Raw genomic sequence first — 133,311 nt, forward strand, 5'->3', positions numbered from 1 at the left:
GTGGACACCATTAGTCTTTCTAGTGACAGAGTAATTCTGTGTCGTGATTTCAGTGGTGGCTACAGGAACCTGTGTGTACGATGAAAGACCATAGAACTACACGCGCATGTTTGTTCCAATGTCTGTTCACTGGTTTTGATTTTGTGCTATAGGTACACACGATTAGCCATTGGGATACATGGGTTTTCTGTTATCTCTGCAACTTCCCATATGCCCCCAATTATTTCAGAATGAACAGGTCATGGTAAAAAGGGATTGAAGGGGCATCTTCGCAAGCAATTGGAGAGCCCTTTCCAATCTAGAGGCCGGACATGAAGGGAAGTGGGGCTCAGAGGATGGAGGTCTCTGGACTAGAACCTTCAGTCCAGACCCTAGTCTCACCCTCAAGTGACATCACAAAGCCTCAGACGCCCCACCCAGGACCTGGAAGTCTTACCAATCAAGCCATCTGAGCACTGTATTTGTACTGGAAGCAGTTGTTCAACATCGCTGAGCAAACTTCCTTGCCCACTCAGTTGACATCCAAGGAAAATGGTGCCACGTGAGCAACAGGGTTGAATAGATGTACGACCGTAGCTCCACACCCAGTTCGAGGACATAACAGAGAGCCGCCTGGTTCTCTTGGTGTGTAGCCACTGGGGCAGTCTGCGCAGACCACATAGCCCAGCTGTCTTCAAGAAGCCCATGTCTTCCTCACAACTCCCAACCTTCCTATGGGACAAGGGCACTCTCACCACCACCACATCTGATCCTGCTTACCTGGTGAAGGTTCTCTTCTTCTTGGCACTCCTGATGACGCTCGCCACTCTACTCATCCTGGTCTGGAAAGTAACCAAGGACAAAGGCAACACGTTCAGAGGGCCAGACCCAAGAAAGGAGGAAACTCTGCTGGCATGAACATGGACAGCCCCTGGCGAGGACTCCATTGAGGGGAAGACCTGGAGACTCAGGAGGCAGGGCCGTCCGGGAGCCTTCTCAGAGCCAGAGACTGAGGAAGAAGAGCTGCTCTGCCCCCCCAGGTCCCCCCGCCCCATGCCAGAGCACCCCCCTGCCTTCCTCCCTCCTCCTCCACTTCAGCTATAGTTCACGCTCATCTTGCTGTTCTCTGGCTGGTCCCCGAGGCCGGGGTTGCACGTCTTCTCTCTGTGGATCTTCTCGACTGAAACTATAAATGGCTGTTGATTTCTGCATTAACAGAGGAAAGAAACAAACACGTGGAGGATGAAAAATTGATTACAAAGCCCAAGTTTTCGTTTCTGAATCGGGCATGTGTTGACTCTGGGATGTAGAAATCACTGGGAGCTCACAGCATCTCCGACACAAAACGATGCTATACCAGCAGTTCAGTTCCAGAAGATCCTTGACATAGGGCAGCTCACCTACCCCCAAGTTCTAGGTAAAATGCTCCCTCCTTTTCACCTAATTCTGCAAATAAAAAAAGTATTGCCTCTCCAAAAGTGATCTGAAGCATCAAATACTTTTCTCTCCTATCTCCCATCCTCCAATTTTGTGAGTCGGCAAACTTTAAAAATATCATATTCTAAAATAATGATTTCATTTCAAAATATCTTTTCTGAGGTTGGAATGAATTCCCTTTTCAAGTCAAATCCAAATTAAAGAGGCAGTATTTTGAGAATCCATAGTCTCACTCAGGCTTGGGTTACCCTAAGGAGCATTTGACGGTTTGCTGGGAAAGAGTTAGTAATTTTTTGGAGAAACACGTCTATATCCAACCCCACTGTTAACCCTTCCTCCTAGAAACACCCCATCATGTGTCCCCTTGTCTCCGTCCACAGGCGCTTGACCCCAGGCAGTCGCAAGCCAAGAGCTCCTTCCTCAAAAGCTTTGCATTTTGCTTAGAATCATGGGACTGTGTTAGTTGGGACCATGTTGAGTCTCCTTGGAATCTGGGCTGTGTATTCTGCATCTCAACCATGGGCACCCATAGACTTCGACTGCAGCTGCAGAAGTTGAGGAGTTTGGTCATTCAGTGCTGAGGAGAGGCCAGGATTGCTGCGAGACCCATGGGGAGCCCCTCCTGGTCAGGGAGCGTTCCCACCTGCCTCCTCCAGTGGCTGATGGGGGTGTAGCGTTTGTCTCGTGGTTGACCAGCTCCAGCGGAGACCCATCACAGCTGGCCAGCAATGGGACTGAAAGCTTCATGGCCAAGGAAGATGTACCCCTCTCTCCTCGGCAGCATGGGCCCCTTTCTCCAAGGCCAGCTGGCCTGCCTCTCCATCTGGTGACACACCCCTTCTCCATCCGACATGTCAGCTTGGGAGGGGGAGGACGGGGTGGGGTGTTGCCTCGAGTGTGCATGTTTTCCACACGTTGCTCGCGGAGAAGGAGCTCAGAGTCGGCAGCACGGTCCTCAGCACCCCAACACCAGCAGATCTTCCCCTCCTATCCTGCAGGCGCCTGAGTTCATCCATCGGATGTTTACTGAGCTCTTGCCACCAATCAGGCTCGGTCCTGGGTGCCGGGGCTACAAGAGGACGGGGCCCTGTCTTCTCTCTTCTGGACCCTGTACAGCACAGTGAGAGATGGATGCCCATGAAGGGGTCATGTAGGTTAAGTGTAAACTTCCATACAAACATTACAATGGAAAAGAATTGGGCGTTATGGGGGCAGGTACAGAGGCAGGTTTGGAAGAGCCTGGCCCGAGCTGGAGAAGGCGCGTGGGAGAACGCCGGCAGGCTGAGGCTGCGGGACAGGCGGACGGTCCGCACGGCACAGGTACAGGCAGGCAGCCCTGCATCCCAGAGGGAGACCAGCGTGGGTAAAGACCCATAACGGGAGGAGTAGAGAGAGCAGAGAGACGGCAAGCACGAGAATACTGAAGAAGGAGAGCTGCGTCAGAGGTGGGAGTGGAATTCACAAAACCCCGGAGGGCAGGCCTCTGAGCCCTCTGAGGTTCCTTTGGTCAAAACCCATGTGCGTGTGTGACAGGCCACTTCCTGGGGCCCTAAGTCACCCTCCTCCCCACTCTTCATGTTCCCCAAATCTGTTTTACCGACAAACCAGCTGGGCTGCATGGCAAGCTTACGGCCACCCGATGGCAGCAAAGGGCCAGCAAACCCAGTCCTCCGGCCACACTGGGCCCAGGGACCCTCCGTTCCCCACTCAGGGCAGCAGAGACCCTAAGGGACTGCGACCATGTTCTCCACCACAGCGGGAATCTCTTTTCCTCAAGATCTCCTGGCTGGTGATCCCTTTTAAAACATGCTGTATAACAAGGATCAGTTATATGCTGGCTCTTAGCATACGGTGTATCTGTTCTGCCTAAGTACACCGAGGACAGGACTCTGCCCCGCATACAGACCAGAGGGTGAGGCGCTGAGCTCAGAGAGGCTGGTCCTGCCGGAAGTCTCACAGCAGGGCGGGATTACCGCCCCCTCCGTGCACTCATCCGGGAGTAAGACACCGGGCCTGGAGGCGGTCCTTCTTTCCCTATCAGACGCTCCTGCTCTGAAATGCCACCAGCATGACAATGTGTGGTCCCTCGTGATGGGGGCAACTGTGTCCTCCTCGGCCTCTTCCACCTGCAGAGCGGTCTGTCTGCTGCCCCAGGCCCTGTGCCTGCAGGGACCAAACCTACAGATACCACAAACCCCATAAAGCGTTCAGAGGGTCATGGGGACCGGAGGGAGGCAGCCATGAAAGAGTCTAGGATGCTGCTTCCTCCTCCAAGTTGCTGCCAGTCCCCATGTGGCTGAGGACCGCCCTCGGGACAGTAACCATCTGGGCTGATTTCTGAGAAAGGCCAAGGATGGGTGCTAATGGGTTGCTCTAGGCATTCTGAAGCCTGAGCTGGGCTGGATCAATCAGGGAGGGCTTCCTGAAGCAGGTGACATGTTAGGGTACCAGACAGGTCTTAGAAGCAGAAGGAAGCACGTGACATGCGTGACAAGGGACAAGTAGGAGCTGCATGATACATGTAGGGACTCTGGGCAGTTAGGTCGAGAGAGAGCACCAGCGGTGTTAAAGGTCTTGAATGCCAGACGAGGGTTTCCACACTGGACCCCTAGGACTCAGGGAAGATGGTCCACAAGGGGACGACAGCACAGCTGCGGTGCAGTGACAGGAGCAGGAAGAGGCTGGGAGAGGGTCCTCGAAATGCCCACTGGACACTGACTCTTCCGTTCCCGGGCCTTCCCTCGTCCATGACGTCACGAATCCTGCTCCTTCCACCTGAAATGCCCTTCTGGGGAGGCTCTGCTCAGCAGTGTGTGAGCGGGGAGGGGGGGATTCCCAGCTTCACAGGGTCTGGGACCGCCGACCGCAGCCTGGTCCCCAGCACCCCCACCCCCCTGTCCTGGGGACGGGAGGCTGAGTCCACAGCTGAACCTGGTGACAGCACGGGTGGGGGTGGGTAGAGGCTCCTTTTTCCTCGAAAAAGTATAGAACCCCGAGCTCTCTTCCCAAGAGAAGGAGGGTCGCTGTTCTAGCCTCGTGGCCGGCCCAGGAGCTGCCCCAAGCTGGGTGAGGGAGGCTCAGAGCCAGAGGGCTCTGCGCCATGGAAAAGTCCACCCTCATCTTACAGAGGAGCCCCTGATGCCCCGAGGGGTGAGTGGGAGGCCGGGATGTGGGGCGGGGGCCACTGAGGCAAGCCCGGGTGCCTCCCAGCTCTACCACCTCAAACGGGCTGGGCAGCCACATGCACATTAGTTAAGCCAGTGACTCTCAGAGTTCCATCCGGGGTGCCTGGGGGTCCCCCAAGACCCTTTCAGGACCTCCACAAGGTTGAAAATTACTTCCATACAAACATTACAATGTTATTTGCCTCTTTATATTTTTATATTTTTGGTTTTTTAAGGACGCACTATGCCTGACACAGGCTAGAACACAAGACCCTGAGATGGAGAGTCTCGTGCTTGTCCCACGGAGCCAGCCCGGTGCCCCCGGGTCTCCTTTCTTCCTCCCCTTCTTCCTGCCCGTCTTTCCGGGGCGCAGTGGTTCGTCCAACGCACCCAGTGTTACAGAGATTTACAAAAGCGATACTGTTCTCCTCTCAAAACGTTTTTCATGTTAATATGTAATAAGTTTAGTAATGTTATTTTTAAATGAATTAAGTGCTTTTTGAAGTTTGTTGTTACTTTGTAATACGGCAGATATGGGTACATACAACCCGGGAAACCAAATCTCCTCCCGGGGGTTTCATAATTTTTTTAGAGTGGACAGGGATAGCGACCGCGAAGTCTAAGAACCGCAGATTTGAACTCTGCCTCTGTTTCCTTATCGGCAAAACGGACATCGCACTTACCTCATGGGATGGCGTGACCCCTCAGGTCAAGTGTAGAGTGTGTGCTCCGGGCAAGGACAGGTGTTGGGTTTCTTGAACCAGCACTTGGCCAACATCCCCTCTGGGCTGCCCGCGGCTGGCTGAGGTCTGGGGATGTAGCATCGTTGTAGCCTCTTGGGCTGGGAAGATGGTGAGCGGCTGGAAGCCGAGGCCACAGGCACAACATCCCGTCTGTGCCTGGGGCGGAAGCCTCAGGCAAGGTCACGGTGCATGAATGACAATCCTACCAGACCGCCTGCTGGGACCCGTGAGAGCCCAGAGGGTGTGCGCACCTGTCAGTCACATGCTCACCACCTGAGGGCAGCATCCCCTTGAGGAGGACCTCGGAGGGGGCCCAGGACACAGAACGAGCTCGTGGGGCTTCTCTGGAACAAGAAGTCACTTCAGTTTCCCCCAAAGCCTGCTTTAGAGCTGTGACATTTCCCAGCCTAAGGAAGTACAGGCGGCCGACTCAGCAGCAGGATGATCAACTAAGGATAAGGAAAACACCGCCAGGGAGTTCCAGCGACCAGTTGTCCTTCAAGTGAGAAGGACTCCGCTGTTGTCTTACCTCCCCAGGCCCTTTGCATCACTGCGCCCTTCGTGAGCCTGTCTTCACTGAGACGGAAGTGAGTCCCAGGAAGAGTCAGAAGGTTCCTGCGTCCACGCGATCACTGACGCTCTGTGTGAATGAGCCTTAGTTTCCTTATCTGTGCCCGTTTCAGAGGATTCCGAGACGTCAAGTAGGGAGATTTGAAGGGTATTTGTCAAGTCCGAGGTGCTGTGGGCCCTTTAAGAATGAAACATCTCTGTGAGGAAACGCCAATTGGGTCAACCCCTTCCTACCAGAGAGGGAGCTTCTCCAGGCTCTGCAGAAGACGCCTGCTGGCTTGGGTCTGAGAGGTGAGCCACGGAGGAGGGGCAGGTTCCGTGGACTCTGCGGGTCTCCTAGAATGAGAGCTCCGTCCAAACAAGACGGCTGCCGAGGACAGCCACACACACGTGACCCGGGAAAACCTGTATTTTCCTGTTAAAAAGAACGAACAGCTGTACCCCACCCTAGTACTTACAGACGACCCCTGAGAACAGAGGGGAAGGAGCTCATTCTTGGTGCAGGAAAGAGGCTTGACGCAGGGAAGGAGCGCTCCAGGCCCCACAGCAAGTCAGGGGTGCATGCAGACCCTGGGGCCCCTCTGTGGGGTCCCGAAGAGGGGGTGAGGGAGCCCCTCCACCTCAGCTCCCGTTAGCCAGCCTGCGCATGGAGAGCCAACGGCTTCTGGCTCCCACTTCCTCCCCCCTTGTAAGTGCAGTGGCTTTTCCACATCCCGCTTGACAGCAAGCCACCCTCTCTCTCCAACTTGAAGGAGCCGCCCCCACGCCTCTGAGCCCAGTGCCCGCCGGCCATCAAGTCCAAGGCCTCGCGAGCAGAGCCGTGTGCACCCACGAGCCACGTGGAGCCACACAGAACCGTACAGGTAAAGCAGACACGCGCACGTGCAGTGTGGAGGGGTGAGGAGAGCCGGCCAGACAGAGGGGGCCGTGTTCTCCGCAGAGGAGGAGGGCGGAGGGTGGGGTGGAGGCCCAACGTGGTGGAGATCGCCTGGAGCAGGGCCAGGGGCACCAGGAGCCCTGCTTCTGTTGTCTTTTCCTTCCGGTGCTCAGGCGGCTTGTTCAACCACCATGGTTCTTGGCTGCCGTGCTCAGAAGGACACCCGTATGTTCCAGAAGGCCCTCGTGGGCAGACCCTCTGTGTCTCCATCTCTCCCTAAGTTGCTCTTCATAATGCACACAGATGTTTTCAGCCAATTGCATCTCCTCTTAACCCGAGATGCCTGGGTAGGTTTTGGGGGCGGTGGTCTGGGGACTTGGGTGATGGGACGTATTTTCACCAGCTCTGAACGCATCCAGGATTTCTCCACCGCAAGCCCCATGCTGCCAACAATACCTGGGGTTCCGTCACTAGTAGACACCCGTGCTGCCAACAATACCTGGGGTTCCGTCACTAGTAGACACCCAGGTGCATTCGTATTCCACCTGCGGCCGCAGCCTCCGGAAACTTCCTTCACCTCCTCCCGTCTTGCAAATTACAGCAGTTATGAGATCCGCTGCTAGATCTGGTCGTTGAATGCGTCGTTGAAGAGCGTGGTTGATTACTGGGTCGTGCATTTGTTTGTTTTGATTCTTTCAGGAGTGGTTTGTCAGTAGAATTGGGTTCCTTTGCAAGCCCACATATCTCAGTTCACGCATTTGGCAACATCATGATGCGGGAGGCAAGGGCAGGCTGCCCCGAGATGGGCCGCTTTGGCGGACGGACTGCTCTGCGCTGCAACTGTGACCCTGCGGGGTCAAGAGAAAGTTTCACCCCTCCCTTAACTACACAGAAGAATCTGAACTGGGGGTCTTTCCCAGAATAAGGGCTACTAGCAGAGATGAATTTTATCTGAGTGACCCTTCTGCACGGCAGGGCAGACCTCTAATCACCGAACATCTGCTCTTCCCCGCACTGCCCTGTGAACTACCTCCTTCCCACGGAGGTCCCAGACCCCTGCCGCCTTCTCCTTAGTCTGGGATGACATAGATACCTCATTTTGCCCCATGGTTTTTGGAATTTCTGTGTCTGTGTGGATTCCTCATATACATGCTATTAAATTTGATTTTCTCCCGTTAATCTGTCCCATGTCAGTTGGACTCTGAGTCTGGCTAGAAGGTCCTTGAAGGGGATGGGACAGTCTTGCTTCCCAACAGTGTGAAGGAATCCGTAGAGTTCAGTGGACTGCTAGAAGGCTCTGGCTCTAAGCCCCCTGTGCACAGAGGGACGCGGCGGGGAGGCCGAAGGGGGAAGCACTCTCTTCTTGAGCTCCTACACGTCTCAAGACTTGCTTTCTCATTACACCCCCATGAGGATCTGGAGAGGAGCAGACCATGCGCACTTTAAAGAAAGAGGCATCAAAGCTCACCCAAGAAGTGTCCACCCCCTGCCCCTCTGGGGCTTCTCGGCCTCCCCACAGAGCCCGGTCTCAGGACGTGCAGAGCTGGGCTCTGGCGGGACACAACCAGCTGTGCTCTCCTCTCCACGGTGAGCAGAAACGCCGATTCCATGGGCTGTCTCATGGGGACCGGGGAAAGCACCCATGTGCAGGGCCTCCCAGGGTCCTAGACCTGCTGGCTGGATCCTGGAAAGCGGCCCTCCTCACTGCGGCAGACGTGCAGCCCGCGCCCAGCCTCTGGGCTTACGGTGCCATCCATGCAGGGAAGCCAGTCCTAACGCCTCCCCCCACCAGCAACCAGGAGCTCAGGCTGGAAGGAGGTGGTAGAGGTCCGGCGGGGACGTCTGGCGGATCCAGGCAGGTGGGCCGTCCAGGGTGGCCTGGCTGAGCGCCTGGGGCGGAGGGCAAGAGCGCAGCCCCGTGTCTGTGCGTGCGGGATTCATTTTCCTGCGTGGTGGGGGGCGGCTGGGGCCTCCCCGCTGTACCTGACAGATAATTACGCCAAGATAAATGTCTGCCTTACCCTCTCCCGCTGTGTGTGCTGGGAGGGGTGCAGGCAGAGAGCTCAGGAGGGGAGGCCTGGCTGGTGGCCCCTTCCTCACCTACAAGCCTGGGGGTGGGGGAGGATACAAAGGGACCCTGACTGCACAGCCAAGCTCTTGGACCCCGGAGCGGCCCTCCTCCAGGGTGACAGACAGGGACAGCCTCTCCCACGTAGGCCCCAACCTGGTGGCTCTGTGGGAGGCCAGAAGCCATTCCTCACACAACCCGGGCTGTGGGGGCCAGACTCGAGGTTCTCTGCTGCACCCCTGAGCCTGGAGGAGCCCGACGGTGCATGGCCCGGCTCCGGGAGCTGGTGGGAATCCCAGTCTCTCTTGGGGCTTCTCCCAGGCTCTACTCCATGCCTCCGCCTCATACCTCTTTGCCTCTTTCCTTCTCTTTCCGATTAAAACCTTTTCTATTGCGTGACAGGATTTTTGTAATGTTCCCAGGAGAAATATGGGAGGCAATATATATAGGCTATGAACCTCCTACACTGTTTTTTAAAATTAAAATGGTAGTGGTTTTCACTGTAATCTTGAATTTATAATTATTTTATGTTGACCAGCATGGAAGCTAATAACAATAAATCAGACCAATAAACATATTAAGCTAGTTTTTTTTTTTTTTTTTTTTTTAAGAGAGAAACCGACTGTTCCGGCTGAGGGATGGTCCAGCCTCAGTTTTACATCCTCCTGGAGCCGGAGGAGAGCTTGATGCCCTCATCAGTACGGTGGGAAAGGACCACACTCCCCAGAGGGTCTTCCTGGAGCCGGACATGCTGCTACCTCCCGGGGCTTGTCTGTGGGGCGTCCACAGGGCCCCTGGCGTGTCTGGCCCCAGACATGACCTGGCCTGGCCCGTATCCTCAGAGAGCCCGACAGGAAGGTGCTGCGGCCCCACCCAGGCAGGGGGCATCCCCGCCTCCACCGAGGGGCCCGGGGAGCTGTGGTGAGGGGCTTCTGGGGTCCACAGCTCTGTCCTGGGCCGAGCCCTTCCTGGCCCCTCTCACAGCTGCTGTGTGGTGCACCTCAGCCTCCAGAGGGTTCTTCCCTCCGCGTCCTCGGACCCAGGGAGAAGAGCGGCTCCCCTCAGAGCCACCGTGAAAACACCTGCGGTGGGTGGTGTCCACTGCCCTCCCCAGGCTGGTCTCACAGGGGCACCAAGCAGGCCCCCACCTGCACTCGGGCCACTGGCCTCTGCTTCTCAGAGCCATCTCCATGGGCTCCGTCATTGTCCAACCTGCCCTCCTCTTCCGCCCTCCTTCCCGCATGGCTGGCTTCTGCTCACCCTCCTCTCTGCCTCTGCCTTTGGCCCTGCTCCTTTGTTCTCTTTCCTGAGATCTGGGGCTGAGGAAAGGTTCCTCCTCCTTGTCAGGCTCATTCATCCTCCTGCCGCCTCCCGCCTGGCTGGCTCTGCGGGTATCACTCACCTCCCCCGGGTTTCCTGCCTTCCCTTGGCTCCTACCTCTTTTCCGGAGCAGTGGCTGGGCCCTGGCAGGTGCACCTAAGACCCCCTGGGCCTCAGCACCAACCCCGGTGCCCACCCTCGTACCCTGGCCCCAGCATGTCCCCACCATGATACAGACCTCTCAGGCGCTCACCCCAGGAGACCCCCGCCCGGCAGGGTCTGGACTTCACCAGGGATGCGCCTCTGGTGAATGAGAGGGCTGTGGGCAAGCCCTCCGTGTGCTGCACACACGCCCCACAAAGACTGCAGGGGCTCCAGCCTGTCCATGAGGAGCCCCCTTCCCGTCCCAAGAAGAAGCGAGGCTGCCTTGACCATGGGCTCATGCGTTCTTGGGAGGAGGTGGCCCTATGTCATTGGGAATTTCCGCAAACCGCAGGAGACAGGGCTCTCCAATGTCAGAGGCTCAGAGGAGATGCAGGCAGGTCCAAGTCCCCACAACACACTGGCAGCTCATATCCTTGGGGGCCCCAGGACACGGTCCCAGGTCAGGTCCTGGCCCAGGCACTTCTCTGGCTCTCCTTGCCCCCCTCTACTGGGCCGTTTTGGCTCCTCTCCTGCATCCCTCGCTCCCCAAGGACATTGCCTGAGGATTTCAGGACCCCCGACCCTTCACCACCCCACCCCCACACTCCTGCCGGCAGCTACATTTGTCCCCAGCCCCCGTCTGCCTGCTGCTTTTGAGCAGAGGACCCGAATCCCTCCCACGGCCTCCCGCTCTCCCTGGCCACTCCTTGCTCTGTTCTGCTACTCACCGGCCACCTTGGATGGGGAGCCTTCCTGGATCCATGAGCACAGAGGACACGCCCCTGCCGGGGGCATTCTGGGATCGCGCCTACCCACACATGGTAACGCGTGTAGGACCTCTGAGTCCACCCAGGGGAACCCCGTTGCTGGACAGCGGGGAGAAGGAAGGCCCCAGCGGGGAGGACAGGTGACCCGAGCACGCAGCTGACTTCCCGGAACAGAAGCAGCCTCAGCCCGCACTGCTACCCTCACACTGGGCTGGGCTGTGAGGACAGACACCTGGACGCAAGTGCCACAGCCGTTGGCACAGGGCAGGGCAGGGGGGACCCCTGGGGATGCTTGTGCATGGGGACCGCCGGGACAGACGCCTGCCTGTCGGTTCCCCCCTGACTGTGTGCAGAAACTCCCCCCGCCCAGCCACAGTCCTCACCCCAAGGCGCTCACCCCAGGAGACCCCCGCCCGGCAGGGTCTGGACTTCACCAGGGATGCGCCTCTGGTGAATGAGAGGGCTGTGGGCAAGCCCTCCGCTGCGGCAGGTGCCCACCTGGAAATGAGGGCAGGATCCCGGGGGTGTCTTCCCACGGGCATCGGGATGGAGGTCAGGGTCAGCGAAGAAACGGATCAGGAGGGAGAAGAAGGGACAGAGATGGCCTAGGATGGGAAGGAGTGAGCCGGAGTCCCGAGGCCGCGGCCCCGCAGTGAGGGTGGTTGCCGCCCGCCCTCCAGCCCTCCCACCCCACCCCGGCCCAGCACTGAAAGGAGCGTGGTGGGAGAAGGAGCCACGAGGCTCAGGAACGAGGGGCAGGAGGACAGAGCGCGGTGGGGGAAGGGAAGCCGCAGGAGAGGAAGAGTGAAGGCCACAGAGGCCCCCTCCGTGCAGCCCCAGCCCTCACGCCCGCCCTGCCTGCCACCACACTCCAGCACAAGCCATTACAGAGAACAAACTACCTTCTTGTCTCCGAGATGGGTCCCCGGGGCGGGAGGCAAATTGCCTGCCTCGTGCATAATAAACCAGGCGTGGAGAGGAGGCTGCAGCCCGGTGCCTGGAGCCCCTGCCGGAGCCTGGGTGCCTGCGGGGGCGGGGGCGGGGGCGGGGGCGGGAGCACCTCTGCCAGCCCGGGACACCGGGTGGTGCGTCCCCGTCCCCACACCCAGGCCCCCCCACCAGAAGCTGGGTGACTGCAGCTTATTCCAAGAACACCACAGCAAGCGCTGGGAACCTGCCTGCAAAGCCTTCCGTCCCCAGGAGAAAGTGGGCAGAGCCTCTCTCATCCTTCCCGTCCCTGCTCAGAGGTTACCTTGTCCTCGCTTTGAACCCTCAACAGTTACGAGTAACGGCTTTCTCTCCCTGCTAAAGCAGCTCTGTGTTCAGAGTCCTAGGGTCTAGAGACCACCCCGCAGGTCCGAGGGTTTGCAGACAGGTACGTCTCTGCTCTTGGATGGCACATCCCCGAAGGACGGAAACCGTCGTGTATGTGTCTCCACACCTCCAGAGACTTGGCATAGAGTCCCGAGCTGAAGGGCTGAGTGTTTAAACAATGAAACCGGATGCCTGGGTCGCTAGTCCGCCACACGTCCCTCCCCTCCACTCACGGCCGACTTCCCACCTCTCCTGCTGTCCCGCGGCCGAGAGGCTACCTGGGGGGAGGGGCTTCGCTCAGGTGCTCTCCCTTGGGAGGGAGGCTGGTCACCCTCAGACGCTGTGCAGGAAGAGGACCCTGATGGGGGAGAGGAGGGTGTACCGAGCCCAGTCCCTGCCCGCAGTGGGCTTCCAGTCTCCTGACAGAGAGAGAAAGAGAGACAGCAGCCAGCGCGCCACGTGCACAGAAAGAGAAAAGCAGGGAGCCCCAAGCTTTTCTCGCGATAAGGCAATGGCCACGAGAGTGCCTGGGACCCTGAGCCCAGGGAAGGATCGATCCCCTGCGCAGAGCCCGTAATTAGACGGAGCGGGCGGGGAGACCGTCTTCAGGGAGGAGGCCAAGCCCAGTAATGGGACTTTTACGACGAGGAGGAGTCAGCGAGGGAACGAGAAAGGGAGAGGGACACTGTTTTGAGGAGAGGACCACCTGTTCCAAGGAGGCAAGAAATGGGGCGTGCCTCATCCCCAGGAACCGAGGGCAGACTCACAGCTGACATCCTTAAACCCCGGAAAGGGACTCGGGAAGCCGTGAGACTGGACAGAGCGGGGTCAGGTCAGGGAGGCCCTTCACCCAGTTGTTAAAGGGCTTAATTTTGTCCCGACCTCGACGGGGAGCTGTGGAATGACTTCAGGGACGAACGTATCACATCAGATTTGCATTTTGGAAGGATTATTCCCGCAGAATGGTCAAGTACGGTTTAGACGGGGTCAGGCTGGAGACGGGAAGATTGCATCGGAGGCTGTCCCGCTCATACAGGCAGCTGTCCCGCTCATACAACAGGCAGGAGTGGAGAAAGCCAAAAACCCGTGCAGAGTCATGGAAGGGAGAGGAGAAGCCGGTTGGAGCATGCGCGGGGAGGGCAGAGTCAGCAGGTCCGGGTGGCGGATCCGGGAGGGTGAGGAAGGGCAGAGAGCTCGAAACGGGGCTCGATCCCAGGACCCTGAGATCACGACCTGAGCCGAAGGCAGACGCTTCACCGACTGAGCCCCCAGGAGCCCCGATATTCATTTCTCACAGATGAAAGAGGTGAAGGTGTCCTTGGGGCACGTCAGCACTGCTGGCAGACCTCAGGTCCCGGACTCAGACCCTGCAAGCAGCCCTAGGGCCTGAGCTGAAGCACAAGACTTTTCTCCTCCGTCCTCCAGAATGCCAGTGTTTCTACACACGCCTTCAGGTTCTTTCCCTTGCAAGATTTTAAATCTGGGAGGCACCTGTGCCCCGGGGCCGGGCTCCATGTCCTCCCGTGAGAACGGGGCGTACCTGAGCAATGAGGTCTCAGCCTCTTTCTCTAGCCTGGGGAAGGCCGCCCTCTCAAAGGGGCATCTGGGATGCCGGCTACTTTTCATGGCATGGAGCCAGGACCAAAGGGACAGGCATCAAAAAAATGGTTTTAATAACTGAAGAGACTGTTAATAGCCTTTAGGTTATTAGAAGGGGAGCTGGAGCCCCAGGGGCTCTGAGGCCAGAGCTTCCGGGGCTCGGGTGCGAGGCTCGTCGCTGGGCGTCCGCCGGGTGCTGCATGGAGGACAGGTGTCCCCTTAAAGGTGTGGCTCCAGGGGCCCATTCCTCTGAACGCTGCACACAATCATACGTATGAGATGCCTGACATTTTACGCAATATACAGTAACTTCTTCCCCTCCCGAAGCATCCCCAGACTCTCGGAGGTGTCTCTGAAGGAAGGGGTCCAGCATTTCACTCGGAGACAGGACATCCCTGAGAGCAAGGAGGTCAGTCATGGGAAGTGACAAAGGCTGGCAAGAGGTAGACGGGCGGCCAAGGTGGGGCCCGGGGGACCCGAGGAGTGTGGACTGTATCCTGCACGTTGTGAAGCCGTGAGGTCCGAAGCAAGGGAGTGACGGGGGGTCATTTACACTTCGAGAGGCTTCCTTCGGTTGTGTGATTTTGGTGGGAGTCCAGATTTCTGGCCTTGGTGGTAGAATGAAGATCGGGGGCTTTTTCAGGCGGGAACAACTCCTCAGAGAACGGGTGCTGCGGAGGACAGTTTCTGGGGCACAAAGTAGGGAAGCAGGGAAACCGCTTAGCCACTGCAGGGGTTGGGCCGCCCTGAGGGGCCTCTGGGCGAGGAAGGGCGGTGGAGGCGGTGGTGGGACTTGGGACACATGCTCATTGAATACTGTGCTAGCTCTCCCTTCGGCGAAGGAAGGAGGTTGTTATCCCCCTTCAGGGATAAGAACACTGAGTTTCGGGGCGCCTGCGTGGCTCAGTGGGTGAAGCCTCTGCCTTTGTCTCAGGTCACGATCCCCGGGTCCTGGGATGGAGCCCCACATCTGGGCTCTCTGCTCGGCAGGGAGCCTGCTTCCTCCTCTCTCTCTGCCTCTTCTCCCCTGCTCGCTCTTTCTTTCTCTCAAATAAATAAATAAAATCTTGGAAGGCAGGCAGGAAGGTGGAGGAAGGAAAAGAAAACGGAGACTCGGGAAGTTCGGTAACTTGTCCAACGTTGCATGGCTCAGCAGCGGAGGTTGCTCTTGATTCCTGAAGCTCAGAGCAGGGAGCACAGATGGGATCCCGGCAGCCGGGTCTGGGACGGTGTGATGCCAGCACCCTATTAAAGCGTTCCACGGAGACCCACAGCCCAGAGCACTCCAGGTCTCTGGACAGCCCGGAGAATCGAGGCTGTGGTGCTGGGCTCAGCTGCGGCAGCCCTCTTACTCCGTGTCCCCGGGGTTTCTGTCTGAGAATCTGGAACGTCCTCCTGCTGCAGTGGGCAGCGGCTCCCAGGGCGCTGGGGAGGGGAAGCGGCCCCCTTCCCTCCTGGGGAAGAGCCGGAAGACAGCATATTCACTGAAAGTGAGCAAGTGAAGGAACCAGAGAACCCTGGCGGGGCTGGGGGGGCCCTCCTTGATTAGTGGGGTGCAACGGGAAACACTGCCTTCCTACGATTGTTCAGAACTCACTCTGCGGGCAGGGCGTGGGAGAGGAGGGGACTGGGGGAACCCTGTCGCAAGAGAGAGGTTTGCAGAATCAGAAATGTTGAACTCCGGGAAGAGGTGTCTCGGGAAGAGACATGACGTCATGGCAACAGCTACGGCTCCATATCAAACGGGCCGGTGGGGAAGGGGGCTGGGCCCCCAGACAGCGGCGCCCTGAAGGCTGGACTGTAGCCTCCGTGTAAACTGCAGGGAGGCGCGTTGACGCTGCACAGAAAGAAGAAACGTCTTCCAATTAATCCTGCCAAAATAATAGAAAACCCTGTTTTTTATAGTGGTGATAATAAATTAGCAATACTGCACGTTTACATCTATTAGGCTGAACCGTATAAAATGCTGATGTTCAACCATTCCTGACCTAGAAAAACAGTCGTTTCATACGTCTTGACTTACTACATTTTCCCATCTCGGAATAATTCCCCAAGTCCTGTTTCATGGCCTGCGAGTCCTCCCAAGGTCTGTCCCAGCCGCCTTTCCAACAGGATTTGCTGCCACTCTCAGGACGCCCACAGCAGGCTCCTGGCTGGGTCTTGAACCCCCAAATCTCCTTTCTGTTCCAGGGTCTTTGCAAATGCTGTTCCCTCTGCCCAGCCTATTCTTTGCCCCAGCTCACCCTTCCTCTTCTCTCATGGCCACGTCCCTCCTCCCGGCGCCCTGCCACCCCTCCACCTGCCGCTGTCCATCCCCGTCCTGTGAGGGCAGGCACCCCGTTCCCCCACAGCACCCCCAGGGTCTGGAGTAATACCAGACACGTGGTAAATGTTCAATAAATGTTTTTGGCATGAATGACGGAATGACTTCTTAACTAATCAGCAAACCGAGGCCTGGAAGGGTCAAATGATCTTTCCCAAAGGCTCAGAGCCCGTGTCTGGAGAAGCCAGAGGGATGTCTCAGCGTTCGGGTCCCCAAGGCCAGACTCTGTAAAAAGTCAACCCGTTTTCCAGGCTCAATGGTCTTGATGCAGAGCCTTTCTCTGAGACCAAGTAGGGGCTCCTGCTTCAGGTCCCTAGTGGGACCAGGTGCCCCAGAGGTACCCTTGACTCCTGAGTTGTGTGACCCATGGGGCCACATGCTTCAGAGAAGGCTCTGAGAAGGACAAAGTGTTGACCACCTCCCGGAGTCGCGCGGCTGGGGTCCCGGACCAGGAGTGTGGGCACGATGCTGCCTGAAAAGAGGAAGTCCCAACCGGTGTCTCTTTTGGGAAGCTGGCGCATTTATCTGAGCCTCCAAATACGAAATATTCCTCAGTTTGCAAATGAATGCAGGATGTGTTTACATAGCGACCACCAGGAGAGCAGTATTATGTGGAGAGGAACAAAAAGACAAAGCTGCCCGTTCAATTCTGGGAGCTGATGGCTCTGCTCTCCCCGGGAGGCTGCCTCTGTGCAGCTAATTACAGTGAGTAAGGAAATGGAAAAGTGAGGAAGTGATCCTTTCCTCCCCCAGGTTCCGGCTTTGCAAAGAGCTGGTCTTTTGGTTTCAGAACCCCGGGGGCCGGACGGACGGGCTCTGCCAGGCACGTTCCCTGCCATCAGGACACTGCGAGAGACAGTATCCAACACGCGTTGGGGTGGGGGTGGGGGCGGCTGAGGGACGTTGGCGGCAGCAAGGTGTGTGGCCGGATGTTCCTAAGCGGGGGTGGGGTGGGGGTGGGACCCCGCTGTGTCAGGACCAAGACAATCCAGGTGCAGAGGGTGTTGTGCATCTCGCCACACTGACTGCTCACAACATTTTGCAAAGAAAAGGAGCTCAGAAAGTGTGCTGGCCTGCAGGGGGACTGGGCGGCACTGCTGGGGGCCAACTCGTGACCGCTCACGATGTCCCTAAGGAAAGGGGCACAGACAGCTCCTGGGGCAGCTGCCCACTGCTCCCCTCTCTCCAGGCTAACAAAAGCTACCATTTGCTGAATAGTCATGTGCTAGGAACGCTGCTAGGCACTTTGTGGTGCATGGGAGCCGTTGTCTGTGTGTGTCTCAGAGCAGAAGAGCAGGATGTAGGGACCTGAGGTCAGGCAGGAGGAAGCAGAGAAGGTCTGCATTAATCAGGATGGGCCATGTCGTGTCTCACTAACAAGCAGCTCCACACTTTCCTGATCTTAACACAACAAAGACACATGTCCCCCGCAAACTCCACGTTCATCATGGCCTCGGGGAGTCACCCAGGGACCCAGGCGGAGAGGGACCCACCATCAAGAAGCCGCACCATCTGGAATAAATGAGCTCTTGTTGCCAGACAGGCAGAGGAAGAGCCGGAGGGTCTCACACTAGCAATTAAGTGCTTTGGTCTGGAAGTGACATGTCACTTCTGTTTGTAGCGCACTGGCCCGAACGAGTCGGGCTGACCTCCTCCAGCAGTCGGGGGCTCGGGGAGACTCCATGTCCGTGGCTGTTGGCAACGTCCAGCCTTGGGCAAACTCACGTGAGCGCCCCTGCATGGAGTCCCCACGCTGTCCTGCTTCACGAGACACTGCGTCCTCGAGGTGCTGTCCCCACTCGGTGCCTGTGTGCACAGGGCTGCTGGCTTTCCCCTCCTGCTCCCCATCCATGTCCCTCCAGCCCACACGGAGCCACAGAATGCCAGGCCCTCTGTCGGCCGCTGAGGGTACTGAAATAGAGCATACACGGTCCCTGTGTTCGAGCAGCTTTACTTTAAGAGGACAGTGCGAACGTGTCCCACACATAACCCTGCCATCGGAGCAGACAGCTGTGAGTGAGTCAGCACCATACAGCCCACCTGTCCCAGGACCTCCCAGACGGAGCAAAGGGGAATCAGTAATGAGTCCGGCAAGGCTTCCAGGAGGAGAGGGCCTTTGGGCTGGGTCCCCAAGATGAGTACGATCTGGAAGTGAGGAGGATAAAGGACAGGCTGGCGCATCCCAGGCAGACAAGGAGACCAGGGGCCTCAGCGCAGAGGCGGGGGGAGCAGGGTACGTCCCCAGAGCAGCACTCCATCTAAGGGCAAGAACACTGGGGGAGCCACAGGGAGAGCTGAGTGAGCCCGTCCTCTGGGACGATGTCTTGTCGTAGATCAGTGGGGACCCTGAACTTGACATACGGGTGAGGAAGGGGAGACAGGAGGCTGTGTGTGCCTCGGGCCAGAGCTCGCCAAGGCAGAGGACTTCACAAGGAGGGGGCAGCTTTCCAAACTCGGCAGAGCTTGGCGATTACCACTTGTGCTCAAGCTGGGGGTGACTTCAGGGAGTGGCTGGGGCCCCCCGTCACAGGCAGAGGCCTCGCACGTGGGACAAGCTCCCGTGGCCTTTCTTCTGTCAGGAGCAGAGTGGAGCCCTCTACAGCTCACAGGCTTGTCCCCAGGACCCTGCCGGCCCCGTGCTGGGCTCCGAGGATGCACAGAGGAGGCAGGTGTGCGGACCCAGCCCACAGCAAGCAGCCGCCGCTCACCGCTCACGGCTCTGCCCGGCGGACTCACCTGCGTCTCCGAGTTTGCACACTTGCTGCTTCTCCTCTGCTTCTCTGCTTACTCTGCTCCGTTTGCTTCTGCCCCCACCCATCAGGCCAGGTTTTACCTGCCACAGTTCAGCTTACCTGGCTCCAGCCCCCTGCCCCACCCGAACCTGGGTCTCCCATTCCCACCCAGGAGGGACTCGCCTCCAGCCACCGACGGGCTCGGGTCCTGGACACGGCGTCTCCCCACGGCTCGCAGGGCTCCAGCCTCTCTGGCGGTGGGGCCTCTGACTGGGACCTGCCACCGTCTCGGAAACGGGTAGCATTACCTCTCCAGTATTTTCAGCTCCCCCATCCCTACGTCTGTCTCTGGCTGTGTCCTGTGTCCCTTGCACACAGAAAGGCTCCCGTGGACCAGCTTCCGTTTGCTCGGGGGTCACATAGGTGATGCAAACAAGAAAACCTTGTATCTCTCTGATGATTTATAGCTTTCAAAAAACAGGATCTGAAAACAGCCCTTTCCCGCACCCCCCACTCCCGGTGATCCTCAAACAGTCCTGGGACATGACCAAAGAGAAATCCTTGCAGAGGCCAGGTTCTCAGCGGGATGACCTGTGCGGGCCTCCCCTCTCCTCCCTCAGAGCCAGAAGGCCACGGGCTTGGGAAATCTGCTGTTGACCCAAACCTCTACCTCTTAATAAATGGAACCCATCTGGCTCCCACCCTCACCCAGTTCCTTCGGGATCTGGACCCCGGGTTCAGTCGCCCCCTGACCTGCCCCATCATCGGTTTTGGCCCCAGAGTTCCGGGTGCGTGTCCCCGTGGCGGGCCCTCCCGCTGTTTGTCTGTCCTCTCCCAGGTGCCAGCTTCTGTCCCTCAGGGCCCGGGACAGCCACAGATATAAGTAACTGCCCGAAGGACCACACAGATCCTCTCTGCAATGTCCGCCCCAAAGTCCAATTGTCTTCCCCAAATGTGACCATTTCACCCCAAATCAGGCAATCTTTTAAGCAAGAACTACTCATGCCTTCAATAACACAAAACATGGTACTTTTTAAAACATTTATATTTATATATATAAAAAAATTAAATATATATAATATATAGTGTGTTTGAGACTAAAAATATAGTACATAATATTTAAAAAAAAGGAAAATGAAAACAGGCAGAATAGGAAAAGGCGTGAGGACACACAGACACACATTGCTAAAAACCTACGACGGTTGTTCTAACAAAAATAATATTTTTTTCTCTTAATTGTCATCATGGACCCATTTATTATTGGGGTTTGGGAGCAGAAAACTCAACCGCAGCCCAGAGTGGAGGCTGTGACCCCAAGGGTGGTCGGGGCGGAGAGCGTGACCACCGGGCCGGGAGCTGGGGGTGTTCCCGGGGCAGCATCTGGTCTCCAGAAACAAGTAGAAGGCCCCGCGGCCTGCCAACCCTCGAAAAGGCCCGTGGTTGTGGCCCGAGAACAGCCAGGGGCGGGACAGGAGGCCGGCGGGAGCCGGACGGTTCTACGATTATTATTATTATTATTATTCCTGTTATTATTTGCAAGGGCAGCTCGTACCAGAGCCGCCCATATGGCCTGTGACTTCTGCGCAGCCTTCTCCAGGGACGGGGCCTGGAGCTCCCTCACAGTGACGCAAGGAAACGGGAACCTCCCCCAGCGCCCGGGTTCCGGACTCTCCCCAGCCGCCTGGAGGCAGGAGGAGGCCAGGCGGATGGAGGCTGGCCTCCAGGAGAGGCAGATACTGGGGGGCGGGGAAGGCAGGGACAAAGGAGGGGGTGTTTAAATACTAGTTTCCCAGCCTCTTCACAAAAACAGATGCCTTTCCAAACCACATCCCTCGGGCTGTGGAGTGTCTGCTGACCACCTCTTCACTGGTCCTGCCAGAGGCAGGGGCTTCACGAACGCCTTCCGGGTGACTCCCTAACACGAGGCACAGGGCAGCGACCCGCCAGGGATGCCCAGCACTGGAGTGGTAGGGAAGCCTGGGTTTCCGAGGTCGTGGCGGCCCCGGAGAGCAGCCCTGTGGACGGAAGGGTCCACCCAGCCAAGTGAGGCTGCGACTGAGCCGTTTCAGTCCAAGCGGGGTCTTGACTTTGATGTGCTTTTCTTCCGACCTGAATGGCCCAGCACTGCTGCCTGCACGGGTCAGGTGGGCTGAGGGACCATTCGGTTCCATTCTAAGGAGCCCAGAGCCTGTGGTGCCCCACAGAGCGTGGGAGGAAAAGGGGCTCCAGGGCAGGGCCCTCCCTCAGAGCGATGGGCTTGCAGGTGGGGGGGTCAAGCTGACCCTGTCCACCCCCAGCATGGCGTTCTGGGGAGCACCGCCGTCCCTGGTGGACCCCGTTCCTGACCCCACAAGGACTCTGGGGCTGGGCTTCGAGGGATCCAGGAATCAGGACGCAGTCTGAGCCCCCAGGAGCTCACCCACAATCACCAGAGTCACCTGCTCTCCCCTCTTCTCTCTACCAGCGGCCTCACAGAGGGTCAGCCTTGCTCACGCTCACTACCTGGCTCGAGAAACCCTGGCCGGCAGGTTCGCCTTCTCGGCGAGAGGACAGGGCGGAAGGTGGCTGCCCCGACTCCCCCCCCCGGCCCCACGCTCGAAGCTGCCCGGAACCAGGGCACCCTGGAGGACTCCCCACGCCCCGCCCGGGGCCACAGACACCTTTGCCAACTCCGCAGAATTCTGAGAGGGCTCCCGTTGAGAGCGACTACTCCCAATGGTCAGAGGACAAGCCCACAGCAATCTCACGGAGGCCGAGGGTGAGCTCCGTCGCCGTTCCGCATCCAGCGGACCCTGCGGGAAACCCGCTTGCAACACCTGCGACAAGAGGCCCACAGCGCAAGCTTTCCTCAAGAGAGAACCTTCCACCGCTCCTCCCCGTCCCTGCTCACGTTCCGCTCCCAGCTCCTGCCCAGGGCTGGCTGGGCCGCCGCCTCACCGAATGAATACAGCAAGAGCAGAATCATTCTAGGGCTGTGCAGCCCTCCCCCTGTTATAAGGCCAGAACATCGGGGGTGGCAAACATGAAGAGGTTAGGCCCAGGTCACTCAGCCAATGGCAGCTTCAGGAGGAGGCTCCTGATCTCCTGACCCCCTCGTGCCTCACTCTTCCCACTAAGATGAGTGTATCAAAGGTGCTCGGGGTCACCGAGACGACCACACCACGCACTCGGGCACCTTGCTGGAGGAGGCCCGCCTCCAACGGCAAAGCTCTCCTGTGTTCAAGGGCGCCTTCCCCTCCCCGGAAAAGCAATTCTGTCTGGCCCGACAGGCAGGCTCCAGTTCTGGGGGTGATTGGACGAGCGGTGTGCAAATTGCAGAGGGCAGAGAGGGCCTGGGGCGCTGGTGTCTCTCTGTGCCTTGCCCTGGGCACGCTCCATACCCAGGAGTGGCCGGTTACGGCGTCCAAGAGCAGAGAGCAGAAAAGTAAGCTGTGTTCACAGGCTTCTGAAAACTAACGGTCCCCGTAGCGTCAGCTGAGCCGGCTGGTGACCTCGGGCCCTCCTCTTCATCATCTCCACAGAATGGGCCCCGCACGAAAACAAAGCCAAACAAAAGGAAACAGAATGTGGCCAAACCCCAAATACAAATGAATATTTTTTGGAATACTCTTGTTTAAAAAGCCATTGCCATCTTTAGACTTTAACTGTTCGATTACCCATGGCTTCTGTTTCTGCGAAGAGAATCAAAATATGCGTGAATTCATCTGCATGGGAACCTGCATCCTTAGCAGACCTTCTCCCGGGGGCTCACATAAAGGACTCAGTACGGAGGGGTCAGCTCCCAGGGGTAGGGGTAGAATGCAGCTGGAACCTGGGTGATGTCCCCCCACCCCCAAGAGACACCCAGGATTTGCCCCTGATGCCGCAGAAGGGGATGTAGAGGCAGCCTGCCTGGCTGCCACGGAGCTGCCTGCTTCCTGGGCATTCGCTGGACCTTACCAGCAAAGATGGGGAGGAATGTCACCCCACAGAGCCATCCGCAGGGGTGGTGATGGCCCGTGGCTGATGAGCATGTAACTCATTAAAGCAAACACGACTAATGAGTGGTGACCAGGAGAGAGGGCAAAGCGCATTCCGGGGATCGCCCCAGAGACCCCGCCTGCCGGGAGAAGGGGGCGGGGGCACAGTTCTCTTTGGTCAGAGGTGGCGGCTGAGAATGGCCATGTGGAATGTGTGTGTGGGGACAGCATGGGCAGGAGTGCCTGCAGTGTCCTCCCGGGCCACCTTCCTTCCTCTCCAGGCCCCCCACCCGCCGTCCCCGAAAGTCGGCAACACCTAGCGGCGTGTCTGGGGCTCGCGATCCCAGTCCCCCGGGGCCCCCTCCCACAGAGCCAGTCAACCAAAGCTGGACACTCAAGGCACTGAAAGTGGAAGGAATCTGATTGGTCCAAGAAAAAAAAGACACTTAACAAAAAACCTGTCTGCAGAGACTATCTCCCATGCCCCCGGAAGGGGGCCTCCCCGACCCGCTGGGGGGCAGGACAAGCAGTCTGAGAGCGAGGCACCCTCCCTAAGCCTGTCAGAGCCCGTGGGGGACAGGTCTTACCACCTGAATGTTTAAAAATGGATTCAAAGTGCTTGGAAATTCAGAGTAATGGACGGTGCTAGGAATCTGGTGAACAGGTGTCCCCTTCCCATTGGGACTTTGGGTGGGGGATTCCCTACAGCTTTTGTTTTTTCCTCCCCAAGTGAGGTTTTCATTGTTTTTTGCTGTCTTTGAAAAATAGCCTGAGGCTTCCCACCCTCTCACCACTCGCCCCAGACGGGCTCAAGAGTGAAAGCCAGGATGCGGGACCGGCTGGGGAAGGAAGGGGCTCCGCTAGACGGGGTTCTGGAAACTGCTTTGTAGCGCACAGCCTTCCTGCTGGTGTGTCAGGGCAGGGTTCCCCCACCTTCTCTTCTCCATGGGGACCCTGATCTAACCTGCTGGCCCTGCACAGAGGACAGAGAAGCTGGGTCCTCTGCCCACAGGTGTCCAACAAGGAGCAGCCAGGACAGCTGGCCCTCTGATCCCAGCTGAATGAGGGCTGGATCTGAACTCAGCGCCAGGGCTGCTCGGTGGACCCCTAAAATCAATCCAAGGTCCCTTCTGCAGTCCCGGAAGGAGAGATGCTGCCCGGGTAGGAATGGAGGGGGGGGGGGGCAAAGGCGTCTCCGCATATCTGCGCCTGAGCCTCCCCCCATCGCCCCACTGCGTGTCCCCCAGGCCAACCCCTGCTCATCGCCACACACCCCTGCCCACTTAGGGGAGACCAGAGGGGTGGGGCAGAATGGGAATGCTAAAAAGTGTCCCCTCCGCTCTCCACAACCTTCGCTTCCCTGTCCGCCTGCTGCGGCCAGGAGAGAGCCCAGGTCAGAAGAGACACGTCCTCCCGAAGAAGAGGGAAGGGCAGGCCCAGGAGGCTGGGGCATGCACAGAGCACCATCCTCGGGACGGGGTGTTTCCGGGAGACCTGCTCCCCACCTGCCGCGCCGGCGGAGGAGGGCGAAGGCGGGGCCGGGCCGGGAGCGACGCGCAACGCCCCTGAATATCAGGGAACGGCTGTGCCAGCCTCGTCCTCTGCCCCGCAGAGGCGCCCGGCCGGCCCCGGGCCTACACGTGAGTCTGCATGCGCTGCTGGAACCGCTGCCCGTAGTCCGAGTGCTGCGAGGTGTAGGAGAAGCGGGTGGCCGTGGCGTACTTGCCGATCGGGTCGTACGCCTCGAACGGGGTCCGCTCCAGGCCCGACGGCGGCGCCTGCGGGTAGCCCAGCCGGTAGGTGGGGTAGCCCGCCGCCGCGGGGAACGGGTGCGGGTTGAACTTGTCGTAGTTCTCGTAGGACAGCGTGCTGGCCGAGTCGGCGCCGGCCGGGGCGGCCGGCCCGGGGGCGGCGGGCTCGGGGCCGAAGTCGGACGCGGGGGCGCGGCTGTAGGAGCTGAGCTGCGCGTAGCCGCTCGAGTGCGAGAGGCGGGAGGCCGGGCGCCCGTCGAAGCGCGCGGGCCCGGGGGCGCGGTAGTCGGCGTAGAGCACGGCCCGCGACGCCGGCCGGTCCTCGTGGGCGCGCACGTTGTAGTAGCCGTTGGTGGGGTCCTGGGGACGAGGGACGAGGGGCGCGGTGGGGGCGCGGCCGGCTGCCCCTGCCGGGGCCCGCGGGGAGCCCGCGCCCCTCCTCCCCAGCCCGCCCGCGCCCACCCCGCGCGCACCTTCATCTCGTACTCCTCCCGCGTGTCCAGGGCCTCGCAGCGCAGGTCCTGCTTCAGGTCCACGTCGTCCTTGAAAGACTGCGGAGCCGCAGGGTGGGCGTCAGGGCCCGGCGGTTCTCATCCCACGCCGGCCCCGCCCCAAGCCCAGGGCCGCCCGAGGGGTCTGGGGCCCCGGGCACAATCGGGTTCTGAGTGTGCGCCCAGCCCGGGAGAGGCTCTGGGGCGCGGGGCATGGCAAGAGGTCGGAGATCCGACCTGGCAGCGGTTTTATGGCTGACACACAGTGTGACCTTGGGTGTGTCACAGCCCCTCCCCGGGACGGTCTCCTCCTCCCCCTCTGAGCTATGCGGCAGTTGGATCAGAAAACTTCTAGGGGTTTCCAAGTCTGACTGTGTGGGAAGGACCAGGCCAAGCCCCCGGCCCAGGGAAGGTCCCACTTGCCTGTCCTTTGCGGCACAGAAATTAGCTGGGGAAGAACGTGTGCGTGCCCGTGTGTGCGTATGTGCACGAGCATGTGTGCGCCCGTTTGTGCACATGTGAGCACGTGGGAGTGTGTATGTGGGGGGGGGGGTGGCAGGATCAGAGCCCATCACCAGAGGGAAGACAGACGGTGGTTAGCAGAGCGGGGGGTGGGCCAGGAGGGGGGACCCTCACCGAGTAGATGGCCTTCATGACCCGAGTCGCCGTGGACACGCTGGCAGTGTCCTCCCGGTCTGAATGCATCGTGAGTGGCTCCCGGTTCACAGTCTCCACCTTGATGTCCAGCTTCCTAAGGGTCACGTCCTTGCGACCTGCACAGGGAAGGGCAGGTGGATGCACGCTGCTAGCTTCTGCCGGCCAGCCCTGGGGCCTGGGGCGCCGCGGGGCTTGTCTGCTCGGGCAGGGCAGTGGGGGAGCCGCGTGCGGGTGGGAGGCCCCGACTCACTGCCTTTGCGGCGTCGGTAGAGGAAGAACACCAAAGCGATGAAGAAGAAGGTGAGCAGCGCGCCCGCACCGATGGTGGCCCCGGCGATGATGCCCACGGGCAGCACCTCTTCAGAGAGAAGGGAAGGCTGGGGTGAGGCCCGCGGCTCATGCGGACCCGAAGGCCAGCACCAGGGCCCCGCCGGCACCCATGCATGGGAACGGCATTTGCCTCAAGTCAGGGGGAGTTGGAGAGGAAGGTCTGCATTGGGTCTGGGGTTAGGTCTGAGCTTCAGCTTAATCCAAGTTGGGAGCATGGTCATGTCCCCTCCCTGCAGCTGTGACACAGCATGACCCTGGCCCTGGGTGTCCGCCCACCCCTCTGCAGCCCACCTGCCTGCGAGGCTTGGCCTTGGCTTCCTGGGCTGGGATGGTCTGAGCTCAGCCGTCTCCACAAACTCAGACCCGCCACCCGTGTCCCCTGCATCTCTCCACCACGCCACCTCCTCACCCTGGCCAGGGCGGCCCCGGCACCTGCCTTCCCAGGGCTCCAACAGTTCTCCTGGGCTGCCCTGCTCCCCAGAGCTAAGCAGGACCAGGGAACCTCCTCCAGCAAACTCTCCCTTCCTGGCAGTCCTGGATGGACCAGATCTGCGGGACGCCCTCACCCTCCTGGCTGGGTCCTGCCATACTCCCTCCACTTCGTTCTTCCCCACCACCCCTCGCTGGCGCTCTCAGCTAAGACACACTGGACGGGAGCCCCCACTTGTCTCTCCCTCCTCAGAGCGTCCAGCAAAGTCAAAGGCAACGCCTCCTTCCACATGCACTGTCTTACGAGAGGAAGCGCGTGCCTCCGAGCAGAGGAAGGATTCTCGAAGAGGCGGGAACCACTAGCTGCGGGCCGCCCACCATGTGCCTCCTCTCTGCACCCTCATGCCACCCCAGGGAGGTCACCCGTCCACGAAGCATCTGATTTTTCCCCACCTGAAGTCCTTCGCTTCCCCACTCTGTTCTGACCCAACAGCCCCTCTAGGGTCGGGGCGGCGTCTTGTGCGCAGCCTTTCCTGCCGCCCCGAGCGTGCGGCAGACCCAGAGGGGCCGCTAGTGCACTTTGGGAAAAGGGGGTGGGTTTCCCCAGCTGAGCACAAGCGCAGGCTCTGGAGGGCAGGCCCCCGAGAGGGTCATCTCCCCACGAGGACTGCCGGGGAGAGAGGAGGGAGCAGAACCCCCAGCGGTCCGCACCCCAGCCACAGTCACCTCGCTCCTCCAGCTGGATGATGGCCGTGCCGGGCCCGAAGCTGTTCCAGGCCGTGCAATTGTAGTGCGTCTGAAAGTCTGCTTCCATGACGTTGTTGATGGTGAGCGTGGACAGCACGCCACTGCCCGAGTTGGTCCTCTCCACCGTGTAGCGCTCCAGGGTGCCCGCCTCCAGGAAGTTCTCCTTCCAGGCCCAGGCCTGGGTGGACAGAGCGGGGAGGGGGAGGCACGGGGGCGTAAGGAAGGGCTGGTGGCGGAAACACCTGGCCGACACTCCAGGCGTTCCTGTCCCATGCGTCTCGTGCGTCCCTCAGCCCAGCCCAGCACTCACCCTGCAACAAACCCAAGTCACCCTCTTGCCTCAAACCTTGGCATGGGCTCTCCAGTCTAAGGGAAACAGCGGCTCCCAGCGTGACGGAGATAGGAACGTGCCGATATGCCGAGGGACATTCTTTAAAATGCAGATTCTTGGAGCTTAAGTCTTAAATGTGCATCTCCAGAGGAGAGCTCCAAGATTCTCTATTTTTATAAGAATCCCACCGATGTAGATGTGGTTGGGCTGGTGAACCAGCGTTTGGTAGCCCCTGATGTCCTGGATGGGGGGTCCACCCTGGGCCCTGAGCCTGGCTGTCCCTTGAGCCCCTGTGTAGCCTCCCTCCCCCTCTCTGGGCCTCCGGGTCCTCATCTGTGAAAGCAGAGGACCAGGCTGGAGTTGGACGCCCAAGATTTGTCCCGCTCATGACTCAGACTTTAGCCTCACCTCTAGCCAACCCGCAGGCATCCCCACCTGAACCCACCTGGGAGGTGCTGGAGACCCATCCCCAGACTCTTAAAACAGGGAAGATCCCTCACAGAAAAGGGGTGTCCCCATCCTTCTCCATCCCTGAGCTCCCAGCCGGGACACCCCCTTCATGTCCCCTCCCTGAGTGGAGCCCGCGGGAGGGGGAGTGGCTGAGCACTGGCTCCTTTCCAGGGATCAATCCTCCTAGCTCTGCACGGGGAGCCCCCCGGGAGCCGAGCCGCCCGCTGCCCAGGCGGCCGTGGTAATGAAGTGTCCCTGGGCAGCCCTGGAGTTAGCCAAATGGTCATTAAATGTGATGAGGGGTTTGACGGTTAATGGTCACGGGAGGAATTAATGGCGCATGGTGTGGGGACGAGGAGAAAGGAGGGGCGGGGGAGCGCGTCGGAGGAGGAAGACAGAAGGGGGCAGAGGGCCAGGGAGCCCAGGGGCAGGGTGGAGGCTGGGAGAGGGAATGGGAAGGAGATGAGGCAGACAGAGTAACCCCGGCCTCTGGCACCTGTCGCGACGGCCGCCCCACAGCCACCCGACCAGGCGGGGACACCGACCCCATTTTGTGGATGACAAAACAGAGGTTTGAAACACTAAGTAATTGGCTCAGGGCCATTGACAGGTGAGGGAGGAGGGGCTGTCCTGTGAGCAGGGATGGGGGCAGAGGGACGCAGCCCCCGGGGCACTGGCCGGGACGCAGGCGGCACTCACGATGCGGTCTGGAGGGGGCGTGCTCCCAATGAAACACTCCACCTTGCCCCCGTCGCCCCTGACAGCATACTGCACCGCTTCGCTGGAGATAATGGGGGGCCCTGTGAGCAAGAAGACACAGTCAGGGCCGGCGGGACGCGGCAGCACCTGCCCGCTCAGGCCCAGCCCCGCAGGCCGCTCACCGTTCACGTAGAGGGGCACCTCCCTCTCGGCCACGCCGATCCGAGGCACGATGGCCCGGCAGGTGTAAGTGCCCGCATCGGCCTGGGTCACTGACTTCAGCAGCAACTGGTTGCTGTTACTCAGGACCTGGGCAGAGAGAGCAGCCTCGGGTGGGGAGCCAGGAGGCCTGGGCCCCTGGGTCCAAGCGGGGCCCCGCATCGGAGGCATTGGGAAGAAAGCAGGAAGGGCCACAAGTGAATTCCTGGAAGGGCAAAGGCTGCATCCCCTGACTCTAAAAAGGGCCTCACTGGGGCCCTGGGTCTCCACTAGAGTGAACTGCGAAGGGCAGAGGCCGGCAAGGGCAGCCGGAGCTGCGGTGACTTCAGAGAACGCAGCCTCTCGGTCTGTTCTAGAACTTTTCCTGCCAAGCAAGACAGGAAGTCTCACCCTGACATCCCTCTTCCTGCAATTCCAGCCCAAACTATCTCATGCAGGGGTCTACAGAGCTGCAGAAACCCCTCCCTCCACACACACCTACGTCCCCGTGTCCCTCCCACAGGCACTGAGTCGCCCGCTGTTCCACGGCAAGAAGGGGGTTGGATCCCAAGCACTGGCCTCCTCCTTCAAATCCCAAGACCCTAGACACACCGTGGCTCCGACCGGAAAAGCCACGGTGCACCTGCCCCGCCCCAGCCCGGCTCTCCCACCTGGGACCGACTCCTTCCTCCCGGCGCTCGAGACGGGCCGCAAGCGTCTTACCATGTTTGAGTCCTTTTTGGTCCAGGTGAGGGTGAGAGGGGGGTTCCCCACCCAGACGCAGGTGAGGGTCACGTCAGAGCCAATGTCTGTGGTCGTGGGCTTGGGGTCAACTACGATCCGGGGGGCAACTGCGTGGAGAAGAGCCCTGGCTAGGGCCTCGGTCTCGTCCGGGCTCAGCGCCGTCCGCCCTGCTCTTCCTTCCGCCGCCCTGCCACCCTCCCGGCCTGTCGCCTGTCCTGAGCTTCACGGAGCCCCCGCCCCTACCCCTGACCCTTCAGGGGTCCCTGCCCGGGCAGCACTCACAGTGGACGTTGACTAAGGTGCTGACGTTGGTGCTCCCCACTTTGTTGTGGACTTCACAGGACACGGGCTCCGTGAAGAAGGAATAGTCGACGTTCGTCTCATAGCGACTCTCGTGCGCGTCTTCAATCAAGAAGCCGCCCTTGGCCCACCTGGGGTGGAGGCAGCGCGGTGGGGATCAGGCCCTGAACGACTCTCACCCACGGCCGGGTCGCAATGCCCCCGGCAGCCCCCACGCCAGGCCCAGGCTGACCCCAGCCCCCACCCCTTGCACCTGTAGCCCAGAATCTCGGGGTTGGCTGTGGCCTGGCAGGTGAAGACGACGCGCTCCCCCTCCTGTACCGTCTGCGGCTCAATAGACAGGGTCACCGTGGGAGGGTCTGCAAGGCAGGGGACACGAAAGGTCTTTTCTGTCCCTCAAGTGTCTTTCTCTTCCTAACCCACACACCCAGCCCTCTCCCTGTGCAGAGATCTGGGAATTGGAGTGAAGGGAGAACCAGGGCCAGTAAGAAGGCATCTTCCTCACCTTTACCCCGGGGAGCCTCCAGGGGGCCGGGCTAGGGGGCTGGCTAGGGGGCTGGGACCCAGGCTGCCACCTAAGGGACACTTAGGGGATGTAAAGTGCACATTGGCTGCAAGGAGTCAGGGCAGCCTGGCGGGGCCCACTGAAAGGGGTGCAGGTGGGACATCTCCGGCCCCTGCCCATTCCCTCCCTTTTCTGGGTGGAGGGGCTATACCCCCCCCCCCCACGGCAGTAGGCTCCATGCTGGCTGCTCTGACACTGTCCTGTCCAAGTGCTCCCTCAGCCCCAACAGACGGCAACGGGTCCCCAGTCCCTTCTCTGAGCCCCAGGGGATTAGATGTATTTCAGAATTTGGAGTTTTCCCCATTTTAGAAAGGTGCTGCTGTGCACAGACCATTTGCTACGTAAGACCCCCAGCGGGGTCTGGGCAACACCTCATAGTGAGATACCGGTTAAGTAAGAGACTGTGGAGAACCTTAGTCCATGTTTTGCCAGCAAACTGGATTTAGTTTGGGATTTCAGAGAAGACCCCGTAGGGGTCTTTCCTCACGTACACAGAGTTGGGAGCTGAGGCTCAGAGAGGTGAAGTCACAGCCCAAGTCTCATGCTGGGTCTGACCCAAGAGCTGCCTGACTCCCAGCCCGTGCCTCCCCCACGCCCCCGGCCCCTGCAGGATCGGCATTCGGGGCTTCTCCGAGGTCGCCCCACACTCTCTCCCCGAGCCCAGTCCCCCCCCCGGCGCCGCGGCAGGACCCCCGCTCACGGTGCACGTCGAGCTCGATGGACGTCTCCTTGCCGGTGGGCGTGGCCTCGTTCACGCTGCGGCAGGTGAAGACGCGCCCGATGTCCAGGTCTGTGGGGTTGATGAGCAGCTGGCTGACGGTGGTCTCCCTCTTCCCGTCCTGCAGCAGCTCCTGGGGTGGGACAGCGGGAGACCGGGTCAGGCTGCACCCCCCACACCGCGACCAGGGTGACCCCGCAGAGACGGGCTTGCACTGGGGGGGCAAGAGGACTTTAACCGGAGCTGCCGCCCTCCCCACCCCTGCCCCAGCCCCAGCCTCTTAAAATAAATAGACTCTAATAAAATAAATAGACTTTATTTTTTAGAGACGTTTTAAGTGTATGGAAAAACTGAACAGAAAATGCAGTGAGTTCCCATCTGCCCTCCGGGACCCACAGTTCCTGCTCGTGAGCACGACACATGAGGGCCGAGCACACGACTGACGGACCCGGGTTGGGCCACGGCTGCTAAGTGCTGCGCCGTTTCTGCCGGAGCCCAGGCTACATGGCCTGCCGTTCCCCGTGGTTCGGAGCCTCATTCCGGGCACTCAGGACGGCCCAAGTCCCTCCTCTTCTGCACCGTCTCTGCAACCCTCCCGTCCCCAAGACCCTCCAGCTCGGTCTGTCCTGCTCTGGGCACAGCAGCTTCACCTGGGGGGCTGTGCGTGAGCTGGGTGCTGGGGTTCTCCTGCCAGACTGCGGGCCCCTGGAGAGCCGGAAGGCCCACGGGCTGTCTCCCCGGCTCAGCGAGGGCCACTGAGGCCCTGAGGCCCCCAAACGTGGTCACCAGAACCTGTGAGCTGTTTTGTGTAAGGCAAACCACACCACTGCTCTCCGGCAGCAACACGCAGGCCCCTGCTGGGCAGAGCAGGGCTGGAGCTGTGCAGGGCGCAGGCTCCCCCTTCCCCCGGCTGCTCGCCCAGGATCTGCGTCTTTAGAAAACCGGAGAAGGGGCGTGAACGACAAATGGCTGTTAACAAATCAGCTCGTTTGGTTGCCAGAACATTTCAAAATATGAAGCCCTACAGGAGAAGAATTACAGATATCTTGTGCTAAAAGGTTAAGCACCACTGAAGCCGGAGTGTCCTGAGTCAAATGGGGAAACCAAGGCCAGAGAGCAGGGAGCTGTCCAAGGTCACCCAGCCTTCAAGGGCAGGGCTAACCCGGTTCTGCCTGGCACTGCTCTCGGAGGCACACAGGTGATTGGGTCTCCCACGGCACCCAGCAAAGGGCTGGGCACACCTGTGTGTTTGCCTGCAGCTGGCAGAAGCACCTCACACTGGAGAGGTGGATGTTCACTCCAGCCAGCGCCACCCAGAACATCCCCTGGTGACTCTGTCATAGCCTGCTCACTCAGTCGTGCCAACCAGAGGCTGAAGGAGAAGGCCGAGGGGCTCAGTGGAGTGCAGCCTGAGCCACGTGCAGACCCCAGCTCCGCTGTGCACCAGACCTTGTGACCCCGGGCAAGGCATCAGCCTCTCTGACCATCGGTGTCCCTCTTTGGTGAGTTGGACAGAACACCAGCCTTATGAAACTCCCTTGAGGATCCAGAGGGACTGTCCATTAGGAGCTCAGCATACACTGTGCCCAGCACACAGTAGGTGTTTAATCAGTGTATCTGGCATTAGCATTATTCTTCATCTCTGCTAGCCACTGAACGCAGCAGCGCACCATGAACGTGGGCGCCCCGTCCTTTCCTCTGGATCCCAGCTACACAATGAGGGTTTTACCAGATGACGTACGAGCTTCCCCGTCACATCTGTGCCCCCCGAGTCTGGGTCAGGCCCACCTGGGATGGGGCTGCGGGGTCTGGGGGAGCAGCAGGGTCTCACCGTGCTGGCCACAGCGCCCTCTTGCTGTGTCCCATCCCGGAACCAGATGATGGTGGCGGCCGGCTTGGCGTTGAAGGCTCGGCATGTGAGATTGTGGGGGGTGCCAGCTTGCAGCAGAATCACAGGGCCGCCATCGATCCTGGTGTCCTCTGGGGGGACTGCGGGGTGATGAGAGCCATCAGTCAGGGTGCGGCTAAGCCCCTGACCCTGCCCGCTGCGCATCTGCTCCGTGGACGGCCCCTGCCGCCTGAACTTGCAATCTGTACACCTGTTGCCACCAGCGCAGCCCCCAACCCCAGCAGGTTCCTTCCCAGCCCGTCTGGTGGATGAGGGGTACTCATCCGCAAACTGGGGAAGAGCTAGGCTCTCCAGGACCGGGGTGCAGCTCACACTCCGGGGGCCGCACGGGGGGGGCCTCACCCTGGGCCAGCCCGGTGAGCCGGTCTATCACAGCCACCTCCCAAACGGACTCCCTGCCTCCAGTCCCCCGGCAGACACATCCATCACCACTGGCAGGTTATTTTCTCCCGCGCAGCTAAGACGGTGCCCCCTCCTTGCCCAGACACTTCGGAGGGCTATGAAGTGCCGTGGGGGTGCTCACTAGCGTCTCGGCCTGCCGCTCAGGGTTCCCCCAGGCAGCCCCGCACTTTCTCGTGTCCTCACCTCTGCTGTCCCTCCCGCAGCCTGCTGCACGGGCCCTCCCGCCACAGCCGGCCCAGCGGTGGCACCAGGCAGGGGGTCTGAGCTCCTAACCAACCTCATATTGGGGTCACTTAGGATGACTGCTCGGGCCCCCTTCCCAACCAAAGCTGTTGTCCCCTGCTCCCTGGTTTTCTACCAACTCCAGGCCTAGAGGCGGCCACCGTCAGCTCCTGCTAACTGCTTGAGGGATTGAATGGGTCCGATTTCTGACGCCAAGAAATAGGCCTCTTCTTGTCCTATCCCCACAGGCTCCAAAAAGCTCAGACGGTGAGATGACACGTTCCTTGAAGGCAGGGCTGCTTCTTTCTCTGAAAGCCCGAGGTTTAGCCGAGCTCGGCTGACAGCAGGTCCACGGGGAGCGCAGCTGTATGAGTAACTAAGGGACTGAAGCGGCAAAGACGGGGTTTCGGGATTTCGGTGACCGTCCTTCTGGTGCCCCCGTTGTCATCAGGCCAGCAGTGGGAAAGGGCTTGGTTTGCCTTCTGCTGGGGAGACCCAGGGAGGGCTCGGTGAGGAAACCGTTGAGAGCAGGTGCTGGAGGCCCACAGAGCCTCACGGCGGGCAGGGCTGCCCCGGGGTGTAGGAAAGGCCGGTCCTATGCTGCAGTTTCTTCTAGAAAGGAACCACCTGCACCGTTTCTTTTCCACTCAACTCACACACACAGAGGAGCAGAGTTTCCGAGCAGGCTGCCCTGATGTTACACCCCTGTGTCCGGCTGGTCACCTGTCGTGTGATCTTGGATGAGGCCTTCAGGGGAGAGTCCCTCTTCAGCAGGGATGCGGCACTGCCTAACCCGGGGGCCCTCATGAAGGTCAGCAGGGGTGCTGGGTACGGACTGTGGTGTGCAGGCCTGGGTGACCGTGTGCTGCGTTCCCGCTGCTGCTGGGACGAGAGCCAGCAGTGCCCCCGGCTCCGGGCCAACAGATCAGCCGAGGCCCCGCCGCCTCCTCTTTGCTTAGGGCTCTGCCCTGTTCCCCTATGCACATGTGGAAGTGGGGTGAGAAGGAGAGGCGTGGATATAGAGCCCCCACTCGGGGTCTCCTGGTCTGCATGGGCCCCTCTGAGGTCACACCTGCGGTCTCACCCAGGAAGGACATCCTGGATGGGCAGAGATCCTGTCCAAATGCGGGGTCAGTACGCCCTGGGTCAGACGGAAGGCGCCGCCTCCCTTCGGCTCCCCCCTCCCTGGAACGCTGGCCCTTTCCCCTCCTTCGGGCAAGACCATCCATCTGTCGCTGACCCGTCTTTCTCTCCGTTTCTGGGGCAAAGGAGAATTGTCTGCTCTGCTGTCAGAGGGCATGTCCGTGCGGCTGCTTGTTTACAAACACATTTTCCTAATTTGTGGCAAATCTGTATGTAGGTCTGTGGCCTCAGTTTCCTCGTTTGTAAAGTTTTAAAAATAACATAGACGACTCTTCCCCAGCGGCGTCGTTGACTGGAGATCCCAGACGTGCAGCCGATGAGCTGTGACGCGATCCAGTGTTTCCGCCGCTCGTGGGAAGCCGACCAAAGGGCCCAGTTCCACACGTATGTGACCGCGTCTGACACTCTCTGCAAAGCATACTTCATTAATCCTTTCGCGGTAAATACCATGGACCCCAAATGCCAGACGAGGTCCCTGAGGCTCGGAGAGGTTACGGAGTGTGCCCTGAGGCAGGAGAGGGAGTTAAGCAGCAAGGCTGGTGGGGGCCGGCCCACCGACCCTGGGACCCTAGAGCCCTGCCACTGTCCCCACGGGGCAGGAGATGGGAGGGGGGGCTGCAGGCCTGCGTGTGGGCGCTGTGTCTGCAGGGGAGTGGGAGGCCGCTGCTCAGCCCTGCCTCAGGGAGAAGGAAAGGCTGCTGCTGCACGAAGAAGGCAGACTGGAGCGGGGCGCGCAGACAAGGGCTGCGGCTGCAGATGGGGCGGGTCTGCCGGGCACTGGTCGCAGGCCACTGTCCACTCTGCTCAGTCTCCAGGACTGGTACCGTGAGCACCGGCGTACAGAACCGGGTGAGCAGGGAGCGTGCGAGACGAGGCCTGTCTTCTTAGCCTGCACACGGCTGCCGGTGGCAGGGGTCTGAGAGAGCAGAGCGAGCACGAACCTCTCGTTCTTTTTCTTCTTGGGGACTGTCCCTGCCCCCCAGGCCCCCCAAGCCCCCCAGATAGGCTGGGAAGTTCCACACACTGCACACAGACCATGCCCTCCTAATGAGCCACCCAGCGTCCCCACCGCGGGCTCTCCCTCAGTGGCTTGCAAGCTCTTCAACAAGGCACTCTTCCGTTCATATTCCTCTTCCAGGAAGCCTTTCTTGAACAAAACAAGCCACTGGATGCCATTATAAGCCCCATTCCTGCCATACCTAGGGGCTTAGCTGGTGTTTTCTCATCTTTGCTGCTCTGTCTCTGGGGGTCTGGGGCAGGAGAGGGGAGGGGGGCCAGAGGCTCCTTGTTGGGGTGGGAGTCCGCTGGGTGAGAAGGAGGACCTCCAGGATCCACAACAGAGGCGGTTAGGGAGGGAAAAGAAGACAGACGGGCTGCCGAGAATCTCGGGGTTCCCTTTGATGGCCTGGGCTGGCGCGGGCTCACACTCACCCAGGAGGGATAGGAGGTGCTGTCGCGGTGCCCCATGCCCATCTCCCCGCCGGCCACCCGCCTCTCGCCCTGACCTCAGGCTTGCACCTTGCTCACGAGCGAGGAAGTGCGAGCCCCCTCCCCCCAGGCTAGAGTCCTTGCTGCCCTGACACCTCCCTGCCCAAGCCCCAGTGGTTCACAGCTGCCTGGGCAGAGCGGCTAAGAGAAGGCTGATGTCACCATGCTGCCTTACCGAGGAGCAAACTGAGACCCAGGGTTCGTGACCCCTCGGGGTCCCAGTGCCAGAATGGGCCAGGGCTCCTGACCTCCAGCTCCCAGTTCAGCTCTTCCAGACACAAGGACGACTTCCTGCGCCCCCCTCACCCCCACTCTCCCGCCGGGTAAAACCTTCCTGTGTCCGAGCTCGCGGCCTCAGTCCCGCTCCCCCCCAGCCCTTCCAGGGGCTTCTCCCACGTTGCAGGTTTCAGGCAATGAGATGGAACAGAGCACACGAAGGCAGCGGAAGGGACCGGGCCAGCACGGAGGACAAAAGGGAAGAGGGAGGTCCCGGGCAGAGGAAGCCCAGCAGAGGCAGAGGGAGAGCACCAGGCTGGAGGGAGCCAGAGGGGGTGTCCCAGCCTGTCTCCTGCAGGGGCCAGTCCCCGCATTATGCAGATGGCCCGGGGGGCTCTCACAGAGGGACCTCTGCTCTGCTCCAGCAGGACCCAGCCCACCACCCCAGTTCTCAACCCTCCAGCTCATTCCTTCTGGTCTTGCTCCCCGGCTCCCAGAAGGGCCTCCAGGGGACTCTCAGTGGCCAGGGAGGAAGAGTGGTGAAGGGGAGTATGGGCTGAGTGAGGACGAAGGGAGCCCTGGGGCAGCGGCTGGGGCTGGAGGCAGCCGTGGGGAGGGCGGGAGAAGCTCTTGACCGACAAGCCTGGGCCAGGAGCAGGTGCATCTCCACCCCAACTCTTCTGCCCTGGGGGAGCCCTATGTCCAACCGATAGAGCCCAACCCACTGGGCACAGAGGATGCCAGGCCTCACGCGCCCTCGGTCCCACCGTGGGGGCCCACAGCCCGCTTTACCCTCTTCTGCTGGACTTGGCTTTGCACAAAGTTTAGAGAAAGATGCGGGAGGGCTGTGGGGACGGACAAGCGGCCAGGAAGAAGGGAGGGGACACGGGGATAGGAGGAAAGAGCGGGAGGAGGGCAGAGCTTTACTGAGCACGGTGAGCTTGGCCCGCCGCGAGCGCAGGGCGGCCTCTGTGGCCTGGCACTCGTAGGAGGCGTCGTCAGACAGCTCGGCGTCCGTGATCTCCAGGTTGTACTGCCCGGCATCCGCGGAGCCCACGACCCGGTACCGTGGCCAGGCTGTAGGGACACAAGGGTGAATGAGGTGAGCCCTGCCCCAGCCTGGGACCCGGCCTACCAGGGGCCCCTCTCTCCCCACGGCGGCACTCCTCCCGCCACCCTGGCCTGGGACCCCGTCCACAGAGCCCCAGCTGTCACATTCCCATGTCACAGCCTCCTACGGACAGGCTGGGGGCCCTGGAGCAGGAGCGATGGGGGACACAGAAGGGGCAGAAGAGCGGAATTTCTGGAGCTGTTTCCAGACCAGCGACCCTTGTAATAACAGGAAAGGAGCAGGAAAAAAGCTGAGGGAAGGGGAGACGGGGAGAGCATGTGGGCGCTGGAAATATAGGGCCTCGCAGCACAGACGGGGCTCCCGGGGGCCGGGGGGTGGGGGGGCCGAGGCAGGCCAAGGCCATGTCCGCACTGGCCATGCCGGGGATGGACGCGGCAGGGTCCTGCCCCTGAAAGAGGCCTGACCCACACAGGCCCTGGAGGAGCCACGGCTGCTGCGGCAGGTGGGCCTGGGAGCCGCTGGCCCCTCCGCTCTGCCCTCCCCTGCAGGCTCGCCGTTCCTCTCCCCTGGGCTCCCCACCGGCTCGCTCCCACTATCTCCTGCTGTCCAGGGCTTATAGATCCTTCTCACTCCATATCCATTGATCTCTCTCCCAGTTTCTCTTTCTTTTCTATCGTCGATAGAGCCACTAGCCCGTCTCCCGCCTCTGCACTTCCCTCACCTGTGCTAATATGCAGACCCCTCAGCAAATAATCTCAACCCCTAGACAACAAAAAGAATAAGAATGTGCAGCCCTTCCTGGGCTTCCGGCCTGACGCCGCTTCCCGGCGGTCTCTCATTTGGCTCAGAACTCACAAATGCCGCGCCGGATCCTGAGTTCTACGGCTGTTTTCCACGGTGGTAAACCGAGACCCAGAGAGGTGCCGCGACTTTCCTAAGGTCGCCCAGCTCACCAGCCGCAGAGGCAGCCCCAGAGCCCAGGGGACATCCTCCTCTGCCGCGGCCAGGAAGCCTTCCCCAAACTGCCCTTCCTTGTTCTGGAATAGAGGTCATTGGTTCGTTCTGTCTCCCTGAATCGCCTCGTAGCTTGGGCACAGGCTGCCCAGCACCCGATAAAGGCTTCTCACACAAACACGGACATCGGCGCCCAGGCTGACGCTACCCTGGGGTTTTGGCCTCAGAGCAGACGTGGCCTGGGCAGGGGCAGGAGGGAGTCGGGAGCAAAGCCAGCCTGGCAGGAGGGACAGAGGGTCCCTGCGCTCTCTCCACAGAACACTGCGGTCTCCTGCCCTCTGGTCTCGCTTCTTCCTGCCTGGAGCACCTCTCCCGGTGTCTGTCTGTCTGTCTGTCTCAAGCTCTCTTACGTAAAGGCCTCTCGTTTCCCCTCAGTCGCTCCGGTTCCTGTTGCCTTTCTTGAGCCAGTCGGCAGCCGGAGGAAACGCAGAGCTTCAGGGGAGGCAGAGCTTAGGAGGGGAGGGCAAAGCTGGCCTCACAGAGATGGGGCAGGAGAGGCTGGAGCTCGGAGAGGTAAGGGCCACGGCCCCTGTGGGGCCTATGCTGGGGAGGGGCACAAAGACAGGACGTCTGAGGGCCGGGCCGGTGGGCCACCCACTCACCTTTGAGGCCCTGGCCCATGCCCAGCGCCAGCCCGTCCTTGGTCCATTGCACGATGCCGGAGTAGTTGAGCAGCACACAGGGGAGCACGGCCCGCTGTCCTGCCACCACCGTCTGGTCAGCCGGCTCCTGGCTGAAGCGGGTCTGGGTCCCTGGCAAAGCCAAGCCGGCACAGAGTGAGGACGTGCGGGAGGGAAAGGCTCCACGAGGGGCCGCCCTCCCTGGGCCCTATCCCTGCCCCTGTCCCTGCTCCACTGCAGCCCAGCCCCTTCCCGCCACGATGCCCTATGCTGGCCCCGGATTCCTCCTCCTCACCCCCACCCTGCCCCCGAGGGACGGGTTTCAAGGAGGGGGCGCTCAGCAGCACAGTGTTACGGAGGGCTTGAGATGAGGCTAGTCCCCTCCTCCCGTGCCACAGACAGGACACTGAGGACTGGCATGGGGACAGGTGAGGGGGAGTGAGGGCAGAGTGCGGAGACGAACCTGAGCCTCGGCCCTCCAGGTCCTGGTCCTGCCCCGCCCCCTGCCGCCTCACCCCCAGCCCTGTTCCCAGGTGCTGCACCCAGGAGCAGAGCCGCTGGCCCTGCACCACCCCTGCAATCCCAGAGTGGGGCTAGGGCACAGTACCGCTGCCCGCACGTGTCCTGTGAGCCATCGCGGACAGCACACGTGTGCTTCGGGGACGGCGCACCCAGCGGGCGCACAAGGGCAGACTCTCCGGGCGGGCATCGCACAAGGGTGAACACCGGAGTCCTGGGGTCGGAGCGTCCACAGCAAACCTCTGAGCCCACTTCTTGGCACTCCCACCCCGCCCCGCGCATCGGCCCCTTGCCCCCGAGCTCCAGGGCACGCGTGCGAAAACGCGGACACACGGACCGCACTGTGCCGCCCGCGCGGTGGGAGCCAGGCGCGCGTGTGACTTTGTTCGATCCCCCGCCCCCCCACCCCGCGGCTGTGGAGCCACACATGGCTGCCCGGCTGGCAGCCCGGCCCGGAGCGTTTGATTAGAGAGCTGCAGAGTAATTGCCTTTAATTGTGGGGCCTAAATGGAGCAGGGAATTGGATTGTGGCAGCTCCTCCCCCCTGGGCTCCCACCCCCTGCCAGCGGAGCTGGTCTGCTGCTGGGGCTGTGGGAAGAGGGGAGACAGCAAAGGGAGAGGTCTGGCGCTTCCGAGCTTCGTCCCAATCTGTCACACTGCTGCGACCAAAACCAGCTTTGCCCCAGCTCAGGGGACTCTGCTCTCATGTTTCCCTCCCCAGCTCCCGAGGCTCTGCGGAGACCACAATCCCCAAATCCAACCCTTTCCACAATTTCTCTGACCCTCCATCACTCCAGTGTGTAGGCGGAGGGAACTTGTCGCTCCCCCTCTTGCGACCTCCCTCTGAGCCACCAGCCACAGGACCCAGGTCTTATCCCCTCCCTTCTGTTTCCTCCTCCAGCTCCATACCCCCCCATCTTTCCAAATTGGCCCCACATTCCCTTCTTCCAGGAAGCCCTCCTGGATTGATCCCTTAGCTCCTTGGACAAACAGCTTGTCCCATCTCCCAGCCCTGCTGTCACAGCTCTATCCATGCATTTCCTGTTCCAGACTCTAAGAGCCTATGCCCATGTTTTCACTGCGAGGTAGAACGCAGCGGGCAGGCGAGCGTGTTGGTCCTCTCCATCTACCAGAAGAGGAACCTGTCCTCCACAGCCAAGGCCCACATCTCCTCCCTCTGAATCCCCCTGGAATCCCCTGACATCCACATTGTCTGCTGCACACAAAGGGGACGGAGAGAGGGGGCAGGGCCGGGAATGATGGCCAGCGTATGATTTAATACAACGAGGCAGCCTCTTTACTCTCGGCGAAGCGCACAAATCCAGTTCCTTGGGTTGCAGGGGCCGGGAAGTTAGCAAGAGGGTCCCTCCCCACACTCCACGGGCTGCTGACTCGGGGCCACCGGACATCCTTCCGTGGCTCCTGAAGAGGCCAAGGGTAAGGCTGGCCCACATCCCCAGGGGTTCCGGGGCAGGTGCTGAGATCCTGGGGGAGGGGCGGGTCAGGTGAGCAGGCAGCATTATTAATTCAGGCATTGCCCTCATTATTATTCAAATTTATTCATATCCTTGCGCATTCTCTAGTGCAGCTCCATGCTGCAAGGTCCCCGCACGTTTCTCCTTCCCACGGCCCCAGAACCCAAGTCAAGGGCTTGGGAGTGGGCTGGCCGGCTGTCCCCAGCTCAGAGATGAGACTCTGTTCACGGCTTTGCTGCACAGGCCCGGACACCCTGGTCTCCTGGCGACGTCTCCAGCAGACACTGAGTTGCTGCTCTTTGTCCACAGGGCACAAGCAGGCAGGATGGAGGGGGTGCCCTTGTGGTCAGAGTCAGAGATCAGGGACAGGGAGCGGCCCGAGGGGGGAGCGTTATGGCTGGGGCGTGTCACTCACCCACCCCCCAACACCCCGGGCCTTGCTCACCTGCACGGCCAGGAGTGTGGACAAGGACTGCAGGGGGCCTTTTAGGAGCTCAGGTGTAGGAGACAGACTTCAGTTTGCATAATGCCTCTGCCTTTTCCTTGGCCAAGTCCCTCTCTGAGCCCCACCTCCAGGGCTCCCTGAAGGTTAATGCGATGGGGAGTAGGACGGGCCTGCGACAAACCCTTGCCTGTGCCCACTCACTGGTCGCCATGCCCCGTATCTATCCCGGGTGGCTACAGAGTCAGGCGTCCCTGGAAACCCCCACAAGGACATGAGAGAGAAGACAGTTTAGTCGGGAGACGGGTGGAAGCAAAGACTGTAAAGTACCCAGAGAGGAGGGCACACCAAGAGGTCTTGGGGACTGTCCTCAGCGGCAAAGACCCTGGATCCTGACCCTGCAAAACTCCCAAGTGAGTTTGCCCCCAAACAGCCCCCACAGTCAAGACGGTGCCGAGACAGGCCCAGCTCTGCGGGTTGGCTCTGGGGAGGGGAAGGCCCCACGCTGCTCTCTCCTCTGCACACCCCAGGCTCCTGTCACCCTTCCAATGCCTTGCACAGCCGTTCCAGGGCTGGGGAGGGTGATCGGCTGCCCCCATTCCCTTGGGATTCGAAGAGTTACTTCCTCTGGGAAGTTCTCCCCGACTTCCCACGTGCCCCGAGAGCCCCTTTTACTCATTTCTTACCTCTGCGGTCATACGTCCCCCCGCGGCACTGCCCATCCCTGCCATGAGCCCAGGGGACTCCAAGTCCAGGTTGGGTCCCTCAGAGCTCTGGCTCCTCACCCAGCACAGGCCTGGCTGGCAGGCCCCCGGGTGCTCTGAAGCAGCGAGCGACCCTGCTATGTGACCCACGCCCCCACCGCCCCCCAGTGAGGGACAGGAGGCAGAGGGGTAGTCACGCTCCCAGGCTGCAGCGGAGGCACGGGCAGGGCAGGGACATAGAGGGACAGGCTGGTCTTCTCCCTGAAGGAAGCTGGGTACAGCGCTGGGGGCAGGGGTGCACAGACAGTCCTAAGAGGCTCCCTGGTGGAGGGAGTGTGGAGCCGAGCTGGGACCGGAGGGGGAGGCAGGACCCACAGTTCTACTGCGATGACGGGACTGCTGAGGAAAAGCCTAGGAAGTGAGCAGTGAGGGGAGACACTGGACAGGGCACCACGGCAAGGGCAGACGTGTCCTGGTGGCCTGACGACAAAGAAGGAGGTAGGGAGTGATGTCCCCGCATGTCACAGAGGCACCAAGAGCCCATCCTGGTGGCCTAGCAAGGACACACACGCGCACACACACACACACACACACACGCGCACACACACACACACACACACACACACGGACACACACACACATGCCCCCAAGGCCCTGGGGCCTTGGGCCTCCACCATCTGTGCCTGAGCAAAGCCCGCACTGCAGGTGGGGGCCAGACGGCAGTCCCGCCCAGGGCCGGCACCCGGCTCGCACACCCGGCTCGCAGGAAATAAAGCCGGCAGCAAACAGAAACACAGGAGCATGGCTCAAGGCAGCAGGGGGGGACTCGGGCGGGCCTGAGCGCAGGCAGCCCACGACCACAGTCCTGCCTCGCCCACGCTGCTCGCCCCAACTGGCAGCCCTGGCCTGTCCCCCCTCCCCCCGCCCCACACGAATCTGCGGGTGGGCTCTGGAATGAGTTCCCACGGGCTGTGATCCGTGGCCACCCCGTCTTCACAGGCGTGGGGAAGCCTTAGCAGCCATCACGAAGACAGGTGGGGAAGGACACGTGGCCACGGGCACCGAGCCACACAGACGCACGGGAGGCTGGTGGGGCAAAGCCAGACACCCACACAGAGGCTGGGGAGAGCCAGGGACCGTCCTGGGACTGGGGAGAAGCACCAGTGAAGGCAGATCTTGGTGAGAAGGAGGCCGGGAGAGGACAAACAGGCCCAAGGCAGTGACCCGGGGGGAAAGGCAGCAGGCGAGACCCGGTGACAAGAAGACCCTGAATGTCACAGGCCAAGGCAGAGCAGCAGGAAGGCTCAGGTCCTTAAAATGGAGGGAGAGAGGTGGCGAGCAGGGCCATGGGAGCCAGCCTGGCCACGGGACAGGCACCCCTATATTCAGTGCACTTCTCTCCTTTAGACATGCACAGTGAGGCTGGGGTCTCAGACTCCTGGTGTTCCCCTCCCCCAGGGGCCCACGGGACGGGAAGCTCCCAGGAGGCTCAGCCAACAGGCTGGGGAGAGCAAGGGCAGCACGGAGGGGCCTGGGGAGAAACGAGGAGTGTGCGGGGCGGGAGCATCATGGGGGGGGCTGTGCTTTTCACACAAGCTGAGGAGGGGTCAAAGCTGCAGAAACCCCCATTCCCACCTTCCCCACACCCCTTCCCCCATCACTGCCAGCCCCACCCTGCCCGGCCCCCACCCCAACTCAAAGCTCCTGGGCCAGACGGGTCACAGCTCCCTCCCCCATTCTTCCCGCATTGTTTGGGCTCCTGGTTAGAGCCCTTCTCCCAGCCTGCCTTGGATTAAAAGTTACTCATGTGTGCGATTCTGTCTCTCCCACTCTGCTGGGAGCCCCTGCAGAACAGAGACGCTTTGATTTACCTTTCTTGTCCCCTCAATCCGAGCAGCGCCCCTTAGTAATGATAACTCCCAATTATGCGACGCCCGCTACGTGCCGGCACCAGGCAGGTGCGCTACAGACCTCACTCCCAGCATCTCCGGCCCTGCTCGGGGCGGTGCTATGTCCATTCCGTACAAACGGGAAACGAAGCCCCGGGCGCTTAAGACAGAGATGTTATTTAGCGGCGGAGATGGGAACAGACTCGGGGCTTCTCGGCAGCAGGGCCACCGAGCCACACCCCGGGAGCATCCAAGAAGCCTTCCTTGGAGGCACCGGGCTCAGGCCCCTGCCCACTACTTCGGGTCCCCACTCAGAGACTCCCACTTCCAACTTCATCCTGCTGGCCTCTGGGGGGTGGCCAGGACCCCGAGGCCACGAGGGAGCTGATCCGCAGGCTGCCACCGACCGCAGGAGGAGCTTGACCCGAGCGTCCTGACGCGGAGGGACAGTGGCTCCCAAGGCCGAGACAATGCCAGTGGCATCCGGAGAGGTCTCAGTGATTGGAGAAACCGCGAGTGCTAAGAGCCAGTGTCCACCTTCGGGAGTTGCTCGCTAAGAGCCAGTGTCCACCTTCGGGAGTTATAACAAATACCCCTGCTGACCCAGCCAGTCCCTGGGCCCAGTGCCGCCCGGGGCACGCCACAGCCTGTGAGGCACTGCCAGTAGCCTCCCCAGTAAGGATCTGAGGCTCAGAGAAAAGCAAGTTCCCTCCAGCCACATAGCTGGCGAGTCGTGTGGCCAGTAAGCAAAGCAAGGGGCCGGGACACCTGGCTCTCGGGAGGCCACCACACCAGCCCGGCTCCCGCTGCCTTCCGGCTCTCACCACCCCCAGGACCTCCTGGCCCAGACCAGCCACTGTGCGGACTGGACCCCTGGTGCCTTGGCAGCCCCCCTCGATGCCGCCCCCCCTCCCTGGAGGACCTGCCCTCCTCCCCGGCTCAGCCCACATCTCCCTGGGGACACGGCCTTCCAGCTCTGCTCCCAAGAGTGAGGCCAGGAGAGGCTGCCTGCCCCCAGGGTCCTCTCTCGGTCCTGCTGGGCCTGGTGAGGACAGAGGTGGAGTTGCACTTCTGATTCTGGCGGAGAAGTGATCTCCAGCTCTGTCCTAGAGGATGGAGATGCTCACAGATCCTCAGACACACCCCACACACGTCTCGTGGGCACGCACGTACCATAACACGTGAGCACCCACGTCCCCGGGTGCACGCACGTGTGCATACCCGCTCTTGCACAACCGCATTCGAGTTCACGCTTTGGCGCTCACGTCCTGGCACCCCGTGCCCTGGTGGTCACATTCCCAGAGCCCTGCCCGCCAGGCCAGCCAGGAACCAGAGAGGGACTGGGGCCGAGTGCGGGAGGAAGCTGAGGAAGCCAGGCTGCAGGAGAGGGGTTGGTGGAGGCCAGGCCTCGTCTCCCCGGATTTATCAAACGCGCAGTAATGAGCCCCCCGGGCGGAGCGGTCCCCACGCTCTGCACTCCAGATTGCTGCTGGTTCAAAGGAAAGCCTTTGATTCGCACCGACAGCTTTCAGATGGAACTAAATCTCCCCACACTCCACCCCTCCTCCTGCCACGCGGCCCCCCTCCCCGCTCTCACATCTTCCGCTGCCCCTTCATCCCCCTCCCCTGACGTTCTCCCCCAGCCCAGCCATTCCCTTCCTGATCCATGAAAAATACAACAGCCCGGGAGAGCCCCCCCGCAGGCTTCTCTCATCTCACCGAGAAAAGAGGATTGCGATTCTCCAGGCTGGGCCGGCAGAGGGGAAAGAGAGATTTGCACTTTCGATAGAAGAGAAGATGGGAGAAGGGGGGAGGGGGGGCAGGAGGGGCCCCGGCTGGGGCGGGCAGCGCAAGGGCACGGGGAGAAAGACCGAAGGCCAGGCAGCACACAGGGACACACGGATGCAGACAGGCGAGGCCTCGGGACCCTGGGACCAGAAGTTCCCCGCTGGCGCTGACGGGCGTGGGGGCTGGGCTCTGCTGACCTGGGGCATTCGGAGTCCAGCCCAGAATCAGACAATGTCAAAATGTGGTGTGGCTCTCGAGAAGCTCTGACAGGCGAGGAACCAGGGGTCAGGAAGCCCCCCCGCGGGGAACTCAGGTGTGAGTAGACACCAGGTGCTACGGAGATCGGATGAAGCCCCAGGCAAGTTGGCGAACCTTCTGCCTATCACCACCCAGCCCTGCCGCCGGCCAGGAGTCATTTCACCACGTGAAGCTAAAACGTCGCTCTGGGCAGCAGGCGCCCCTGCCCTGACGACCGACCCACCAACTTTCCCCACCTTCCCACCTGGACGCCAAGCCACAGGCAGAAATGGCTTGTCTCCTCCGCCCGCCTCCGCCTGCCGCCTGCCTGGCCGAGCCAGCCGGATGCCCAGCTCCAAGGCTGGGGTATGGTGGGGACGGCCGAAGGGGAATCTTTCCAGGGACCAGATGGGATTTTACAAGTGGCCACAATCTGGCCCGGTTTCCTTGCATCTGAGCAGACCGCAGAGGCTGGCTGCGGAGACGGGCCCCGGGGCCTGGCCGGTACTCCCAGAGACGGGGAGCCTGAGCTTACTGGTCTGGGCCACTGGCTTAGTCACGGAGAAGCAGGAACAGAAATCCGAAAGAGGCAGGGGAACTGGCCTGGCACTACCTGCCGGGGAGGGACAGCCATGCTCTGGGCCGGGAGTCAAGGGATGTGGGCTTATCTGGTCCTGCCTCTGCCCCCATCTGGCTGTGTGACTGTGGGGCGGTCACATCGCGTCTCTGGTCTTGGTTTCCTTAAACTGTGAAGCGAGGTTGCTGAGCACTGGGCTCCTCAGGGCCTTTGGTTCTGACGTTCGAGGATTCTCCGGCATCGCGGGCCCTCCTGGGGCCTCAGCCAGACCTCGCCCACCCTCACTTCCCCCTGCAGGTGTGGAGGGAGGTCTGTGGGTTTGTGACACCAGGACAGCGGCTCAGAAGACCCAGATGGTGACCCAGCAGAGGGAAGGAAGGACACACTTTGCTTCCGTCGCCAGGCGTTCCCCGTCAGCGTTCCTGAGCTCCCCTCCGCGCGGTTCGCTGTGGGGAAAGGGAGGGGGAAGGGCAGGCAGGCGTCCTGGTCTCGGAAGCGACCTGCCAGCCCAGGCCCACTCCCAAGGACTTGGAGCTCCCGGACTAACAAAGACTGGCAGGTGCAGCTGGAAACACGCCCCTCCCCCACTCCCATTTGGACCTCCAGCCCCCTCCGTCCTGCCAGCCCGGTGACACCTGGGCCAGACCTGATCTGACAACTCTATGCAAATGTGCCCTGGCAGGGGCCCCTGAGAATGTTTTACGGGAAGGACAAGGGCACGGAGAGCCCAAGTGGGGTTGGCTGGAGCAGGTATGACAGCGGGAGCAGGAAGGGGGGCGGCGGGCGGGGGAGGACGGTTCTGCTGAAAAACCGAATTCCAATCTGGCTTCAGTGGGAAAGGGACGGGCAGTGCGGGAGAGGAGGCAGGTGGCTGGTGAGGACTTAGCTCTGATAGGAGACAGAGGATAAGGGGAAGGCACACAGACAGAGGCAGCACACAGACAGAGGTCAGGAGGAGGACATCAGGCCTGGACAGTCTCGGAGCCAGAGGCCGAGGACACGGAGCCAAGCACCAGGAGCTGGGGGCAGGGCAGCAGAGCAAGTGGGCCCTCTGCCCCGGCCCCGGCCCCGACCCTGACCCCGTCTTGCACCTGCTGCTGCCCACCCCCCACCCCCTGCAGTCCCCAGGCCCATGCGGTGGGAGGAAAGGAGCAGAGACACGGACCGCGACAGAGGACGGGAGCGGAGGACAACCACAGACAGAGAGCGGAGAGCAAGGCAGGTGACGTGGCAGCTGGAGGCAGGAACGGGGGGCGGGGAGGACTCTTTCATGGGGCGGGAAGGAAGGAGCTCAGATGCCGCCGGGGCACGACAGAGAAGGGAACGAGGCAGGAAAAGGAAAGGAGAAAATCACATCCGAAAGAGAGTCCGGAGGTCAGAGTAGGACAGGGCCTTGATCACCAACGCCACACCTTCATTTGAAGACACGGAGGGTCAGCTAAGACAGGTGCTCGGGGGGGACCCGTTCCGAGTCCCCGGTGGCTCGTGAGCCAGGCTCCCAGCTACCGAGGCCGGTCTGCCGCCGCCCAGACCCTGCTCATCCCGCGTGGGCGGATGGCCGAGCAGGAGGGGGCGCCCAGCCCTTCCCTGGAAACCCTCCTTCCCTAAGCCAAGGGAGGGAAAGGGGCAGCGAGAGGCAAGTTATGGGAGAGAAGTTAGGAAGACGGCTGGAGCGGGGGGTGAGGGGGCAGGAGAAACAGTCCTGAGACATCTGGGAGAGGCAGGTGGCCGGCCGGTCGGCGAGGGGAGGGTCGGAGCCCATCCTCCGGCCTTGTCTGGAGGCCTTAAGCAATCAGGTCAAAGGAAAAGAGGGAAATCCTTGAGAAAAGGAAGGGATTTCTGAAGAGATTCGCCAGGGAGGTGGAGGGCGAGAGCATGAGGCGTCTCCGGGGCGGCTGAGGGCCAGGCCTGGTCTCTCCCCACGGAGCAGATGGTCCCAGTGACTGAAGCACCGTCTCCCTCCTCAGGCCTCCTCGGGCACCTTCTCTGGGGGAGGACTGGTGCACCAGGCCTCACCCCCAATGCGCCAGGCCTCACCTCCCACCACGCTGCCTGTCCTGGGGTCCAGCCCCATTCCCTGCCCGGGGCCCTCCGGCAGGCGGCCACAGGGCCTCCCCACAGACAAGAACAATCTCTACTTCTCTGCCGACTGGAACGTTCTGTTGCCCTCTTATGAACGTGGCTCCTTCCGAGTACAGTCTGCGAGCAGCCGGAGTGGGGCCCCCAGAGCCCCCGGCAGGCTCACATCCCAGGAAGACACACAGGCTGCTCCCCAGACCCCCTCCAGAGACGTCTCCTGGGCTTTCAGGAAAGGTGTCCAGACTCAACAGCATCCACTCAGAAGCCCAGAAGACAGGGGCGGGCGGGGGCAAGGGCGGGCATTCCCCCATCACCCGGACATGGAGAGCCGGAGGGACCCTCACTCTTCTGTCACCAGGGAGGGGCTCTTTGGTCAGGACACCTGTCCAGTTCTAAGTGGAACGAACTTTATTGACCCCTGCCCCCCTCACACCCCCTCCCCTCAAAATTAAAAAAGAAAGAGCCCAGCAGATCTCAGTGTTAGAGTTTATCTCCGGCCAGAGCTGGGCTCCTCAGGGATGACCTCGCACATGCCTCCAGCAGCCCCCGAGGGACTGTCTGGCTCCAGGAGCCAGGCGGAAGGCACAGGGTGTGGACATACACCCCCAACCCGGCCCCGGCTCCCCACCAGCGTCTCTGAGAAAGGCTGCCTCCGCAGACACAGGGGTCTCCCAGGACCCCGCCCAGGCCTTTGCTACCAGCCCCCACGCCCAAGTTGAGGGACTGCGGCTCCCAAGAGAGGTTTGTATCCGCAGAGCTTGGCGCCGGCACACGGCCGTGTGCTCCCCCGTCTGGAGGTGTTCAGACAAGGGAGGGAGATCGCCTGTCAGCCACGTTCCGGAGGTGCTCTGGGTCGTGTGTAAGGTCTCTTTCCAGTCCTGGCGCTTTAGGATTCTAGTCACACGCTCACACATCCCCTTTTCGACGCACACCTATCAAATGATCAATTTGTAACGGTTCGATCAAGGTAGACTGAAATGGTTTGCAGTACCGAAGTTTAGAGGAAGAAATTCTGCACAAAGCACGGGGACAGGGACAAGAACAGGTCCCTGAAAGGGTCTAGGAAGGAAAACTTCTGTCCCAGGGCAGTTAATCGTGAAACTCAACAAGTCAGCGGTGGGTGCTGGACACGCCGTTGTGTTGTCTGCGGCAATACTGTATTTTATTCTGGTTCCTTTTCAACAAGACTAGGTTGTCAACTCTCAGAGACAACAGATATAATCTTACACGCACATCCCTTCCAAAGAGACGACTACAAAACGGCTTTGCACAGAGTAGGTGCTCCATAAATGCTTGCTGTTTGGTGATCTTAACCAACAATTAGTGGATAAAGCAACTAAGCCCAAAGTCAATGCAATTCAATTCAATATTTACCCATTCATTCCATAAATGTGTCCTTAGTGTCTACTGCAGAGCGAGCCCTGTCCTGGGCTCTGGGCTGGTCCTGCCCCCCCGCGCACAGGCCAGGAGACGCATCCAGCCATCCAGGCAATGCAGCCTGTTGAGCGCCGAACAGAGGAGAGGCAGGAGGGAAGCAGCGTAGAGCAGTGCAAACACTGCCTTTTCCACGTGTCTGACGTCCACACCCGCCTTCCCTTGGGACGAGACCCACACCGCGTTGGCCTTCGTGAGCTCTGGCCTCCTCCACTCATACAGGTTGGACGTCGGACGCCTCGCTTGGCACACAGTGGCTATCCAATAAATGCACACTTACTGCCTACAAGTGCATTGAGCCCTGACGACGAGAAGGGTTTCAACAGCCAGGGAGCCGGGGGAGGGCACTCCAGACAAAGGGAGCAGCGGGAGCCAAGACAGGGAGACATAAAAGACCAGTGAGCAGTTGGAAGTGGCTGGAATTCAGGCACTGAAAGAAATCAGAACTAAGGTCGTATCGCTTTAAAAATTAAACAGTGTCTCCTTCTGGGCATGTCTCTCTCCTCCAGAAACTTCATTGTAGAGAGTGACTGGACATAGACAGAAGAGAGGTCTAGACAGAAAGACAGAAGCAGACATGGTGGCAGCGGGTCCGAGGGCTGCAGGGTATCAGCCCCGTCAGGTGGGTCAGGGGGCGTGAGGCGGCTGTCTGGGGGGACGTGGGGGGGCGTGTGCACGTGTGCATGTGCGCTCGGGGGGCACGTGGGTCCTTGCGTGTGTCCACGTGTCCCATGAGCTCGCTTCTGTGTGTCTTACACCAGTGTTGATATGCAGCCACCATGACTAGGACATTCTAGGCTTTTCCAATTAATCTCCATTAAAAAGATTTCCCGCAAAGTTGCTTCTGGAGCCCCAAGCTGGGGTCACCTGGATCAATCCTGCGTAAAGTAAAGCAGCTCCAACTGGCAGCTGAATCGATCTAACGTGGTTCATCCCCCACGTGCAAGGGGCACGGAATGTTAATTTGCTGCAGGAGCCGAGGGAGTCCAGAGGCTCAGGCTCTGTAATTAATGGCTGGGGGCGCGGGCTCCCAATATGGCGGCTGTCAGTGGGCGGCAAACTCTGGGGTCTGTCTGCTCCCGATGGCTCCTGTCCTTCCTGCGTCAGTCTGCTTCTCAGCTGGGACACAAATGGCCACAGACAGCAGAAGTGGAGACCCAAGCCAGTCCTCTAAGCCTGCCGGAAGTTCACAGGACATTGGTGGGGAACGCAGTGGTGGTGGCCAACTGGGAGGCCACGAAAGGGTCCGTCTGGCTGTGCACACTGACTGCAGAAGCCAGAGCAGCTCTGAAGGAGGCGAGTGCTTAACAGAAAGGGGGAGCAACCCGTGTACCTGCCAGTCATCCTACCATCGCCTAGTACCCTTCGCGTCCCCTCCTCCAGGGAGTCCTCCCGGAGGCGTTGTAAAGCAAGTGTGGCCTTCTCCATCCCACCCCAGCCAAACCAGCTGCTCGGGTCTGGATCCTCCTCATCTTCCCACATGAGCCCTTCTCAACAACTTGCTCACTTGTCTCTTCGGTCCGTGCTCTGTGTCTGCCTCAGGACCGCCCCGACTCCGGGGAAGAAGCCAAGAGCATGTTCCGATGGAGCTACTCATAAAGCTTCACCGAGGACCACGGAAAGGAGGTTGGTGGGGTCTGCGGCGTGAGGTAAGGGTAAGGCATGCAGGCGTAGGGGTGTTGGAGAAAGCAGCCTGCCTCCTCCTTCCCACGCTCTCGGCTCCTGATTCCCTCTTTCCCTTTTCGGTCTCCCTGTGTCGCCCCCGTCCAGGGCAATGTGGGGTGGGGGGGAGGTTCTTTCCTTCCTCTGCCTCCACGGCCCCTGCTCTCTGCAGTAACATGACGATCCCTCACTCTGCTGCCCAGCCCTCGCCGTTCCCTTTGATTGCTTGTGACACCAATCTCACAACAAATTTAGCACCTCGTTTCCCGGATGAGCCAATATTCCCCCTCGATTATCTCCCAGTGAGGGGGACAGGGCGCCGTGCATGCCAACAAGCAGCTTAGGCCTCCTCTGGATATCAGAGCCAATCAAGCTCACCGTCCCCCCCAGGATGGATGGGGTGGGCGGGAGGAGTTCTCCGGGGAGGAGGGCTCCGAGAGTGACGGAAAGATGGGGGGGGGGAGGGCAGGAGGACAGTCGGGGAACAGAGAGGCCCCCGGAAAGCCGGCCCTCAGCGGGTCTGTGTGCAGGTTCTGTGACGTGGAAGGTGGTGGTGGGAGCAGAGTCTGGCTTGTGTTTCGGTGATTCTAGATGTTTCTTCCCAAGGCTCTCCTGAGATCTTGGCATGAGGCTAATTGGGGGGGGGGGGGGATGACCTGGAATGGGGAGGGGTCCCTGCCCCGCCACGGACCGAATCGGTGGGGGGAGGCATGTCCCTACTCTGTGCCCCACGCCAGCAGTCCCTGACACCTCGTCCGCGGCGGAAACGACTTTTCCTAACAAAACTACTGGCTCCTGGGTGGGCAGCTGGGAGGGGCCAGTGTCCCCCGAGGCATATGCCCCACAGGACTGATGAGGGGCAGTGAAAAGGAATTTCTCAAGGAAAAGTGGGGAGGGAGCAGACGGCTCTCTGAACTCGGGTAGCCGAGGATGAGGAGGAGGAGGAGAGGCAGCGTTGCGGCCCGGGAGAATAGAACAAAGAGGAAGGGGCTCGGAACCCCGACAGCTCCACGGAGGTCAGAGAGATTCCGAGCCCAGAAGACGGGACAGAGCCCGGGGCAGGTGGGCAGCTGGTGCAGAGGAAGGGGTGGGGCGGGGTAGGGGTCAGAGGCTCCAGAACTGAGCTGGGGGAGAGCAGGGAGCGGGAGTCGGGAATGCAGGGAAGGCGAGAGGAGGAGCCGCGGGCCAGGAGCTGCGGCGGACACCGGGAGGGTCAGCAGATGTTCGCTGTCATTAAACGGATTCCAGTCCATCCGGGGGGCCTCGGGAGCCGGGGTGAGCTACGGCGGGGAGAGGCCAGGAGCAGAGCCCAGGAGGAAGGAGAAGGCTCACACCGGGCTGTGTTGGTTTCCACACCAGCCCCACACATGACCGCAGCACACCTCAACGCCCACACTGGTCCCAACCAGAATCTAGTCCCAGCAGCCACTCAACCCCAAGCTCCAGCTAGAACCCCAGCTTCTAGAAGGCCGACGGCTCAGGCTCCCTCGGCGCCCGCCCAGCAGAAGTGAAGTCGTCAGCAGAGGGTTATTGACTCCGTGAGGGCACAAGCCAAATGCAACAGTAGCCCTTAACGGTCACCCGCTCAGGCCTGACCCCCTGCGACCTCCGTGCTGCACTGAGCAGGGGTCAGCTCCAAGCCCCGGCTCCAGCCGGCGCCCACCTCAATCCCGAGGGCCGCCGACCCTCGTGCAGCTTCATGAACCGTCTGACCTCAGTTTGCTTCTGCCTCACACCCCTGGTCAGGGGACGATGCATTCGGGCGAACGACGGGGTCAGCTCAACCGGGGGCCGCGACACGGTGGGAACATGGGCACCTGAATCCTCAGGCTAATTACGGAGGCTTATGCTTGTCTGGAAGCCGGCTGCCCAGAGCTCTCTGCCCTCGGAAGACGGGCTGAACAAGGCTTAGACACAGGACGAGAGGACCCGGATGCCAAGACCCCGGATGCCAAGTCCCCAGGAAGAGTGAGTTTGACCTTGAGAGGTGACTTCGCAGACAGGAGTCCACAGATCATGAATGGACTGCGGTCAGGATGCAGTCTGAACGGCTTCCCATGCGATGCTGACCCTGCGTGTCTGGCCCAGACACAGGGCCTAGTGGCCCTTCCTGGGGTGCCCAGTGGAGGCACTACAGTGAAGAGGGTGCCCCGGAGGTTCTGAGTGGCCCAGAGACCCCACCGTTGGCCCCCTGACTCAGGAGCGGGGCCTCCCCCTGGGCCCTGCCCCTCCGTGCTCCTCCCGGGACCCCAGGGCCAAGGCTGGGACAGGAGCTGAGTGTTCTGTTCTGTTCTTGTAGCAGCCAAATCTGGTTACTGGCAGGGGTGATGGACGAGCTGGCCCTGGAGCCCCGGCTCAGGCCGCGGGAGGATGGAGTTGCCCTGTCACTCCTTCTCCACTGGATGAAGCGTCGGGTCCCAGACATCATCTGCAGCGGGCACGCCTCCGAGGTGTCTCTGGAAGCAAGACGCCGCTCCAACCAGGTCTTGAGAGAACCTGTGCACCCACACACCCACAGCAGCCCCCCGAGTCCTGCCAGAGTGGGGTCAGGAACCCAGCAGCACGAGTCCCTGGGCCTGGGTGGGACACCACCACCCCCCCGCCGGCCAGCTGCCACTTCTGCGGGGGACGCCCTTGGAGGGGGGAGTGGAAGAGACGGCCTCCCCCTGGCTGGGGGCCTCGGGGCATTTCTCAGTGACAGCCACAGGCCTCGCAAGCCTGGGGCAGGGCAGGGAGGGAGGAGGGAGAGAGACAGCACGGAATAATAATGAAGGATTTTTAATAACTCGTCAGCCATGGTGTCAGCTGAACAGCCGCGCAGGGCAACCCACTGGGAAAACTTTGTGAGGAATCGTCTTCCCAGCAAGCGAGAAGGGAGAGGAGTCAGGACGGCGGAGGGCGGGCAAGCGTCCGCGGGCTCCCCGGCCCCGGCCCTCGCGGCGCTTCCACTCGGGGCCAGACCCCCAGGCCACAGCCGCGCCCAGGGCCGGAGTCGTGGCGGAGGAGTCACAGAGCATGGGCAAGCCCTCCACCCCCAGAAACACAGCCCCCCACTCGCTCGAAGGCAACGATATGCTTATCAAAGGGCTTCTTCTCTTTCCCTAATAACTCACCAGGGGGTTGTTGGAAGTAGGAGTGTCGTCAAAGGGTAAAGCCCCCGCTGACCACCTTTCCAATGGCCTCGTTTGCACACAAGGACACCAAGGTCCAAACTGTGGCAAACACAGGGCTGGCAGAGCGGGGCCTCTGGGACCTAGAAATCCAGATCTCAAAACGAGCACAGTTTTATGGAGTGAGAATTCCCGTGACCTTTCCCGGGGCCGGTGCCGCAGAGAGGGCAGTACCCAACTCTCCAGCAGGCCAGGGCCGGGAACGGCAGCAGAACGTGGGGCGACCTGTCGTAACAGGACACGTCCTGCCTTTCCCTCTGATCATTCTTGGGAGGCTTCCTGGAAGCGGTGACTGTGGATGTGGGCTGGGAGATGGAGAGATTTTCCAAGCCTTTGGAGCAATAGCTGGGAAAGAGCTCAAGGACAAGGAGAGAAGGGAATATTCTAGGTCTGTGCAAAGCCCTGGGAAGCAGTGAAGAGATGAGGGTCCTTTCCTGCACATCTGTGAAAGCCACAGAGGCTGGGGTGGAGGGGCTGGAAGCTCCAGTTCTTGGGAGGTCAGGGACCTTGCAGGCCCAGGGGCTCCGAGCAGACCACCAAAGACAAGGCAGGGCGAACCCTCCAGGTCCAGAGAGGTGAGCTAGCTGGGCTCCCCCAGAAGCCCTGGCAGCCTGCCCACACCCTGCACATAGACGCGGAGGGAGGGTGTGCCTGGGACGCAGGCCCCTACCCCAGCCAAAACCCAGAGCCCCCCAAGTCAGTGGCAGCTCTGCCGACACCAGGCGCGTGGCGAGGTCTTGCGAGTGACAGCAGGAGTGCTGGGGGCTTTCTGGGAGAAGAATGACACAGGAGAGGTGCGGGGGGGGGGGACGGGGGCTGGGGGACAGGGGAGGCACCTCCAGGCCCTGGCGGGAGGCCAAGTCCGAAGGCTTCCTTCCTGGTTCAGAAAGAGAAACTGAGGTATCAGGGAGCAGACCCGTGCTCCTGAGAAGTCCTGCAGCGAAGCCGGCAGCCAGCACCCCCGCCCCGCCAGCCGCTCGGCAAGATGTAAAGTGCCATCCAAACGCGATGCATTATTAACACTTCAGAAATCATATTTCACAGCCGCCCGCTGGAGCTGGGAAGGGGCTCTTTGCTCCTGCTCCCAGGCCGGGAGTTATTGTTAGAGCCGCGTGTGACAGCAGCGACACGTGACCGGGGCTGAGAGGGTGGAGGCCGGGGGCACCCGGGGGCGCCCGTACTCCCCTGCCCCCCGGGGCTGGCCCGACCAGGCAGGCAAGCGGACCCTCCCTCTCCCACCTTCTGGGAGACCCTGGCAGAGGGCAGGCTGAGCCCCCCACCCGGCCCCTTAGCTCCAGGCCACCAGTCTTGCCCCATCCTGCATGGTGAGGAGGAATTCGAGGGTGGAGGAGGCTCCAGCCTGACGGAGGAGGCAAGTCCCCAGGATGGACACAAGGGCAGGAGATCCAGAAGGTCATGACGGCAGGGGCTTCCCAGGAAAGGAGGGTCCAGGTTCGCTTGGGGAGGAGCAGACTGTGTGGTCCAGGGTGGGTAGGGGCTGAGAGGCCTAGCAGTGGTCCGGGCACACGAGGGAAGGGCGTGGACTGGCAGGGACTGGCTCTGCCCAGCTGGGCTGGGAGGGGCGTGCCTCGGGGCACAGGGAAGAAGAAGCAGGCCAGGGAGCTGGGCGCTGCCCCCACTGCAGGACGCCAGCCACGGTACCAGGGGGAAGGAGGGTTGGAAGGGACGGCCCTGCCCGCCAAGGACAGGCCCGACTCTTGGGTAAGAAACAAGAAGGGCCCAGGGGTGGATGTGGGGGACGGAGGCTGCCTGTCCTGGCCAGGCCCTCCCGCGACCCATCCCGCTCCCGCCTGCAGGCGCTGGGCCCCCGTCCGGGCGCCGCGGGGCCAATGTGGGCAGCTTGTAATTAGGCAGAGGGAACAGACGAACCAATTTTCAATTAAAACCTTATCTACAGGGTGCATAGATAGAAAGGCGGGTGGGTTTGATTCTTTTCTAGGCCAGCCTTCAATATTTGCCGTGCCTGGAAGGAGACGCGGGGAGGCCGCCCAGCAGCCCTGGCGACATATAAATTCTGCTCATAATTACATGACTTTCAACACCACGAGATGCCAATAAAGTATTTGCAAGGCCCACAAATGAACAGCGGGCTGGCGTTCCCGAGCCGGTGCTTGGACAGCCCGCGCACAGGGAGGGGTGGCCACATCTGGGTGGGGAGGGGGCTTCTGCAGGGCAGGGGGGGGAGGGGGGAGCGCTGAGGCTGCGGATTGGCCTCCTCCTCCTCCTCGGTTTCTCCGCAGACACCAGCCTCAGGGCCCCGGGCTCCCTGCCCCGTCTCTTGAAACCCCAGCTCTGTTAGGCCCGCCAAAACACAGGATGTGAGCTCTGCTCTTCCAGAAGGAGGTGGGGAAGCCTCCCTCCCCTTCCCGAGCCCGGGCTCTCTCCGGCTCCCACCTTCCCGACTGTGGACTGGGCAGCCCCTTCCCACCTGCCGGCCCAGTGGCAAGTACCAGCCCCACCTTCCAGCACGGTCTTCTCAGGGGAAACCCAGGGCAGGGGCGGCAGGAGCGGGGGTGGGGGCAGCAGGAGAGCCCCTCTGACGCGCGCGCAGACGCCCTCTGCTAAGGGGAGGCCCCCGTGGGCCCCATCACACCCAGCCCCACCCACAGTGTGGGCGGTGAGCGGGTCAGGAACCTGGTCCTCCCCCCTGTCTAGGCCCAGCCGCCCCACACGGGTCCTCGCAGGAGACACTCGGTACAAGACACATCTGCTGAATCGGACAGAACGGAGGAGGCAGGACGACCAGCAACGCTCACAGCTTGGCACGGGACAGACGTTCCTAGAGATGGCAGCAAAAACCACCTGGGCTGGAAACCAGAACGGGCTTCGACTCCAGCTCTGCCCCTTCCTCCCTCCCTGCGCCCCCAGCCTCCTCCGTGAAGTGCATGGCCCGGATGGGACACGGATTTGGCACCGCCCCCTCCCGAGAGGGTGGGGCCCTCCAAGGACCGGTGGGGGCCCTGAGAGCCATTCGCAGAAAATGTCCTGTGCCACGGGCCCGCCACTCTGCGCTCAGCATGCTTCTGCGATACTAAAACACTCAGTAATAGCAATAATGGTGCCTCCACCGACATCCACAGGCAACTGGTTGGCAAGAAATCTCGTAACTTATGCGGGAGGATTCCCAGGATCCGACCCATTCTCACCACGAACAACTTTCTGCCTCTGGTTCCAGCCAAGCCAGAGAGAACCTTGAACGCTAAACAATTCAGTTCAATTCTGTTTCACACAAAGCAGCAACAAGTCTTGGGGACCTACTGTGTGCCAGAGTTTCTACTGAGTTCCGCGGAGATAAGGGGATCAATACGGCACAGCCCAGCTCCTGGGGCGTCTCTAATAAATAGCTTCAGTTAGAGATAAGGCTCGGGCCAGGCATGGGCTTTGGTGTTCAGGAGACACATGATTAATCCTGATGGTGGGGAGAGAGGAGAGGGACTTGGGCAGAGACTATGTAAGGGGCACAACCCCCCCCCCCCCCAGCAGATACAGAGGTGAAGCGATTCCAGGCAGGAAGAACACTGGGGACAAATGTGTGTGGCGTGTGTGGGGAAGAGTCTGGGAGGGCGGGAGCTCGGGGGACTTGTGCAAGGGTAGGTTGTCGGGATTAAAGTGATAATCCCCTGCATTGTACTTGCAAACAACATGTGCACGGCAATTACAAGGTACCACATTTTTACGGCTTATGGGACCCACGACGGGGCAGGTGGACTGGGGTCAGGTTGTGGCAGGTCCTGCATTCACTCCTCTGCACCTACCCTCCAGGGCCTCAGCCACCGTGCTGGAGGCTGGGGGTCCGCCGTGGGATCCCACTGCTTCCTGCTCCCCAGAGAACGTACATGGGAGCACGACTGCCACGGGTGAATGCCTCGCGGGGTTACAGGCACGGTGATAACATATGGAAGGGACATCGTGGGTGCACAGAGAGAAAAAGAGTCCATTTCACCTGGGGTGAGGTGAGGGAAGGCCTCCCAGGGAGGCCAGAGCCCTGGGACCGGGGTTTGCAGAGTGGGAGGCGTCCCAGGGACAGAGGACGGGAGCCTCACTGCGGGGCTGGCCTGTTTCCCCCGGGAAGACCATAAAGGAGAACAAGACTCCGAGGCAGGATGTCTGGGGGACGGCGGCATCGGCATGTGGCTCTGATGAGAGACAGAAGACACAAGCAGGTTGGGCCGGGTCCGCGCTGCCCTACCCAGTCACGGGACGGGCTCGATCCTGTCAGCCGGAGGGGATGATGGAGCAGGAGGCGGGTGGCCCCGCCAGCAGCCAGGGGCCGGCTCCGTGGGGAGCTGCAGCTCCTGGAGAGAAATCGCAGGGATGCAGGATGGAGAGTACGCACTGCCCGGAGGACGTGGGATCCGCGGGGACGGTCTTCAGCCGGGGTCACTGGGCGGTGGGAAAAGTCCAGACTCCTGGAGGGGGGCGGGGTCGGGGCAGCTTGGCAATCGCCCAAGGTCATCCCAAGAAGCATCTCATCCCCTGGGTCACCGGCCACTGAAGGGGGGATCTGTTACCCATATCGGGGGGAGAGTAAGCAAGACAGGAGCCTGACTTAGGCTGTGGCCCTCAGAGGGGACGGCCCTGCTCCCATGCTGGTGCCCTTGGGGCCCCGGGGTGGCTGTTGGCCGCGTTCAGGTGCAGGCATGAAGCGAGCCGCCCAGCCAGTGCTTCAGCCATCACTCCTCGGACGACGGCGCCGCACCTGTAGGCCGTTTGTTGTGTGACCCTTAATCAGGACAGCTTATCCTCCGTGACTGCGGGTGTCAGGAGCTGGGGACCGGCGCCAGGGGCCGGGCTGGGTGTGTCCCCTGCTTCAGGAGGGCCGCCCTTCCAGGCAGAGGGAACAGCATGAGCACAGGCTCAGTGTGTGAGCGCGAGCGGACTGCCCGTGGGCCCCTTGCCCAGACCCGGCCGGGCTTCCTGCTGTCACGTTGTCAGGAATCCGAGAAGGGAAAGCTTGAAAAAGATAAGATAGCGAGAGCAGGGGTGGGCGAACTGGACGGCCGCCGTCCGACCGCTGCCCCACGTCCTGGAACGTTACGGCTGGAGAAGACCACAGATGACGTCACCCAACCCTCTTGTTTCACAGACGGGGAGCCTGAGGCCCAGAGAGGTGAGGCAGATCCTCCGAAGCCACAGAGCCGGACACCAGGAGCACAGCTCAGGGACCGACTCCATCCCGCCGGCCGCCACGAGAGTCCTGTGAGCACTGGACGCCTGGACTCTTGCGAGTGGAGTGGTCTCTCACGGTTAAGTGACTCCTGCTGTCGTCAGTAATATCGTCCTGCTTCTGGTGGCCTCCGAGCCCTTTCTCTGATACCCCCAGGCCCTGCAGAACCCGGGACCGAGGGCCTTGGGATTCATCCTCTACTCCCGCCAGGAGGCCACAGCACACGAGGCTGAGCTGCTGCCCGGGGATCCGAGCCCCTGGGAGCCAGGAAATCCTGGACGTGTGTTCTGGACGCTGTCTCCAGCTACGCAGCACACCTCTGCACTCCCCCCCACCCAGCCCTCCCTCCCCCGACCCCTCCTGTGGACAACGACCAAGGGCCTCCATCCAGGGCCTGCAGAGAGTGCTCCCCAGCACGTGGACCAGCTCAGTCCGTGGTCACAGGCAGACCGTGGCTGCTGTGGCCCGAGCACCTTCCCCCTGGTGTCCTGGTCCTTCTGCCCACTGGCCCTGCCACGTCTCCACCCACAGTCCAGGTGGGCGCTCACCACAGACCCCTCCTTGCTTACCTCGTGCCAGGGACCCTCTGAAGCGGCTCGGTCATCACGGCCATCCCTGCCCCCAACACCCGCCCCCCCCCCCCGGCTGAAACCCCATCTTGGCTCCCCTGGCCTATGGCAACAACCCCTGATCAGTTCCCTGCCTCCAGCTCGCACCCCTGAAATGCATTCGCCACACAGTGGCCTGAATGATCTTCCTAAGACACAGATCTACTATCACCACCACCACCAATGGCTCCCCAGTGACTTCAAAGGAAGCTCAAATTAGCTGAGGGACTGGCCGGCCTCACTGCCGCTCCGGCATGGTCCTCCAGAAACTCTGGCCTCGGCCTCCACCTTGCCCTCTCCAGCTCCCCCTCCTCCTCCTGGGCCAAGGCCCCGCCTGAGCTCCCAGCCCTGTGACTGCAAGCCCTGAGGACGGCGGCTGTAATCCGTCCTTACCTCCCCTGGCAAATATATTTTTATTAATTCTGTCTCCTCCTTTGCTAACCAAGTCTTCCTCTCCAACGTACCCCAAATGCCCCCTCTTCTAGGAAGCTTTTCCGGCATTGGGGCCACACGCCGTAGCATCTCGGCCTTACCGGACACTTCTCTCCCAAGAGGGAGTCCCGCTCCCCAGCTGGTCTGCTCGTTGCTTCTCAAGGCAGCCAGTGCCCTGGGTCGATGTCCCGCGATTTCCTACCCCTGCCCTTCCCCCCCAGCCGCGGGGCGAAGACCGTGCCTCCAGCCAGGGGCGCCACCCCACATGCATATTTGCTGTGACAGGTGCGTGGCCACGTTGCTAAGGGCCCGCACGGAACTGCTGACTTGTGCGTTTTATGTTATTTTTGTCTGCGAGCAAAGGTGAGTGTTCCCTTTCCCTTCGTAGGCGTTTCTCTGCGCTCTCTGTGTCCCAATTTGGAGGACAGCCCCGAGATGCCTCCCGGCTTTGAAGCTCCGCGAGTCTGCCTCTGGGCCTCTGGGCGTTCACTGGGGGCAGCGGCTCCGTCTATTTCTTCCCTCGAGGCTCAGCACACCAGAGGCTCGGAAAGGCCACGCTGAGCGGGAGCCTTTCCTAGTCGGTTCCCTTCCCATTCCCTCTCGGGACAGGCAGGAGTCCGGGGGCTGACCCGGCTGACTCGGTGGCCACCTGTGCAGCCCGGGGCCGTGTGCTCTCCGTCTCTGAACCTCGGGGTGCGCCTCTGTAAAACGGGGATGACGTCAGTGTTTCCTCACAGAGCGTGAGCCTCAGCACGTCTTCCATTCTGATGGTTCCTTGTCCCCCGTCCTAACGCTTTCCTACTCAGTGTGCGCGTCTCACACTTTCTGACCCGGGGTCCCCACAGGTGTCGTGAGCACCAGGGAGCCCGCAGACCGGGGGTGGGGGGGCTGGTGCCGGAAGCCCGAGGACGCGCGGTGCTAAGGCTCCCTCAGGCTCCGAGCGCTCCAGGCAGTAACAGCCCCGAAAAGCAGGGTCGAGGGAAAGACCGGGTCAGGCCGTGCGGAGCCACACTGGGGAGGGGCCACGGGTGACGGATCATTCCACCGCAGACCCAAACCCTGGCCCCAGAGCACGTGGGTGTGTTGGTGAGAGCGGGTTCTAACCGGCGTGGCTGAGCATGGGGCAGCCCTGGGGGGGTGTGCGCTGGGGACTCTGAGCGTGGTCACAGCCCCAGCCCCGCCTCTGCCCCGGTAGGTGACCTCGAGCCAGGCCTCCTGCTCTGGGCCTCAGTCAACCCACTGTACAACAGAGTGATCGTGAGGTCGTGCGGTTGAGGACAAAGGGCCCCCACCTCTGCCCTGGGTTTTATCACGAGGGTGTCTACCTGGCTCAGCCACCTAGAAAACAGCCTGATCTCCCCAGGCAACCCCAGCCCTGTCGCGCTCCCGCTGCCAGCCGGAGAGGCCGTGTGTTCCGTGGGGCTGGAGCCGGCTGCCCAGGTTGGCATCACGCACGTGGCCGGCACACGGCGAGCACTCGGTAGGCACATGGCGGGCACTCGGCCGGCACATGGCGGGGACACGGCAGAGCTCTCTTCAGTGAGTAAACAAGCAGGTGCTGGCCCCTGTCACTCTCACCCCTGCCTGCACGGCTGCCTCCTCTCTGCGGCTTCGAACCACCGGCCCCGGGTCCCCTCTCTGGAGTCACATGGAATGAATCTGCTTCTCCCGACAGAGCTCCCGGCCCTCAAGCAGAGCTGGGGCGCGGCCCGCAGGCTCCTCTTCTCAGGACCACACAGCCCAGGGACTCTCCACAGGCGCCGAGGCCCCGCAGCCACCTCTCCGTGGGCCCAGCCCCTGCCCCATCTCTCCACTCTGGTCACAGCAAACCCTCGGAGAACAGCTGCCTCTGGGGTCCCTCCCACTCTCCCAGAGAGTCGCGCCCGGCTTCCCTGCTCAGTGTCACCCAGGACCTCGGGGGGCCACATCCAACATCATCCGTCGCCTCCGTCCCCACCTCGCTGCATGGGTCAGCACCGTTGGCTACGGCGGACGGCTGCTCCCTGGGCTCGCGGGTCGGGCACTCTCCTGCTCCTCCTCCCCCCGCCTCATCCCAGCCCCCCGCTGGCTGCCCACCCCTGTCCTGCCCCTGCCGTCTCCCCGCAGCACACCGCCCCTGGCTGGCTCAGACCTCTCCCTCAAGCTCTGGCCAGAGCCGCCAGTCGGCTTCGCTCCCAGCTGCCCCTGGGTGGCCGATGGGCATCTCACACTTCTCTCCAAAATGGAACTCGTGATCTTCGTCCCCTGAACCTGGTCCTCTCAGCAACCTCTAGTCCTAACACAGCGGCCCGAGTGACCCTGTTGAAACAGAAATGATATCACACTTGTCCGCTCAGAACCTATCCCGCACTGCCCGTCGCGTTCAGCGAAAACACACGTCCTCCTGATTCCTTCAAGGTTCTTGTCCCGCAGTAACTTGTCCGACCCTCTTCCTGGGCTCCCGGGACAGAGGCTGTAAACCCTGGGGACTTCTCCAATGAGAAGAGTGTCTGTGGGCTGCTGGACCACAGCTGGGTTTGTGCTAAGAAAGTGACTTTGGACGGGGGCTGGTCCTACAGGTAGACGAGCCATGGGGCTGGGGGGCTGCGGCTCAGGGCCACAGGTACCAGCCCAACCTGCTGGCCTCAGGGGCAGGAGGAGGGCTTGGGGGGTTCCACCACAGGCCGGCGAGCCACTCACAACACTCCAATAAACACTGGATGCTGAGGGGGGGCTCCTGGTTGCTGGCCTCCTCCATGTGCCTGGAGGGAGATGGCCTAACTCCCCAGGGAGCGGATGTGGGGCTCCTCTCCTCTGCTTGGTCCCGACTTGTCTCCTTCCCAGTGAGGTTCTGTGAGCTCCTCAGGGAACCTGAGGGTGGCCGTGGTCAGAAGTGCGGTGCCCGGGGTCTCTCACACTCATTTGGGGCCATGCCCTCCGCCTGCGGACTGTGCACCAACTCAGGACCCCAGAGCAGTGCACGTGGGCCCTTGTGATTACACACACACGCGCCATGTGCACACGCACACACATGCCTACTCCTACCACTGTTCCCTGCTCACTCCATTACATCTACACTCGATTTTCCTCAAACGCAGCAGAAACCCTCGGATCTCAGGACCTTTGCATATGCTGTTCTTTCGGCCTGGAACACCTCTGCTGTCTGCACCCGCTCCCTCCTCTCCTGATTCAGACCCGGCTCTACTGCCTTCTGGGGGGGTTCTTCTGGGACCACCCCACTTCAGATCAGGCCACACCCCCTGATGTTCCACGGTCCCTTTCTCTGGATTTATTATTCCTCCAACACATACCAATCTCCAGCCTACCTTATGCCTTACTTCCTAATTTACTCCTGGTCTCTTTCCCTGATATGAGCCTTCCAAGATCCACAAGGTAGAAAGGGCCGCACTCAAACTCACCCCACCCTGCTGGTTGCTGTAAGCTCAGCACGAAGAGAGGGCCTGGCACTTCAAAAACATGGAACACGTAAGAACGAGTGTTGTGATTTCTAGAAGCTTTACTGCCACCCTCATCTAGGGAAGCCCACTCGGTCCACTTCCCATGACAGCGGGTGTCTCCCGAGGATGGATGCTGCCGGGCATGGCCTTCCAGGACAGTGCAGCGGGCCGCCCCACCCACGGAGGGTCTCCATGGGGCATGGGAGGCACACAGTGGGCTTCACCTCCCGTCATGCCACCTTGGGTCCCGTCCGTCGCGCCCACTCGTGTGCTCCCAGCAGGGGGCCCGGTGCCTATGCCAGGACGACGTCCCGTTCACACCGGCCCACTGCGTGAGTGTCAGTGTGGACTGTGCCACCGAGCCCTCCCCATGCTCCCTCACAAGGCCTATCACCAGCCTCGCTTCACGGACGGCAAGGTGGCGGGTGAGAGATACACGTCAGAAGGCCTGCTGTCCACTGCGCTGTGGCGGGAAAGCAGAGCTGAAGTCTAGGTCTTCCGGCATCAAAGAGCAGGCCCCTGACCTCGGAGCCACACTGCCCCCACGGCAACTAGGCGTGCCCCAGCGAGCCAGCCCTCTGCGCCCCGTCTCTTCCTCCACGCGATGCACCTGCCGAGACCGGACCGGGACGGGCCAGCCGGGGCTCAGCCACCCTGCAGGCTGTGCAAGTGGCCGCGGGTAGGAGAGCGGCAGAGAGCTGCCCGAGCCTGCTGTCCTCCACACGGGGCTCCCTTCGCCTGAAGCTACTGAGGACGGCTCCCTCCCGCCCCGGGGAGGCGTCCACGGTGCTGACACAGAACCGCCAGCAGCCCACAGGCACGGGCCGCCAGGGGCTCCCACACCCGCGGGCGCTCCATGGCTGGTCCTGGTGGGAGCTCGGGGAAGCAGGCCAGGAGGCCCCCGGTGGGTCCTGAGGCTCACAGCCCCCTCCCCAGCCTCGTCCGTGTGTCTCCAGGAGGCCCTCCTTCTACTCGCCCCCTCCGCTCCCCAGGAGGACAGAAGCCTCCTCTGTGGCCCCTGGACCTTCACTGTGCTGAGGCGCCCGGGCTCCAGGAAGGCGGCGGAGGAAAGTGGCGGCAGCCGGAGAGAAATGGCGGGAGCCCCGTCCGACTTCCCAAAGCTGCCCCCTCGGGTCCCCTGAACTGTCAGTGTTCCCAGACACGGAGGCCTTTATCCCCTGAAAGGGAGCAGCCAGGCAGAAAGACAAAGGCCATATCTGATCCCGGCTGGGGCGAGGCCACGGGGGGGGGGGGGGGGGGGCAGGGAGTGCAGAGGGGCCCAGCCCAGGCTGGAGGGAAACAGGAGCGCGACCGGGCTGCCTGGACCCCTGTGCCATCCTCCCCAGGGAGAGAGAGGACAGGCACCGGCTGGCGTCCTGCGTGTGCCTCGTGCTTGTTTGTTAGGGGCCATCCATGCACCCTCTCCCCCCGAGGCTCTGCAGGGCCGCTCAGCACGCAGTTCCAGCCTCCCCACTGCCCCCTGCCCAAGGTGGGCGCGTGGCGGCCCACCAGGACGAATGCCAGTCCCTGACAGGACACGCACGCCAAAGAGCCCACGCACAGCCCGTCGGGAAGCGTGAGCGCACAGACCTGACCCCCGGTGGAGGTGAGGGTCTGACGAGGCTGTGTGCACGGGTCAAACCAGGGCAGGGCCTGGCACTCAGGGAGCACCGACCTGTAAATACCAGCTGGTACGGCCCCGGGCCGACTGCAGACTGCGTAGGAGAGAGCCCAGACCCTGTCCCACCTGGCAGCAGTGTCCCCCAGCCAGATCCTCGGCCGGACCATCATGCCTGCCCTGCAAGCCCAGCACCTTCCTGAGGGGTGGCCTCGGAGGAACCGGATCCCTCCTTCCCCCAGTCTTTACCCCAAATGGACTGTCAGCTCCAACTCCAAGATACTTCCCGGAGCTCCCGGGCTCTAACCTGTCTTCTCGCTCCGGGACAGTTTCAACACCAGGACCACCGGCTGTGCTGCTGTATTGTCACTGAGCGAAGGCCCTCTGTGCGGACGCAGGACAGCCCTGCCGCAGCCTTTCGCCCACGGTCCTCCTTGGGCTCCCTCAAGCCATGCGTCTCTCCAGAGCGTGGACCGCCCCCGCTGTGTTCTCCCTCAGGGACCCTCCCTGACTCACCCTGGCAGACGGTCTGGCACAGAGGAGCCCTCCATAAACGTTTGCTGAATGACTGACGGCCGGTCGTTCCGTTCCTCCCCGTGCTGCCCACCCCCCCTCCACCTACTTCCTGGCTTCCATGCTGCTCCCCAAGTTATTATCCCAAAACACAAAATCGATTCCATCACTTACTGCTTCAAAACCTCGATCATGGGGTCGCCCGGGTGGCTCAGTCCGCTGAGTGTCGGACTTCGGCTCAGATGGTGATCCCAGGGTTGTGGGCTGGGGTCCCGTGTTGGGCTCCCCACTCAGCAGGGAGTCTGCTTCTCCCTCTTCCTCTCTCCTGCTCCCTCCCCTGCTCGCTCTCTCTCTCAAATAAATAAAATCTTTTAAAAAAAAATCCATCATGTCCTTGCTGTTTACAGGAAACTTCAGAATCTTCAGCTGGAGCCCCAAGGCCTTCATGACCAGGTTCCCGCCCACCGCTTGCCGCCTACCACCCACCCCCAGCACGGGGGAGCCCTCGTCCGTCCTCTGAACAGGCCGGGCCTTCTGCTTAGGAGGACTGGGCTAAGGGAAGGCCTGCTGGAAAGGCCGTGTGCTGGAGTGACCGTCCGTCCGTCCCCACCTGGTCCGCGCTCACCCCTCCGCTGTGAAGCCCTCCAGACAGACAGCCACTCCTGTTACATTCTCCCGGACGAGGGGAGGAGGGACTCCTGCTGATCGGGTGCTGACCACGCACTCTCTAGTTGAACTCCTCCTCACTACAGAGTTAGAAGACACACGTTTCCATTCCACTAACCAGGGGTCAAGGTGGTCCCAAAGCTAGTAAGAGCGGGAGTCAGGATTTGAACCGCGTCTGTGGGACCCCAAAGTCCCTGGCCCTGGCCATCTGCCTCACTGCGTCTTCCTCTCTCAGGGGGCCTCCCTGCTGTGCCTTGCAGCCTGCACACGTCTGTCCCTTGGGCTCACAGGAGGTCCAGCTCCTTATAAAGACAGTTCGTGGAACAAACACGAGGGGGCGGACAGCCGCGCCGGGGTGACATCACTCCCGCAGGAGCCGCGGTGCGGAGCGGTCCGGAGGGCACCCTCCTGGGACCCCCGGCTTCACGCTCCGGGCGGGAGGGCCCCTGGTGCCCCGGCTGTCTTCTCTCCTCGGAGCTCTGCTCCACACGCAGGAAAACGGCCCTCGAGGAGACAGCATGGTTGCCAAAAAACAAAGCACCAAACACATCAAAACAAACCAAAAAACATAACAACAATGCCCACAGGTGACAAGCGCGGCTCCCTACGAAGAACGAGACAGACACCTCCCTTGCCTCCCGGGACCCCCCTCTGAGACCAGCCGTCCCCCGCAGGTGGCAACCGCGGGCCACTCGCAGAGAAGGGCCTGGAAATAGAAAACCCGTCCTCGGACAGACAGGGTTCACATCACAGGCCCGTTAGGAGCCTCAAGGGGTGGGGAGTCCAGGGGGAAATGCTCAGGCCCAGCCCGTCCCGAGCCCCGTGTTCAAGGGCAATCCACACGGTTGGAGGAAGACCCTCCCCATGAGCTGGTGTGGGGCACGGGCCAACAGCGTGAGTGTGTGCTTGTTCTGGCCAGGGCCACCCCAGCGGCCCGGCCTCCTCCTGCCCCACGCCACCCCCCAGCCCTCACGGCCCTCCTCCGGTCGGCATCGCCCAATGCCACTAATTGTTTCCCCCACTGGCCAGCTGGTGGGAACGAGGGGTGCCCAGCAACGTTACTGTTGGCGAGTTGATACAGAAAAATAAAATAGGGCAGAGCTGCAGGGCCAGGAAAGGGAAGCCTATTTCCAAGTGATTTTCCCTCCTAACGCTGGGCAGCCGGGGAGGCCCCTTCTCCACCGACAATCCTATTGCAAGACACAGACGCCGTCAGCAACGTCCAGGCATTCGTGACGCAAGGCCGGGCAGGCTGGGCCGGGGGAGAGGAGCAGCAGAGCCTCAGTCCGGGAGGGGACAGTGAAGGCCACCTTGTCCCACCTCTCTCGTGATCAGAAGTCCCAGTCCAGTAGTCCCCGGTCCAGCAGGCCCAGCACATGGCCCTCCGGGCCCTTCCTTTCAAGATTTTATTTATTTGGACCGTCCTGGGCTGCAGCTTTGCTGCCTCATGAAGCCAGGCCTTCTGGCCCTCGAGAAGCTTTACAGACCCTGGAGCTCTGCCCCTCCGCCCCGTCCACACCCATCCAACCCCGCCGGACCCTCTGGAGCCGTCGGGACTTCCTGAGGACCTACTGCGTACCACTGTTCACATTCCGAAGTTAGAGCAGCCAACGCCACCACACCCCAGGGGGACTTCTGCCTAGTGGGCCCGTCCCGTTTCCTCCAGGGCCACGGACGTGCCCTCCTCCCCAGACCCTGGGCGCCACGTGTGTTTGTTCAGTCCTCACTCTGCAGGACCTCTGAGGGCCGAGGACGGATTCTCCTACTGCACAGCAGGACGCGTGCCTCCAACGAGGGAGAGGAAGCTGTAGGAGGACTGGAAGACGCTGCTTATTTCCAGCATCGCAGCCCTTACTCCTGCTTGGCCTCTATATTGTCCTCCGCCGGCGGCCAGCCCTGCCAGCGAGCCCCGCCACCCAGGGCAGGGTGGCCTCCTCCCTCTCCCCACCACGATCGGCAGGGCCTAGAACAGTGCCTGGCACGGGGCACCGAAGCGGACATGTTGCCGAGTTCACGACCATGTGGATGGAGGCACGAGACTCAGCTCACACACGGCCTCTGCAGAGACCGTCCTTGGGCACCATCACCTGCCCAGGAAGAGAGGGATGCCCCCCACTGGCCAGGCAGATGGGCAGATGGGCGGCAGCCTGAAGAGAGCCTCCCGGGGGTTTGCGGGCACAGAGCCAGGCCACGACTTCACCAGAGCGTCTGAGCAGCTGTCACGCTGACCCCGCCTGGTGTGTAGCTGACACGGAGCCCGGACGGTTTCCTGGTGAGGAAGCGGGATGAGCGGCAGCCGGGTGCGCCGCGGGCCCTGTGGGCGGGATCCGCTCTGGCCCCGGGGACAGATGTGGGGAGGACAGGAGCAGGCCCTTGCTCTGGAGACCGTGTTTCTAGGGCACTCGGGAAAGCAAGCCAAAGCTACCTGGGAATCCAGAAAGAGGCCAGGAGCCCAGGTTCAGCGCATGGGGGTCCTGCGAGCTTAGTCAGAGAGTGCTTCCTGGAAGAGGGGCTGCAAACAGGGACTGGATGGCCAACGCGCATGACCGAACACTTGAGCGTCCTGGGCACTCTGCTAACCGCTCGTGGACACCGGGGCCAGTATTGCTCACAACCCCAGAGAAGGGGATATGCCCTTCGATAAGTGGAGAAGCAGAGCTCAGCGGGGATGTAACATGGCTAAGGTCCTACAACACAGGGACTTGATGGAACCCAGGGTTTGAGGACCCCAAACCTGAACTTGTTGCTGCTATGGTGTCAGCAGGCCCCCAGGCCCCCAGACTTCAGCAGATCCCCTGGCCTCTGAGACCTTGGCCTCGGCGGGCATCATGGCCATGGCGAGACGTTGGCCTCAGTGGGTCCCCTGGCCTCAGTGGCCCCCAGATGACATGGCATCTTCTGGGTCTTCTGTCATAGGAAAACCAGCTCCCAGGGGCAGAGCTGAGACGGAACGCAGCCCCAACCCCACAGGAGTGCGCAGCTCGGAGAGGTTCACTGCAGACCTGCTGGGGTTCGGAGAGGTGCCCACCCAGCCTGCTGGCCCTCAGAGCCCTCCCCCAGCATCCCCTTCCTGCCTGACTGCGCTCACAGGTCTGTTCCCACAGCCCCTCGGTGGCCGGCTGGCTCCCCGGCTTCGAGCCATCCCCCAGCCCGGCCGCCTCACTGGGCGTGGAGGACGTCAGCCCCTGCGGCAGACCCAGGTGGCACCAGGTTTGGCCCCTGCCTGGGCTGCACTGCCCCGGGGAGAACCAGCCCAGCGCCGCTCTGAGAACGCACCTGCAGCAAGGCCTGGGCCTCCTCCAGCACTCTTGCTCTCTGCCCTTCGCTGGGGCTGCTGTCCCCCAGAATCCGCCTGAAGCCCGTAACACCTGCGCCCCAGAATGGGACTGCACCCGGGGCCTTTAGGGAAGTGATTCAGATAAATGAGGCCGTGGGGGAGGGCACTGACCGATCTGACGGGGCCCATGGGAAGAGGGGGTGTCAGACCCCGTGGGGACCCGGGGAGGGGGCGGCCCTCTGCAGCCGGTGGACACTCCAGCCCTGCGACCCCTTGACCTTGGACTTGCAGCCTCCCGAGCCCTGAGGAGGTGACTTTGTTTTCCAAGCCGCCAGGACTGTGGTGCTGTGTGATGGTGACCACGGGGGACGGACACAGCCCAGCGCAAGGCCTGCAGCCCGGGCGTGACGTGTGTGCCATCCTACACCGGGTGGCTCCCGGGGCCCCCTCGGCCACCCCCCGCCACTCCAACGCCGCCGTGGAGGCACAGGCCACACCTCGCGCTCACCTGGTGCTTATCCCAACGAGCCCAACAGAAAGTTCGTCTGGACCAGGGATTCATTCATGCATGAATGGACCAACGCACCTTCCGAACCCCCCATTTCAGCTCCACGCTCCAGGGGGCGCCGTCTGCCCTGCTGACCTGGCCACCGACACCCTGGCTCCCAGTGTCCCCACAGCTTCCCTCCCGTGAGAAAACCAGTGGACCAGAGCGCCTCTGGCCATCCGAGGACCTCTTGGCTTTGACTGCTGGGCTTCGGGAAGGCTCCGTCTGCACCTGGGTCTCTGCGGTCACAGGACGGCGACAACAGGAGACTGTCTGCGCATCAGTCCACCCCTGAAACCCATGGTTCCGTGGGGCTCCGTGGGGCTCCGTGGGGCTCCAGAACTCTGGGCTTTGGGTGGCAAAGTCTTCCCCAGAGGCAAAGGCGTGTTCCTCCCAAGTCCCTGTCCCGGTTGCCCCCAGAATACAGACCGCGGCTCTGGCTCCGTGCAGGGGGACACGGCTGGCCTCCCTCGTCAGTGTGCTGCCCGAGGCCCCGTGACCAGGACTTCGGGGTCAGACAGGTGTGGGTTTGAACCCACCTCCACTGTCAGCAATCTGGGCCTTTAGACCTCCTCCGGAAAATAGGATTAGTAATTTTCATTTAACAGGGCTCTGCGGGAATTCTGTAAAATGGGTCAGCAGTGAGATCAGCCAGGCTGAGAGTGTCTAGTGCAGGGCAGGACTCACGACGCGTTCATTCCCTGCCTCGGGGCCCTCCATCTCCTGGAGCTGCCCTCCTAGCGTGAAGGGCCTCCTGCCCCCCTCCCGATGCCAGCGCCCCTCCTCTGCGGGCCCCACGTGTAACCGTGAGCCCAGCACACAGCATCTGGACCCCCTTCTCTGTGACACTCCCTGCCTGGGACCCCATCCCCGGGGCGTCGCTCGAAACAGCTTTCCTTCCAAAAGAAAAAAGAAACCGACGGACGGGGAGTAACTGATCCCTTACAAGGCACCCGGAGGGCAGCAGAGCAGTGACTCGCCAGGAGGCAGGGAGCACGGGTCCCACCAGGTCTGCGGCTCACGCTGGAGGCCGAGATGGGCTCCCACCCTGAGAGGTGGAAGGAAAGGGTGCAAGGAACACGAAACGGTGGCGTGCGCGCACAGACACACACACGCACGGGCCCGCGCACAGACACACACGCACGGGCACGCACAGCTGAGAGAACCTCGGTGCTCCCTTCCCCAGCGTGCCTCGGTTCCTTCCGTCTGCCCGTAGCAGGATGAGAAACAGATGCATGACCTATGACCTGCAGGAGCCGCTGGGCGGCCCCACGGGACCCGAGGGTCCGTCCATACCAGCCGCCTCCCTGTGGCTCCTCCTCCCCGCCCGCCCTCGTGGGGGACGAAAGGAATCAGCGAGAACCAGTCCCCCCGACATCTGACGAACGGCTTCATCGTTCACAAATCATCGTCATATTTGCCTCAAGGTTAGGACTGTGACCCTTCGGCGCTGGGAGGCTGAAGCTCAGGGAGCTTCCGAGCGGGTGTGCGGCGGGACCGGCAGGATCGGCTGCCTGGGAGGCACGGACTGGGATGGAGATTGGCAGAGAGGAAGCTATGGGAAACGGAGGCACCCAAGACCAGAGAGGGGGAGGACGAGGTTCTGTCTTCCAGGCGTTGGCTCCGCGGTGCCCCGTGGACCTGCCAAGGGCCGGACAGGAGAGTGTGGGCTGGCCCTGCGGCAGCTTCCAGACGGGGCTCCGACAACTTCCCGGTGGGGACGAGCAGAGCGAGGGGAGAAGACGCTGTGCGCAGTGACTCACTCCACAGGCCCTACCTACAGACCCCTGAGGTGTCGTGGGTGAGGGCAGGTGGCAGCTCTCGGAACCTGGGCTTGGTTCCTGCACGGGGAGCCACGGGGGCAGGGCAGGGGTCCTCCCAGAAGGGGACAGGGAGGCCCCGCCCCTGGCTGGGGATGGTTGGTAGAGACATGGGCACCTAGTGGAGGGGTGCTTGGTGGGGGAACTGTCTGGGGCTCGAGCAAGGGACAGCCAGAGATCCACTCCCCTCGCACAGGCCTGGAGGCTTTGAACAGACGTCTACCTCCATAATGCACCCCTGCATCTGGTTCCTTGGGAAAGTCTTCTAGCCCCTGACGCCTGACAGCCTCAGAGGCCACAGGGTGCGGCCCACCTCCCAAGCAGCCGATCCCAACAGGTCCAACCATACACCCACTCAGGCACGCTAACCCTGTGCTGGGCTGCGGGTGCTGGGGAGTCGGTCCTGCTTTTGGGGGTCCCGCAGACCTGCCCCAGCCTGCTCCCACCCTCAGTGCACCGCCAGGTGCACGAGCACGGCCACTCGGGTCTCCCCAGCCCCCCGGCCTCAGGTCCCGCCATAGCCGAGGACCTCACAGCTACTCTGCGGTCTTGTTCTCATCCGCCCGTGCTCAACAGACTGCAGGCCACGCTGTCCTCTCCCATCTCAAGCCGGAGGCCTCAGCTGGGACTCTGCCTGCCTGATCCCCCACCCTGCCTCTGGAGGGTGACCCACACCAGGACCTCGCAGCCCGGCCATACAGTGCTTCCCGGGGTCGCCCAGCCATCGGGACGGATGCAGCAGGTATCACTGAGTACCCAGTGCACATCCCCCAGATGCTTAGGTGTAACATACTCTGTCTTCTGGTCAGAGATGGGGGCGCTCACCCACGGTGACAGGCGGTGAGTGGACAGGGGAGGGCGATGGGAACTGAAGTATCCCGACCGGGGTGGCCTCTCCACCTGCACCCTGTCCCAGCCTAAGGCCCAAACAACGGGGCAGCAGCAGACGGGGACTCCAGATCTGTGTGTGTGTGCGTGTGTGCGTGCGTGTGCAGCTTTGTGCATGTATGTGTGTGTGCACAGGCGTGAATGCACACGTGCGTGAGTGTGCACGCATGTGTGCACACGTGGTGCGGAGAGGGATAGAGAGAAAGGAGCGGGAAGGCCGAGGCGGCGGAAGGACAGAGGTGTGCGCCTTCACAGAACCGGTGCGGCACGGAAGGGAACCTTCCTGCTTATTTTTCCATATTAGGGAAGACATCCTACCGCCGGCTTCCCATTACCGCCTTCATTCCCTGCTCGTTCAGGGACCCGAAGCGCAGAGCTGGCTTGTTGATTGGTTTGAGTTTAATTCATTTGTGTAATATCCCTGTTCAGAACGATGTCTAATTAACACTTTTGTTGGGGGGAATAAAACCTCCCATAATCATTAATGAGCGGGGGAGGGGAGGGGCCGCTTTCCCGGGCAGCCTCCCGCCGAGGGCACCAGGCGGCTCGCTGGCTGCGGCTCCCAGTTCTTCCAATGACACGTGTCCTCATAACGGAGCCACCGCTCACTCTGGACCGGGACGAGCGGACGGAGCTGGGGCTTGACCAGGGGACGCGTGGTGCTGCGTGAGTTGGTCCTCACACCTAGCCCCGGGGCCTCGGTTCTGGGTGTCGCATCCGAGAGGGTCACGAGGCCCCACAGCCTCCACCCGCGGGGCAGGCGCTCTCCCGGCCGCGGGAGGAGACGCCAAGTACGAACCTACTTTCTGGTTTCTTCACTTCCTCCAGGCTTTGGAGGGAATAGTCAGATCTTGGATTTGTTTGTGACTTAACAGTTTGCAAAATGACTTTATGAACATTAATTCACAACTGTGTGGGGACAGAGTGTGAACCCCATGTAATGGACAAGGAAGCCCAGAGGAATGGAGGGACTTGTCCATGTCCAAGGTCATGAAGCTGAGACATGGTCTCCAGTAGAGACACCCAGGTATTCTGATTCCAGAAGCCTGGGCTTCCCGGGGAGCAGGCCATGGCTCTCCAGAGAGGCTCCTCAGGGTTAAAGCCCCATCGAGGACATAGAGAAGGTGTCTCGCGGTAGAGAAGCCACTGGAAATCCTGCGTGTGGGTCTGGACGACTTGGTGTGGTGGGGGGGATCAGTCGCCCTTGTGAGATTTGCAAGAGATTATGGCCCCCACATCACAGGACACAGCAACGCGGGGTCCTCCTCTGACCATGCCGTGCCGCGGAGTGGGGACTGCAAGGCGGGCTTCCATCAGGACGACCTCAGGTAAGCCGCTCAAAGTCTCTGGGTTTCAGCGTCCATTCCAGAGAAGCAGGGATGCTAGGCGCGGTCCCACCCCCCCCCACGCAGCACTTCTGGGAGGCCCAAGATGCAGCTGGGGGACAAAACCGGGAGGGAGGCTTTACCATTTACCCTTCTGCATTTTTTAAATTTTGTGCCATGCATACTACATACTAAAAATATAAAATTAAAAATATAACAAAAACACATGACATCATCAGGTTACGGAGTACTTTGTGCACAGTCTCGCTGGGTTGTCTGCACAGCCCAGTGAGGTACAGAGAACCCTCCCCACGGCACAGAAGCGTGCAGGGCTCCACGGGCTCAGGGCAGTGGCCCGGTGTCACCACTGAGACTCAACGTGAGGTCGAGGATGAAACCCTTTTCTCCCCGATGTCAGAGCTGCTGTTTGGTGCCCTCGCCCTGACCTTACAGGTGCTCAGAAAAGCTCCACGTTAGGACAGAAACTGGGCGGGTGTGGGAGGACAGCGAGTCCCCCCCTCGTCACCTGAATATAGGACCCCCTCTCCGCCTGCTTCGGCACCTACCCCGCGGGCGCTGGGCACTCGCACGGACACACACACGGGCTTCGTGACAGCAAGATGGGCAGGAATCAGGACGGCTGCTGGAAACAGACCCGCGTGGTCGGGTGCCGGGGAGCTCCGCCGAGCGGGCCAGGCCCCGGCTGCTCCTTCAGTCCCAGCCCCAAACAGCTTCTCCTCGCCTCACACGGTCTTGTCAACACTCCGGCCGCCAGCTCATGTTAGGGCCCTCACGTTAGAGCCCCGTGCAGGCTCCTCAGCATCCTTGCGCGGCAGAGTTGGCACCCCCAGAGGGTAGGGACAGCCAGGCGGACCTCGCACACCACACCCGCACAGAGCCAGACACGATCCTGTGCTCAACAAAGGTTTCCGCAGATGACCGCAAAGATACAGGTCCATTATCCCACCTTGAAGCGCAGCGAGCCCTCCGGGTAATGTTTGCCAGGCAGTGCCGCGCAGGGGAAGGCAGGCTACTGCCCTGCCGGGGAAGCGCGGATGCGCATCCGGCTCTCCCCGGCTGGAGCCGGCTCCAGAGCAGAACAGCCCTCTCTCAGAGCCAGTCTGGCCACCTGGACGACGGGGACAACAGCCACTTCACCGGCCTGCAGTGAAACCCAGATAAGGGACCGACATGTGCCCGGGGAATGGAGAAGAGCTGTAGATCCGCTGTTCCAGAGAAAGGGGGAGGAAGAGATAAACACGACAAAAGAGCCAACCCCTCCGAGGCCCAAGTATCGGGGGTGCCGCTGGGAGGTCATGGGGTGCCGTGGGCAGGTCACGGGGGTGCAGTGGGCAGGTCATGGGGTGCCGTGGGGAGTCACATGGGCAGGTCATGGGGGTAAAGTGGGGAGGTCACAGTGCTGGTCTCTGGATTATCATTCTTTCCCTGAGATGCCCCTGCCCTATGAACTCCTGCTAGCTCTCCCTGGCAGTCAAGACCCCCGGGCACCCTGATCAAGGTCATCTGTCCATACTCAGAGCTTCCTGCCTCTGCCACGCCGCAGCAGCTCAGCATCTCCGGCCTTGCTCTGGGATGACACAAACACCAGAACCTACCATGTGCCCAGTGCTTTTGCTGGACCCACACCTCCCCGCGGCCTGTGCCCAGTGACATCATCCCCACTTCCCAGAGAGGCCCTGGAGCGAGGTTGTCGCAGTAGGACCTCCAGGCCGGACTACCGGACTCCAGCCCCAGCAGCTCTGTCCAGGCTGAGCTGAGAGACTCCGGACAAGCAACTCAACCTCTCTGGTCCTCGGCTTTCTCTTCTGTCGGATGGGAGAGATACACACGTCCCACCACAATGCCAGTGGGAAGGCCAGTGACGTGCCACACGTAAAGGCATGAAGGTCACTTAGGACAGGGCCTGGTGCACCGCTGAAGCTCGGGAACTTGCCCGGGACCTCCCTCATAAGCTGGGGTCAGAACTGAGTAGGTGTGACTTCCGTCTACCTCCCCAGGGTCTCCCTTCCTTGCATGTCTCTCCACACAGTGTCCCCATCTGTGGCAGTCTGGGCTGCGTTATCAAGTGCTCGCAGGACACCGGTGCTCTCCTGTCCACCCCCTGTCCTCCAGGGCTCCTAGAGGCCGCGGGATCATGTGGACCAGTCAGTCTGGGGCCTGCATGTACTAAACTCAACCACCAAGTCACCCTGCAGGATGGGAACAGGGAGCTGCTGGGCCTGCCCCGGATGTGCCTCCTGTGACTGTGAGATGCGGAGGCGAAGCGTCACTACCAGTCAGTGACCTGGGCACGGGGAAAGGCCCCAGGGAGGTGCTGCGGAGAAGAAACCCCGGCTGGCAGCTCCTGCCTCTCCTGCCTCTTCCTCACAAGGCTCTTGGCTTCCCTAAGAGGCCAGCAGGGCCAGGGGGCCAAGCGGAGTAGGTGCGCGCATCCAGGTCCCGCGCCCCGGTCTGGCCGTGTGCCCGCCACCAGTGCACGGGAGGCCTGCCAGCCTGGGCCGGTCCCCATTTGCTATCCTGCCGGCTCAGCACTTTCCCGCCCTGCGGGCTCCACCCTCCCACCACCCCCCTCCCCTGCGTTCTGCTGGCTGAGGGCATTTCTTCAGACCTCCTGACCTCCTTCTGCCCAGGAGGATGGAGGCATAATGAGCGGCTCCTAGGGAGGTGGGGAGAGGGCCGCAGACTCCCGGGGTCCCTGCTGCCTCTGCGGTCCCCTCCTGTCCCCTCCTGTCCCCTCCTGTCCCCTCCGGTCCCCTCCTGTCCCCTCCGGTCCCCTCCTGTCCCCTCCGGTCCCCTCCTGTCCCCTCCTGTCCCCTCTGGTCCCTTTCCCCATCTCACCTTGCTCCCGGTTCGCTTCTCTGGCCGGCCCGGGCCACGCCTCCCTCCGCATCGTGCCGCTGGCCGGTCCCCGCCCTTCCCTTCCTTGCCCGCACCCCCGAGATCAGCTTCCTTTTTTTTTTTTTTTTTTTTTTAAGACTGTATTTATTTATTTGACAGACAGAGATCACAAGCAGGCCGAGAGGGGGACGCAGGCTCCCCGCGGAGCAGAGAGCCCGATGCGGGGCTCGGTCCCAGGACCCTGGCATCACGACCCGAGCCGAAGGCAGAGGCTTTAGCCCACGGAGCCGCCCGCAGCTTCCCGAGGTCTCCCCATGCCTCTCCCTCTTCCCGGACCTCCTCCTTCGGGCCCCCGGTCCCCCGTGCCCCTCCCAGCGGCTGTCACGAGCCCCAGAGCCCTCACCCCCCTCGTCTCACCGGCTGCGGGCTCTTCCTTCTGCTCTCCCGACCCTCCAGCTCCCCGATCTTGGCCGAGCCCCAAAGTTCTCTCTCCCCTTCTCCTACCTGTCCCCTTCCCTGGTTCTCCTCCTCCTCCTCCCCCTCCCAACTGGTGCCTCCGCCCAGGAGAAGACCTGTGTCCTCTGAGGGACTTGTGTGCGGTCAGTCCCTTCTGGCTGGGAGGAGAGAACGGGGGACATGGGGGCGGCGGTGAGTCTTCCTCTCCTCGTGCCACGTGCAGCTCACGACCACAGGGAGTCTCTGCTAGGCAACCCGGGGCCGGGCCGGACCGAAGAGCCCGCGGGGTCCGAGCCAGAGACAAGGATGCCTTCCCCACACAGCAGGGGTGGGACCTCGGGGGCAGGCCCTCCGCCAGCCACACCTGGGCTGCCCACCGTGGAGGAAATCCAAGGCAGGGCCTTTTTAAGGTCTGGCTTCCTTAACTTCAGGCAAGCAGCTCCAGCCTTTGAGGAATTCTGCCACGCCACCTCCCTTTCTAAAATGCAGCTGGCGGCCAGCGGCCTCCAGCTCTGAGGTCAGGGTGGATCACCTGCCTGACAGAAAACCCCCGATTCCCTCCGCCAGGTCGGTGTCCAGGTCCACGCTACAAACCATGATGCCTTTTGGTGCTGTCTTCTACCACTGGGTCCAGAGGCCGCCCAGACTCCTCCTCCAGCTCTGAGAGTCCCTGCACTGTGTGCTCATGGCGATCCCTTCAAAACCCTTTGTCTCTGTTTACCCGCCCCTGCCACTCACCCCTGCCCCTGTTTCTCCCAGATGATGCTCCGCACCGCAGGAATGCCTTTCCCAGCACCAGAACTTCAGGTCTCCCAACACGGACATTGCACTTCCTCCAGGAAACCTTCCTGGATTGATTCTATCTTAAAGATGAAGAAAAACTGTTTACGGTTAGTGTGAGGGCACTGAGAGCCAGAGCAGTCCAGGGCATGGTCCGCTGCTGCGAACGGAGTCTGCAGGGCGGCCCTGGGAGAAGCTGCTGTGAACGGAGTCTGCAGGGCAGCCCTGGGAGAAGCTGCTCTCCCTGAACTCCTCCCCCTACACTCTTTCCCTCAAGGCAGAGGGGAAAACTGAAGGTCCAACCTGATGGTGGGGGATTTCCAGCACTATGCCGCTCAGTCTGGATCCCCAAATACCTTTCCCTGTAGTCACTCTCTTCCTATGTCTGACACGGGTGCTGTTCTCCAGTAAAAATGTACTTAACTGTGCACTGCTAGAAGTAGGTACCCCTCCCGTGTCCCCGGCCTCAGCACCAGCAGCGGCTGGCAGTCCATAAAAGGTTACCGAACCAGACCCATGCGCCTAACGGCAATGAGACCACTCTGTCGCCTGCCTAAAGCCGCAGGGCCCTTACTTTGGTTAGAAGGCCACAGGGTCTTCGGTAGCGGAGGGCTTCACAGCAGAACTGCCCCCCTCCCCGCTTCAGCCCTCCCACCATGCCCCACCATGCACCGCCCCCCTCCCCAGGGCACGACTTGAACTTCTTGCCCTTTCCACTGTGGAGAGGGCAAGGCACAGGCTCCCAGGCTGGGGACTGCCAGCCTCAGTCTGCTTCATGGCTTTGGGCCAAGCCCGTGGAGAGACCTGAGCAGGAGCCCCACGGGCTCCACAGAGAACTGTGGAAGGCAGCTGAGGACCCCAGGCCCTCCTGGACCAAATCCTCGCTCGCACCTGCACAGCGTCCACGCAGGTGAGAGTCCGCGGACTTCCGCGAGGCCCTGCTGCTGCCCACACACAGGAGTCCAGATGTGGACAGGCGAGGGATGAGCCCGCTGAGTGGCGCTTGCGTGGACACTGGAGACTGCTCCCTTCCTCCTGCTGCAGCTGTTGTGAAATCGGCGCCCGCGCGGGGGTTAAGTCCCCGGGGCCAGGATTTGGGAGGCTGGCGGAGGATCTGGGGCAAGTCCTGACTTCTGACCATGGCAGGGGTGGGGCGGGTGGCGGGCTGGGCAGCACCTCTGGAGTAGAGCTCCTGGAGTGCATGAAAAATCCATCGATCCCTGAGGGGAGCCCCTCAGGCGCCAGGCGCAAATTTAACAGGGAAACTGAGGTCCAGCAATGGGGGTGGTCCTTGGTGGGTCTGGGAGTCAGGAATCAGTCATGTGGCATAGGGCAGGACTCGCAGGACAGACCCTTCCTGCCCCAGAACACGGGGAGTGTTTAGCACAAGTTAGATGGCCGAGAGGAGGCATTGCCGAGACCCCCTTCCCTCTAGATATTGCCATGTCCACGCGCTACGGTCTCATCTGGCTGATGAGGACCCCCCCCCCCAGCCTCCTGCCTGCTCCGTGCCTGCGTCACCTGCAAATGCCCAGAAGTCCGCACACAGACCCCAAACTGCATCCTGGGGCCGCTCCTCGTCAAGAACCCACAGCAGCTTCGCACCGGGAGCCCAGTGCACAGAGCACCCCGCGGCGCCCCTCCCCTCTGCTGCACCCACCCACACACCAGGGGGGCTCTCTTTCTCCCCCTCACCACCCGCCCACCTTGTCCCCTCCTTCCGAGCCCTGCTCCAGACCCGCACCTCATGGAAATCGGGCCAAACCGGAGTCATCGGTAACCACACCCCGCTTCATTTCCTGGCCGATCCGGCTTCGGGCCTCGGCTGCACTGCATTTACCCGCGGCGGCTTAGAGCCATACCCTAGTCAGTACAGGCGTAATTTACCCCTGAAACCCTGCAAGGGAACAGAAGGGACTAGGGACAACCCCTTTCCTAAAGCCCACCACAGCCGCCAGGCCCACAGCCTCCGAGGCCTCCCTCTCCATCCCGCAGGTAAGAGAAGAAAACAGGGTAATCTTACATAGAAACACAAAAAGCCACAGTGAAAACAAGCCTCTGCTTTTACCCACCCCTTCCTCATGCTAGGGGAGACCAAGGCCAGAGAGGCTAAGCGACCTGGTCCAAGCCGCAAGCTCACTGAGCGGTCAGGAAGGACACCCAGGCGAGGGCAACGCCTTGCGCACCCCGATGCTTCTCCCAGCTGACGGAACGAGCCAAACCTAGGGAGCGCCGGGCCCTCGTGGGGCCGGCCAGATTCTGTCACAGGGGCAGCACCTGCCCTGAAGTTCGGGAAGAGACCTGCCCTGGTCTCCCCGAAGAGAGCTGTGGCCACAGGAGGGCCACAGGAGGGGACGCCCAGGTCTGAGGAAGAAGTGAAGAGATTCTGAAATGCGATCCCAAGAAAGTTTAACAGTCCCAGAATGAAACTCAGACACAGCATTTTGGGGTTTTGGTGGCGATGTTTCCTGGAGGCCAGCCCATCTGGGCCATTTTTAGGTATCTGCAGAGGGCGGACCCCCCGCCCCCGTCGGTGCTCTGTGCACAACCCGGGCACTCAGTGTCTGAGCAGAAAGAATCCCACAGGCTTCCTCCTCCAGCCCAGGACACCCAACTGCCCTTTAGGGAGGCCCCGTCCTCAGTTATGGGGAAAACAACACGCCTCGGGCCCCTCTGTCCCTCTGAGGAAAAGCAGTAGTGTAGATAAAGCAGAAGTCATTTCTTCAGGCTTTAGGAAGCATGAAAATGAATTTTTAGCAGCACCTAATTATGTCCTACTGAAGATAATATTAAAACGCTGTCTGCATTCTCTGAGCAGATACTAAGTGATAGTGCGAGAAGTGGCGAGCTCGGAGAGGAACCCGCCTCGGAGCTAAACCTCCTCACCAGGGCGGGCCGAGGGCAGGAACCGCCCTGAGCTCCCTGGGACGGCAGGTTTTATAAGCACTGCGTGTCCGTGTGCGTGTGCGTGTGTGTGTGCATGCGGTGTGTGCGTGTGTGCAGGTGAGGACGGGCGTGAGTATGTGACCTGTGCGGGTGAGGACATGTGAGTGCGCGCACACGTGTGTGAGTGCGTGGTGTGTGCGGTGTGTGCACGCTGGTGTGGACTCACTGTGTGGCAGGCCTTGGGCCACGTGCGGTGCCGGGAGCAGAGGGAAGAGAGACCCGGTCCCCCCCCCACGGGGATGTCCAGTCCCGCCCGAGAGGTCCCGGTAAACAAGCCACTGTGATCAGGACAGAACTTAGGGGCCCCATTGAGTTTTAGGCTGTTTCCTTGGGAAGCTGGAAGGAAAGAATCATTTTTGTGGGGGCCCAGAGGGCACAACCGTGAGAGAGACGCACTGAGATACACTCAAGGCAAATGCAGGTTTCCGAGGAGGAAGGATGGGAAAGGGGCTCACTGGGGACCCCGTACACTCTGACCGAAGGGAGCATGGAGGTGAGAAAAGGCAGGGCCGGTGCAGGGGACGTGAGGGGACACTGCACCCCCACTGGGTGGGGCCAGGATCTCTGCGGGGAGGTCTGCCCCATGTCCCCCTTAGAACAAAAGGAAACACACGGCAAACCCCAGGACCCCTCCCCACGCACCCCGCGCTCAGCCACGGCTCAGGCTCTCGCTCGGGTCCCCCCACGGGTCATTCCTGGGAGCCTAACACAGCTCCGGGGAAATCCCTGCCCCGGCCCAGGCTGCCCATCTCCGAGCCCAGACTCAGCCCACCGAGGGCCACCTTCTCCAGGACACCCAGGCAGGGCCTTTCTTCACAGGGGCTGAGAGCCTTGGGGCCTCCCTTTCGGCCCTTCTCCCGCGCTCCTGCTTTCCAGCCGCGGGGAAGGAAGACGGAGAGGAGGCAGCCCTGTCTGCCTCTTTCCCTCGCTCTGCTCTGCGGTTACACTGGGCAATGATCCTACAGGCCTGGAATCCGAGGAATTTCCTGCCCCGTGCTCCCTGGAAGAGCTGAGAGAGACCCGGCAATTAGGCCTGGAGTTTCCACTCCTGCCTCCCTCCACCCGCGGCCTGGGGCGTGTCTGGGGCCCCAGTAGTCCACACTGAAGGCTGCCCCCCAGCCACCCTGCCCTCACCCCCTGGTCAGCCACCCGGAGTCTCTGCCAAAATGCACCACACCCTTTCCTCCGCCCTCTGGGATCCAGTAATAGTGCTGGACACACACCAGGTGGCTCCTTCCTCATCGGCATCCGTCTCGGGATAATTCATTCTTTCTCTCTTTTTTCCTTTTTTTGCTTTCTTTTCCTTTCTTCCAGCCCTGGAGCCACGACCACAGGGCACCTCAGCTCTTTCTTCCTCTCTACTCCAGCCTGTTTCTCCCCGCTACCCCCACCCCTGCCCAGTCTCTCTCTCTCTCCTTCTCTTTCTCTTTTCTCCTATGCTTACACGTTCTTCATTATGCACTGACTTGATCTGTGCCCTTGTCCCAGGCCCCGCTCTCTGCAGCCTGAGAGTCTGACCTGCCCCCAGCAGCATGTCTGTGGCTGGGACTTCCAGATCACAGGGGGGAAGATCTGGGCTCCTATTTTTTGGTGCAAGCCAGAGACATAGGGGCCAGAATGGGAAAAGATGCTCCCAAGTCCTTTGAATGAACCCTTATGTAACTTCTTTCTGCAGCAGCCAAAACAGCAGAAGCAGATTTCTCTTCCTAATTACATTTTGTTCAGGCGAATATTAAAATCCGCTCCTAGTCCCCCATTGCACATGGGTCGAAGGCTGGACACCAGGTGCCAGGACACAGGCAGCCTGGGATTTAAACACTTGCCACAGATAGTTCTGGCGCTGGCCGGCCTCCTGGGACTCCTGCGCCAGTGAGCGGTGGACTCCCGGCCTCTCTTCACTTCCCCCTCAATTCCAGTACTCCTTCTGGTCCAGGCCTCTAGTTCTCTGTTTTCTTCCCCGTTCTAGACTCCCCTTCATGGACGCCCATGCCCCCCTGGGTTTTCATGCTTTGTCAGATCAGTGGATGATTCTGGATCTTTTCTGCTCAAAGTCACAGGGCAGTTATGACCCAGTTGTTACCTGGTTTCCACACTTCCCATCTCAGTGCACGTAACACGCTCCGTTCCCAGGAGGGCACCCCTCCCTCCCCCCGCCCCGGCTCTGCAGCAGCAGGGCCTTCACAGCCCCCAGGCCTGGCCTAGGCTTCCAGCAGCCACGCTAGACCCTTGGCCTGCCACGGCCCTCCCACCGTGCCTCTTGTGCCCACTCTCGGAAAGCAGAGAGGCCAGGCCCGAGGGCGCATCTCTCCATGGCTCGAGGTGTTGAGGCCTGGGCCTCCTCTGCAATCTTCCTGACTCTGACTCTTGGTAATGCCGACCCAGGACGAGGTTCATACAGGACCTGCGGCACCTCCCCGATCTCCGCGTACTCCACAAGCCTCAGAAGGAGAAGACTGTGGTGGAAAAGGCCATCAAAGCCATCTCAGTACTTCCAGGGGAATGTGCGCTACCCCGGCTCTCCTCAAGATATTTGCCTTTTGAGGTTGAGAGTTGCTACTTGCCAGTCCCCTCCCCCCCCACCACATTCCCTTCAAACAAAGCTTTTCTGTCAGGTTTCTGACCCTGATGAAGATTTTTAACTGGAATCCTGCCCCCACCCCAATTCTGAAGGATCCTTTGTCTTTTGAGTAAAAGAACTGAGGGATTGGAAAGGCTGCTTTCTCTCTTTTTTTTTTCCCCTTGTAAGTAATTGGGGAAGAATTTTAAAAAGAAAAAAAAAAAACTGAAGGATAAAAGACAGAAAAAAAACAATATGGAGCTATTTTCTTTCTCAAAAATTTACTTTAATGGAAAACAAGAGAAAGACCTTGAGGAAAAGAGAGGAGAGGGGCTGGGAGAAAGGTAGGAGCAGGGAGGGGCAAGGGGACATGTGACAGGGCACTCAGGACGACCATCAGGGGAGCACCGGGAAACCCGTCACTGGGAGCACTCGGCACCCGTCACCAGGAGGACTAGGGACACCCGTCACCAGGGGCACTCAGGCGCCCATCGGCGGGGCTGCGTATCTACTGAACGGTGTCTCCCACTTAAAGAGAAGAGAAAGAAATGGAAACCCATGCTGAGGCAGCAAAAAGAGCCTTCCTCTCCACACAGGCACAGCTCCTAACAGTGCCTCACATTCAGTAAGTGCTCAATAAATGCAGGGTTGAACAAAACAGGCCGCCCTGGGTTCCCGGGGCTGATTTTACTCTCCTCCAGGACCAAATGAAAGGTTGGCTGGGACGGAACGGACAGGGAACACGGAGCTCGGGCCCGTCTCTGCCGACGCGCTTGCACAGGGCTCACAAACAGGGCTCACAAACAGAGCTCACATCCCGCGACCACTTCTCATCTTCCTCTGCTGCCTTCCCTGGGCCCAGACCCTGCCCGGTCCGGCTAGACACAACCGATCCCAAGAAAGGCGATCAGCTGTCAATTACCAGCCCATCGGTTTCTCACTTTAGAGATTATCCATGGAAAAATCTTAATCCCAGGCAGGCTGCTTCCCTCTGCCGCCCAGAACGTTTCGGTTGTCAGTCTTGGTGCGAGCCGGGAATTAGACCTCACGTACGCAGCAGTTCGAGTCAGCACTAATGAGCGAGGCAAATCTGATTATTACCATCATGACCATCACCATCAAGCATTCCGATGTTAAAAAAAAAAAAAAAAAAATTTAAAGCGTTGGCTGGGTGGGACCCACGATAAGCCTTCCCCTCACTGCATCCACTAGAGCGAACAACACTCACAGATTTAACCCGGGGGCTCCAATAGCTCCCCACAGTCCTGGGTCATCTTGACAGCACCTCGAAAGGAAGATCACTAACAGTTTATGTATGTGGCTCACGTTATAGAGCTGCTCCCCTACTGCTTGCCGGGCACTGTGCGGTGTGTTTTATTTGTCTTAACTCAATTGACTCATTTGTTCCATAAAAGATTTGGGGCAACATACATACATCGCCATTCAGTCAATGATATAAACCATAAATTTTGGGAAGAAAGTCGGCATCGGGTGAGTGGGGGTGAGTGCGCAAGGAGGGAAAGAGAGATCGAGGTCAAGTTCGTATACGGGATGCTCCCCAGGAGCTCCGGAACGCCCACCAGAGACAAACCGGAAGGCTAGCCCTGAGCTTCCGAGCAGCCAGTGCAAAGAGGACACGTTCAAAACCAGTGACACCAGGTACAGCGGCAGTAAAATGAAAACCAACCGACGGCTTAGGGTAAGTAGCGCCATAGAACTTTCTCCACGGATTCTGAGGAGAGGACACGAGGAGGTGCCGAGCCACATCCTGGGGCAACGTCCCCACCACAAACACAGGCTTCGAGGGCTGCTTAGCACATGCTAGGTGGGCTGGTGGCTCAGCTCAGTGAAAGTCTTGGAGGGGCCAGGTCTGGTCAGTCTCGGCTGACCACTCTCGCAGGGCCTGGCTCCGTGTGAGGATAAAATTTACAGTGTCTGGAGGTGTGGACTGTATGTGGGCCATGACAGCGGCGGGGGTGGGGGAGGTGGTGTCGCAGCACAGAGGAGAAAGGGCTCTTCGGGTTCTCAGTTCAGAGCTGCTTCTCGAGGCGAGGAAGAAAAGAAGGCCACCTGCTCGGAGAGTCACCGTTTCTTGGGAAGCATCAGAACGGAGGGAAGGTGGAACTTGAGACTTGCCCCGTGGGAGGGGCGCAGGGGGCCGGGGCCAGCCAGTTATTGTGATATCTGGGGCCAGAGTGAGGTAACAGAGCAAAGCTCCCTTAAAAAATACAAAAGTACTTTGGCATTTAAAAGAAATTTCAGCAGAGTTCACGGAACCCCCAAATATCAGCTTAGCTCTGGGACGCCCGAAGGCTCAGGAAGATGGCGTCCTGAATGAGGGCCCCTGCGGGGCAGCCAGGTAAGGGTCCAGCAAAGCGCCCAGCGAGACAGTACCCAGACCCTGGAGGCAGAACCTGGGGACCCGAGTATCTCGGACCTGGAGGGTGGCGGTCAGCTCAGAGGTTAGCCTGCCGATGACCTCTGCACCCTTCACACTGGAGATCGCCCCAGGGAAGAACGTCCACACCTCAGGTACCCATCGAGGCATTCGGGGTCCAGAAGTCCTTCCACGGATCTGACCAGTCCTTCTTGCTGAGTGCCCTTTCCTCCCAGTGCAGGGGACAAAGCCTGCCCAGCCACTGTCCGGGGGGCTGCCCTGGTGCGCAGGGCGGTCCCCCAGCAGAGGGAGCCGGCGGGAGGGCTGGAGCTCCGGCTGAGGCTCCGAGGCCCAGCCCCTGGGCGAGTGAGGAGAACCCGGCTGGGGCTGGAGTCTCGGCCATGCCCTGACAATGGGCAGGAGTCTGGAACCTGCAGCCTGTTACTTAATTATCTCTGAATGGTTTTTGTTCCTGGCTTTAAACATTTACCCCTGTTGGGTTTTCACGGCCTTCGCCAGGGCCTCTGTCTCCTTTTCTTTGCGGTTGCCATGGCAACGACTCCAGGCGTACAACTGCTCTCTGATTTTAAATAAAAGTTGAGGTTTCTCTCTCTCTTCCCTCCCCCTCCTCCCTCCCCCTTCTCTCTGGGATGGATGAGGTTTCGCTCGCCCCGCCCCGCCCCTTCACCTTCCCCTCCAACTGCGCCCTCCACCCTCCACCCGGCTGCTTCCTTATCAACCCGTCTTCTCCCATTTCCTCCTTCCACCGGCCTCCTCTCTCAGCTCTCCCCAGACCTGGGGGTTCCAGGCTGCCCCCCCTACCCAGGCAGTCAGGATGGAAGGGGCAGGCCCCCGAGGGGGCGCTGGCAGGCCAAGGCTGGAGGACACGGGCCCCTCTGGGGAGCCTCTGTGAGCAGTGGGCTCCTGCTCTCATCACCCCAGCGAGGACCTCCTGGTCTGTGCAGTGGGGGCAAGTGGAGAGAGAGGTGTGTGCTGGGGGCCGGGTGGGGGGCAGTGGGGGGCAGGAATCGGGCTGCCGTGTCTGCTCAGGGCAGGGCTCACTTTCCTTCCCACCTAAGCCGCCGAGGCGGAGCCGTGTGAGGCCTTGCAGCCATCCTACAGCAGCAGCAGACTCGGTGTTTCCAAGCCAGGAGCTCCCTCCGCTCGCTGCTAGTAGGCTGTTGGGGTGACTCTCCCATCTCCTGCTGCCCCTTCCCCAGCCCCAGTCCTGGAGACAGGATGGCCATGGCTCAGGGGACACCTAATCGTCTCTGAGACATCTCTCCAAGACACTGGAGGTCCTGGTCTCCAAGGACTTTGCATTAACTTAAACTCACAACTCCAAGCAAGAGGGGCCGACAGGCTTTATAAGCTCAGGGCTACCATTAGGGAAATGGACTTGTGCGAGGTCACACGGAAAGTCAGGAAGGACAGGACGCTGGAATCTGAATGAGGTCTCCTGACTACAGATCCAGAATGTTAGGATTCGATTTAACAATAAGAGCTCACAAACACCGTGGGCTGAACGCGTCCCAGATACCTTGCCAAGCGTCCACACGGGCCAGGAGGCGGTCGGTCCCACCCCCCTCCCCACAAGGCAGAGGCACTCGTCTAGAGAGGCAGTGACCCGACAAGGTTGAGCTGGTGGGAGGCAGCAGGTCCTGGGCTCGGACAGAGCTGTCTGAACCCCAGATGCTGAGGAGCCCGCGGGGGGTCTCAGACACCATCACACCCGCTCCCTTACAGCCAAATAAACCCCAAACAGCCACAGGACAGGCCCATGAAGAGTGACGCTAGAAACCCAGGACACCCGGCCCCCGTCTGAGATCAGCTCCGACGTACCCTCGGCTCTCACTGTTTGCCATCTCACCGGGGACAGGGGTGGGGACCCATACGGAAAAAATGTCCCAACAGCCAAGGGTCAAAATTGGAGGGACAGACGGAGAAACAGCTAGTGGTCAGGAGCCTGGCAAGAGCTGCGTCCCCATGCATGAAGAACTAGAGAACTCGGGCACCTGCCTGGCCAGCCGGTCTGGGGTGTGTGCAACGCTTGACCTCCGGGGTCATGAGTTCAAGCCCTACAACGGGCGTGGAGCTTGCTTAAAATAAAAAGAAAAAATAGAGAAGTCAGAATTGGGGGCCTGGGCTGGGGATGCTCAGAAAGAAGAAAGAGGCTGAGCCCGAGAGAGACCCAGACTAGGAGGACGGGGCTGAGGGCGTTCTCGCCGCCTCTTCTTCCTCCCAGCTTCACCTGGGCCCCACATCTCCCTGCCCTTAGGACCCGCCCGGTCTCCCGGCCAGGGAAAGGGAAGAACTTGGCACCCCTCCAACACCCCAGGGTCCAGGGGCTTCCCCTGCTGCTGTTCCTGCCGAGCAGCCCCCGTGGAGGAGGGGGCAAGCCAGAGCCACGACCCAGGCCTCTCAAGGGCAGACCCTGACTCGGCCTGGGGCTCCTGCAGCCAGCACGGAGCGGAGCACGGGGCCGGCACGCGGCGGCGCTCTAGGCCTCCCCAGGCCTCTGGAGCCTCTCTCGGGCTCAGCCCGTCTCCTCAACTCGGTTCCCAGAGGAGGAAAACAGGCCCAGAAGCTTCTCCGGGGGCCCTGACCCTCACCACAGAGGAGGCCCAGGCACGACGTATGAAAGAGGTTGGGGTTTGTTATTTGTTATTTTTGTTTTGTTTTTAACAAAACATAATCCAGGGCCTTGGGGAACTTGCAATCCGGTGGAAAACTGAAAGGTCAGTGCTTTAAGTGGAGTCTGAGAAATGAGATAAAGGGGAGGTGAGTCAGGAGGGCCCCGGTGGAGTCTGGAATGTGGGGGTGTCGGGCGCGGGCCGGGGGCCGGGACTCGGGAAGGGAGAAGCCCAGGCCGGGGGGCTGCAGTGCGGTGCTCCGGCTGCCAGTCCGGGTCCTGGTTTTCATTTCTCCCTCCTCCCCACAGCCTGGCTCCGGTAGGGCTCTGAGATGATTAAAACCAAAAGAATTTTAAATGTCTGGAATTCACTTTTCGCTGCGGATGCTATTTGCTTGTTTTCTCTCTCTCCCTCCCTCCTTACAATGTCTCCTCCCGGGAGAGCTGTTTGCTTCACTCCTTTCCTCCGGCCCGGTTTGCAGGGAGGGTTCCCAGTGCCCACCAGCCCAGTCTGTTTTCACTGGGGGGGTGAGGAGGGGTGAGTCGGGCCGAAGGGAGGGAGGAGGGGGGGGGCGGAGAGGCCTTGATCTCGCGGGCGAAAGTTCCCAGAAAAAGAAAAGAGAAGAAATAGCTTTCAGGGAAAGAAATCTGTCAAATGTTTATGTTCCCACAAGACTCTGCAAAATCTTTTCATAGACCCAAGCCGAAGTTGAGGGCGAAGCCCGAGCATGTTCCTTCAGGGAGAAACTAACTCTTCCGTGGGCCCAGGAGCCCAGGAGAACCCCAGCCCCAGTCCAGGGGCCCCTCACCCTCCCAGAGCAGCTGGACCATCCCCAGGACAGTGGACACTGTGCATGGGCGTGGGGGGGGGGGTCACACCCGTTTTCTCGCCCCAAGTCCAAACCGCGTCCCACAATGTGGGAAATACGTGCTTCCTGCCCCTCTGCCCAGCTCCACCCTGCCGTCCCGGGGTACCCCAGCTCTGGCCCTCTGAACCCAGCACCTCTGCCAACCAGATCGGAGACCCTGGGCCCGCCTCCCTCAAGAAGAAACAGCTCTGACCGTCAACTCCCACAGGTCGGCCAGGACTTGGAAAACCATGAAGCCAGAAAGAATCCTGGAGATCAACCTTCTCATTTTACGATAAGGAAACGGGCCCCGGTCACTAGGTCACAAACAGGGCAAACATCCACAGCTGGACTCGGAAGCCAGTGCTCGTTCCTCTTTGATACAGATGTTCCCATTGTGGTGCCCCGGAAGCCCAAGGCCGGGTCGGAAGTTGGAGCCACGGGAGACACGCCACGCGTAACCCTGGAGCCCACGGGCTCTGCTGCGGGCCGCGGACTGTCTGAGGCCCGGAGGTCCCCAAGGGAAGGACCAGCCCTGCCTGGGGCTGGACACCAAGGTGAAGCAGCCCCCGCCCCAACACACGGTTGATACGTAGACAGAAAACCCGTCCGGGGGCAGAGTGGCCTGGGCTGTCAGGCTTCGCGCACGCCCCAGAAGGAGCCGAGGGCAGCTGGTGAAGGCAAGGACCCTCCCCTCTCACCAGCTTCCTAAACGTGACACGGTGTCTCCTGCAGCTTCCCTGGGCACAGGCTAAGTGCTCTCCGCTGTGGTGATGACATTCCTAGCCACAGTGACAGAAAGGCCGGCACTTCCGAGCTCCTGTCCCAGGCCAGCGACGCCATCTCGCTTAGACTGCCTGCGAGCTCTTTAAGGTTCCCACTCCCCAGAGAAGCAGCGGCTCAGCCAGTTTACATGACAACCCCAAGGTCTCACACCTAGCTAGTCACACACACACACAGACACACACAAAAGGGAGAAGGATCCAATTTATTTCATCCTGAAGACCAAGCACATGGTGCCCGGGTCAGGAACATGGAGAGGGCAAAAGGGGTGCTCCCCTGGTCCATCACTGCCCGCGGGGCCAGCAGGAGGCCCAGCCGGACGCCCTATGTGCTGCAGCCCAGCCCAGCCCCGTGTGCCGCCCTTACCAACTCCTCAGTGTCTGAGCCCCACGAACCCACCCTCTGGACACGGCTCCCCTCTGCCTCTCACTGGGGCAGAGCCCAGGGAAAGGCTGAGGCCTGCGGTGATGCCAGGACTGAGGCCGGGCAGCCTCCCTCAGCCCCCACCGTCCCCCTGCAGGGGAAGGGCACCTGGCGGGTGTGAACAGCTTGGGCCTTATGCTCATCCTTGTCTGGTCATTCTCATGGGACGGAGCTAAGCCCCCCGTGCACATCCTATGCTTCCCTGAAACATAAACGTGCGGGCCCAGCCCCGGGTCCCGCCTGGCTGGTGGCCTGGGCTGCTCTTGCCCATCACAGTAACAGGTTCCCAGCCCGCCAGCCCCTCGTCCCAGCACAGGCGGGAGGGACTGCACTTGTGACTGCCTCCCGCTCCTCACCTAGCTTTCTGCCCAGCAACCTGTCTGTCTGTCTGCTCCCGGACGGGCGGATGGCCCCAGCCACGCACAGCTCGGGAAGGCAGGCGGCGGGGAGCAGGCAGGCGGCGGGGAGCAGGCAGGCCTTCCCCGGGGAGCCCCGCGGCCTCCCCACCCGGCCAGCGCCTCCTCAGGGCCCAGAGCCCGGCTCCCACGGCTCCAGGTGGTGCCCGCGGCTGCCCCAGATCCCCCCCCACCCCGCTGCCCCCCCTTCCTCAGCATCTCTCTCCCCTTCCCCCCACCCCTGTGCTGCCGGCTTGGAGCAGGAGGTTATGAAAATGAGCTGCGTGCCCAGGAGACTGTAATTATCTGCTAAGTGTGAAAGCCAGAGTGATTAATTAAGAGATAATAAAAAGGAAAGGAGGAGAGGGGGCCTCGCGGCTTCGCTTTGATGATAGAACCTGAGGTGAGCCCAGCAATTAGGGAATCTTTATCGAGAGTTAGCTATAATCCACAAATTATCAAGCACCAAATGCTTCAGGAGCAGGGCACACGTCACTCCCGCCGAGGGACAGACCTGCAGACAGGGAAGGACCGCGGGAGGAAGGGGCCGGGAGCATGGGCTGGGGGCGTCCCGTGCCAGGCCGCGGGCAGACCTTCGGGGAGGGCTAGCTTGGAAGAGGGCGACTCCCCCCAGCACCACGTCCTGAGAGCCCGGCCCCCGGCCCCCGGCCCCCGGCGGCTCCTCCCAGCGGGAGCACACGCGCGCCTTCCGTCGTCGTGCAGGGCATGGACCTGCCGTGCCCCCCGCCCCTCCGGAGGCGCCGGTGCCTGTGCTGCGGGAGCCTGTCAGCCACTGGTGCGAGCGCCTCAGGGTTCACACCTGACAAGGCGACTCTGCAGCTCCGAGCCCCGCCAGCCCCGCTGCCACCCACGGGCCCGTCTCCCTGGCTTCCTTCTCACAGGGTCCTGTCTCCCCGTCCCTCCCCACTGCCCGTCCAGGGAGCCTCCCTCACGGTCCCTCCAGCACTCCATCTCTTTCTGTCTCCTCCCGTGCACGTGCACGATGGGGTTCAAACCCCCTGCTGATCCGAGATCCCTCCTTCTCTGCCCGCACGGAGGTCCCTCAGGATCCCCACGGGCAAGGCCGGACTGGGGACACCCCGTGTGATGCCGAGAGGAAAGTATTCATACTCTGAAGCTGGAACAGGTGCTGCCTGGGGGGGCCGGCCTCCCTTGGCCATCTCCTCCACCCCTCCCTCCGCACCCATGCCCAGCCACCGTTCGGGCCATCCTCAGCCTGGCCCCCGTGGAGGGGGAGGGAGGGGCCCCCCGGCCGCAGGCAGAGCCTGTGGGAAGGACACCAGAGCCCTCCAGCCCCCTGCTGCTCTGAGCTTCTGGGAGGGGGACCCCGGACAGGTCAGGGCACGGGGCTCTGGCCCTGAATGGGGTCACTGGGAGACCAGCCTTGGTGCTTTGCTGGAAAGCCAACCTGAGCCCTAAAGAGACAACCTGCTCTGACTCACGTAGGGCCTTAGAGGCAGTCTCGCCAATGGCCTCCCTGGGCTGGCTTCTCTCTCCCCCAGGAGCTCTGACTCCGAGCGAGAAGATGAACGTCCTGGGGAAGACGCAACTGACCCCCACACGGAGAGCCCTGGGCGTTGACTCAGCCGCAGCCCCTAAGGAGACACCCTCCGCGCGGGAGCAGGAAGGGTCAGGCCAGACACGAAGAGGGACTTCCCACTTGTGGGGCTTCCTTGCCATGAGATAGTGAGCGGAGTGGATGTCCCTTCTCCTCCCGAAAGGACACGGAGGTCCTGGTGAAGTCAAGTTAGCCCGGCCTGAAGAGCGGCATCTCGAGAGTCTCTTTACCCCCTACCCACCCCCCACTTTCATTCCCGGTCCTCACTCCAGAAGGGTAGCCTCACCTCCTTCTCCATTTACCACGAAACCCCCAGATTCACGTGGGTGGTTTGCGGTGTCCCCGTGCCCTCAGTGGGTGGCATCCTCCAGGGGAGAGTGGAGGATGAATGAGAAACGGGGGGAACCCCTGCTTCCCCTGCTGGCTGGGGTTCCCTAGAAAGAAGGCCTGAGCGTCACCCAAGGCCTCAGCGGAACTGTGAGGGCAGACGTTCCCCCTTCTCCAGCCCGCAGACCCTTCTGCACACAGCCGGAGCCCTGCACACGCATCCTGACATGCGGCCAAGAGCGTGTCAGCTCGCCATGTTGGCCCAACAACCACCGGGTCTCCTGAGAAACGGACCTGCCCAGAGATGTCCTCACTGCCCCCTAGACCATGCCTCACGGGTAGCCCATGACCCATCTTGCTTCCCAAATCACACCCATTTGCTCACAACCCAATATTCAAGCCAAAGCCAACAGGGTCAAGTTCCCCGTTAGATCTCTGTCAAACCATCTTCCCCAAAACTCCACCAACCTAGAGCTGGATAACAGCTTTTTTCATAAACAAACAAACAAACAAAACAGAGTGGGAATGACCCACTGGCTCAAGCAGGGAGGGGTCCCCACCAATGCCCTGGCTGGTTGCTTTTCTTTTCTTTTCAAGATTTTATTTATTTATTTGACAGAGAGAGATCGCAAGCCGGCAGAGGGGCAGACAGAGGAGGAAGCAGGCTCCCTGCTGAGCAGAGAGCCCGATGCGCGGCTCGATTCCAGGACCCTGAGACCATGACCTGAGCCGAAGGCAGAGGCTTCACCCACTGAGCCACCCAGGCGCCCCTGGCTGGTTGCTTTCCAATTCTGCACCTGGCAGCTGCCGTGCTGGTGAAGACCGGGCGGTGAGGCGGGAGGGCTGGGGCCTGGCAAAGCGCAGAACGGGGCCCCGGCGGGTCAGTCTCCACGACACAGGGAGCACCGGCAGACACTGCCCCTCTCCTGCCCCACAACAAGTACATCGAGAAAGCTTTGGGATCAGGGACCCGCCCAGGCTCTGTTATACAACTGAGCAAGCCGACAAGTGACTTCGGTCACGTGGGTTCTATTTTCTGGGGCCTCTCGCTAGAACGTGGAAGGCCTGTCTCCCCAGGGGAGGGATGCTCTAACACGTGCCAAGTGTGGTCCTGGACCCAGCGGCACCAGCGGCAGCCGGGAGTCCAGTGCCAAGGCAGCATCTCACCTGCCCCAGACCTTCTCACTCAGAATCCACACTTCCTCCAGACCCCCGGGTGTCTCGGAAGCATGCGGAATCTGAGAAGTGTTGCCACGGCGCATGGAGGTGAAAGCGTCCAGAGAGACAGGGGTTAAGGCGGTCACACTTCCTGCACCCTGGGCTGAGGGTGCCTTTCCAGGCCTACAAGAGGTCCGGCTCCACTCCGCATGCGGAAACGGAGGTCACGGACCCGAACCAGGGTGTTCTCCTCTAGGCTCCGCAGCCGCCTCAGAGCTCCCTCCACACTGTGCCCTGGAGACCACAGCCTCAGGAATTACCGGCAACGCGGCTCACCTCCCTTGGCAGCGAACCCAGACTCTTGTCAAAGAAGTCCTTCGGACGAGGTCTTCTTTGCTCCCCCGCACATCCGCCAGACTGGGGACTGCGAGAAGCAGGCACTAGGCCATATTAATGCTAACTATGACTTATTGACTATCTACTGTGTTCTGGATTCGGATCCTCGATACACATTCCCTCCCACTTAGGGAGCTACTACTGCCCCCATTTCACGGACCAGAAAACTGAGGCTCCCGCCAGGCGGTTTAGTCCCACAGACCTGCTGGTAAGGAAGCCCCAGGGCCCTCCAGGGGTCACCCAATTCCAGGGTTGTGTTGCCAGGGCCCAGTCTCCGTGACCTGGCCCTGCAGTAAGACCAAGGCTCCATGCACACACTAAATCCCGTAGGTACAGGCGCTGCGGCCCCCGCGCTCCATTTTCTGCATAAATGGAGAGCGGCAGTGGTGCAGATAATCCTGAAGTCATTTCAACTTGGCTTTGCAATGCATTAGTTGTTTTTTTTTTTTTTTTTTTTTTTGCAAAGTCAGATTTTCCTTTCTAATTATATTTGGCTCAAACTGACATTAAAATGAGTTTGCATTCCCACTTCACCCACTGCCTGGCGAGAGGCGACCTCCCAGATGTTTGCGGAGTGATAGGCACACGAGGGCAGGATCCGCGTTGCCCAGAGCAGCTGACAGTAGCAGGGGCAGCAGCCCAGGCCACAAGCGTGTGCTGGGAGAGCGGGGGGGGGGGGGGGGGGGGAGGGGGACACCCCGTCCTAGTGTGGGCAGCTGGCAGAGTCCTGGGAGGCTGGGGCAGGCAATGGCTTGGGACTTGGGATTAAAACCCAGGAGTCCTGAGGAAAGTCCTTCTGGAGAATGAGGGTACCGACGGGGCGAAACCTCAACTTCTCCCAGGCTCTCCACCCGCCAGCCTGTCCACCCCTGGGTTTCTGCTCCTCTGAAAATGCCTTCGTCCCCTCTGAGGTCCCCCTCTCTGCCCCCATCTGCCCATCTCCGCTCCTTTCCTCGTAATAACCTCCCGGTTAAGCGAATCGACTGGGAAGAAGCCGTTCAAAGCTCCTCCTGGCTTGACAATGCTGGGTAATGGAGCGAGCAGGGCCCCAGGCTGTTCCTCGGAGAACTGGGGACGGAGGGAGGAAAACTCGGCTAAGCTGATTACAAGGACAAAGTTAATTTAGAGATGAGCTCCGTTGGGTGGGGATGGGGAGGAGGCTGCTGGACCAGGGGGTGAGGAGATTTGGGGCAAGTGGGCTTTAGAGAAACAGCCTTTGTTCCTGGAAATCATAATCCTTGGGAGGGACCTCGGCTCACTCCTTCGGATTCCTGGGCTCCTTCCGTCCGGAGCAGGGGCCACAATCGGGGATTGTCCAGAGCCGACTATCTTCACCAGCACAGCACTGCATTCCCAGGGCTCCGGCCGCAGCCCCTGAGCCGCACATCTGTGGACGTCCCCTCCCCCAGCCGGGCTCCCAGCCTCCCAGGCGGCCACTGTTAGACCTCAGCATTTTTCACATTCCTCCCCCACAACCTTGATCCTATAGGACTGTCCGTGTTTGTCCAGGGACTGAGAGTGTGAGCCCCAGGGACCGCCACCACACTTCACTTACCTTCCCATCCCCAGTGCCTAGAAGAGAGCCAGACCCAGCCCAGCCCTTCAAACAAGAACACCTGCTCAGGGGGACAGAGGCTCCCACCCCACTGGCAGGAGCCTTCTTCAAAGGTTTCCACTGGAGAAAGGGAGCTTTCGAGCCCGCCACCGCCCCCCCCCCCACACACACACGTATCGATGGCCAGCACAGCCCTGAAGATACCCCACAGGGATTAAGTCCAGACTGGCCCTCAGATGCAATCAGAGGGTCCCCCTAGACTCTGGGAAGCCCCCACCCAGGCTCCCGGGGAACAGCACAAGGTGCCTAGGATCAGGCCCTGACACTGCTCTGCTCTGGGATCCCTCCACGGCGCTCGGCCCCCACACACCTTTGTGTTAAACCTGAGGACTCTGTTCATCATCTCAGGGGATCCCCAACCCAGCTCACAGGTCAGGGAGAACTGGTATCTCTCTTGGGTTTTTTGCTCCGTCAGACCCTGACTATCTGTCTACCTCACCTTGTTGTTTAACTGAAGGGCTGCAAGCCTCCGTGGCCGCCCCTGCCCACAAAGAGGGTAAGAGAAGAACACCTTTCGGTGAGGAGTCAAGTAGGGATCAGACTCAAACAACAGAAGGCCCTGGGGCCACACTTCCGACAGGACAGTCGCTGGGCTGGCTTCCCAAGCCCTTCCAGGTCTGGTCCCGGTCTGCTCTGGGTCCTCTTGCCCGTGTCCCCCCACACACTCTCCCCCTGCAGCCAGGCTCTGTGGACCCCTGCATCGGGCAGCCACACCTTGGCTCCGGAAGTCCCACGGGTCGGGTAACGCTCTCCCTCTTCCTGCCACACGCACGTCCTGTCCATCCTCAGACCCACTTCCTCCCCGAAGCCCTTCCTGGCCTCTTCGGCCCACGCCAAGTCCCCTGGCGGGTCGCTCCAGCTCTGCGCTGAACGCCGCACTCCCGGCACGGCAGCGTCCTGCCCAGCGGTTCGGGGAATCCTGCCGCGCGCACATCTTAGCTTCCTGGAGGGGACAGACCCCAGTGGCGTGTCATTTCTAAAAACATTTTTGCACAACACCTACCAGGATGTGTTGGATAGAGTAATACACATTTGCCGATTTGGAAAAAAAAAAAAAAAAAGTTAATTCTCTCCATTTTCCATTTTCCCTGAGGAAGGAGGCCTCCTGAAGCTAAGTGACTGACACTTAAATCCTGAGTGAGACCCCGCAGGGCAGGGAGAGGGTTCTGCTGGTCTGCAACAGAGATGTCTGGCCCACAGGAAGCACAGGACGCAGGGTCAGAGTGCTCGCTCCTCCCACACGCCTTCCGGGTCGTGCGCTCGCTCCTCACAGGGCTTCAGGAGGAGATGGGGGCAGAGAACAGCATCCCACAGCCCGATCCAGAAGGAGCTACGAGCCTCACTTGGCTTGTGGGGAGCGGTGGGGGGGGGGGGGGGAGAGGAACCAGCCCTGCAGGCACAGAGCACCTGACAGTGGGCTTCTGCTGTCCCTCCTCTGTCTCAAAATCCAGGCTGTGCTGCCTTCGGGGAGAGCCCAGCACTAGGTAGGGGAATTTTCTAGGGAGTGCTAGAGATTTCCACCCCTGGATTTAAGACCCTTCATTCTGAGGTGGGTGGTTGGCTGCAAGGCCCATTTATTTCAATAGGATCCCAATTTTGTTAAATGGGCTCAGGAAGGGCAGAAAGGAATGAGGCATCAGCCCCCAGAGACTCCAGAGGTTAATAAAAGTTGCTGGAGAAATCAAACATGGAGGGAGGGACTGGGAGCTTCAGGAGCCGACGGAGGGAGAGAAGCAGGGTGGGAGAAGAAACAAGACGTGATGTCCCTGAGGTCCTGGAGCCAGAGCAGCCTTCCTCCTGGGTGCGCCGGGGACCGAATCGGGGTGCAGGATCTGGGAGCCGGGCAGGCAGCTGTACGGGCTCGGGCTGCAGCAGGGAGCGCCCCGGGCCGCAGACTCTGTCCCGGAGTCAGAATCCAGGAGCCACAGGTTCTGACTCCCTTAACCTTGCCAGCAGTGTGTGCGTCTCTCACGGGCGATACGCGGGACCAGACGAGCAGCGGTGCCTCTGGAGACTCAGGACGGCCGCCCTGGCCGGACGTGGCCAGCCACCCGGACCCACGGCAGCACGGCACACCCAAGCTCTGCCGAACGAACGTGCCGGGGGAGACGTGGGTCTGGGACCATGCGCGTGAGGGCAGGCGAGGTGAGTGTGCATACGTGTCGGTGGGGACAGCATGCACGCGTGTGGGCAGACGCACACTTGGAGTGTGGGGCCTGCGTCCACACACTTCCGTGCGGCAGCAGAAGAGGTGAGGGGCTGGCCCAGGGGGCTTTCTTCGGAGAGTCACCTCCAGCCCCCACCCCCACCGTGTGCCAGCCCTGCCTCTGGCACGGACCGGCTGCTTCCTTGCTGACAAGCTGCTTCTCTTCTTTGGGCCTTGCAACCACACCGCGAGGGCCTGTCCGGGACGGCTGTCCATACTAAGTTAGTATTTATATTGAATTCCTACACTAATACACACAACACACCCAGGGGGCCTCCACACACATGAACGACCGTGTCCGTCACTTGAAGTGAACCCATTTTCTTTCCTGCCTTGCCCCGGCCTCACGTTTCAGGACCAAAGACATGGCTGGGTCTTCCCCTCCCCTGCGGACCACCCAGCCCCATGCCCCCAGGCCCTTCCAGACCAGAGCCTCCTCCAACAGATTGCCCAGTAAGACCAGCTAGAGGTACTGGGAAGAAACCACACCGGGGCTGGCAGGTCAGGAAGGGGCGGGGCTCCCTCGGCTCCCGATGCAGGGGAGGGAGTTCCCCACCCGGGCACCAAAGACCCCCAGAAATTGGAGATTAAGGAATTGGCCCCCAGCCCTTCCGTCCAGCTCTGCTGCTACCCTTCACAGGTCATTTCAGCGCTTACGGCCCATTGGCTCATCTCCTCAATGGAGAAACGGGCACTGCCCTGGCTGTACCGTAGGCGGCCGTCTGCCTCTCTTAGATGAGATGGAACAGGTCGGCAGGCTGAAACTGCAAGGCCCCACACAAATACACAGAGACTCTACGGGGTAGGAAGAAGCGGGGTTGACGCATCACAAACCTGCTTCTGCTCGTACACGGGGCAGGAAGCTCCCACCCGCTCTGAGTAAAACAAGTGAGGCAGGGAGAGGGCGCAGCCCGGGCACCAGGAGCAGCCCGCCCGCCACTGTGGGCAGGACAGGGAGGCCGCTTCTCCCCTCCAAGGCTGCCTCAGCTCCTCGGGGGGCCGGATACCCATGCGCACGCCCATCCTGGAGGCGCCTGGCAGAGGGTAGGCTGTGCGGCCACACGAAGCGAGTTTTAATCTGAGATCTAACACCCCAGGTACGGCCTTGAGCAAGTCAATTAAACTCAGCTTTGGGTTCCTTATCTATAAAATGAGGAGGAAGGATTTACTTCACAAGGCCATTAAAAGGGATAGGGGATGGTATGAAAAGCATACAGTAGGAATGCGGGAAGCACACAGTAGGAATTCAATATAAAGCAATCTGCTGTTTGGGTGTGGAATCCACCTCCCGCGAGCACTCCTCGCCCACGCTTGACCAGGCGGAGCATCTCTGGAACAGGCTGCCTGAGCCCCCAGCCTCTCTGTCTGCGGGGAAGGGCCTGGCTTGGAAGTGACCCACCGCCCGGTGCTCAAGTCTTGCCTCTGTCTGCTCTGGCTGCTCCCGAAGTCAACCTTGCGTGCAGTTCCCAAATGTGCGGTTCAGGGACCCGTAAGTCCGTGTTCAATATTAGACACAAACACAGGGTTCCAACCGTTCCTATTTGCCAAGCGCAGTCCTTTAAAGAAAAGCCACTTCGGAGCATGGAGCACCATCCAAGAAAAACCATCCAATGCTAAAAAAAAAAAAAAAAAAAAAAAATGTAGAAAGACAGAGTTGTGGAATAAAAGATTGTTTTGAACATGTGAATGAGGGGCGCCTGGGTAGCTCAGTGGGTTAAAGCCTCTGACTTTGGCTCAGGTCATGATCCCAGGGTCCTGGGATCGAGCCCTGCATCGGGCTCTCTGTTCAGCAGGGAGCCTGCTTCCTCCTCTCTCTCTGCCTGCCTCTCTGGCTGCTTGTGATCTCTGTCTGTCGAATAAATAAATAAAATCTTTAAAAAAAAAATGTGAACGAGTTTACCTTTATGGGATGCTGCTCACTCCCTTTTCTCCCTAGTCCCCATCCGACTCTGGACCAGGAAAGATCTGTCCCAGTCCGGCATCAGTCCCTGGGGGCATGTGGGGTCCCTGGACAGGGCAGGTGGGGGCGTGGGGTGAGGGGAGGGTGTGTGTATGTGCAGCCTTTGAGGTCCGCTGGTTTCCAAAACTACCAGCGAGATATTTAAGTTGTCTAAAACTCAATTCCTCATCCATGAAAGGGGACAATTACAGAGCTGATCTCGGGGCCCGTTGCACAGATTAAACTAGCTAATGCGATAAGACGTAGTTAGCACTAGGGCTCCATAAATGATCTGTGTTATTTCCAGCCTCAGGAAGGCAGCCACCTCAGGCCAGTGTCCCCTCCTCACTGCCCATAAGAGCCCCGCGTCCTTCTCCCCGGAATGCCAGCCTCTTCCACTCTGCTTTCCTCCCGGCCCCAGAGCTCCTGAGCTCTCCAGCCCACAGGCGCTGCTCAGTTTCCCTCCTGGGTCTGCCAAGACCCCGTGCTCTCCAGGAGAGGTCCCCGAGGAGGCGCTGAAGGCCAGGACGAGACACGGAGCAGCCGGAGGGCGAGGACGAAGCAGCAGCAGGAGGACGCAGACCGCGGCCTGCCGCCCTCCATGGGCAGCCCCAGATCCTGAGGGCAAGCACGGCCGGGCCCCCGTCCCGGGCCGGACACGGGTCCATGCACTCGGCACACAGCACGTTTCATGGCCATCGCAACCCTGGGAGGTATGATTTCTATCCTCGCTGTCCAGGCAAGCAGAGTGAGGCCCAGAGAAGGCACCTGCCTCGCTCAAGCTGACATGACACGTCTACCAAGTGACCGAGGGGATGTCACCAGGGATGGACTAGCCTGGGGCCTTTCCCACAGTCTAGCGCTTGCATCAAACCAATCAATTGATCAGAGTCAAGGGCACTCACCGAGCGCGCCGTGCTGGTGTCAGAGACTGAGGGGGTGGAGGAGAAATGAAGACCTGGTCCCCAACGGTACTGAGGCCAGAGGAGCTTCAGTCCGTCAGAGGTCAGGGCTCTGGGCTCTCAAGGCGAAGGGTGAGAGCCAGACAGTGCTGGCTTCCTGGTCCCCGCCTCACCGGAGAACCCAAGGCAGAGCCAGACACCTCCAGGCCCACAGCCTGATAACCAGCCTAAGGTAGGAGCAAAGGCCTCCAGGCCTCCTCTTTGGGATCCCAGATCCTTTAGGGCCTGAGAGTAATGCCCACAGAGCAGCGAGCTCAGGCTCCCTTCAGCTCTGAGGGGAAGCTGGAGCCCAGTCAAGGTCAGAGGGCGGCCTGCCCTCCTGATCTCTGCCATGTCTCCCAGCCTCTTCCCTAGCCTCCAGGCCTGCTCTCCGCTGGGCAGGCAGGGGTTGGGGTGGGGGGCACCTGCAGCCGTGTGCAAAGCGGAGGAGAGAGCTGGTCCCCCACTACCGGTCCTTCCACACTGCTGCTCTCAGCCAGGACCGAGCTGTACTCAGGCAGCCGAGTTCCTGGGAATTTAGGAGGTTCTTGACTCTTCCTTGGGCTCCTCACCCCAGCTAGGCCGTGGCAGGGGTAGCTGGGGACCTCTGGGGGCAGGAGGGACAGATTTTCCCCTGCCCCCGCTCCATCCCCCAGAGGCAGCTCCCGCCCTGAGCCAGCCTGTCATCCCACATTGCTCTGATTAGCTATAATCTTTCTTTTTCAATTTCTCCTCCCAGAGACTGGGGAGAGAGAAAATCTCCCAGAAAATGAATAAATATTTCAATTTTCGGCGCAATCAGTCTGAGGAGCCGGCGCATGATGGAAACGGGGGGAAGGATAATGGTTTTCATTTAGATAAGATACAGAAAATTATTTAGTGAAAAATGAAGATTGATGAAGCCCATTGAAATTCTTTAAAACGCGATTTTTATTTCTCTGCCTGGGCTGACTCTCTCTTCCCCCCTTGGCTCTGCCCCTCTCAATTTGACTGCCTTCTGCCACCTTCCCCCCTTCTCCCCACCAACAGCCCCCCCCCTCCCCCGCCACACCCCCTCCCCCTTTTCCTCTCCCAGGACCCCAGTCCGACCTGAAGCTCTCTCTTTCTAAGGATGGAGGCCGAGGAGCGGTCACCCGCCCCGTGAGTCCCCCAGCCTCCCTAGGTCCCTGCTCCCTCCGTCCCGGCTCCCCAGTCCCTCCCAGGAACCTTGGCAGGGACTTCCTCTTTCCTCCCCTCCCCGTCCATCTTCCCCCCTTCCTTTCCTTTGGCACCCCTCCCCCACCCAAATACTTTGCACACTCCTTCGGGTCTCTGGTCTGGCTCTCAGCCCCTTGGGAGGCCGCGAGGTGGAAGCCCGGCTGACCGACCCTCCCCCTTCCCAAAGGGAGGACGGCACACAGCACACGCCTCGCCTTCTGACCGCTTCTGCTCCAGATTCAATCCGCATGTCTCTCCTGTTTGCTAACTGCAGCTTTTGTTCCTTGAAGCTCATTTTGTTCCATACTGCTGACATGCCAGGGCTCCAGGAAAGGGACAGACCTAAGCTTGCCCCCAACACACGCTGATAATGCCCCAGCGGCCGCCCCCCGCTCCCCCCCAACAGCCAGGCGAACAGAGTCAGAACTTGGGTCCTCTTCCCAACTTTCTGCCAAGCTGCTGCTTGGCCTGCCAACCCCAGGGCCAGGCCTCCTTCCCCAGCACCGCCTCCCACCCCACTCACACGGGACGCACACCCTTCCCAGATCTTAAGCTTGTGTTAGGGGCTTGGGTGCCTTTCCAGGAAAGAAAGATCAAGACCAGCCCCCCACCAACTCAACCAGGCTTTGCCTTGAGAGCTGGGGAGGGGCCTGGTAAGGAGAGGAGGGGTCCAACACAACACCCCACCCCTAAACACACACACACACACACACACACACACACACACACTCCCCAACCCCGGAAGGGAGGGGAATTAAGAACAGGGCAATGTCTGAGGGTGTTCTACCCAAGCAGACTTCCCTCCACCAGATTCCCCTCCACAGGAAAGGGGACCACTTCCTCCATGATGCAGTCTGTCCACCTCCATAGGTGTCTGCCTATATGAACGTCTGCTCAAGTTTCTTTGTTTGCTGGAGGGTTGGTCTCCGTAGAAGGGTTTCACTGTGTGTGTGTGTGTGTGCGCGCGCGTGTGTGTGTCTCTCACGTCCTTGTAAATGCCTGCCTGCATCCATGCCCTGTGTCTGGGTGAGTTTTGATGTGTTTGGGTGCATGAACGTGCAAGCCGACGCGGGGGAGGAGTCTGTGTTCCTGGGGGTGTCAGTGCCTTTGTGTGTATGTGTCTGTCTCCGTTTGGGGATGCTTGTGGGTATATCTGTCTCAGTAGGTGAGTCGTCTGTCTCCGTGTCTATGACTGTTTTTTGGTGTTTGTGTGTCAGCTCCATTTTTGGAAGGGGGTGGCTAGCTCGGCAGGATTAACTCTTCCCTCGAGGGAGACCCAGGAGACCAGAATGCACACCCACGGAGCCCGGCGCTGGCTGAAGCCTGGGCCCTCGGTCTCCCCAGCTCCCCACCCCCAACCCCCAGCGTCAGGAGACACTAACGTCCTCATCTCTCTCAACCGCTCCCTCATCTCCCAGCTTCTCCCCTGCCAGTTCCAAATACGACCCGGACATCCACACTTTCCCGCCCCCAAGCGGGAGGTGAACCCCCCCTCCAAGTGCGCCCCCCCCCCGAATATCCAGCCGGCCCGAAGCTGCCTGTGGAAGTCCACTCCCCAGCTGGCATCTCCGCGAGCAGCGGTCCCGCCAGAGGCCCCCAGGCCGCCCTCCGGGTTTCCAGAGGGGGCGGCCCAGGCGGGAGGGAGCGCCCCCCGTCCCCAGCAGGGCCCGGGCTGCAGCTGGGATTCCCTCCGCGGGATCTTCGGGACCGGGTCCCCAGCTTTCCGCGCACCTCCCGCCCCGAACCCGAAATCGCACCGTCCTCGCAGCCCTCAGCACCCTCGCGTCCCCCCTCCCGCAGGACCCGGGCGTGCGGACTCCAGGCCTCGGCGGGCAGCGGCGGGGGGGCTGCCCGAGGCTCCGGGGGGCGCCGTGGGCGCGTTCGGGTCCCGCGACGGCCCGACCCCCGCGCTCGCGGCCGGGGACAACTTGGGCGCATCCGCGGGAAAGTCGGGCCCGCGCCCGGGGTGCGGGCTGCCTGCCCGGAGGGGCGGCGAGGGCAGGCGGCCGGGCTTACCTTGGGAGAAAGTGTCCGAGAGAGTGAGGATCCAGACGAGGAGGCTCAGCATGCTGCCCGCCGCCCGCCGCGCCGGGGCCCCGAGTTGGCGACCGAGCGCGGGGCGCGGGCGGGAGGAGGGAGCGGGGCCGGAGCCCGCCCCCGGCCCTGCACACGCGCGTGCACACGCGCACACACACTCGCACGCGCGCACCCCCGCGCGCACAAACTCACTTCCCTGCCCTGCGCTTTCCTGCGCTCTCGGCCCCCAGCCGCGGCCCCCGCCCTCCGGGCCGCCCCGGCCCCCGCGGTCCCGCCCTCGCCCCGGCCCGGCCCTCTCCCGCCCGGTGCTGCCGCTCGCCCAGCTCGCGCTCTCCGGGGCTCTTCCGCTCTCCGCTCCTCCGGGCCCTCCCCTCCCCTCCCCTCCCTCCCCGCCCCTCCTGACGTCTCCTCCCCCAGCCCTCCCTCGGCCCTCGGGCCCCCGGCGCGCACGCACACCCCTCGCCGGACTGAGATGCCCGCGGCGCGGGACCCGGGGGGACTGAGGAGCGGCCACGCGCCCCGCCCGTCACACGCAGCTTGGGGGCCCGCGCTGCCGGGGGGGGGGGGCGGCGGGTTGTGGGGGCGGCGGGGCGAGGACCTGCCCCTGGGCCGGGGCATGGCGGGGATGGGGAGGCAGCGGGAGAGCTCCTGTGCGTGTTGGCGGGGGCGGGGGCGGGGGCTGGGGGGCGCGGTGGGCAGGGGGTGGGTCTTGGAGTCAAAAAGCACAAAATCCCTGTTTTTCTTTTTTCTTTTTTTTTTTTTTTCGTGTTGATCCCACACCCAGAATCTAACCCCTAGATTCCCGAAATTGGGAATTCTCGGTGGATGACTGAACGCTGGGGCGGGGATGCGATGCGGGACTCTCCCCACCTACAGAATCCGGAGCTGGGCACTGCCGGAGGCTTCTCCGAGCCGCCTGGAGCCCCTGCCCGGGCCACGCAGTGGGGCCAGGCCAGCTGTCGCAGCCCTCAGCCCGCCGGGAAGGGGAGCCCTGGCCTCCTGCCTTTGTTCATCCTGGGTGGCACCGTCCAGGAGGAGAAAGTAGCCAACTCCGCCGCTGGGCAGGGCCAAGGGGAGGGCGGCCACGGGAGGATCTCTAAGCGCGGAGGAGTTTGAGATCCTGTGGGGTTGAGAGGTGCGGGCACTGGGACGGGAGGTAGTGCCCGGCGAGTGCAGCGAGGGCACGGCCGGGGTCGGGCCCTTCCTAAGAGCCCAGCTGGGCCGCCGGGCCCCCTCCCCACGCGGACCAGATGCGTCTGCTCAAGCTGTCGCTGGGGGTGCCCGGAGTCCCGGGGGATGAGCGGAGGAGAAATCACAGACTTGCACAACTTCGCAGGACTCCGCTGGTCTAGAGAGGTCTCTACTGCCGCCCGCTCCCCGGTCTCCGGGGTCCCTAACACTCCCCGCGGATTCTCGCGGTCGGGCCTCGCGGTCGGGCGCGCGGCTCTCTGGTGCCCCCTGCTGCTCAGAGGCTGTTCCTCCGCGGAATCTGACACGGGGCGGGGGCGCGGGGCGGCGGATGGTCCAGACCCTGCGCGCATCCAGAGGACGCAGGTACGCGGGCTGAGACGCACACGAGCTGCTGTTCAGAAGCATGCGGTGCACAGACCCGGGGGTCCTTCACACGTGCGAACACACGTGTGCACAGGCAAGCGCGCGGCTTAAGAGGCGAGAGCCAGAGGCAGCCCGAGAAGGAGGAATGAAATCACAAACACGTTCGCACAGCCGCACACCAGCCGCACGCAGCACGGACACACAAGGGCTTTTCATTTGCGCGCTCATTAATCATGCATTCCACAGATATTTCTTTAGTGTCTGCTTGTGCTGCACTCGCAATTCTAGGCCTTGGAGATATAACCATGAAAAAAAAATTTTTTAAGAGGATAAGTCCCTCTTTCCTCCTGTTCCATTCTGGAGGGGACGAAGAGGAGTTCTTACTGCCTCTCTCTATACAAACGTACATAAAGTATACCACGCTGCAGTAGATGCGGCGAGAGACAAGTGTAATTAGGGAAAAGGGCTCTGCCAAAGCACCATTTGAGCAGGGACCTGAAGGCACTGAGGGATTCAGGTACCTGAAGGGGGAAAAAAAAGCAGGTAGGTGGCAACAGCCAGTGCAAAGGCCCTGAGGTAGAGATGTTCTTGGTGTATTGGTGAGACTGCCTTTTCTCCTTCTTAACTCTGCTCAAAGGTGCATGGAAGAGAGGCCCATGGTGATGGTTATTTAGGAGAATGTTAAGAAGAAAAAACCCAGAAGTGAGAGAAGAGAATATTCTAAGCTTAGAGCTTCTTACCCACCTTCCTCCAGCTTCAGTTCAGGTTTGATGGTGATTCTTTGTGTTAGGGGGACTCTTTTATCAAAAGTTATCTCGTTATTACCTCGAAGCGCTAGCAGCAGAGGAACCCAATTTCTCCAGTGCCTCAACAGCTGAAGCAGTCACCCCGTCTGTCTCACCCAGTCCTTTAACTTGCTTCCCACTTTTCTTTCATCTCAAGTCCTTACCAGCTCCATTCATCTGTAGCAAACACACTTCTCCAGAATCCCCTCCAGATGAGCCACTCGACATCCCTGATTCCAGAGGTGAAGACCCCAACTCTGGCCAGCGGTCCTCGACACCAGCTGCAGATCATAATCTCCTGAGAAACTTTTTCAAAACACCGGTGCCTTGGCCTCGCTTCCAAAGACTGCTTGTTCTAGGGTGAAGCCCCAAGCACTGGTATTTTTAAACATCTCCCCAGGCAATCCTAATGGGCAGCCAGGGCTGAGAACCACTGAACTCCCCAGGCATCGCCCCCCACAAGCCCGAGTGTACCTGCCCCCCCCCCCAGCAGTGCTGCGGAGAGCCAGTCCTGCGACACCTCCCCTCCTGCAACGCCCCTAACTTTGCTCCATTCTCCTCTCTCCTGCACGGGCATTCACAATTCTAATTAAATTAACGGAGGAGCCTGGTAGAGTCTAATCACAGATCTCTCATCAAACTGGAGGCTTCCTGGGGCTGCGTCCCCCATTTCAGAGGGATGCTCCCAAAGGCAAAGCCTGTGTCTTTTCCGTCAGACCAGACATACTTCCCCAGGACAGAATATCTGCCCCCCCCCTATCAAACTTGGGGCTGCTTGGAGGCAAGTGCTGTTCATGCCCCCTTCGGTCTGCAACTTCCGGAGGGCAAGCTGGGGAGCCCCTCTCCCATCAGAGGGGCAGCAGAGAGGCTGAGGACCAAGCACATGGACCCTCATCCAGGTTCTGTCCTTTACTTCCTGCGGGACCTCCGCAGCTTATTTACCTGACCTCCCTGTCCTTGGTTCCTTCATCTGAAAACAGGGACAGGAGCACTTGCTGTGTGGGGAGGTGTGACGCTTACGTCCAGCTCTTAGTGCTAGGCACAGAGTGAGCAGGAAATGCTAGCTGTGATTATTTTCTCTGTGGGAGCTCCCCGAAGCAGGGACATTCGAACCTTCCTCCTGCCGGCTTGTCTCCGTCCACAGGCAGAGGGCCTTGCCCAGACAGAAGTATGTGCGCCTGGAGGCGGGGGGAGTAATCCCCGAGGACACTTTCACCCAGAAAAGGGAGAGAAGCAGCCAAAGGTTATATATGGAGTTAAGAGAAATATTAATAATTTTTTGAGCACAAAAGCAGAAAGATCAAGAGGTCAGAGAGTGAGCAGGAAGGCAATTTATGGCCATCGGCGGGAAAAGTCACCCTGAGAGACAGAAATGAATTCTTTGTCTCAATGAGGGCTAAGCACAGCAGAACAATCCTATAAATTGTCCTCTTTCCCCCAGAGGGGGCGGAGGACTGTGTTCCTGCTGCTTCCCAGAGACGCGCAGAGAAAGGCCAAGATCCTGATTTTCAGCTCGGAAGACGGGCCTGCCCGCGGAGGAAACCTGGACTCCCCGGAGCAGAAGTCACCCTGTCTGCACCCTGCCGCGGGAAGGGTAGCCCCGAGGGTGAGCGGTGCTGTCCTGCTCCCAGCTCCTCCCTGTTCCTTCCCCCTGTCCTGTCTGCCCACCCCAGGGGCTGCAGAAACCCTTCCAGATATCAGGCCTGGGGCTTTCCTGCTGCTACATCAGCCCATTTTCTCTGGTTCTCAGTCTCCTTAGACACCCAGCTTTGGGGGATATACAGGAATGAGAGCAGAGCCAGGGGATGGCTTCACCGGCCATGGGGAGAGACTCAGATCTGTACCATGAGGGGAGCCAGCGGGGGCAGAAGAGCGGCCTCAGGGGTCCCTTGGAAGAGCTGGACAAGGCAGGCTCTTGATGGGGCTGGGGTGTCAGTGGATGCCTGAGGGAGCCGGCGCTGCCAGTGAAGAGGAAGGACTAGAGGCCAGACCCCTGGAGCGATGCCTACTGAGAAGCAGCAACCACAGTATTTAGGGGGAGGTTTGGACAGGGCGGGGCGGCGGGGGTAGCGGGGGAGCTGCTTCCAGGCAGGGCTTAGGAAGGATGGACTTGGTGGAGACAGGCTCCCGCGGTGTGTTTCCTGTGTGCCAGCCCCACTCCCTGCCCCATTCCCTACCCCATTCAGCCTCAGAATCCAGCTGCAACATGCAGAGACAGTTTGCTCTAAATGGACCCGTTATCTCGTCTTTGATGTCATGAGGATTTTGTGGTCTGAGTTCACAGGGGTCAGAAGACCCCCGTCTTCAAATGAGCAGCCCAGCCAAGCTCAGAGAAAGAGAAGAGGGTGGGGGCGTGGCATGGGCGTGAGGAAGGGAGACCAGGGAACAGACTCATTAGGAAAAAAACCAGAAACAGTAAAGTAAGCCCATGGCACCAACCTCCGGCCTCAGAACCAGAAGGGCCTCAGACCAGGGGGAGCCCAGCTCCCCTCTGAGACGGTGAGATGCTCCTTCAAGGCCGCAGAGTAAGTTCCAGTGGGGCAGGGACCAGCACCCAGGCCTCTTGCCTCTTAGGCCAGGGTCCGCCCGTCTATCTGGCTAACTCCTACCTCTGCACCCCAGAACCATCCCAGATGCTTTGTCAGCAGAACCCCTGTGGTCCAGCCAGCTCTGATCTCCTGCGTGTAGTTCTGGTCTCCTGTCGGTATCCGAAAATGGGAAGTAAGGGAGCAGAAATGGGGGATCCCCAGGAGTAAGGGGGGCTCCTCATCTCCCTTTGGTCCTTGGCTTTGGCTTCCTTGGGTCCTACTCCCAATCCCACAGCTGCCAGAACTTCAGCATTCCCCAGGGCTCCTTTGAAGACCTAAAGCCCATCGTCAGATCTGTTTGTACAGGAAGGGCACACAAGTGGCAGCTAATGTTTGCACGGGAGCCAGGGAGCCGATCGCATCAGCAGTGAGCATTAGGCCCAGATGCTGCATTAAGGTCACTAACGTAGGTTGAAAGGTAAAGGTGAATCAAGTCCGCAGGAATGGAAAACTTAACCCGTACTACAGGAAGGGCCATGAACTTAAAAAGCAAGACCCTTACCAATGTCAGAGCAGCCCTGGCTGAGGGTTCGGGTCCCGAGGAGCTCCTTCAGCCATTCGTGCCTCTGCCCACCAGACGCGTGCTGCAAGCTGACTCTGTGGCCAGGCACAGGCGAAGCCTTTGGAATGCAAAGAGGAGGGAGGCTCACCCTCTTGCTCTCCGGGAGCCAGTCTGGGGGGAAAGACAGACAGTTACGGAGAGCTGAATTGGGAGGTGCAGAGAGAGAGAAGCGCCCGTGTTTTTGAGGGCAGAACAGAAGAAGCCTGGAGTTTCCTGGAGTTGAGTGTTGAGAATTGGCATCTCCTGCCACAGTCTCAAGTTCTCTTCTCTAGACCTCTGTTTCCTGCCACATCTGCTTCCCCTGCCCTGGTGGCCTGCAGCAGGGAGTTGGGGGCTCTTCCCTGCAGACGCCCACGGAGGCCTTCCCTCGGGCGGACGGTGGGCTCTGCAAAAGCTCCCTGCCTGAGCACGTTCCCTCTGGCTCCCCAGCTTCGTCCGGGCCCGGGACCAGGCCCAGCTGTGCCTGCCAGGCAGGGTCTGGCTGCCGGCTTTGGTGGCATTTCCGAAATGGACAGATGGAGAATGTTGATTTAATGTCCCTCCGGTGCCTCAGTTCCAGCCTCCAAGACACAGCCAGCTCTGAGCCTCTGCCATCGCGTCCGCCCCTTTAGACCACGGCAGGCCCTCCCCTGCAGCTCTTTTCCCTGACCCTCTGGCTCCTCCAGCTCCATCCCTAAGTCCTCCCCACATAAAGCAGGGGTCTAGGCTTTGGGAAGAAACCTGGGGAACGCAAATCCAGAGAAAAAAGTCACATTGCCCATGAAAAAGAACAAACAACAAGCTGGCCACTCCTTCTTGGGCCCTCCTTCCCGGGCCTGTGACCAGGGAGGGGAAGTGGGCTGCCAGGGGGCTGGGGAGGGGGGCGGGGAAGCAGTCGTCAAGAGGCAAAAGGTTGGAGATATGCAGGAGCGGTGGGGCCCAGAGAGGCCGGCCCAGCGGCACCGCGCCGGGAGGTAATAGGGCGGTATTGCACACGTACACACTTGCTAAGACTGCATGCTACATTACGTGTCCTCATCACAAAGGAAAATAATAAGAAATAAAGGAGGTTGGAGGAGACTGTTGGAGGGGACGCATCTGTTTCTGGCATAGACTCTGGGGATGGTTTTCTGTGTGCACGCCCGTCTCTAACCTCTCCAAGCTGGGCACATGAAATACATACAGCTTCTTGTGGGTCAGTCCCTCCGCAGTGTGGTGAGAAGGGCAGCAGCCTTCGTCCCGTTTAAACCCAGGAGCTGCTGGTCTGCACCTGACCGCTCCTCCCTCCTCACCATCCACCTCGGTCCTCAGTTCCTGGAAGGCGGGATCGCTTCCTGCCACATGCATGGTCACCCCCAGTGTGGCCCCCAGGGTCTGCTCCACCCCACCCCGCCCCCACAGAGCGGCCCTCTGCAGCCCCTATGCTCTTTCTCAAGCTCAAATCCGACCACTTGACTCCTCTACCTGAGCCTCCCCGATGGTTCCCATGGCCCTTAGGATCAGACCCAGAATTTTCCCTGGGCTCCGGGACAGAGCTGCCTTACCTCCCAGCCGTTGCTTCTTGCCAACCGTCTCGACCTTACCTTCCAGCTCGCTCCGCATCGCAGCTTCCCTGCTTCTCCGGCGCCCGGAACTAGCCACAGGTCTCGGTTGCAGCTTCTCTGCTATGGCCTTGTCCACAGCGCTGATTTCCACCAGGCCTAACCCCATCTTGTATCTTGTCCCCTAGGCCAAGCCACCTCCTCCTTCAGACATGTCCCTTCTCCAGCAAGCCTCTCTAATTCATCCAGCAGGGGAGGTCACCTTGTTATGGCCCTCCTGCACCCTGATTTCAACCGGGGACGTCAATCACACGTGGGATTAGGGGTTCAGTGTCTGTCCCCTGCTGACTGCGAAGCCGTCCTGTGCGGGCCAAGACGGTGCTGGTCGCGTCCGCGGTGGCGATCGCAGTGCCTCCCGTGGAGTCGGCTCCCAGGACTGAGGAAGAGAGAGAGACGTCCCTTTTCTGGGTTGTGCAAAGCTTCCATTTCACAGCGTCAGGAGCCCCAGGGCCGACCATGGGAGCAGGCGAGGAGGTTGGGCATGTGGTGAGTTGTAGGAGATCACCCCTCCAGGGCGCTGCAAGAAGAGCAGAACTGGCAGGAAAGTTTATCTCCTCTTGTTCAGTGTGAGTGTGCGGTGGGGAGACACATATTACCGCGGATGTGCAAAAAAAAAAAAAGAAAAAAAAAACCCAGGAACGGCCAGCGAAGCTATAAATACAGCCGAGCGTCGGGTGACATCACCTGAGCACAGTGTGGCGATTTATGGCCCAGTCACAGGGCCCTAAAGTGTATTTATAACGGTGTAACTCACTAGGACTTCCCGGGCCCGCCTGCCCTCCCTTGTTCTCGGGCTGCACTGTGGCCCCGTTCCTCCTCCTTCTCACGAAACAGCTTGGCGGGGGCCCTGCTCTGGGGGGACGAGCAGGAGAAGCTCTGGAGAATGGAGCTTCGCTCTGAAAAGGAGCGTCCAAAACCCGTCAGTGGTCCCCATTTCCTGGTGAAACACAAACACGTAGCCCGGGACCAAAGACGTGCAAAGCCACGCCTCTCTGGCCTCGACTTCCCTTGCAGCCAGGGGCAGCATTATTGGTTTCCAGCCTTATTCCTACGCCGCGTGGCCCCTAATTCCAATTCTTCACTTTCCCCAAAGAGCATCTGGTTTCCACCCTGGTGCCCTTGCTCCTGTCTCCCTCCACGGGGCATGATTTTCTGCCATAAATCTCCAGCCAGAACGTCTCCTCCAAAGCCCAGCTCAGAGGCAGCCCTTTCACGGACCTGCCCCAGGACGACCTTTCCTGCCCCAGGACGACGTTGTTCCTTGCTCCTCTCCTTCCAGTGCCACTGGCTTCCCACCCTCTGCTCCCTGGGGCCCCCTGCTCACTCCCCCAGGCAGGCACATGGGCATGTCTCATCTCCCCCTCACACTAGGAGCACCTTCTGCACGTCTGAGCCCCTCCCTCGGGTTCTGCTCAGCACCTAGCATGGGGAGAAGCTCAGAGAACGTTTCTTCAGTCAAATATCTGTCCCCTTTGTAAGCCTGGTCCCCGCCGAGCATCTACGGTGAGTCCAGTGCTGTGCTAGAAGCCGTCCCAGCATTCTGTTCAATCCTCACAGCGACACGGAGGGCGTCACCTCCCCCACTTCTGGGCACAGGAACTGAGGCAGAGAGAGGTTCGGGGGCCTGCCCGGAGGCACACAGAAGGAAAGGTGACCGCAGGATTCACAACCAGCATGGCAGACCCCGCTGAGCTTCCTCTGTTCCAGGAGCCCCAGGGCTGTGTGCTCTGCAGCCTGGCTTCTGTCGGACACCCCAGGACGGACATTCTTTCCTAAAGACCCCGCACACCCCCTGCCTCCTCTTCCCTGTCCACAGGTGCTTCCAGACGGGCTCGCTGAGGTGCTGGGTTGTCAAAGGTCGCCACGGTGAAAGCAGCAGCCCCAGATCGAGCCCTCGCCGGTCTCAGAGCCCGTGGAGACACGGAGAGGAACTGTCACCCAGCACCTACCGCCCTCAGGACACTGACTCTCTTCTCCCTTCTCCCCTCCTCTGCTCCGGATCTTCTCCGGTGATCTCGCCACCACCCCTCAATGGAAGGAGAAGCGGAGTTGACCTGAGAGGCTCCCTGTTTGCACCAAACCACTAAATGCTCACCTCAGGGCAGGTGAGAGCTAGAAATCACCCCAGGTGGGTGAGGTAGGTGTAGGCGATGCCACTCAGCTGGGCTGGGACCTGAGTCACGGTCTCCCGCAGACAGAAGTGCCCCAGGGGGAAGTGGGGCGGGGAGCAGGTCATGGTGGGTGCAGCACGTTGGAGCCAAGCAGAAAGACCGTGTGTCTTCCCAGTGCGTCTGCAGCCGGTCGCCAGCACGGGGCTTGCTGCCCTGGGTGGGATCTAGAACACCTGCCGAGCAAAGTGATTCTGTTGAAAAATCACTGTGAACACTGTGAACACTTTGTATCTCTTCTATTATTGCTCAGGTTTGAAAATTGACTAAAAATGATGCCAGGATGCTGTCGGCTTTCTCCCCCACTCCACCTTCTCCCATGGGCCACTGGCATCCCCAGAACCGACGGCAGAATCAAGCACATTCATCCCCACGCCACATGTGAACTGAAGAAATTCGCCTTCCGTGATTTGGTCTCTCTCTCGAGTCTTTATCACAATCCCGAGAACTCTCCCTTCGCTCTAAACCTCCTCTGGTAAATGAGTTTATACTAAAACATGAAGGACTCTATATTCCCCCCACCACCACGCCCACCCCCCAGCCCCAGGCGTATTTTCAAAAAAAGGTAGGGCTTTATCCAAAGGAGCACTGTAATTATGGGCAGCTTTATGCTTGATAGGAAGCATGCCATGGAAGTCCAATAGACAGAGCTTCTAGAACCCCTAAAATAACCCCTAGCCAAGAGTCCACAGCCGGAGGTAGACTTACCATCAAGTTCCCTGGGTTCACTTGCTCAGGGCCCTCTAAGGCTCCGGGCGGCCTCTGCCGGTGTGCCTGTGTGGCTCCGCATAGAAGAGGCAAGAGTGAGTACCACAGCCACGAGCCATGACGTCTACTGTCTCTTTCCACTAGGACTTCCCCTCCAGCCCACCTTCCTTCGTGGCTGGGGTGGAAAAGCCACGGGCATTTTGGTGGGGGGTCTGCTAAGTGGAAATTGAATTGAGAGTCCACTTAGGTTGGATTAAAGGCTTATGTGATGTGGCTCCCTGTCCCTTGCCTGTGTGATTAGAGCAGGGATAGCTTTCAAGAGTGCTCCAAGGCCACCACGCTGACTGGCGTGGCATCGGGGCACGTGGACGCGGAGACCCAGGGGACCGTGGTGGCAAGAGCTTGTCCCCTAGCACGCGGATCTGGAAGCAGTGCCTGAAATGTATGGTATGAGAAGCTGGTCCATGGAAAACACTTCTACTCAGCAAACGTGTAACGCTAAGCGGTGGGTTTGTTTCTCACAGATGCTGTGTGGACATGGAAGTTCTGCCTGGGATGTGTCTGACAATGCCACATGGGAATTACACACTGCTGGAAAATGCTTCCCGCCTTCGATGTGAAGAGGTGAATTGTAATGCAAAATGCAGATGATTCTCAAGGAGACATTATTTAAGTGGAAGAGTTAGATTTCTGATAATCCAATTAACGATGAGGCATACATAACCTGTATGATTACAGTGGGTAAAGTTTTACATTTCTTGATGATTTGACAAAGAACGTAACACTCACAATAGGGCCGCCAGGACAGGGGCGATCTGGCTAATAGCCACTGCTGTCCTTCACAGCCAGTGTTTAAGACTGGTGACAACATGAGAGAACTCAGACTGTCCTGAAATCTTACAGCTCAGTTACAAAAAACAGTGTCTGGTTCTCTTTTTTGGATTCGACAACAATCCCAAGATTACATACGGTATTATCTGTACAGCACTTTTAAGGTTAAAAGACATTTTTAAAGACTATCAGTCTTTAAATATATTTCGATCAGCCACACTGGAGGAAAACTGAACTATCCTGCTCTTTTGATAAAAAAAAATTCTTAAATCATTATGAAGAACCAAAGGGTATGCAGCCAAAAAAAGAGAAAAAATACGACATGGTATCTCCGACAGTTACTAAAAATGATTATGTTATTTTTCCGGGTTTTTAATGATTTTTTAATTTGCCAACTTTTGAAAAGGCATAACTTGTTATGATTCCTTTTCTCATTTTTAAAGTACAATTTCACTTCTGTATCTACTTTTGCATTTATAATTTTGTATTCCTTTTCTTTTTTTTTTTTTAAGATTTTACTTATTTATTTGACAGAGGGAGAGAGATCACAAGTAGGCAGAGAGGCAGGCAGAGAGAGAGGAGGAAGCAGGCTCCCCGCTGAGCAGAGAGCCCGATATGGGGCTCGATCCCTGGGATCATGACCCAAGCCGAAGGCAGAGGCCCAACCCGCTGAGCCACCCAGGCGCCCCTTGTATTCCTTTTCTTAAAGGGGGTTTCTTCCCCAGCCCACCAAACAATGTAGGCTTCAGGTCCCACAAAAATGGATTCACTCTGTCTACAGAATCAGTATTTTATTGAGAAAATGATGAATAATGATGATGATGATGATGGAGGTGATGGTGATGATGGTGGTAATGACGATGGTGATAGTGGTGATGGCGGTGGTAGCAATGATGGTGGTGGTGGTGGTGATAGTTGTGATGGTGGTGGTGATGGTGGTGATGGTGATGATGGTGGTGGTGGTGATGATGGTGGTGGTGGTGGTGGTGGTGGTGATGGTGATGGTGGTGGTGGTGGTGGTGACGGTGATGGTGATGGTGGTGGTGATGGTGGTGGTGATGGTGTGGTGATGGTGGTGATGGTGGTGGCAGTGGTGATGGTGGTGGTGGTGGTGGTGATGGTGATGGTAGTGGTGGTGGTGGTGGTGGTGATGGTGGTGGTGGCATTTTCCTGTAGTTTGCTCTGTGCCTACTTTATTCCAAGGCTTTGCTGTAATTTATCCCATTCTCCCCTCTAATAACATCTCGTTTCCTCCATTTTGCAGATGAAGGAGAAAAGTCCCCCAGGACGTTAGGTAATCTGCCCGCTGTTGCTCAGCGGGGAGGCTGCCAAGTCTGGACACAACCCAGAGACTTGTTTCCTTTCTGTCCTGCTCTAAGTCCTGTCGCCCCCGCCTTCCTGCTCTGGAGGGGAGCGGGGTCCCCAGACTCCCAAGCTCCTCTTACACTCAGAGAAGCCGGGTGACTTGCGGGGGACACACAGCGGCAGACAGCAAGGGCAACACTAGGTATTCCTTTGCCTCCCCCAGCCCCAACCAGCGGCCACCAGGCCCCTCACGTGCACAGGTGGGCCACGATTGGCAGATGTGACCTGGGGCTCAGGCTGCGGCCTCCGGACAAGAAGCCTCTGGCAGCACAGCATCACCAGGGGCCGCAGAGGTGACTACGCCTCCCTCCGTTTCATTAACTGGAAAATAAACTGAAGCCAGAAAGGCCTGTGGCGGGCAGGGCAACGGGCCAGCTGCCGCGGGGCTGGGGTTGCGGGGGGGGGGGGAGGGCAGGAGATGTCTCCTGGGGCCTAGGGACTTCCCAATTCCCATCTGCCCAGCCCCTCATCGCCCCCCCCAACCTGTGTCCCCTTCCCAGGCTGCTCCCCCCCTCCTGGCCTACACCCCCTCCTGGGTCTGCTGCCCACCCACCACCCCTTCCAAGGCCTGCTATCCCCTCCCCGGGTGGAGGGGAGTGGGAGAAACCCCCCTCGGAGCGCCCCAGCAGCCCTGTGGGCACAATGGGCCGTCAGATGGTGGGGAGGGGCTGCGACGGCCCACGGAACAGAGGGACATTGAGAGAAGGGCTCTGGGGAAGGCCGGGGGGAAACGGGAATCCCGGAGAGAGGAAAGACTCGCTGCCTCCGGCCCAGGCCGTCGTCCCTTCGCCACGGGCTTCCCCGGCCCTCGGTGCCCCCCCGCTTCCTTTCCTGCGAGGATCCCCCAGCGCCGGGACTCCCCCCACGCCACCCCTTCCCAACCTTGCCCGCCTTCCCTCCTGTGCTCACCCCTTCTTCGCAACGCTGACCTCCGTGTCCCCCAGTAGCCTGTGCTGATTGGCCAGGGCGGCCATAGCCGAGTTCCCCAGACCAGTGGCCCTAGCGTTTCTCACAGTCCCAGAGTCTGTAAGTCCCAGAGCCAAGCACCAGCAAGACGGGTTTCTTCTGAGGCCGCACTCCTCGGCTGGCCAATAGCCTTCTCCTCACAGCCTGGGTCCTGACGTCTCCCAGCCTGGGTCCTGACGTCCTCTTAGAAACCACCAGTCCTATCAATTCAGACCCACCCAAATGATGGGACCTTAACTTAATTACGTCTTTAAGGGCCTATTTCCATACACAGTCAGACTCTGAGGTACTGGGGTTGGGACTCCCATGTATGAATTTGGGGGACCTGGTCCAGCCCATAACACCTTCCCCAGGAGACCAGTCTGTCCCGCATCCTGCAGGTAACAGGGCTGCCCTAGACCGGACACTGTGACCTCTCCAAACTCGGCTGCACAAGCACATTAACATCTCCCTCATGCTCCGTGCCCCCATACTCAGGACCTCTCAAGTCGCCGTCACACAGACCCCAGTCCCCTAGCAAATGTCACCTGCACACAGGATGTCACCCTCTTGGTCCACTAACCCCTTCTGGCCTCCGGCTTCTTTCTCTGTGGCTGGGGGGCCATCTGTTGCACGCTTCTGGCTTAGCACCTTCATCCCCCTGCCCCTCCCTCGCCCAGCCCTTATGGGGGATGATGAATTAGCTTCTGCTGTACCTCCCCAGCTTCTGCAAGCCCTCACAACTGCAAGGGTTCGAATTCCTCCTTTCTTATGCAAAAGGAGCATGCATGGTTTTCCCACTTTGCTCACTTACCTGTGTACCTAGGAGGTGTCCTGTCACAGCAGTCAGGAGGCTCCTCCTCTTGCTTCAGCAGCTGTGTGGTGGGTCATGACTTGACGACATGACGACTTGACGTGGCTACAACAAGGTTTATTTGGCCCCTCCCCCGAGAGGAGCCCTGGGCTGCCCCCACACCTAGGCAAGAGGAGGCAGAGGGCAGGCAGCCAGGACGGACAGCTGGCAGGAGCTGCGGTCTCCGGCCCCGGGAGGGTTTCCACCCGCTGGGAGCTGGGAGCAGCTCTGCTCCGAGAAGGCTTCTGCCCGGAGGGACCCACAGGAGCCCACACTAGACATGTGAGGCTGCTCTGCTGGTTCAAGGCCTCTCCCAGGAGGGACTCCCCGAGAGAGGGGCTGTAATTACCCACCCCCGGTGATCCGTTCTTCCCGGCTCTGTATTCGTTATCTGTGGCTGTGTGACAGAGTGCCCGACGCAGAGTTCCACGGCCCAGGCTCACCCGCTCACAGCGTGCGGGTCAGAAGCCTGGGCAGAAAGGAAGGCAGGACGCCGCTGGCTATGGTCGTGGGGGTGGGCAGTCAGCCAGCAGCAGTGGGGTTCCGGAGCCCGGGCTGGGGGTCTGTGGGGCTGCGGCGTGCAGGCTGGGCCTCTCCGCTCCTTGCCGTGGTGGCTGAGGCCCTCGCTCCCGGAAGCAGCTCTCCAGAACATTCCCAGCAGGCGCGTTGGCTTCGAGGCCACCCCGAGATTCCATGCTCCTTTAGTCTCTCCTTCTTCGAAGGCTCCGGCCCCCCTCCTGGTGCCTTCATCTGAGTGAGGGTCTCAAAACCAGCCACCTTGGGACCTTAATTACATCTGGAAAATCCTCTTACCGAGTTTGCATCTGACCTGCCCTCGCGAGTGCCTAACTGACTCTTACCCAGTTCAGCACCTGCTGAGCCTCTTCTCTGGACCCCGGCCAGGCCCCCAGGTCCCCAGAATAAGTGTGTCAGAGTGCCACTACCTGGCCAGCCCTCTCCCACTGACCCCTGTGGGATCAGGTCTGGCAGGCCGTCTCCTCGCCACGAGCCCTCTAGGGCCCCCATCCCACCTCCTCGTCAGGTCCTGGCAGGGACTCGGGAACCACTGGCATTCTCACTGCTCCCCCACCCCGACCCCACCACCGTATCCCAGCTCCCGTGGCTGTGCTGCCCGGAACGTCTTCTCAGTCCTTCCCCCGAGTCTGCCCTCTTCCCCACGTGCGTTTGCATTTAGCAGGTATATTTTGAGAGACTTCTGCGTGCACTGGAGCGCAGAGAGAGACAGTGCTTTCTGGGACCTCAGAAGTTTGCAGAGCAGAGGGAGAGCCGGGCAGGCAATCGCAATGCGCACGGGAAGTGTGGCGCCAGAGGTAGAGGTCAGCATAGGGCACAGTGAGGCAACGGAGGACGAGCAGGAAACTCGGCCCGGGGCTGAGGGAAGACGTCCTCGAGGAGGTGGTTCTTGACCCCCATCTCGTAGGTGGACCAGAGTGAGATGGGGGGTGGGGGGAGTACGTGCCGTGCGTCCCCTGCAGAGGAGAGCGGGTGCACACCCAGACGTGTGAGCGCACGGAACCCCCAGACATCGGCACCGCCAGAATGCAGGCTGGTCCGAGCAGACCCTCGGCAGGACTGAGAGGCCACAGGCTGTCCCACCAAGGCCACTGGTGGTGTTTGAAGGCGAGAATCAGGGAGAGACCTGTACCATAACAAGGACATTGATCAGCAGACTGGCCGTGACGGTGAGAGGTCCGACTGCAGATGTGAAAAGTTAGGAGAAGATCCCAATATTTCTAGCTCCACGTGAGGCCTGTCTCCTCCAGGAAGCCTTCCAGGAGTGCTCATCCTGGCCTTTCCCTTCCCAGAACAGTGGTTGTGTCTATGAGCAAGAGATGAAGCAGAAGTAACAGGAATGTAAAAGATGCCACATTCATCCGTACCGACAACAGCCCGTCAAGCAGGCGGGAGAGGTCCTTACGCCATTCTGCAGGTGAGGAGCCCGAGTGTTCAGAAGAGGCGGCGATGGCCCTGAGCCCAGCGGTGTGTTATCACGGCCACAGTAAGCGCCTCTCGGCTCGCCTGTGTCCAACGCCTTTCCTGAGTCTCCAACCCGTTGAATACGTGTGTATGTGTCGTCTGCTTACTTGCGCACGGTGCAGGCTCAGGGCTGCACTCTGGAAATGTGGGCTCCTGAAGATGCGGACCTTGAGGGACTCTGTAATGTGCCTTCTCCGATTCCAGGGACTGAAAGGATGGGGCACTCGCTCCTCCCCTCTCCCGGTACCTAGCTCGAGGCAAGGGGAAAAGCAGACATTCGACACCCACGCGTGCAACGTACCTGACTGTTGAGGAGCTGGAGAAGACCAGGCCTTGTGTGGAGACCCCGAGAGGGAGGGGAGCCGCGATCCAGGCCGGGCCCGGGGAGACCGGCTTGTGGGACACGGAGCCACCGACCAGCGGCGCCCCAGCCCAGGCAGACCTGGCAGCCAAGTGGAGTCTAAGTAGCACTTTCCTGCAAAGTGCCCTGCAGGGAGATGTAATGTGTCTCTATTTAAAATTAATTTTTCAGAATTGGAAGCCCCACTCTGAAAGGCAGTGCTCTCTTGCTGGCATCCGGCAGGATTGGAAAGCCATAACTTTGGAGAGAAACACAATAAACCAGAAATTTCCTCCCAGGTGAGCAAGAAACCGCCTCTCTCCTCCTGAAGAGAGCATTTTCCAGAACTTTGCTCATCAAGTAGCTGGTTTCCCCATTGTTTCTTCTATTTGTAAGTGAACGACATTCCAGCCCAGGGCTGCTCTCTGCTCTGATGGATGGATCGGGGCTCTGCAGTGTGCATATAGGGGAGAACACAGAAGTCATTTCTCCTTCCCTTTGGCTCCGGGAGGTTCCTGTATTTACATGTGAATGGAGCGGAGTCTGATGCTGGGAAGATCTGCCGCCCTTGCTGCCAACAGGGAAACACCCCTGCAGGGCTCATGTCAGCAAGTGCTTCCGAGTGTCGAGGGTCGGAGCCGGGGTCACAGTCATTCATTCATTCAACCAATATTTAGGGAGCGCCTACTGTGTGCTCAGTGTTGTACCAGGCGTTAGAGAAACAGCAGGGACAGACACAGACAAGAAGAACCTACCTTTATGGAGGGGAAATAAGCAATATTATGAGCAAATCAATACTTGGCGCATTAGGTAAGGATACGTCCTAAAGAGAGAAAGTGGAAAGGGGGAGCAGGACATGTGTGTGTCTGGGGGGCGGGGGGATTTGCCGGGGGAAGATGCGCCCCTGAGGAGGTGAGGTTTAATACAGACCTGAAGGAGGGGAGGGCGTCAGACGTGCCGAGACCCGGGGACAGCGCTCTACAGAGGGCCCAGCACGTGCAAAGTTTGGAAGGTGGGAACGCGTCCAAAGCGTTTGAGCAGCAAGGAGGAGAGTGTAGGAGGCAGAAGTCAGGCCCCTCGGCCTCGGGAATCATTGCGAAGGCTCGGAGCTTTTAATACCAACACGATGTGTTACCAGTGGAGGGTTTTGAGCTGAGGAATGATAATGATGCGGCCTGACAGTTGGAACAGGAGCATTTGGCTGCTGTGGGGAACAGGCAGCCCCGGGAGGCTAGGGGGGAGGCCGCCGCGCAATCAGGTAAGAGTGATTTGGGGAGGCAGAGCAGGGCGCCGTGCGAGCTGGGGAGACGCAGACCCCAGACTTGTTCTGAAGGCGGGACAGCTGGGTGCGGTTGCCGGGTTGGGTGTGAGGGTGACAGGGGCCGCAGAACCAGGCCCGGCTGCGGCTGGAGGCGCGGTCACGGACAGAGGCAGAAGGAGCAGGCCTGGGTGCGCCCGGGTGGGGGCCGCAGGGAAGGTCAGGAGCTTGGGCTCGGACAGGACGCTCCGCTTGCGGTGCGTGCCGGACACCAAGGGGAGCGCCCTAAGGATTTGGAGGATGGAATCTGGAATTCAGGAGAGACTATTCTGAGCAGGAGATGTAACTTGGGGAGTCATTAGCATATGGATGGTATTTAAAGCCACGAGACTGGATGAGGTCACCTGAGACGCGCGTGAGTGTGGGTCAGAAAGGAGAGGAGACAGGAGGACCGGAGCTGGGGCACGGAGGGGTTTGGAGGGCGGGGGACCCGCAGAGGAGGCTGAAGGACAATGGAGAGAAACCCGGGGAGGCGGCCTCCCCCGCGCCAAGGGGAGAGAGTCTGGGCGGTGGGGGGAGAGGGGGTCCGCATGTCCAAGGCTGCACGAGGGGAGAACCACGCGAGGAGGTCACAGGTGACCTTGGCGGAGTGAAGGGGACAGAGGCCAGAAGTGGGGCGAGCAGCCTGAGAATGTGGGTGAGGACTGACATTAAAATCAGCGACACACGGGGCGCCTGGGGGACTCTGTCGTTAAGCGTCTGCCTTCGGCTCAGGTCATGATCCCAGGGTCCTGGGATGGAGCCCCGCATCGGGCTCCCTGCTCAGCGGGTAAAGTGCGTCTCCCTCTCCCACTCTCCCTGCTTGTGTTCTCTCTCTTGCTGTCTCTCTCTCTGTCAAATAACTAAATTAAGAAAAAAAAATCTTTAAAAACTAAATAAATTTTAAAAAAGCAGGGATGCAGAAGCTATGCTGTAAAGACGGACAGCCGAGGCGAAGCGCATCCTCCTCTCTCGCGGGTTGGACAAATACAGCCAGATGGTGCGGCCTGTCTTTAAGTTGCTGTAAATCCTGGAGGGGCGACAGACACCCAAGCAGAAGTACGAACATAGAGATGAGGACCGGGTGCCACAGCCCCTCAGTGAGACAATTTAAACACGCTAACCTAACTCGGGGCGAAAAACACTTAGAAAACGTGTCTTAAACCAGGTCTGGAAAGACCAGTGGGGAAGAAAGAAGGGAATAGTGTTCTTTCTTCCTTTCTTCCTTTCTTTCTCTCTCTCTCTCTCTCTTTCTTTCTTTCTTTCTTTTTTTTTTTTTAAGGGTGTTATTTACTTATTTGGGAGAGACTGAGAGAGAGACAGTGAACACAAGTGTGGAGGCAGCGGGAGAGGGAGAACACCCCCTCTATCCCAGGATGGAGCCCGACGCAGGGCTGGATCCCAGGATCCCAAAATCATGACCTGATCATGACCAAGACCATGACCCGACGAAGGCAGATGCTTCACCACCGGAGTCCCCCAGGCGCCCCAGGACTGGCATTTCCGATAGAAGCAAGGACATGCGTCAAGTCGTGGGAACCTGAAACACCTTCTTGTGCTTGGGAATCCCAGGGAGCTCAGCATTCCTGTTCTAGAACGGCACCGCCCAGGTGCGACCACCAGACTTGGCAGGACGTGTGACTGTGGGCAGACCACAGCAGAGCTCTAGGATCCGCTTCCTCCGACAAAAAGCGAGGTCAGCACCGGTCTTCCCAGCTCATCGTGAGGCTGAACGGATGCCCCGTGTGCACGGTGCTTGTAGGTGTGGGGCCTGAAGCAGGCGCTCCGTGAGCGTTCTTCTGGCTCCTGGCGCAGGTGACATGGCGGAAACCCGCGCGTAGTCTTCTGGCTCCTGGTGCAGCTGATGTGAGGACATCAGTGTGTACAGGGTGGGGGACACAGCCAGACGGGGGGACGTGACTTGGGTCCGGCACTGGAGCCATCGAGGAGGCTTAGGCTGAGGAACGACACGATTTGACTGGCATATCCTCAGCTTCACTGTGGCCGCCATGGCAGTCCTGGGGGCAGGATTCTGAAGGTGCGCTGGCTCAGCTCCCATCTGAGTGCCGGCAGCTCCTTGCTTGCACTCCCTCCAGTGGTCTGGGAGGAAGGGTTCACAGCACACACCTAAGGGCTGTGGTGAGGCGGGCGGTAAGTGATGGGACCCCCACAAGATGCAGGTAGACACGGGAGTTTTGTGTCGTCCAGTCACAGGAGAGGAGCACGGGGTCTATCTGTGGCCTGGCTCTCCCTGGCCTCTGGGAACCTGCATGATGTCGTTCCCTCCTGCGTCGCTCTCCTGCCTCCAGAGCGCCTGCGTCCCCTTGTGCGGTCGTCAGACCCAGCTTCCCCTAAAGTGTCTGCCATCCCCCAGGACAGGACCATGTCCCCAAGGCTGGACAGCAGGCAAAGAATCTTCTGACGTTACACATTCCGTTACCTGCCGCTCGCAGTCAGACTACCCGATGCTTCCTCCGACCCGTGACCCGCATCACTTCTTCTTGCTTTACATTTGCATTTCGCAAGACCTACGTCTCCTGGCACCATGTCCCAGAGTCGTGGGCTGCGGAGTAGATGCCCGTGAGCTGGGGGCAGCAGCTGGCGAGCATGTGCGGAAGGAAGGGCTCAGGGCGGGTCCTACACCGCCGCCGAGCGCCTGTCAGGCTGTGAAGACATGTGAGCTGGTTTGGTCTGGAAAGGCAGGAAATCACGTCTTGTCTTTCGGAACGGAACAGAAGGCCTCGCTCAGGTGGAGGACAGGCGGGGCCAGGACACGTGGCCCGAGTCGGGCCCGGGATCATGTAAACCTCAGTCTGCTCCTTATACCCCATGGTCCCCAGGAACACGGCCGGGGAGGCAGGGAGCCTTGGCGGTCACCAACCGTTCAGGGCCCTCCTGCCAGTGATGGGTTTGGGCCTCTAAGAGCCGGCTTGAAACATTCCCCAAAGACAAGCCAATTTACATAATTTTCCTGCTCCCGCTCCCTGGGACACATTTTGTGCTGACGCGAGAGCTCCAGAAACAGATGTCTCTGGCCTCCGGGAAGGCAGAGGAAGCCCGGGTCCTGTCTGACGCGCCTCCTCTTCGTCCCGAGCCACGGGTGGTCCAGGCCTGAGCCACACAGGACCCGTGCAGGAGCCGGCCCAGGTTGCTCCGGGCTGGCGTGGTGGCAGTCGGAGAGGACATTCAACGACCTGGGCCTGAAGGGGAGCGCGGTCATCCCAGCCCTGAGTGAGGGCATCCCGGTCCCTAGCGCTGTCCTTGGGTGGTGCAGTTACTCTGGCTCTGCTGTGTGGCAGTGCCCGAGGCTGAGAGCGGGAGTGTGACCGGACCAGGTAGACACTCAGTGTGTGCGCGGACAATGGAGGACAGGGGCTTTCCCCCCGTCCCTGCCTGCTGCCGGCTAAGGCTGGTGTCTGCGCGGGGGTCAGTGGGTACTGGGGGGGTGCTGTCACCGGAGCACACTCACCGAGCACGGTCCGCATGCATGTGTGCCTGTGCCTGTGTTCGTGGGCGTGACCCTCTCCTCACTGTCCCCCATCTGCTGCTGCTACTGCTGCCGGAAACTAGGGACGGCAGCCAACCAAGCCACCGGGCACCTGCCGCGTGCCAGGCACTGAGCGCAGGATGCGGATGATCCCACTGACCCCTCCAAGAAGCCATCGTTGTTACGATGCCCCCATTCTACAGCTTAAGAAGCGGGAGGATAAGAAAGGTGAGGAGCCCTCTCCGGGCTGCATGGCCGGTGGGTTCAGAGCCAGAGTCTGCTCCTGGGGTCAGCATCAGGGCTGTCCGTACCCCTCTCTCTCTCCCCGTCTCTGCTGAGCTGGAGCGTCGCTGGAGGACCTGCTCCGGCCAGTGAAGGGGGAATGCATGTGTCACTCCGGCCGGCAGCTCTGGGAGCTGGGATGCACTTGGGGCAGGCAGCGTCCAGGTGAAGCTGCACCATCAGCCTGCGTCCCCCGGGGTAGGGCCATGCCTCGGCCGACCTGCAGTCAGCCTTTGTGGGGCTGTCTTCCCAGCCGCACAGCTCAGCCTGCCTCAGCTGGGGGGAGCCAGCCCCCCACCCCTGCACAGTGGAGACTCAGAACCCCCGTGCTGGGCATGTTCCCCAGTTTCTTCGCTGACTAGAGCTCCCCCCGCCCGGTACTCCAGAGAGACACTGATCACACTGTGTGTCCATGCTTGTCTCTGTCATCGGACTGAGCTCCCAGGGGTGCGCGTCTGACCTCTGGCTTCCCAGCATTTAGCACAGAGCCCGAGGCACAGGAGGTGCTAAGAGCCTGTTCACCGAGCAAAGACCTGCAGGAGAGGACCCTGGGCCCCGCAGTTACCTCACAGGACACACCTCCAGGTGACCAAGAAAGCCTGTCCACCTCTGACCTCCATTCTTGGGAGGTGACACGGCAGGGGAGGGTGAGCCATTCCAAGAACCCGGCCCCTGGGGGGTCGACCCGGCTGGCCGGCAGGGCTTGCCCCGCACTCTCCAGACGCCAGCAGTAGATCAGCAGGTTGGGGGGAGGTTGCCCCGAGAGTGATCCAGCGCCGGCATGAATGAGTAATTTACAAAGCCCATTAAGGCGGCATAGAATTACTTATTTATGGGAACTTTTTGACAGATCTGTGGCTTAATCATTTATCCCTCTGAACATTTAGCTAGGGTCATTGGTAAATAATTCACTTATTACACACTCCGGAGTGGTTTATGGCCCTGTGACTTATGCTCTCACATGAGTGCACAGCCGGGGAGCCAGACGTGAAGGCCAGAGGAGGGGGGCGCTGAGGGTCCTCACAGATCCAGGACGCACCCTCTGGATGCAGCAGGCAGGTGCTCAGGCCCCAGCAAGAAGGAACTTTGCTCTGAATCAGGTTGACATTGGGTACAGAAGGATGCCAGTCCCTGGTCTAACCTTTGCAGGGACAGTGTGCAGAGGGGAAGTAGGTGTGCAGAGACAAGTCAAAAAATGGTAGGTCTTAGCTCCAAAGTGGAGACAGAGCCCAGCTTCAGGCGCTTTCCACTCACCCCGCCAGACATTCAAGACCCTCCCATGCTGCCTGGTCTTGGTCAGCACAGCCGCTGGGCCCCAAGGAGGCATGACTTGCCCCTCCTTCATGCATTTGCTCACGGGCTCCTGCCTGCAAGGTCCTACCTTCTGCTTGCATTGCCCATCTGTACTCTTCTAACTGCTACTTTGTACTCAGTTTTCAACTCAAAGCCCATCTCCTGCAGGAAGCCCTCCCAGAGTACCTGAGCCCTGTTTGCCTCCTTGAAAACCTACCAAGCGGCCGGCACACACTGAATACGTTATACGTGCTGCTGATTAGTCTGTGTCCCCCGCTCGACGAGGTGTCTCCTGGGGGCCAGGACCCAGCCTAACTGAACGTGGCCCCCACTGTAGCTCGCTCCGAGCCTACCCCCCAGAGAGCTAAAGTGTGGGCCATTGATGCCAAAGACCAAAATGAGGATGTGAACGGAGGCGGTCGTGATGTTGACGCCCTCGGGTCCCCCACGGCTGTCCTTCCAACTGCGTGCCTTGCCTAGCCCCCAGAGACAGCGGAAGCATGTGGCTGCGTCTGTGAGCTGCTTTGGGCTTCTGAGCGGCTCCGTAAGTGGACACGGCGGCTCACACGGGGATGGAGACGTGTGTCCGGGCAGATTCACTGAAAGGGAAGCAAGTGGAGGGTCCGAGAGCTTGAGTCGAGCCGTCAGCTCTTACTGAAGCTCCTTCTGCAGCCACACCTACCCCATCTGGAGCCTTCCGGGGAGACGCTGGGATTCCCAGGGTGGGTCCCCCTGTCCCAGCCTTGAGGGGTAGGTCTGCTTTCTGTGCTTGAGGCTGTCTTCAGCTCTCCTCCTCCTTCGTGTCAGTTCCGGTTCCTGCCCAGACGGGCAGCGAAGAAGGCTTGCGTGCAGCAGTCCCTCCTCGGTACGGACCTCCAGGGGGAAGAGAAGCGAGAACACGTGCCCCCTCCCACTTTCTGCCTGTTGGCTTTTGCCCACCGCAGGTGCTGCCTAGAGCCCAGTCTCGGGCCATCTTGCTGGGATGTTCGGGAAGAAGGCCTGGGGTGTCGAGGGGCTCACCTTCCCGGGGAAGGAGCCCCCTGCCCAGGTGGGGGAGGGGAGCACAGACAGACGCACCAGCATTCCTAAACATGGGGCTCCCTTTCTTCCCCGAAACCACTCTGGGCCTCAAGGAACTTGAATTTTAAACAGGCCTCTAGCCCAGGAGTGGACAGGCACGTGCCCTGTTATTAGACTCCCTTTTAGGCAATTCCCACAACCTCCCTCTCAGAACGCACTCTTGTTAGCTTCTGCTATGAGCTGCACCCCTAAAATCCATATGCTGGAACCCTAACCCCCAACGCCGCTGTGTTTGGAGACAGGGCCTTTGAGGAAGTACTTTAGGTTGAATGATTCATAAGGGTAAGGTCCTCATTGGACAGGACTGGTGTCCTTTTAAGAAAGGAGGAGACAGCAGAGCTCCCCCTCCCGCCCCTATCACCCCTGCACCGTACAGGTGAGGACCCGCAAGGAGGGAGCTCTCACCAGCCGTCCACCCCGACGGGCACCTTGACTGTGGACTTGCGTGCCCGGAACCGCCAACAGCCGCCCGGTCCGTGCCCTGTTGTGTGTCCGCAGCCGCCGCCTGGATTCTCCCAGCGTCCTCCCACAGACGCGCCGGTGAGATGGCCAGCCCAAAGTCCCCCTCAGGGTGAGGCCCTGAACTAGGACTGGGTCCCACCGCCCCCGTCCTGGAGCCCAGGCCCTGCCCCAGCAGTCACCCTGGTGACCCACCCTCCTGAGTTCCGGTCACACCTGCCCCACACCCCCTGCCGCCCGTCCCTCCTTCCCAAAGCCGCGGCCTTGGTGGTGGCCTCAGAGGCTCTCGGGGACTCCGTGGTGCAGCTCTGCCACCTGCCGGCTGGAGCGGCCAGACGAACCCACCGCCAAGGGCCTTGTTTCCCTCCTGCTTTTTGTTTCTGTTGGGGAAGAACGCTTGGCACTAAGCACTCCGTACAATACAGTTAACTGTAGGTCCCGTGTTGTACGGCAGACGTCCCGAGCTCACTCAGCTTCGTCACTGGAATTCACGGCTCTGTGTCTCTCGGACTCCTGCATCTCACCCCCTCCCCCTCCTAACTCCGTGGCCGTCCCTGCCCCCTGCAGGCACGCAGCGGGTAGGACGGGTCCTTGGCCACAAAGGATAGAGGCAGACACGGAAACGCGTCCCCCGGGTCTGAGGGGAAAACTGACAGCACGTGGGGAAAGGTGACGGATCCCAAGTTGTGCAGAACTCCACTGGGAGCCCTGGAGTCCTCCCCTGCGTCCCGGGAAGGCGAGGGGGGTAGGTGCGTCTGGGGAGCCTGCGGGAAGGCGCAGAGGGGCAGTGAGGACAGGCCTGTGGGCTGCTTTCTGGTGGGCGCCCCCTCCCACGGCCACCTGTGGGGGAAGCAATCCTGCCCCTATCCGACACACGAGGGAACTGAGGTCAGAGAGGTCGTCAACCCACAAGCTAGAGTGGATGGACCAGACGCAACCGCCTATCAGTGTGGGTGTCGTTCAAGGGTATCTGAGAGCTCGGACCCGCTCGGCAAACAGTGTGAGTGTTAGTGTTGGTGCTTAGAAGGGGACCCACTTTTCTCCAGGAAACCCCAGCTCGAGCCTCTTTCTGGGAGGTCACCTTGTGTGTATAAGAGGGACGCATTCCATCTGGCTGATGCTCTCCTGAGCCACCCAGACCCCAGGGAAGAGAAGCAGGAGGCTGCGAGAGCAGGCGGGCCGCGGCTGGCCGGTGGGAGGGGCTGCTGGAAAGCCGACCCGCAGGAGGGCCCGGGCTGAGCTCCGTGGCCTGGAGCCTGCCCTGACCAGGCCGTGCCCCTTCAGGGGGTCCTTCCTCTGTAAAGTGAGGAAAATGCAATCACACCCAGCGCGCGGGGCTGTTTTGAAAGTGAAGCACCACGTGAAACCTTAGCCCTGGGTCGACGCTCCGTAAGTGCTGAACCCGACGCCGTGGCACGTGAGCTGCGTCCCGCCTCACCTCCTGTGACGGCCGGACTGCTGGCTTGTGTTCCCACCAGCTCAGCGGCTGCTCGTCGCCAGAAGCCCAGACCCGACGACGGAAGGCTGTGCGGTGCCCCAGCCCCTCCCAGAAGCCGCCAGCAGGCTCGCCCCTCCAGCTTGGCCCATCCCTGCCCCATGCCCCTGAGTGCCTCAGTACCCTCGCGAGCTCCGTCTTACCCACCAGACGGACGCAGGCCCCCGGCAGCCACACGCTGTCCCCCGGGGGTGGTAATTTGGGTTATGTTGTTTCCGGGGAAGGACGGCACCTCTCTGTGGGTCCGCCACATGTGTAGAGAGCCCTGAACCTAGAGTCAGGGGTCTGGCTGTGGTCCAGGCCGGCCCGGGCCAACCTCTTCCTTGTTTGGGTCTTAGCGATTCCGTCTAGGAGCGGAGGGCACCTCTGAGTAGGGGGGCTGGCCCCGGGGCTGGCCCCGTCATCTACCCACCTGGCTTCTGTTATTTTTATCGGGAAAGCAGATTTTCCAGGAAACCCCTCGAAGGCATCACTTTTAATTTCAGGATGCAGAACTCAGTCATTTGACTCCCTCCTGTGACAACAGAAGCCTTCAAGACAAGGAACTAGAGGCTCAGAGAGGGCCCACCAGGACCACGTGACGGGAGAGCTGCGGCTCCAACCCAGGGTGGCCCGAGTCCTGTGGCCCCGCCCTTGTGACAGCAGGCTCCGGGGCGCTCTCCCCGGGACCTTGTGCTGTGCTGCACACTGCAGGCATGCCAGAAACCTGTGGGGCGGCTTGTTCCTCCGCCGATCCGTCTCCTGTTCCTGGCCTCTAACAAACTCCCCTGTTCGTACAGGACGACTGTGTCGTCGGCGTCCTTCCGAGCTCTGCCCGGTGCAGTGACACCGACCTGCAGAACGCCTGCTCCGTTAGGCATGGACTCATTTCCCTGGGCTCTCGGTATCTGCACTGATAGAGAAATGGGTCTATCAACATGCAGGTCTTGCGTTCTTTAATTCTCTCTTTTTAAAAGTGATGGACTGAAGGCTGGACGGACGGAAGGCTGTATCCAAAGGGCACCCAGCAGAGACAGAAAGTGCCTTTGCTCTGCTCTGCTCAGGAAGCAGGTGCAGCCAGGTGGGCAGTCTTTCCTGAGTGGGGACAGGGAGTCGGCTACCAGATCCAGACACTTCATGTCAGATTTCTACACCTGCTGGTGGACCCCGTTTCGCCGTCCGGGGACTCGGCCTCACTGTGCTCTGAGGCTTAGTGCAGAAGAGGCTTAGGCTTAGGCTTAGGCTCAGAGAAACCCAGGATTTCCTCCAGGATCAGCAGCAGGTGGCATCTCAGCGGGACCAGCAGGGTAGGCAGCTTGAGGGCCTCGGGGAAGCCATTTAACCCAAGTGTCGGCTTCCCCTCCTGCAAAGTGGGAATAAGAGTCCTTGTCTCTTACAGCGGTGAGGAGTAAGAGGGCGCTTTG

General features: G+C 60.5%; 2 protein-coding genes and 2 long non-coding RNA genes across 5 annotated transcripts in view; 3 read left to right on the forward strand and 1 right to left on the reverse strand.

The window, feature by feature from the left end:
• Positions 1 to 1,502, forward strand: part of SMIM42 (small integral membrane protein 42) — a 1,965-nt gene extending 463 nt beyond the window's left edge. Inside the window, exon 1 of the mRNA XM_059145450.1 lies at positions 1 to 1,502. This exon is cut by the window's left edge and continues 463 nt beyond it. Within this exon, the coding sequence (XP_059001433.1) occupies positions 685 to 897 (213 nt within the window). The 5' untranslated portion in view covers positions 1 to 684 and the 3' untranslated portion in view covers positions 898 to 1,502.
• An 18,562-nt stretch (positions 1,503 to 20,064) lies between these two features.
• On the reverse strand, positions 20,065 to 106,500 carry KIRREL1 (kirre like nephrin family adhesion molecule 1). 2 transcript variants are annotated; one of them, XM_059145110.1, is made up of 15 exons: positions 106,218 to 106,500; positions 39,475 to 39,624; positions 37,714 to 37,863; positions 33,238 to 33,395; positions 31,389 to 31,539; positions 30,377 to 30,482; positions 30,106 to 30,254; positions 29,803 to 29,930; positions 29,064 to 29,238; positions 28,882 to 28,982; positions 27,381 to 27,579; positions 26,146 to 26,253; positions 25,875 to 26,011; positions 25,221 to 25,298; positions 20,065 to 25,107 (listed from the first exon to the last, which is right to left on the reverse strand). In XM_059145110.1, the coding sequence occupies exons 1-15, from the start codon at positions 106,267 to 106,269 to the stop codon at positions 24,631 to 24,633; spliced, it is 2,319 nt and encodes a 772-aa protein (XP_059001093.1). In that variant the 5' UTR covers positions 106,270 to 106,500; the 3' UTR covers positions 20,065 to 24,630. The 2 variants fall into 2 exon arrangements, with proteins under 2 accessions (XP_059001093.1, XP_059001094.1); XM_059145111.1 differs by having other exon boundaries at positions 29,064 to 29,190; positions 106,218 to 106,499.
• Positions 51,080 to 58,034, forward strand: LOC131814338 (uncharacterized). The gene is made up of 3 exons (XR_009347280.1): positions 51,080 to 51,258; positions 52,179 to 52,285; positions 57,730 to 58,034. It is a non-coding gene; the product is annotated as an uncharacterized LOC131814338 (long non-coding RNA).
• An 8,442-nt stretch (positions 106,501 to 114,942) lies between the features above and the next one.
• Positions 114,943 to 116,960, forward strand: LOC131815264 (uncharacterized). The gene is made up of 3 exons (XR_009347627.1): positions 114,943 to 115,412; positions 115,729 to 115,950; positions 116,708 to 116,960. It is a non-coding gene; the product is annotated as an uncharacterized LOC131815264 (long non-coding RNA).
• The last annotated feature ends 16,351 nt before the right edge of the window (positions 116,961 to 133,311 follow it).

The sequence above is a fragment of the Mustela lutreola genome, chromosome 14 (genome assembly GCF_030435805.1).
Source record: "Mustela lutreola isolate mMusLut2 chromosome 14, mMusLut2.pri, whole genome shotgun sequence".
NCBI classification, from domain to species: Eukaryota; Metazoa; Chordata; class Mammalia; order Carnivora; family Mustelidae; genus Mustela; species Mustela lutreola.

What these genes read in the sequence shown, in the direction of transcription:
- KIRREL1 (XM_059145110.1), bottom strand. Translation starts at nt 106,269, where the DNA reads ATGCTGAGCCTCCTCGTCTGGATCCTCACTCTCTCGGACACTTTCTCC. An exon ending in CACCTTAGTCAACGTCCACT is followed by an intron (nt 29,931 to 30,105) that starts GTGAGTGCTGCC and finishes TTCTCCACGCAG; the next exon opens with TTGCCCCCCGGATCGTAGTT. An exon ending in TCATGAAGGCCATCTACTCG is followed by an intron (nt 25,299 to 25,874) that starts GTGAGGGTCCCC and finishes GCGGCTCCGCAG; the next exon opens with TCTTTCAAGGACGACGTGGA.